General features: G+C 35.4%; 7 protein-coding genes and 1 long non-coding RNA gene across 13 annotated transcripts; 5 read left to right on the forward strand and 3 right to left on the reverse strand.

The window, feature by feature from the left end:
* Nucleotides 1-17,207: 17,207 nt before the first annotated feature.
* Nucleotides 17,208-19,972, forward strand: LOC145074210 (gamma-glutamyl peptidase 5-like). Its single transcript, XM_079020629.1, has 4 exons — nucleotides 17,208-17,687; nucleotides 19,065-19,217; nucleotides 19,379-19,546; nucleotides 19,792-19,972. The coding sequence occupies exons 1-4, from the start codon at nucleotides 17,367-17,369 to the stop codon at nucleotides 19,891-19,893; spliced, it is 744 nt and encodes a 247-aa protein (XP_078876755.1). The 5' UTR covers nucleotides 17,208-17,366; the 3' UTR covers nucleotides 19,894-19,972.
* A 4,887-nt stretch (nucleotides 19,973-24,859) lies between these two features.
* On the forward strand, nucleotides 24,860-31,141 carry LOC145072424 (dynamin-related protein 3A-like). Its single transcript, XM_079018844.1, has 20 exons — nucleotides 24,860-25,455; nucleotides 26,127-26,409; nucleotides 26,495-26,523; nucleotides 26,627-26,728; nucleotides 26,844-26,912; nucleotides 27,016-27,075; nucleotides 27,185-27,298; nucleotides 27,380-27,428; nucleotides 27,547-27,656; nucleotides 28,194-28,286; nucleotides 28,406-28,498; nucleotides 28,585-28,722; nucleotides 28,863-28,976; nucleotides 29,081-29,173; nucleotides 29,512-29,563; nucleotides 29,760-29,911; nucleotides 30,010-30,156; nucleotides 30,236-30,288; nucleotides 30,398-30,497; nucleotides 30,592-31,141. The coding sequence occupies exons 1-20, from the start codon at nucleotides 25,063-25,065 to the stop codon at nucleotides 30,862-30,864; spliced, it is 2,517 nt and encodes an 838-aa protein (XP_078874970.1). The 5' UTR covers nucleotides 24,860-25,062; the 3' UTR covers nucleotides 30,865-31,141.
* Nucleotides 31,142-54,566: 23,425 nt separating this feature from the next.
* LOC145075081 (protein translocase subunit) lies at nucleotides 54,567-56,444 on the reverse strand. 2 transcript variants are annotated; one of them, XM_079021392.1, is made up of 4 exons: nucleotides 56,301-56,444; nucleotides 55,285-55,585; nucleotides 55,005-55,126; nucleotides 54,567-54,902 (listed from the first exon to the last, which is right to left on the reverse strand). In XM_079021392.1, exons 2-4 carry the CDS (start codon nucleotides 55,559-55,561, stop codon nucleotides 54,726-54,728), a joined length of 576 nt encoding a protein of 191 aa, XP_078877518.1. In that variant the 5' UTR covers nucleotides 55,562-55,585; nucleotides 56,301-56,444; the 3' UTR covers nucleotides 54,567-54,725. The 2 variants fall into 2 exon arrangements, with proteins under 2 accessions (XP_078877518.1, XP_078877519.1); XM_079021393.1 differs by lacking the exon at nucleotides 56,301-56,444 and adding an exon at nucleotides 56,064-56,209.
* A 4,437-nt stretch (nucleotides 56,445-60,881) lies between these two features.
* LOC145074621 (Inositol monophosphatase family protein) lies at nucleotides 60,882-62,429 on the reverse strand. Its single transcript, XM_079020969.1, has 2 exons — nucleotides 61,929-62,429; nucleotides 60,882-61,810 (listed from the first exon to the last, which is right to left on the reverse strand). Exons 1-2 carry the CDS (start codon nucleotides 62,325-62,327, stop codon nucleotides 61,013-61,015), a joined length of 1,197 nt encoding a protein of 398 aa, XP_078877095.1. The 5' UTR covers nucleotides 62,328-62,429; the 3' UTR covers nucleotides 60,882-61,012.
* Nucleotides 62,430-69,787: 7,358 nt separating this feature from the next.
* LOC145076725 (nicotinamidase 1-like) lies at nucleotides 69,788-73,163 on the forward strand. Its single transcript, XM_079022526.1, has 5 exons — nucleotides 69,788-69,987; nucleotides 70,592-70,775; nucleotides 70,866-70,999; nucleotides 71,916-72,101; nucleotides 72,873-73,163. Exons 1-5 carry the CDS (start codon nucleotides 69,847-69,849, stop codon nucleotides 72,960-72,962), a joined length of 735 nt encoding a protein of 244 aa, XP_078878652.1. The 5' UTR covers nucleotides 69,788-69,846; the 3' UTR covers nucleotides 72,963-73,163.
* A 1,283-nt stretch (nucleotides 73,164-74,446) lies between these two features.
* On the reverse strand, nucleotides 74,447-78,479 carry LOC145076724 (protein EXECUTER 1, chloroplastic-like). Its single transcript, XM_079022525.1, has 11 exons — nucleotides 77,843-78,479; nucleotides 77,646-77,762; nucleotides 77,465-77,530; nucleotides 77,252-77,358; nucleotides 77,050-77,131; nucleotides 76,302-76,952; nucleotides 76,086-76,209; nucleotides 75,860-76,023; nucleotides 75,694-75,768; nucleotides 74,812-74,904; nucleotides 74,447-74,714 (listed from the first exon to the last, which is right to left on the reverse strand). Exons 1-11 carry the CDS (start codon nucleotides 78,317-78,319, stop codon nucleotides 74,622-74,624), a joined length of 2,049 nt encoding a protein of 682 aa, XP_078878651.1. The 5' UTR covers nucleotides 78,320-78,479; the 3' UTR covers nucleotides 74,447-74,621.
* Nucleotides 78,480-89,671: 11,192 nt separating this feature from the next.
* Nucleotides 89,672-95,026, forward strand: LOC145072520 (beta carbonic anhydrase 5, chloroplastic-like). Of its 5 annotated transcripts, none has more exons than XM_079018963.1 (10): nucleotides 89,672-89,840; nucleotides 92,467-92,532; nucleotides 92,655-92,722; nucleotides 93,168-93,329; nucleotides 93,412-93,460; nucleotides 93,583-93,696; nucleotides 93,811-93,864; nucleotides 93,966-94,048; nucleotides 94,134-94,239; nucleotides 94,628-95,026. In XM_079018963.1, exons 1-10 carry the CDS (start codon nucleotides 89,799-89,801, stop codon nucleotides 94,829-94,831), a joined length of 948 nt encoding a protein of 315 aa, XP_078875089.1. In that variant the 5' UTR covers nucleotides 89,672-89,798; the 3' UTR covers nucleotides 94,832-95,026. The 5 variants fall into 5 exon arrangements, with proteins under 5 accessions (XP_078875089.1, XP_078875091.1, XP_078875093.1 ...); XM_079018965.1 differs by having other exon boundaries at nucleotides 89,686-89,840; nucleotides 92,435-92,532; XM_079018967.1 differs by having other exon boundaries at nucleotides 89,689-89,840; nucleotides 92,432-92,532.
* An 11,286-nt stretch (nucleotides 95,027-106,312) lies between these two features.
* LOC145072391 (uncharacterized) lies at nucleotides 106,313-107,143 on the forward strand. Its single transcript, XR_013691002.1, has 3 exons — nucleotides 106,313-106,394; nucleotides 106,478-106,549; nucleotides 107,024-107,143. It is a non-coding gene; the product is annotated as an uncharacterized LOC145072391 (long non-coding RNA).
* The last annotated feature ends 37,036 nt before the right edge of the window (nucleotides 107,144-144,179 follow it).

Below are 144,179 nucleotides of genomic sequence, written 5' to 3' on the forward strand. Positions count from 1 at the left end.
ATACCTTTGCATCTTTTGCAGGTGCACGGTAAGAGATTCTCCATGACCCATCTTCGCGGAAATCATGTTGGTGAAAATCTCATAACGCTCTTGTCTCGCGTTTTGGTGGTATCTCTCCAATAAGTCTTGGTGCATTTCGTACGGGTACATGTCCTCGTAGGACTTTTGGAATTCGGAGTTCATGGTAGCGATCATGATGCAATGTACCTTCGTTGCATCTCGCTCATGAGTTTCAAAGGCGGTGATTTCGGCGGGAGTAGCAATTTCGGGGTTGATTTTCTCGAGCTTCTCATTGAGGACATACTCCTTATCCTCATAGCGAGCAATGGTGCGAATGTATCTTATCCATTCGCTAAAGTTCGTTCCATCGAAGGTGACCTTTTGGCAGAGGCTCATCAACGTGAAAGAACTAGCAGCAGCGTTGTTTGCGTTCGACATATACAATTAGAAAGGACAAAGATAGATTAGAATAAGAATCCCTAATTATCACCCAATAAGAAAAATTAGGGCTAGGATCCAACAATAACATTTACATACTAGAAAAGGGATGCCGTAATCTAACATGCAAATAAATTGAAGGTAAGTGAATGACGATTCACTAATTCTCCATTACAAAACTTAAACTATTAGTCCTAAGTGTTTTTGAGAATTCCTAGGTTCGGATGAGATTCATTGAAACTATTCAATGGCATGTTTAAATCTCAATATGCCCCTCTCGTTTGTGACTGGGATGCCGAGGATCACAAAGCGGGTGTGAATTACCATGCAAATTCACATGGTGCCTTCATTGTAACGATCACCTATTCAATGTGCCAGTAAACCACACACGCTCCATCGAACTATGATAAACAACGAATCACCCTTTGCCACCTTCGCTTAGAACCAATTAGTGTGTCGGTAAACCACACACGCTCCACTAACTTCTTAGCAAGGTGCAAAGTGTAATTTCATGGGATTGCATCAATTCACTTTTCCTAAAGTAACTAGGATTGGGAAATTTTAAAAATATGTGTAGTTACTTTATATTTCTTATTATACTTTTAATGAGAGGATGAGGTTGCCCTATCCTACCCGTTCGGCTAACGACCCTCCATCAATCAAGCAAGCGGTGGGTGTGAGTGTACACCCATTAAGCGTCATTTTATAGGCCGCAACCTTATACCTACCTTATAGATCAGCTTCGTGAATGAGGCCTACTAACGGTAAGACTAGCATTTAGTTATACATATATATATTATTCTAGTAATATCATATTAGTATAGGGTTGTATTTTAAAACTTTTAAAATCTAGGGTTTGAAATTTAAGCTGTCTAAATTAAAACTTTTAATCACAAATATAAATTTCAAAACTTGAGGGTATGTTTTAAACATTTAAAACATGGAGGATCAAATAACAAATAATTCCAATTAACAATTAATATCCTAATTATCTATATTTGATTTTATTCAAGATAATTACCAAAATAATTAAAATAATTAATTAATTATCATATAAGGAAATTAAATATTTTATTAGTTGATAAATAACTTTAACTAGATCAAGATAATAGTCATATATATCAAAAAAATCAGATTTAGATTGATCTATTATGATTAAGGTAAGTTTCCATAAGATAATTATGAAAAAATCCCGAATCTGGCCATTCCTGACGCCTGGACTCGCCGAGTGCACAAGGGGACTCGCCGAGTCAGGCCTACTCGCCGAGTCCACCTTGGGACTCGCCGAGTCGGTGACTCAGAAACCTAAAAATCGAATTTTGCAGGTTTGTTTCAGTTAATCAAGCAACAATTTAAAGAAAACCAAGCTAGGCTCTAATACCACTGATGGGTTTTAGCCATAAGAACTTTCCTATGTGCGCATGCAAAACCCTAATGCTCGGATCTAGGCTTTCTAATAAACATGCTTTGAATCCAAGTCTTCTGATTACTAATTAGGTTAAATAACAACATTGAAACAGATCTAGAATCATACCTTTGAGTTCCTTGTTGATCTTGAGGTCTTGGAGCTTCTAGAGTCACAAATGTCACTCCTCTAATGGCTTACAAACACCAATAGCAAGGAAGATGATTTAGGAGAGAGGAGAGGGGAGAAATTCGGCCAGGGTTCTCTTGCTTTAGGAGATGTGTCGAATTCCCTATGCCATGGGGTCTATTTATACTTGTAGACTCCTTAAGGGTTACAACCTAAACCCTAATTGGATAACTTAGACTTTAAGTTAATCCATATCCTTTCCTTGATAACCCTTTGGACGATTTTGGCTTATCCTAGCCCTAGAAATCGTCCAATCCTATATCAATAAGGATTTACAGTCTAAAGTTTAACTATCAAACAATTGACAGTTTATACCCCTTTATTTAATTAATCTCTTTAAGTCACCAAATTAATTCTAATTAATTCTATGACTTATATTAATCAAATAACAAATATATTATTCATTATATTATTCTCATAATATATTAATAATATTTACTCTCTCTTAATAAATCATCCTATCAAGTTGCTATGGTGAAGGCAACCCAAAAGGACCATGCACAACCGGGTCAAATACTTGTCTAATATAGTTGCAGCCTTAGACACTATTCCAACATGGATATCATACTTCTTCACCTCTTCAAATTATTCTCCCTAACCCACAAGTTCTTGAAAAGTTTAAGGTCACTCAGGCCCTATTGGCAAGGCAAGGTCTAGGTGTGATCACATCTTGGAGATGTAGTCACATATTGACAAGCCGGGAGAGTTGGGTGTCAAAGTCCTGAGAAAGTTGGTGGTTCAATCACTTTCTAAGTCACATAGTGAGTTCCTTTGGGACACCTATGAAACAGACTATGACAAGACCCTTAATGATCTTATCTATTTGTTAAGATCAACTTCCTTAAAACTTTATGGACATTGACAATAGCGACACAGGAAATCCAGAAAAACATTCTCTTCCCAATGGAAAGGGATCGACCATAGTCAACTCGGTTGACCAAATGGTAAAGAGAAAAGCTAAGTCTGTGATAGTATCGTGTACCATTATCAAAGGGTCCATATGTTTATATTGCCAAAGAAAGGGGCATTTGTTGCGAAGCTGCCAAATTTACTTAAGGATGTTAAAGTCAATAAGTTTGACTCTACTTCAGGTAAAGTCCACTATCTAACTCTGCTAAGTTTCTATTCTGAGATTCTTGATACATGATGTGACTGGGTCATATGGTGATGTTTTAAGAATTAAAGAAAAGTGAAGAAACTTAAAGAAAGTATATGCTGAATCTGATTTCGTAGATGGATTTCTATCGCATAGTTTGAAGATCGGATTCTTGAGCTACTTCTTAGGAGTTATGAGATATTGCTTAGGAATAGATAACAACAAGTTTTCATATGGATTGTAAGGATAAGTTTTTCCGCATAGTTTTAAAATAAAAGAAAATTTTTTGATTTTATTTATTTTAAAATATCCTTACAATGGCATTTGAGGAAAAATTGTTGCTTATAAGATTCCATTAATAGCATGAGTGGAAATATGAAATTGATTCTTTCATTTGTGGTAATGTCTAAATTTACCAAATAAGGGAAGATTCTCATCACCCAAGTTTCAATTGGACCGGAACTTGGAATCATGCAAGTTGTATAGCATGATGAATGAGAACTTTCAAGTATTGGAAAAATTAAGACTAATTACTCGGTCACATGGACGTGTGAGTCAAGTAAAGGACTAAGAGATCGAGTACACATTCTTGTGCACTGATTAAGTCCACCACAAAAGATTGATAAGACTATTCGTCATCATTTACTTAAGTTCAGTAAATATGGTTATACTTACAAGCTTAAGTGTAATTCTGAGACATTGGAAAAAGGTTCCAATGTATGGCAGAGCGAATAAGAAGAATCAAATTAGGCAGAAGGATACAAGTTTCTCAAATCTGAAAAGATGGGAGAGTGCTTTAGTATCAGTTTTTATGATCATCTTAATGATTTAGAGACCTAATCACAATTCATCCTCTAAGTGCATTCTGATAGCTAAGAAGAGGAGCTATGAATTGGTGAAGTGGCTAAATCAAGAAGATGAGTCATACTTTGTTCCAATACAAGTCTTAGAGTCATACTCCAAGATTGTAATTTGAGTGACATGTCTTAAAGAAGGTTTAAAACACTTGTCAAATGTAAGAGTAAAAGATTTCTACTCTTGTACATTTGAAATTGGTAAGTTGTGATGTTTTGGATAAAACAAAGACCAACTTAGGCTAATTGTGTGAAGTGTTTGTCTTGGTTAGAATCCACACTATCTCTTGGATATTTGACAAGGGAGTCTTATAAGTCAAGAGGACAGTGGGAGTCTTAAAGGTCTTGAAAGTCTCAAGAACTAATCAAGAATAAAACCTGAAGTTCTTCTCTAGCACACGACTTGAGGTTTATAAACTATCATGTTGACATATTTTGTGCCCATTCCAGTTAAAGTTGGCTTTGCATATGAGTTTTTAGAGTTCTCAATTGGTTGCACAACAACTTGGAAGCAATGGCAGGCCCTTGAGCTGCCAGGTGGCAAGAAATTAAGATTGAGTTCAATCCATATGGTTTTGGATTTGTCATTATCTGTGTCTTGTGATTATGGTTTTGACAAATTCATATGGGTAGGAGCTCATACACCAAATAAATCTAAGTGTCATAAGGTTTCTCTCCGATTCATGAAAATGATGGTGAGGAAACACTTTCACTAAGTAGATTTTATCTAGATAGCAATTGTGATATTTGCATTCTCAAGGTCGTTAGTGGAGCGTGTGTGGTTTACCAGCACACTAACCTGGACTTGTGAGAAATGGCAAAAAGGTCTAACCATTATGATTACGGCATACCTCTTCATAACTGTTTAGACACACAAGTGTGCTATCTAAGGGAAGGTGTATGATTTTTGATAAAGTTTTATCAAAACAATCTAGTATCAGAAATCTGAACTTTGGTAAGAAAGTCAATGAAGTATTGATTTCTAGAAGTCCAGCTGATTTTTGAGTACATGTCAAAGCTAGTGGGAGCATAAGTGTTATGCTAATAATCATCATGTTAGTGGGAGCATGATAATTATGATAAGTATTGCAAGCTAGCAATGTTAATTATAGAAAACAAAAGGTTTCAATTGGGAACAAGTTGTTTAGCTATAATTAAGGGAGAGGAAATTATACTTCATCTCAAATCTATAAGCTTAGATCGTGAGGTTTTAATCATTTAGTCAAGGATATATATATATATATATGAATTTCATGTTGGAATGGCTCAACATAAGGAAATTCTGTATATGGGTCCATTATTTGCGTTCTAAAATTCGATTATGATTACGGCATCCCTTTTCATAATCTGAATGATGAGAACTTGGCAAGTAGAAATGGAAATGTTATAGCAAAAGACTGGTTTAGTCTTTATGTGAGACATCATGAATCGTGTCCCATATGCTTCGGATATAGGATCGATTACGTGTGTTATATTCATCCTTTCTAAAATTTACCAAATGCCTGGGGCATTAAGAAGGGAAAAGGTTTAGAACTGGATATGACTAAAAGGATTAAACAATTGTCGAGAACAATCTAAGGTTTACCAAAGATTGGTTGCTCAAGGACAGTTGGAAGTATAGTGATAATTCTGGAAGGACCATATTGACATAATTTGTACGGAGGCAACTCTTGTTCAGAAGTGATAGTCAAAATGGAATCTGGAAATGTTTCAAAATTAGAATTTTCAATTTGTTTAAGATTAGGAAACTTAGTGCAAAAAGGATGTTTTCAAGGAGCTGATCTCCTTTGGAATACTCTGTAATGATTGTTGTCAGGTCTTTCTGACTTTGTGCATAATCATTACAAGAGGATCAATGCATATAAGTTTAGAATCTAACAGATTTCAGTAAATGGCATGAATTTGGAATTCTTGCATTTGCAGTAAGGATTTGGGACTGTGAAAAGAGGATCATTGGAGTTATGTTCAATTGATCTAGTTCACAAAGTGAAGATCATAGACAAACATAGTATGCATACTTGGTGTATGGCATGACTAGTGTTTAGAAAACATAGTGTACATGCTTGGAGCATGGGACAACTATTGTTTTAAATTCAAGAATAAAGTTGATAGCTGAAACAGTATACAATGAATAATGTGTAATCATATGGTGATAAATAAAAGGTGTTTTATTTATGTTCATAGGTTTTGATACCATATTGGATTCAATTATTATTGTGTTTCAATTTGCATGTTTTGACTTCCCGAATAAACTGGGTTATTCTTCCGGAATGACTAAGTTATTCAAACCATCCACAGTCGGTCATATGTTGGAAGTAGATATGAATTAAGACTGGCATGGGTTGGCTTGTAGAGGTCTAAGGTGTTGGACAAAGGGCTACAACACTCATGAGTGCTCATAAGTTCTGAGTATTGGATTCAACCCGCGCTCATTGGAATCACTTCATGGATTTTATCACGAGTGATCATGAGATGATAATATCTTATATTCTTCAAACCTAGAGATATGAGTTGTTACTATGAGTTGGTTGTACATTGATTGCACGAAAACGCATTTGGTAACTCGGTGCTATAAAACGTGCCTTTGTGTATGATTCAACAAGTAGTAGAACAAGCCATATGAGTCGAAGTTTATCCATTCCTTTTACCTTCAGGATAAAAGCGATATCTGTGGGCCCCTCGATGATTTGATGATGACAAATGGAAGTGCTCGACCGGGCCAGGACTGATTTGATTTGTTCAATTAGTCAGTCGTCATAAATCGGAAATCGGGAAACAACAAATGGACAGAGAGAATGATTATAATCCATGTCTCAGTCCATATGATATCTAGAATGGAGGAATATATGATCCCTTATCTAATGGACAACTCATTGACAAAGGTCAGAGTTCATCTACAAGGTCAGAGTTCGACAGAAGCTTTTGAGAGCTACGATTGCCAGTTGGTTCCTGAAGTCATACGCAATAATAGTTTTAGACTTATCCAAGTGGGAGACTGTTGGATTAATGTCTAAGTCCATAACTATAATTGGTAAGACTTGACCCGACCCGGCATGGTCCATTTGGGTTGCATACCATCATGCACTTGGATAGACTATAATGAGAGAAATAAGACACTTATGGTTATTAATATATTATAAGTTCTAGTATATTAATAATAAGAATAATAAGAATAATTGTGTAAATCATCCATACTTGTATAGTGGGCTAATGCTCCATGGATAATCAAGTTGGGCTAAAACCCATAGGATGGTCCATGGATGCTCCATGGTGTATTTGTACCCATGGATCATGGAAATGAAAGGCCATGTCAATTAGGGTTTACATGGTGTAACCCTAACTATATAAGCATCTTATTCTTGAACAAAATCGGCCACTAGAGTGTGTGAAGTGAAAGGGCTAGCCGATTTCATGAGTTGTAGAATTCTCTCAAGTTATTCTAAGTGTTTTGGTGATTGTGATTCCATTTGAGGCTTCCACACTATTGGGGCTAGGTACTCAAGCTTCATGAAGACTTTCTACATCGATTAAGAGGTATGTATTCTATCTTTTTACACTCATTGTTTTTGTATGCTAGATTAGGATTATACCTTGGATGTTCTTATTTGTATGTATAATAGAGAAAACATAGATCCAAGGTATTTAGGGTTGCATGTACACTTAGGAGTGTTAGAATGCTCAAAACCCAACAACTCTTTCTCACGAGTTGCATCTTCACAAATCACCTTCTAGGAAACTTATTGCCTATACCGATGCCGATTGGGCAGGTTGCCCGGACACGAGACGCTGAACTTCTGGTTACTGTGTCTACTTGGGCGATAACCTAATATCCTGGTCCTCAAAGTGTCAACTAACACTCTCCCAATCTAGTGCAGAAGCAGAATATCAGGAGTTGCAAATGTCGTTTCCGAAAGATGTTGGATCCGAAATTTTTTGTTGGAGCTTCATGTCCCTCCAACTACAACCACACTAGTCTATTATGACAATGTCAGCGCCGTTTACTTATCATGCAACCCGGTTCAACACCAACGTACCAAACACATCGAGCTAGACATTTATTTCGTTCAGGAAAAGGTCGCTCGGGGTCAAGTCCGTGTATTCCACATTCCCTCTCGCTATCAGAATGTGGATATCTTCACAAAGGGTCTACCTTTCATTCTCTTTGACGATTTCAAGCACAGTTTCAACGTTCGTCATCCTCCCGATTCGACTGCGGGGGTCTATTAGCCGAAGATATCATTCCTCATATTGAGGAAGTATTGTTATAGTTGATAAACCATATCTTCATTATAGATAGTGATAGGATATTGTATAAATATCAATTGTAAATCATTGGAATGACACGGGAAAATTACCAATTAACACATTAAGGTCCTTGATGCCAATTGGATTCCCCCAACATAAAAAAATTTAACAAATCAAATGTGGTAACCAGAAAGAACTACCAACTGAGACTAACAACTCTACATAATCTTTGTATATAATAATTCCTTATAGAATCTTGTCTAAAGCCAGTGTTGCCACAGGCTGGAAAAGCATATCAGATACCAGAATTGCATTGCCATGTTGGCTCGAATTTTTCTGCATCACATTGACAAACAAGTACAACAAAAAGTAACTGTCTGCATAAATTAGTAAATTTCCCTTTTTCATTTATAAACTGCAATGCACTGATTCATACCTTCTCACGATTTATGTCACACCCCTAAACTAGAACGGCGGAAATGTTCGGGGGCGGAGGACGTCATATTCAGTATCATAACAATTCATAGAAAGGAATGTACACACCACCATACATATATAAAGGTTTTAAAAATGTTTACATCATTGTATTCATTACATGCTCAAAAGATAAATGAAAAAAAACATCTTTCAAAAAGAAGTAAATAATGCCAGCGCGTTATTCACCAAAAGTTGATTTCCAAACCTGCTTAACGATTCCCTGAGAACACAAGTTATTTCAAAGAAAAAGTGTCAACAATTAAGTTGGTGAGTTCATAAGTGATTTAGAAACATTGAATGCCATTCCAAAATGAGTGTATATTTTCCAAGAAAATCCCATATTTCCTTATAAAAGTGTGAAATGCATGAGAATGTTGGTATTTGAAAAACGTAGATAGTTGAACCAAGAAAATCCCTTATTTTCCTAATAGTTGTTTGTTTAATGTCCAAGACTAACATTTTGAAGCAATCCACATGCTTTAGAAGAATTTTAAACATAGATTTAAATAATAAACCTATCAGAAGATTTCAGTTTGTTAGATAATGAATAACTGTAGTAACTACTCATTCATTATTCAAAAGTACTATAATAGTTGTTTATCCGATGAGTTTTATAACCATACTAAACATAATATGCCTGTAGCGACGTTCTTCAGGCGTCGTAGCGTTATGACAAACTGTCACCCCAAAAGACGGACTGTAGCTAACAGTCAGGGCGTGGGATCATGACTTCCCGTATAGATCTATACACATTTGACACGTTCTCCGAACGGGAGACTCTGGTTATAGACAGTACTTGTAGCGATACCTTTTATCAAAAGGCAGTGTTTGAAGATGTACACGTCTCATGGATTCTCAACTAAGTCTGTATTAAAGTGGTAGTTTTGCATGCAAAGTTTATCCTTTTTCACAATGTTTGACAAACATGAATCATAAGTTTTTAGAATATATGAAACGGTTTAGCAACTAAAGATACTTCGGAGTTACTAAATACTTTGTATAAATCTATTGCATGCAAAGTATAACAAGAGTTTTCACATAGTAGAACTAAATCACAAGTGATTCATTTGATAAACACGAGTAAAGTGAAATTTTATGAAATACACGATAATAACCGTATGTTTACTTGTATTCCCCCCCCCCCCCCTAAAAGAGTATAGAAAGCATTTAAAATGTATTTAAAGAGTGTTTGTAGGGGTATGAACTCACTTGGAAGTTTGAAGATAGCGAGATGGAAAACCGGGCAGAGTTTCGTCTCGGGAAGCGGATCTTTCTCGGGATTCTCGGGAATCTCGGGAGTAAAATCGACTCTCGGGACTTGAGTAAAAATGACCAGGGCTTCGGGTTTGAACGGGCACGGAAAACGAGGCAAAACGCAAGGGAAATGAGAAGAAATGAGCAAGTAAGGGAGATAGTCTCCAAGGTTTCCGCTCGATAGGGCCGAAGGAGGGGTAGTCATACCCAATCATGCTAGATAGAATATGATTATGTGTTACATGTTATGTGGTAGTAGTAGAGGGGTGAAATAAGCCCAAGTATCCAGTCGAGAGGACCGAAGGGGAGGCCAGCACCCAGGTATGCTAGGCAGTATCCGGTCGAGAGGACCGAAGGGGAGGCCAGCACCCAGGTATGCTAGGCAGTGTTCGGTCAAGAGGACCGAAAGGGAGGCCAGCACCCAGGTATGCTAGGCAGTATCCAGTCGAGAGGACCGAAGGGGAGGCCAACACCCATGTATGCTAGGCAGTATCCGGTCGAGAGGACCGAAGGGGTAGGTCGGGCACCCAGATATGTCTGACAATATATGTATGTTATGTGATTGTGTGGTATGCGGTACGATGGGGGAACTCACTAAGCTTCGTTCTTACAGTTTTCAGTTTTGTTTCAGGTACCTCTTCAGCAAAGGGGACAGAGTTGGCGCGGTAGCTGCACATCATACACACACGTTGGATTTCCGCATCATGAGATTCTTGGGATTGTACTCTAATATTGTTATATTTATGGTTTGGTTTTCAGACATGAGATATTAGTTTTATGAAATGATATGTCTTCAATATGTTTTCTTATGGAAGTTTTATAAATCAATTAATTAAAAATGAAAATTTTGAACTCGAAATTTGGGATGTTACACATTTACCTACAAAACAAATTAGAAAATCACAATCTTCGTGAAGCGTAATCAAATTTTATTGACAACTATGTTAACTAATAAGATACAAGCCAATTAGGTCTCATTGCCAAGTTTAGCTAAATGCCCAGTCGACCAAATCGATTTAAAGACAAATTCATAAGCAAATAAAATATGAAATCCATAATTTAAAACTAAAATTATATATTTGTATATCTAAAGTCTAAACCAATCCAAATTAACCATATTCAATTTCACATGATAAAGCTCAAACCATAAACATGGCCGATAAACAATTTCATATGGCTATAAACAAGGTTGATAAACAATCATAAACCATCGCAAACCTGCAATCAAACCTTTTTATATATCCATTGAAATACAATCATTAATAACTTATGAATTAACCGGAATTCTTGTCAAAAACACATACAAGTCTAAAAAAACGACTTATATTAATCATTTGAACTAGCAATCAGTAAAACATAGGAGTTTGGGGACGATGAAAATTAGGGAAAATAGAAAAAACCTCATGTAGATGAGTATGAATGCAAGTGCGGATGGCGAAGCAATTATGCTATGGAAGAGAGCAATGGCATCCAAAAGGAGGCATTTTCTTGTATGTAGCTGACAAAGCACTTAGCAGCAAGACCATCATCATGGTGCGTTGGTTGATTGAAGGAGACATACTAGCAGCATCTGATGGTGGTAGTCATCGGTCTTGTTGATGGTGTTAGGAGCGGCGGAGGCGGTGATTAATTTTGGTGGTAATGAGATTATCGATGATGATAGGCAGAAGTTGGATTAAGGGAATAAAGTAAAGGTTAAAGAGAGAGAATTTGGAGAAATCGTGTGGAAATGGAAAAAACGTAAAATTACGATCAATATATAATGGTGTTTTTACAATTAATAATTTATTTATAAATTATTATCAGTAAATAATAATAAATGGCTTATTCTGATCGGTTGTTTTCATTTTCACAAGGTATTTGTGTTTTTACGGGAACTTACTTATATATATATATATATATATATATATATATATATATATATATATATATATATATATATATATATATATATAGGGCTACGTTATTTTGTTTCTTACATTTATTGTGTGCTAAAATGCACCAATAGGAACTTAGTAAATTAAATAATTATTTAATTAAATAAATATAGATATTAAATGATTTCCATAATTATGTGTATATTAAATAATATCCATAATTATAATTCTTTTTTTATGGAAACTAATTAAATTTGTTATTAATGTCAGCAATAACATTCTTTTTAGAATGAATCCGCATCTATGTTTTTATATATTAGTTCTAATTTTGTTTCAGGACTCATTCACTTAAAATACAATAAAATTGCATAGAATATGAAGAACGAGAGTGTATTTTACTATAATACACTCTCATTCTGCTGGAATACACTCTCAATCTTCTAGAATGCACCAATAAGAATTTAGTAAACATTAAATGTATATTAAATGATATCCATACTTATAATTCTTTTTATGGAAACTAATTAAATTCGTCATTAATATCAACAATAATATTCTTTCAGAATGAATTTGTATCTAGAAGAATAAAAGTGTATTCTAATAGAATGAGAGTATATTCTACTAAAATACACTCTCATTCTTCATATTCCATACAACTTTATTGTATTTTAAGTGAGTGAGTCCTGAAAGAACGTTATTGCTTACATAAAAAATGTAGATACGAATTCATTCTGAAAGAATGCTATTACTGATATTTATTTAATTAGTTTCCATAAAAAGAAAATTATAATTATGAATATCATTTAATATACATTTAATTATGGAAATCATTTAATATTTATCTTTATTTAATTAAATAGTTATTTAATTTTACTAAATTTCTATTGGTGCATTCAAGCACACAATAAATGTAAGAAACAAATTAACCTAACCCTATTGTAACGACGTGAAAATTTTAAACAATTTTTCATTTTTCAAACATAACATATCTCATATAATCATCTCAAAACTAAAGTGTATCAAATGTTATCACGGTAAAACATATCCCAGAATCTCAAATTAGGGATGAGCAAAAGGACCGAACCGGACCGAAACCGGGAACCGGCTTCGGCCAAAATCAAGAACCGAACCGGCCCGACGGTTGTACCAGTTCTTGTCGTGTCTTCAAATGTTAGAACCGGTCCTCGAAAAATAGCATCATACGGTTCCGGTTTTTGCCGGTTATATCGGTTCCGGTTCCTACCGGTTCCAAAAATCCACAAAAATAACGTCCCGGTCCCGGCCCGACCGGTTCCATCGGGTTCCGGTTCCGGTGCCGATTCCGGTTCCGGTACCGGTTCCGGCCGGTTCCCCGGTCCATATGCTCATCCCTATCTCAAATACAAAATCCTCTGTCAGTGTGTACAAATCATGTCGACGCCTTCCCATGATCCTCGCTAGTACCTAAAACACATATCACATAACACGGTAAGCATAAATGCTTAGTGAGTTCCCCAAAATACCACGTACATACAACTAGCCACTCGAGGCTATAGCTCTACGAGACCTTCCGGTCAATGTGTCTTAGGGGCCTTCTGGTCCCACAATCTGAGTAGACCTTCCGGTCCTACTCTGTCGACCTTCCGGTCCATACACCGCTGACCTTCCGGTACATACATTGTTGACCTTCCAGTCTATATCATACTGACCTTCCGCTCCATACCATGCTACTCATATACATATCACATAGAAACATATATCACATTCTCGTCATAACACATAAGACCTTCCGGTCACACATAATTACCACTCTAGGTAAAGTATAATGAGAAGACTCACCTCGTATGATGTATAGTAACTCACGTGCTCGATATCCCCAAACTCGAAACAATGACCTAGCCCCCGCCTAATCACATAAAGTAATTATCTCAAATCAATAACAGCTCTCAAGGCTAGACTAATCCCTTCCTATGTTCTCTCAGAAGGCTAAAAGACCATTTTACCCCTCTAATGGTCCAAAAGTCCACATGTTGACCAAACCTTAAAAGTCAACGAAAGTTAACTGTAGGGAGGTACGCTGCACGTACTAGCTCTGTACGCGGGGCGTACTCCGTGGTCATCCAGAATCGGGGAACTCAACCCCCTACGCGGCGCGTACTGGGACTTACGCCCAGTTTCATACTTTCATGATTTTTGGTCTGAATAGATTAAGACATAAGCTCATATCTCAGATCTAGGCACTCTACTATCTCTTAAGCCATAAAGTCGAAACCTTTAAGCCTTTGCATGGCTGTAAAGGTCACCAATCACTTCAAACACATATCATCTTTCCCCATTAAGCCCTAATCTCATGCATGACTTAACCTTAACGTCCAAGATTGGATTTTTATGGATTTATAACACAAAGTACACTGAAATGGGGTAGATCAAGGTCCATGGAGTTCCTTTGCTCAAAAAGTCTCGACCTTTGGGACTTAAACCCTAAAAATGCTCCTATATGATGTTCATAACAAAAGGGTGGTAAAGTTTGAAGCTTTTTACCTTTGTGAGAAGCTCCCCACTCAGTTTAGCTCAGATTTAGAAGCTTGGACTCCAATCTTTCCTCTTCAAGGTCTTCTCTTCTTCTTCACAAGCACACAATGACACTTTCAAGCTCAAATACACACACAAGTTTAGAACGAAGGTTTAGCTCTTTTAGGGGTTCACTCTCTGGAAATGGTGGCTGGGATGAAGGCCATAGCATTCCTTTTATAGTGCTCGTGTCTCATTTAGGGTTTTGAGTCTGGGCCTATTACGCCCAGCGTACCAGGTTGAGTCTGTGTCAAAGGCACACCCATGGGTACGTGCAACGTACTCTTCAGTACGCCCAGCGTACCCACTTGTCACCATTTTCTATTTTGGGCTAATTTTGACAACTTAGAAAAGAAGAAGGATTGTATATATATATATATATATATATATATATATATATATATATATATATATATATATATATATATATATATATAATGTCATCCGGTTTTTTGGACCGGTCAGACCAGTTGAACAATCGAACCACTAAGACGGTCGGTTGTCAGTTCGGATTTCAAAACCTCGCTAAAGTATGATTCATCATCGGATAGGAGGTAAAATTACGCTTGTGTCCAATAAAGGAATTCATGACAAGAGGTGATTCAGAACAAATAAGGTTACGTCCATGTTTGAATCATTATTAATGTTAAAGCAACCATACAAAAAAAGTTCGAGGACTTAATGTGCCAACAACAACGAATGAAAGTATAAAAAAAGAAACAAGATCAACTATCGTTTTATAAATGGATTAATAAAACAATAATGTTTAAACCGATGTAAAATAATTTATATTTTTGAAGGCCAATATACATACAAAAATCATTATATTTGGTCATTTTATGTTTTAATCGTTATATTTTATTTTTGTCGATAAAAATGATCCATTGTAATACTTTATTTTTTATTTAACGAGTGTTAACTTCATTGTTTTTCATTAACATGTATGACATCAAATATATGTTCAAATATATCATCTAATTTTTTGAAATGACTTCTCGTTTATTTACATAGTATATAATATGTTAAAAGACAAATTAAAAATCAATATTTTATAGAATATATATATATATATATATATATATATATATATATATATATATATATATATATATATATACTTCTACGAAATGATTTCACGAGATTCACTCAATTGTATTGATCGTATAATATCATTGAAAAATAAGAATTCGTGTTACCAAAGGATTTCCTGTGATTATTTCTAGTATAAAATGAATCAATCATTCATTTTTGTAGGGGTGAAATTGATACGGTACCGATTTTTTTTTCTTCAAACTGCATACCGTACCAAATATAGTTGGGAGGAGAATTTAACTATCAGTACTGTACCAACTATACTCGGTACCAGTTTATTTGGCTACCAAAAAATTTGGTTGGTATATATTGGTACTAGTATATACCAAATGCTTTAACTAATTTTTATATTTGAAGAGTTTGACACAAGATTAACTATATTAGGCTTCACGTTGTAATCATCATCCAACCCAACGGTTAGAGAATTTTCCATAATCGAAAACAAATTAAACAAAAAAAAATTGTCATTGATTTTAGTACCTTTTATATGCATATAAAATAAAATAACTATCATGCACAATACAAAGTAAATGTATTCAACTACGACGTTGTTATATAGTAACTATACCGCTGTCTCACCGTCTTAATTGTAAACATTATATATAAAGTATTAACAAAAAAAATATATACTAGTCTAAGAAGTAATTAGTTAATTGTTTTTGGGTTTCTTATTTTGAGTAATATACAAGTAATCGAGTAATGTATACGTAATGTCAGACTTGCTACTCTTAATTGAAACATAAAAATGTGATAATTAATATTTATTCATATGTATTAATTGATATATATATATATATATATATATATATATATATATATATATATATATATATATATAAGGAATGGTTCAAATGAGAACTAAAAAAGATTAAGAACCGTAAGAACCTCTAACTTTAAATGTTTATAAAGGGTTTAGGGTTTAGGCTAAACCCCATAGAAACACCCTAAACCTTAAATCCTTTATAAACACCCTAAACCCTAAAACCCTTTATAAACATTTAAAATTAGACGTTATTACGGTTTTTAACATTTTTTTGTTCTCATTTGAACCTTTATATATATATATATATATATATATATATATATATATATATATATATATATATATATATATATATGTGTGTGTGTGTGTGTGTGTGTGAATTGGTTGGTACGGTACAACCGTGGTATTCAAAATTTTATATCGTTACCGTACCAAGTTTATTTAATTGGTATGGTAATACCGACCAAACATATTGGCTACCAAACATGTTGGCTACCAATTCAATTGGTTCGGTTGATAACATGTTAATTGGTTCTCTATTGTATATATTTGTCAGCCCTACATTTTTGTATCTTACCGAACAAAAATGATTATATTGTTCCTCCATTAATCAAAATTTTAGACTTTTGTCAAATATATCAATCATCCATTTTGATATCTTACTGAATAAAAATGATTATAGTGTTCCCCCATTAATCAAAAATTTAGATTTTTGGCAAATATCACCCTTTTTTTTTTAAAGAACCGGGGTGTTATTGTAATTTTGAAATCAAAACCTGTAGCCTTAAATGTATCCAGTGCCAACTGTAACAAGTTTATGACGTGACACCGTGGCAATAAAAATAAGAACTGAGTGGCAGAAAGATAAATAGAGAAACAAAAAAGGGGTATAAAAGTAAAAATCCCCTATTACATAAACAGCTATATATACACATGTATTTAACGAAGAAATCAACCAAATTATTCAACGATCAAGAACAAGAAAAGATCAATCCTTAGCCCAATTCCCCTCTCTCTCCTCCCATTCTCGCACTAGAATCAACCCCAATTCTAGAGTGAATCATACACCTTACACACATATCGGCGAGAAAGGGAAGGAGAGAGACAATCACACATCCAATTATTCATGGAAGAATTGAGAAGGACGAAGAGATTTGCTGTTCTTCTGTGCGCGGAGGACTCCGATTACGTGAAGAAGAAATACGGTGGATACTTTGGGGTTTTTATTGGAATGCTGGCGGAAGACGGCGAGATTTGGGACGTTTTTCGTGTCTGCAGCGGTCAGTTCCCTTCCGACGACGAGATCGGACTCTACGACGGTTTTGTGATCACCGGTAGCTGTAACGACGCACATGGTAACGATGCTTGGATCTGTAAACTTCTCATTTTGCTGAAGAAATTGGATTCGCTGAACAAAAAAGTACTCGGCATTTGCTTTGGTCACCAGGTAACTTTAATCGATTGATTCATTACTGATTTGCATCTTCATCTGATCAATTTCAAAGCCATTATTGAAGTTTTTTACAGTTTCGTCGTAAATTACGACTTACAGAACTTTGATTTACAACTGAACAGCTGTCTTCTACACGATATCTCTGGTTTATACGATAAAGTTTCACTTTTAGTCCTTGTACTTAAGTTCTAGTCGTTTTTTTTGACACTAAAGTTTAAAAAATCATCAACACGCGGATTGTAAAACAACGTTTTCAAATATTTAAACTCAATTAGGTTAATATTTGTTGAACATCAAAATGTCAACTTTATGTCTTGAATTTTAAAAAATATTACAATATGTTTAATTTATACAAGTTGATTCTAATGAGATCAACGGGGCATGTGTGATGACCAAAATTTATGGGCGTTTTTTAATGGTAAAATTAAAATATCTATGAATATAGCCATGATTTCGGCTTTAATATATAAAAACAAAAACGTAATTTGTTATCATGTCGTTTATACACGCCATTAATCAAGGTCATGCCGTGTAATTCTGTATGATGCCTTTGATGAAGACCCTTAAATAACGACATTAGATTATGACAAAATAAATGAAATATTGTCATGTGACATTTAATACAAATACATCGATCAAAATATTCGGGTGGACCTTGGTATCTTTAAAATACTTGGTCCACAAACTTCCTTCATTAAATTTCAGATCTTTCATATCGGTTTTCGTGTCTTCCCAATTTTGGTTTTCTTTTATTTCTGTATATTTTTGGTACAAGAATTAAGAGCTTGTTTTTTTATGTCTACTTTTAACATACCCAACAAACAAATTATGAAGCTTTTTTTAGAATAAAGATTCTTGAATTATTTCCACTTAAAAAGGTACACCACCGGCCATAAGACACATGTCCTTGTCCACCACCATATGATCCAAGAATTCGACTTCGACCTCTCCACAAGTCTCTCTCATTGTCTAATCTGTCTCATTGTAGTTCTTAAATTTTGCATCACTTTAATAGCGACACCTTGTAATATTTGGTGATAAATGTTAAAAAAACATGCGTATAATGAATGGATGATATATTTAATATTATAATCCTATAGGTTTTGATAAACATTATCATGTATCATGTTGTCAACTTATTAACAACTCATGTCTTATTAAACAAAGTTTCTTCGGTTTGAATATTTAGTGACCTAATTTATATAATGATAAATTATAAACATTATCATTTATCTAGTTATCAACTCAATAATCTTTACAACCCATGTTTTATAAACCAATGATTCTTTTGTTTGTATATTTAATGACCTAATTTATACATACAAAATGTAGGATCTATAAAATTCATGACATTTATGAAAACATTAATAGGTATTAGCGCGTTCACTTGGAGGAAAGGTTGCGCGTGCAACATCTGGATGGGACATAGGAGTACGAACCATCAATTTCTCAACATCCACAAAAACGTTTTCTAAATTGAAATTGCCAGCTCGGTTATCCTTGATTGAATGTCATCGTGATGAGGTACAGTTAAATTAATAGCATCCTGCTTTCATCTCCTCTTATTACAATTAATAGCATTGTATAATGTTGTAATAGAAAGAAATGAAAGTATATGCTACAATAAACAAATCAATGAAAGTACATTGCTATTTCTTGCATTTGACATTTTTGACTGACACTAGGTTCATGAACTACCATCGAAGGTGGAAGTGTTGGCATCATCAGATAAAACTAGGGTTGAGATGTTTAGATATGGGGATCACTTAATGGGCGTTCAAGGCCACCCTGAGTACACCAAAGATATTCTTCTTCAACTCATCGATTGCCTTCTCAAACGTAATCTAATTGAGGTACTACAATAGAAATATCGTTTTTTAAACAACAGTGTACTTTAATTTATTTATTTGTGTATTAATTATAGCATCCTACTTTCATTTGTTTGTGTTACAACATTGTATTGTACGTTAGAAGTACAATGTTGTAATAAGAAAAGATGAAAGTAGGATGGTGTAATAAACAGATCAATGAAAGTATGTTGCTATTTCTTGCATTTAACGTTGTTTTACTAAACGAGTGATATGATGTTTTGAAATAGGAGTGGAATGCTATAAAGGGGAGGGCTAGCATGGAGGACAATGAGCCCGATAGGGAGGCATGGAAACAATTGTGTACTAGCTTTCTAAAAGGGAGACTGTGATGATGAATTATAAATATTCTTGAATTCCATGAACAAATAGATGGTTGAATGAATTAGTGTATATATTCTTTTAAATTCATTTTCCTCGTCTTTATTTTATGTTGGATTAAATTAAAATGAAAACTGAAAGAAACTATTGAAAAAGATAAACCCCGATGAATCACGCCATATTTTATTAATCGATCGTATTTTCTTAACCAATTATCTTAACGAGGATTTTAACGTGACACATGACATTATTAAGTTATAATCTCAAATGAATGGACTTAGTTGAGTTATGGATGGGTAGATGTACTAGTAAATGAATGGTGAAATGAGGAAGAAACGAAATGGTTCATTACATTCTGTTATAAACTTATCATGTTTGGTTGATTTAAAGGAATAAATTGATATGTAATTAGAAAACTAAATGAAATTTGATTGATGAGAGGAGAATTTTTGTTTATAAAAATGGACTTCAGTTAGATAAAAAATAGTATCACTTATTAAATTACATAAAGACGTATTTCTTGTAAGTTGAAATATATACCAAAAAATTATGTAATTCCATAATATGTATTCAAGATAGTAAAATAATATATTTATCAATTTAAAAAAATTGTATGCAGTATTAAAAGTTAAGTATTATGATATTTTAAAATATAATTACAATAAAAAAAGATATTTTTTGATATTTTTCATAATAAAATATAATTTACTTGAAGTATTGTTATAAATATATATTCTTGTTATTGAAGATTTTATATATGAAAGTGATATATGGAATGATCATATATCATTCCACTAGGTATAAGACCCATGCATTACATGAGTTTATTGAAAAGAAAAAACTAAATATAAAATTCTAAACATTTGAGAAGTTTAAATTTAAAAGAAAAATAAGAAAAATATTGAATTATAAAAATTAAAGTGTTTTTTTCTTTAAATTTAAACAAATAATGTAGATAAATAAATAAATGAAATTAATGAAGTTTTAATTTAGTAATTTTGAAATGAAAATGAATTAATATGCATTTATTATTGAATTTAAATACTATGTAGAATTAATAAAATAGAAAAAAAAAATCATAAAATGACATGTGGAATAAAAATTTTAATTCAAAATAACCACAAAATGACATTTGGCAAATTGAATGAAAGTGTGACAAATGACCAAAAAAAAAAAAAAAAAAAAAAAAAACCTTCATTTATTTTAGGAGATTTCATAGAAATGTAAAAAGCACAAAAATAAAAAAAATAATAAAAAAAATTAGGAGATTTCATATAAATGTAAAAAGCACAAAAAAAACATTATTTTGATTTTTCAGGATGAAAATCAAATCAAAAGAAGGAATCGCATTCCTTACGGGATGTTTAATTTCACACTCATATAATAAACAATGTAACATTCCAATTTTTAGACAAAAATTTTTCATTTAAAATCATATTAAACACATTATCATAAAAATATTAAGCTTCTAAATCGTTCCAAAACATCATCAAGCCATAGTATCACAAAGTACCAAACATAATAACAACAGAAAAGTCTATAGTAAGTTAGTAGCGATGTGAGTGTCATACAGTCAAGTGGGAGCTTTTCTCTAATCACAGAAACTACCTAAAAAACATTAAGGTGTTGTTTGTTTTTTCGAAGCAAAAATGTCTGAAGTCTGCGGACCACCTCTGCAACCCTCTGTAGCAGAAAAGGTGGAACAAACGGCTGCAACATTTAAAAAAAAGTTTGTTTGTTTTTTAACGTCTGCAGACTGCTGCAGTAAGTTAAAGTAAGACGTGAAGAGGTTTGAAGCAGTTGGTTTAGTGATGCGTCATGCAGCACACGCACAACAGTTTTTAAGTCAGAAGTCTTCTGAAAAACAAACAGCTGCAAAAGGGCAAGTGTTGCGTGTGTGCTGCACGGCGCAGCAATAAGAGGTCAGAAGAGGTTTTTAGAAAAAACAAACAACACCTAAATCAACAACTATAAGCATAAATCTTAGTGAGTTTCTTAAAATACTACATACTACAACATATAATACAATGCATACAAACAAGACTCTTGGCTCTAGTGTCGATCCACTACAAAAACGACACAAGGCTCTCATGTCATTATGTTGATAATCAACAGGGACTCAAGGCTCCTGTGTCGTTCCTTCATCATCAACGAGTATTCTATGCTCACTGCTCTCGTGCTGTAAGAACTTAAAATTTAGAGAAAATTGACCTTTTAGTCAAATATTGACCAAAATGTCAAAATGATCAATTATGAGAAAAAAGATGAGAATATGAAGTTATGACTTCATGAAAATAGTCAATAAGAGTTTTAATTCACTAAAAGTTAATACCATTATAGGGCTCATGGCCTCAGACCTAATGTTTTGTCTCTGGTCTCAATCTTTTAAAAGTTGTGTTGCTATTTATCAACATGACTTGCGTTGCAACCTTTAGAAGCAACAACTCGCTTCAGCAAAAAACCAAAACTTTAAATCTCAAAACAAATTAACTTGAATTTAACTTACTCCTCAGTGTTACAAAACAAATGTATTCATGAACAAATGTTTTTCTTTTTGTTTCCATTTCGTTCGACTACTATATACCAAATACTACATAAGATTCGATTTATTTGGCTGAATGGAATAAGATAGCAAATGAATATACATGACATGTTAATAAAATAATTCATTACATCTTACCACTATGTTCCGTTTAGCTAGTAGAAATACATTGAAATTTCTTTATATTATATTTAATTAAAATGTATCGTAGTAATTTATGTTATATATTATTTATTTTTAATTAACAACTTATTTACTACAAAAAAAAAAAAAACATAACATAAGCTCATTTAAATCCAAATGGTATTAATAGTAAAAATATATCTTTTTCATCTATTTTAAGATTAATTAAAATTATGATACTTATGTAAATAAATTCAATAAAAAATACATAAATAAAATTAGATTATATTATTTATTCATGATTGAATAAACAAAACACTCTATATATGTAAATTAAATTGAATCGTTTAAGATGATTTAAACAATTCCATAAAATAAAGCAAACAATAAATCTTTTTTTCATTTCAAAGTTATTGCTTTCTAATATTTTAAGAGTGATGGGTATGGGCACTTTGATAACCGCGTTTTTGTATGCCACCTAAGCATCAAAAGTTTTCTTAATCTCCACCTTTATTTGTTAGGGGTGGTATTCAATTTCCTCAACGTCGTTGAGGTGAAGAAATGCAGAAAAAGAGAAAGCCATTGATTGGCTGGAAATGGGCGTTTCAACTCGTTTTCGTGGCAACGAGATTCAACCAATGAGATGCAATGAGTTAGGGGGTGGTGTTCCCCTCATTAAGACGAAGTTGAGTCGTGCCACGTCACACTCGTCTCTTCTCGTTGAGGCCCATACCGGATACTCTAAGTTAATAACTACTTGTTGTGGGTCAAATCAGGTTTGGGACCAACCACCAGGGTAAAACTTGAACTGGTCCAAGTTTGAAAATAACTATCCTAAAATATGCCCATATAAATTCGTCTAGGGCTGATTTATTGAAACCTCGATGATTATTATTATTATTATTATTATTATTATTATTATTATTATTATTATTTCCTTTTAACGAATAAAGAATTATAATAGTTTTTTTAGTCAAACGAAATATATTCCTATTTTATTTGGTAAATAAAAACACAATGAGAAAACATGTTTGATATTTTCTTTAAAAGTGTCAATTTTTTCATGTTGTTATCTTAGCACAAAATTATGTTCTTTCTTATTGTCTTTGTCTTCACATTTGACTTTTGCTTTTCATTCAAAATTGCAATATTTTTCATCTTGGTTCGGTCATATTGTTATATTTATCACAATGGTCAGCTCTAGTTTGATTTTTTTTAATGTCTTGACTTTTTCTAGCCGTTTTCATCTTCTGGTTCAATATCTTCATCATTTTTATCGACATCATCAAAATCGTCATAGTAGTAAGAGTCGTGGTTGTTCAATTTTTTGTTTTGGTATTATTTTTCGACGCACTTAATCCTTTTGTCAAAGCCTTGAAATGCTACGACATATTGTATGTTTCCCATCGCATCTGAGTAATCTTTTGAGCATATACATACCTCCACACGTGGTGGTTATTCTTTATTGCGATATAACATTGTCATTAAAAAATATGAATTCTAAAACTACTCTAGAAGTTTGAAAACATAAATCTAGGCTATAGTGACTAAAATTGAGAATTATGGTTGCTTATCATTCCATAATGAAATCCACATTTTATGAAATATTCTTATTTGACTAATCTAAGAGTAGATACCAACAAACATGTACTTCTTTGGTTAGATACTAGTATTTAGAAAAATTGCTTAACTATCATAGGGTTAAATAAGAAAGATGGCTCTCAACTAGTCGCTGGTTGATGGGTCAAGTCCAACATAGCAATTGACACAAGTGTGGATTTTAAAGAGTTTATAAGTTAATCGTTTGAAAAAACTTAATCACATGTATGCCAGTTCATTGCCAAAATCGTTTTAGTTACAATTTTCGAATGAAGTGTACAACTATAAGATTAAATAGTGAGTATCATATAACTGTGGAGCCAACATATAATTGCAAAGTATATTTTGTAAATAGATGATTATATACTAATGCTATTAACTTATTATCAACATTTTAGAAGGCATGTCATGGCGATGCCAAGACGCAACTTCAATGTCTCTACGTACTTAGGTTGATCAATGTATGACATAACTCAAGTTTTTTTTTAAGGAATATTTTTACCTTTATTTTCTATTATGTGTGAAACATTAGTTTTTATTAATTTATTGTTATCAGTTGCTGTTGGTATGATATTTTGATAAAATTTAAATATTTAATATAGATATATGATTATATGATTTTTCTTTGATATATTGATATTTTAATACCAATTTTTAATATATAAATATAGTGTTATTCTAAATCATGAAGTTCACGAGTTCATGATGTAAAATTAGTCCAGCTCTTGAGTTGCTAACTTTAGGGGAAATCGACTTTCAAGCTGGCTTGGGCGCTAATCAAAACACCTCCACACGTCTTTCCCTCTCTCTCTAGAATCTCCTTTTCAAACATACTCTCTCTCCTCCACCCTTCCACCCTACAACCTTAGGGTTTCATCATCCTCACCAAATTCCAGTTCGATCGATCTTCATCCCAATGGGCGACGAACCAGTGGTTCCTTCCACGTCTCAACAGCAACAACCTCCACCGCCAACTAATGCCAACGCCGCTCCGCTTGGCCACAACGTCATCCCAATCGTCAACAAGCTTCAAGATATATTCGCTCAACTCGGAAGCTCGTCCACTATCGAGCTCCCTCAGGTTGCCGTTGTAGGTAGCCAGAGCAGTGGTAAATCTAGTGTGCTTGAAGCTCTTGTAGGCCGTGATTTTTTGCCTAGGGGTTCCGATATCTGTACGCGCCGACCTCTTGTGCTTCAGCTCCTTCAGATCAAGCGGAAGCCCGATGGGACAGATGAAGAGTACGGTGAATTTTTGCACGTACCGGGGAAAAAGTTCTATGATTTCAATGAAATTCGTAGAGAAATTCAGGTGTGATTCCTATAGTTTGTTATGTTTCTTCACTTCAAATCATGTTAGTTTAATGGCCTCCAATGGTTGCAGAGACAGTTGGTGTCCATATTATATTACTTTCACTAGGTTGCGTGCTTTTCCATCCTAGTTCTTACCATCTAATGGGATCACTTATTCCACGCTACTAATATTCTGTGATAGCTGTATCTAAATATTTCTCACAGTAGATTATCTTGACCTAACATAAGACGAAATTAGAATGAATGGATGACAAAAATATTGATCTTCATTAGATTTCCTATCCTCTTCTAGGCAAGCATGACAAAAATATCAATCCTTAGTTTGACAAAAGAAAGTAAGCGAAGATGTTTCCCTGCTGTCAACTTGTATTCTATTAAGCTTAGTTTCCGAGATATATTATAGCTTGTTCAAGTGTACCTGTGAAAGATTAATTTGAAGTAAACTCATTGGTCATATTTATAAAATTAGCTCCCTAGACCAATTTTACTACCTACAGAAACATACATTGAATAGAATTTTGTTGTTTACAACTTTACATGCTAACAGAGTAACAATGTCTTTGAATTCTGTATGATCATTAGCCTTTAAACAGAAAGATGAAGCACTTTATATTCTTGTCAAGTAAGATTTGACAACTGATTTCTTATCTGAAAATATGGATACTATAGGCTGAGACTGACAGGGAAGCAGGAGGAAACAAGGGTGTTTCTGACAAGCAAATCCGTTTAAAGATTTTCTCCCCTAATGTTCTTGACATAACTCTGGTTGATTTACCTGGCATAACAAAAGTTCCTGTGGGTGATCAGCCCTCTGATATTGAAGCTCGCATCAGAACAATGATAATGTCATACATTAAGACTCCCAGCTGTTTGATTCTTGCTGTGACACCAGCAAATTCAGATCTTGCCAACTCAGATGCCCTTCAGATTGCTGGAAATGCTGATCCAGATGGTACTTGACTCCATGCTGATGTCACTTATGATATTTCGAGTAGAATCATTTCTTTAAAATGATATTAACCTCTTTATTTTGACAGGTTACCGAACAATTGGTGTGATAACAAAGGTGCAATATAACATAAACCCAAGTTTTCATTTTTAGTCATATTCCTATTTGTTATCTGTTATTATTCATTTCTGACATGTTGTATCCTATTCATTTTATTTAGTTGGACATCATGGATAGAGGTACAGATGCTCGTAACTTTTTGCTTGGAAAAGTTATTCCCCTAAGACTTGGTTATGTGGGTGTTGTCAATCGTAGTCAAGAGGTAATATTTTTCGTCCTTCAACACTAAAAAACCAAACTTTATTGTTATAGATGCACTTGTGGGGCTTTTCTTGTGTTATTTAATCTCATAACTTATATACAATATTGTTAAATAGGATATTATGCTTAATCGAACAATTAAAGATGCACTTGTGGCTGAGGAGAAGTTCTTTCGCAGCCGTCCGGTATGACTACTTTATAATATATATATATATATATATATATATATATATATAATCAATTTAGCAATGAATGGATCTTTAGTTAATCTAACTATTTATAGTGCAGGTTTATAATGAGCTTGCTGATCGATGTGGTGTGCCTCAACTAGCAAAGAAGTTGAACCAGGTATTGTGAGTGTTTGAAAAATCTCTTTTTTACCCATGAACGATTTGATATTTGTTAAAAGATATAACATAATAAAATATAATGATTTTCTACTTCTTTTGATTTGCAGATTCTGGTGCAACATATCAAAACAGTGCTACCAGGGTTGAAATCACGCATTAGTGCTACATTAGTTTCAGTGGCAAAAGAGCATGCTAGTTATGGAGAGATCACAGAGTCAAAGGTATATCTTATTGATAATCATGATCTTGAATCTTGCTAGTTTTATTTTGTATTATATAACCTTTTTTTTTATTATTTGCAGGCAGGCATGGGAGCTCTTCTTTTAAATATTCTTTCAAAGTATTCAGAAGGTTGTGTGATTTTTCTCCCTTTTTTGTTTTTATTCATTATAAATGGAGCCAAATGTATATATTTCTATAATTTTCTAGTTATTGATACCATACTTAATCTGTTAATTCCTTTAAACAGCCTTCTCATCAATGATTGAGGGAAAGAATGAAGAGATGTCCACATCTGAGCTCTCTGGAGGAGCAAGAATACATTATATTTTCCAGTCAATATTTGTGAAGAGCTTGGAGGTCTGTATATTTTGAGTTTTATGTATAAACATGCATACTATTTCTACACTGCCCTCCCTTTATTCCAATTGATTCATCATTTAAAACTTTTCTCCTTAGTTTCTTGTGGATAGTTTACTTGTAAGGCCCATGTTGTTTCTTGAGTGGATCTTGTTTGCTCCTCATTGTAAAATGAAACCTCTTCTCTAGGCAGGGATAAATGCAAGAAATAGCAATGTAATCCAGATACAAAGCTATTTTTATTGCTATAGTTGGGTAGATTTTCATAGCATAATGTCTTAATAAGAAAATATTGAACATACAATGCCATAGCTGGGTTGATTTGTTAAATTATAATGCCTTAATAGAAATTTTTTGAAAGCAAAATGCTGTAATAGAAACAAATTAAAGTAGGATGCTATAATAAACAAACCAATGAAGGTACATTGCTGTTTCTTGCATTCAACCTTTTAAGGATAAATATTTCAAATGAAATATAATGATCTGCATATATTTTTTTCATCTTTAGTAGCTGATGAAATTGTATTCCTGTTTCAGGAGGTTGACCCTTGTGAGGATTTGACTGATGATGACATTCGCACAGCTATACAAAATGCAACTGGACCAAGATCTGCATTGTTTGTGCCAGAAGTAGGTCTTACCCTCTTTCTTTTTTCTTCCCTAAACCCTAATTTCATCATCTGTACATGCTTCTAGTTTAATATCTTATTATAATGGCTTAAAGATAGATGCTTTATGTGCATTTGCAGATTCCTTTTGAAGTTCTTATAAGAAGACAAATTGCTCGGTTATTAGATCCAAGTGTTCAATGTGCAAGATTTATTTATGATGAGTTAATTAAGGTTGGAGATAATCAAATCTTTTTATATTTAAATTTTCATGATTGTGTACAACATTGGGATTCTGATTTGTAGTTTTTGTGTCTTAGATGAGTCATCACTGTATGGTGAATGAGCTACAGAGGTTTCCTGTTCTGAGGAAACGAATGGATGATGTAATTGGGAATTTTTTAAGAGATGGCCTTCAACCTTCCGAAACTATGATTGGACACATTGTTGAAATGGAGGTATATATAATGGTGGAATTGATTATTTCTAAAACAAAAAATGTAAAACATAATAAAACCTCATAAAGTGCAAATCAATGAAAGTACATTGCTTTTTCTTGCATCTAATCCTGTAAACTGATGTCCAATATCTTTTGCAGATGGATTATATAAACACTTCACACCCGAATTTTATTGGTGGGAGTAAAGCTGTTGAAACAGCAATGCAGCTAGTGAAGTCATCTAAAATTACAACCACAAATTCAAGGCAAAAGGTGAAACTCTAAACTCTAAATAGTATGTTTGCCTGTTTACTCACTTGCTGATGTCATCTTTTCTGACTTCCATTTTTTGTTTTTTAAATTTTATTTGGGCAAAGGATGCTGCTGATGACAAAGCACCACAATCTGAAAGAGGCATCAAGTCACGTGCAATTCTTGGTAGACAGGTCAATGGAATTGTCACAGAGCAGGTTGTTATAAATATAATGCTTCACATGTTCAAAATAGCAATCTATTTTCTTTAATTTCTTTATTATAACATTATACTAAAACATAAGGTCTTGTATGAGATTGATTAACCCTTCTTTCTATTACAACTTTTTACTTTTGAAAATTCCATCTATTTTTTAACAAATATCATCCAAACACAAGCCAATTTTTTCTGCTACAAAAAAATTCTACAAGAAAAATATTGAAAGTAGAATGTTATTATTGGGTATTTGGAAATACAATGTCTTGAAGTAAGTTGCTTTTATTATTATTATTATTATTATTTTGGTACTAATTTTTAGGAATTTCAATTTTGCAGCATAATCAGCCTGGGTCTCGTCCAGTTGGCGAGGTTGAGAAGCCGACATCTGGTAAGAAATAGCATCTTACTTCCATTTCTCCTAATTAAAGTATTTTTTTTTCTCATTATACTTTAAAAGATCTTCCCACTTATAGCATTGTACTTTGAAAAATATATAAGTAGGTTATTATAGTAAACAAATAAACAAAAGAAGTAAGTTGCTATATTTCTTGCATATAACTTAAAATTTTGAGTGATTTTTTTAGGAAGCACAAGCTGGGGGATCTCATCAATTTTTGGTGGGTCAGATAACAACAGAATGTCCGTTAAAGACAACTCTTCAAGCAAACCATTTAATGAACCTGTTCATACCATCGATCATATGGATTATTCATCTTCAATGATCCATTTAAGGGAGGTGAGAATGTGATTATAAAAAAGCTTATAATAGTGGAAGTTATCGATAGATTTTATAAAAGAAATACTAAATAGTTATTATTATTTTTTTTTTTGTAGCCACCAACGGTTTTGAGGCCATCTGATGCGAATTCTGATCAGGAGGCTATTGAGATTAACGTTACGAAATTGTTGTTGAGATCTTATTATGATATTGTCAGGAAGAACATTGAGGATTATGTGCCCAAAGCCATCATGCACTTTTTGGTAATTTTCATCTTATCTATTTCCCATCGTGAGAAGCTTCTCTAATGTTTATATATTTTTCTTTTTGATGCAATGTCAGGTTAACCATACAAAAAGAGAGTTGCACAATGTCTTCATTAAAAAGTTGTACAGGTACTTCTCATATTTTTAATAAATGACACTTTTATTTTTGTAAAATTAACTACAAAAACAATTTTTTTTATATATCTAATAATGTGTGATTTAATTTAAATTTAAACAGAGATGATTTATTCGAACAAATGTTACAAGAACCCGATGAAGTTGCCACAAAGAGAAAACGCACCCGTGATCTCCTCCGTGTCCTTCAACAAGCTTTTCGTGTACGTTTCCATTTGATTTAATAAATTTCTATTAATTAATTAATTAATTAATTATATGTTTTCAATTAATCTATTCAAAATTAATTGTTTATAGACATTGGACGAATTACCACTAGAAGCCGAAACAGTGGAACGAGGTTACAGTCTGACCAATAAGGATCCGACAGGTCTCCCAACATCATCAATGTATTCTTCCGGAAGCAGTTCAATGGACTACACAGCTTCCCCCAAGAATCAAAGATCACGTAGCAAGTCTTCTAATTCCGGGGAATTGAATTCCAATTCCTCCTTTTATGGGAATTCAGAATACTACAACGGGAACAATCGCAATTCCCTTCTTGGACTTTACCCAACTTCCGATCTTTAAACTACACAAACTCATGCTACAAGTACAACACAAGAGATATGCATTAGAGATGTAGACTCGTTATTCTTTTTCTTAAAATTACGATATAGTGCATTGTTTTATTAAGCTCCAGTGAGCGAGGTGCTGGGGCGATTCTGTCTTTTTGATCATCCATAAATTCCACATTTTTGAGGAAGTCTATCGAATATCAACTGTTTGGGAATGTTGAATTAATGTACAGTGATTTGCATTTTTCGGTTCTTTGTAATATGAATGGGTGTGGGTTTCCTTTTTTTTATCTTATGTTTCGAAAGAAGTGATTATTTACATACATGCAATGTTGCTTTTGCTTGTGTGAGCTATTTTTTATAATAAGGATATGATGACGAGGGCATTCATGTCTTTTCAACAGATTTCTAGACATGACTTTCTTGTAACAAATTCTTTATAGCATCATTGATTCGCTTCATGAAAACAAAATTCCCCCATACAGTGCATTGACATACAACAATGACTAGTTAGAGATGCAAAACATGAAAAATGCTTATAAATGATTATGTGTTGTGTGTGATTCGTTGGCTATTGTTATATGGTCTATGAAAATTGTGTGTTATAAGGGAATGGAGAATGTTGTAGAAAAGGTTGTTAATTATACCTTGTTAGATACCAAATCTCTTTGTTTTGCTACAAATATAGTCAAAACTTTGGAACCTAAATATTGTAATGATGTTTGTCATGATCCAAAATTCCAAATTGGATCAATGCCAAGAACCAACAGATGGAGGCTTTATAGTTTATATGTGAATAAAGCCTAGAAATCACTGTCTCTGCCCATCTGTAATTGTCCATTCTGACATGTACAATCATTATCCTGGAAGGTGAAAGACCATCTCGTAAGAAATTTCTTATATCACCCTCCATTTGTTTCATGAGGAAAAGAAACCTCTAGATTTTATTGTGTTTTTAATTTGGCTAAATGGAAGAAATTTTTTTCATCCCATATTGGTATAAGGTAGTAAGATGGAATGGTGTCCAAGCCTATAAAAAGAGTTTACTGCTTTGGTTTCTAAACACCCCTATCAAATGTACATGGAGTATTTGATTCTTTCTTTTATTATTTTGTTTGAGTTTAGAACAAAAAAAAAGTTAGTCTGCATTATAATTTCTCATATAAGGGATCTTTCTTTATGGAGGCTTGTAGTTCTTCGACTATGATCTTTTCCACTTATATTATTGTCTTTGGTTATTCTCTATAGGGTAAATTACACTGATCGTCCCTCGTGTACATGCCAAAAAGCGTGTTTAGTCCCTATTTTCAAAAATTAACTCGGACAGTCCCTGGTTTGGTTAAAAGTTGCACATGACATCCCTCATTAGTTTTTATTTGCACGTTTAATCCCTTACAAGACATGAAATGACTATTCTACCCTTTTTATTCTTTTTTTCATTTATTTTATTTTTCTTACAATTATTTATAATATACAAAACAAAATAGAAACCCCCCCCCCCCACCCCTAAACTCTTTGATAAAATCCCCACCGTCGGACCATCACCACCGCCAACAACCATCGACCACCACCTATTTTTACCTGAATTAGCCTTCATCAATCAAAAAAAAAAAAATTACACAACCACCGGCATCACTAAAGTCATCTCACCTGGAATTCATTACCACCATAATCACCTTTATATACATCCACTAACAACCACCATCAACACTATACATAATCCACTGCCAACCACCACCTTAATCATCACACCCCCACTAGGCCAACACCTTATGCAAATCAATAATCATACAAAAAATTAAAAGAAGAAATTAAAACTCCCCTCTTCGTCGAATTCATACACCCTAACCTCCAATTCGTTGTATTCTTCACCTCATTAGAAAAAAAAACAATACCCAAACTATAAAGGTGTGTTCCATTCTTGATCTGTACCTAAAAGAAACAGGAAAGGAATGGGTGGGTTCAACTTCAATTCCAAACGAGAAAAAGATTCGAAGAAATATGGACATGGGTTTGAAATGTGTTGTCATCGTCGAACAATCTAGGGTTTGTCATCACCTGAATCACCGTCGGGTGCACCACCTCGTACCTCAAATCTAAGATGGTTGTCGCCTAAGTTTTCGAGCAGCTGCCTGTTTCATGACAAATTTTACTTTGGGGGTCTCAAATTGAACACCACCACCACCTGTAATCTCTGCTTCCGTCGTGTGTCCTCACCGTAATTGGAGATCGTCTGACGGTTTTAGGAGGTTGTAGATGGTGTGTGTGACCAATGTTTGTTAGACCGGTTTTAAGGTGAGTCCGAAATGAGAATGGGGTGGAGGTTGAAAAGTCACCGATGAATCGCCAGAGGGTATTGATCGGAGGTGGAAAATTTTCTTCTAATTATTGAGAACCGGACTTTGGGGAAAGGGAAGGGGAGGGTGGTTAGGTGGAGAAATTTATTTATTTATTTTAAGTTTAAAAATGATTAAAGAATAAAAGAAAACTAAAAAAGAAAATATTAAGGGCAAAATAGACTTTTTATGTCGAGAGGGATGAAGTGTGCAACTTTTAAATAAATGAGGGACGGTGTGAGTTAATTTTTGAAAATAGGGACTGAACATGCTTTTGGGCACCCGCACCAGGGACGAACGGTGTAATTTACCCTTCTCTATATTTTTCATTTGAATTTGTTGGGAATCATCGAGACCATGTTTCCACCACATTAACCGTATGATGTGGCTCATTTGAGACAAAATAAATACATGTGTAAAGAAACCACACCTTAGCCCCTTATATAGGAGGCTCCTTGTGTTCCCTATTGTTACGTATAGATAAACACCACCTATGGATTATTAATTATTGACAATTTATACAAATTGGGGCTAGCCCACTTGGATAACAAGGAGGTCCTGAGTTCGATCTTAGGCAAATACTAACATGACCGTTCAAAAACAAAATTGAGACAGAAAAATCATTGTACACATTGATAGATGCAGCTTTTGTCATTAACAGTGGTATTTGATCCCTTGAACTTGAACTTCTTTCTTTAATTCATCAACTATTTATACAAGATAGGTAGGTTTATATTTGGAAATATTCCTTCCACCAAGCGAATCCTAGTCTAACACTAATTACTAATATGATAATAGTCTAATACACCCCTGTTAGAGATGTAAGAATACTCAGACTAGGAGTTTTTTAAAAAAATTTGAAAGTCCTTTGGTAAAGATATCAATTATTTGAATTTAGAAGGATGAGAAAAACTCGGATGTTGCCTTTAGCGACTTGTTCTTGGACGAAGTGGATATCAATTTTGTGTGTTGGTATTGAACATAATTGTTGGAGAGTTACATGACACTCACATTGTCATCGTAGAAAAAAGTGGCTTTGGTAATGGTAGTGCGAGTTCCGTTATTAAGTTAGTTTTAAAGACAACATCAGCCACCCCTGTATTCAACTTCATCACTAGAGCATGAAATAACAAGAAATAAGGTTATCTCCCAAAAAATGAAATAACGAGAAATGGAACGACGTCTAGGCAACCGCCCTAATCATCATCATTAGGCATCTGTAGGCACGAAGGTGGTAAGATGTTTTGTAAACGGATAAATTGTAATCAAGAGTGCTACTAAGCAAGCATAATATCTGTTTGAAGGAAATCATATGATAATCCTGTGGATCATATATGTGAAGATGTATTTGAAGAGCTATGAATAGTCTCCACTTTAGTAAGTGATAAAACATATATCGATTTGATGGAGATGAGGATCTTGTCTTTTGTATCAATACGGGTGGGATTGATGCAAAAGATTATATACCGACACGTTTGAGTATTTCCATAACATATTTTCTTTGATGGAGGACGGACTACCGTAATGCCAAGGAAATAACCAAGGAACTCAAGTCTTTCATGGTAAATTTATGGACAAGATTTTAAATAGTGTGTTTACGAAGGCAACCAGGGGATATGGTAAGAATAATATGATCGACATAAAGTAAGATATATCCAATATCTTACTACTCCGTTTCTTCTATAGTCTTGTAGATTTTCCATAAACACGTGATTTTCCAAACCTGAACAACTCTTTTATTTATAATAACTAGTTCGATCATACATGATACTATAAAAAAAAACTCTAATCTCAATACAAATCACTCAAATAACAAACGAATGAAGAAGATACAGAGTAGTAGAAACCCTAATATACTATAGAAGAAACGAAAGAAAAGTATGTGTAGTGTGTGTTACAAATGAGCTTAATGACAAAGCTTTTCTCTGTTCTTCAATATCGAAACATAACACATATGACCCATGTGTCATCAAGATTCGTGTGTCCTGATTTGTCAACTTTCAAGGAAACGAACCGCAACCCAAAGATTTTCCATATTAACACAAACAACTCACTAGAAATGTTATCAAATCATGATTTCCAACTAATCAACTTATACCTTCAAAGAAAACAAAATATATGCACAAAATATACTACAAAATATGAACCAAATTATAACCAATGTTAACATTAAGAGGAAATTACACGAATGGTCCCTGTGGTTTGGGGTAATTTGCACGTTTGGTCCCTAACTTATTTTTTTTAACTCGGAAGGTCCCTAATGTTTGTTTTTGTTACGCGTTTGGTCCTTACTATTTATTTTTGTTACGCGCTTAGTCCCTGTCTTACCTAAAAAGGCTATTATTTAAATAGGGAAAAAATTGTAAGATAGGTAAGGTAAAGCGAGGGGGTGGGGTTGGGGGTGTGTATATTTAAATAACTTTAAAAATCAATGACAAAATAGTCTTTTTAGATAAGACAAGGACCAAGCGCGTAACAAAAACAAACAATAGGGACCTTTCGAATTAAAAAAATAAGTTAGAGACCAAACACGCAAATTACCCTAAACCATAATGACCATTCGTGTAATTTCCTCTAACATTAAATAGAAATAGTTGTATATTCCCCCCACCCCACCCCCCAAAAATAAATAAATAAATAAATAAAAATATAAAAAAACAATCCTAATATTTTTATAATTTTTACCTCTTATAAAATATATCAATTAAGCCTATCCTTTTAGACAAAAAAATCATGCTGAGAAAATACTAAAGATTTGGTTTGTATATCATTTGATTTGCGGAATCAGTTTTAACTACTCTCAAAATCCCATTTGTAATTTTCTCTCTTACAAATTGTAAACCAACTTCAATATATTTAATTTTTTCATGAAAAACAGGATATGAAGCTAATTTAATTGCAGAATCATTATCACAAAAAACACTAACATTACTTAAATCCTTTGTTCCAAGATCAAACATAATTTTCAAAATCCAAAAATGATTTCCCAAGTAATAGAGCCAAGAGATCTATATATTCAGATTTATTAGAAGACCGAGAAACAGAAGGTTGTTTCTTATTCTTCCAAGAAACACCATAATTTCCAATATAAACCAAATAACTAGTAATAGATCTTTTAGTTGACAAATCCCCTTTGTCAGGACAAATTTTTAAGATACCTTAAATGCCTAAAAGCAACGTTTAAGTGTGACTTTCTAGGCTTATGCATGAACTGAATGAGAATATGAACACTATACGATATATCTGGCCTAGTAATAGTAAGATATATTAGTTATTGTAACATTCATTATTCAGGTAAATCACAATTTTGACCTTTAATATGAAATTTTGTTGCAATAATGGTCCCATGGCCCCATTAGTGAAACGCGCCACTTTGATGTTACACTTGGTGTATGTTTTGGTATGCTAGACGTATGTGGCAAAGTGCAAACCCTAATTTTTAGGGTTTGAGCACTATTTAAGCATCATTAAGTCCCTTAAGACTCCTTCTGTAACACCCAGATCCTCAGGTATTGATAAAGATATTTCGGTGTGGATTTTTGGAGGACCTACTCGGCGAGTTGGCTTCCCAACTCGTCGAGTAGTAGCGGGTTTGGACGTGGGGGTTTAATGATCTACTCGTCGAGTCCATTATGGTACTCGCCGAGCAGATGCTGGCAGATGAAACCCTAGATTCCAGGGCCTTGCACCCTATTTAAAGGGTCATTAGCCTCCCTTGGCCTCCCCTTTACAGCTCCATACCTCCTTAAAACCCCGATTCGAGTGTGAGTGTGTTCTTGGTGATTTTGAAGCTTGAAGGAGGGATTTGGTGAAGGAATCACTTGAGGAATCAAGCTAGAAGAAGCAAGGGATCGTGGGGATTCTAGATCTACTTCTGTGGAGAACTTTCTAAAGGTACTAAGCTATCTCTTGGCTCATTTCCACCCAAAACCCTCTTGTGCATGGATTCTAAGAAAGGGCTTTTGTGTTTAAGCCAAGATCTGAAGTTGTAACTTCAGATCTGAACTCCTTTTGGCCTTAAGATGCATAAAGTTATCAGTTGAGCTTAGCATGCACCTTCCCTCAAGTGTATTACCCCATTCCAAGCTTAGATTTGCTATTTTGGGGCCTTAAAGCCTTGCATGCACGTAAAGTTTGCAAATTTACGTGGAAAGCATGCCTCAGGAGCCTAGATCTGCAGTTTGGAAGCTTTGCATGGCTCAAAAAGGGTCTGTATGGATTGAGATCTGAAAGGACTCGGCGAGTCACAGGGGGTGACTCGGCGAGTCATTTGAAGGCAGGCATGGACTCGCCGAGTTGGATGAACAACTCGGAGAGCCCAATGAATTTTGCCATGAACTCGGCGAGTCGGATGAAGGTTACCTAGAACTCAGCGAGTTGAAGGAACAGCTCGGCGAGTCGAGTAGGATTTCCCAATGGCTGGATGTTCGTAGACGTGTCGAGTGTCAAGCAAGGGAACTCGACGTATGACCTTAGATTATCAATCAAGACTGTATGAACTCGACGAGTCGCCTCGATGAGTCGGCGAGTAGATGATATTCTGGGATACTCAGCGAGTTACTAGTTGTACTCGGCGAGTTAGGGTCAACATGGACAGTTGACTTGACCTTGGTTGTAGTTGACCAGGATGGACTTTGGGGAAATGACTGGATATTGTATGACACTTTTTAGGCAGTTGCGTGGAGCAGCCCGTGGGGTACATTTGGTCACAAAGTGTCAGTTCAAAATTCATGACAGTGAGTCTTCTCACCATACCCATGGGTCTAAGGCACCAAGGCCGGCCCATTATGTGTTTATGACATATGTGGTAGATATTTTGTGTGCTGTTATGTGATGGCATGTTATGCATGAAGACCCCGGGGGGAGCCCGTGGCATTGGATGTAAGACCATGTGGGGTAGCCCATGGCAGTCCTAGGTGAAGACCATGTGGGGTAGCCCATGGCATTGGATGTAAGGCCATGTGGGGGAGCCCATGGGAGTCCTAGGCAAAGACCATGTGGGGTAGCACATGGCACTTTCTCAGGTTTCATGTATGCATGGCTTACGTGATATATGTGTAGCTTTTAAAGCTAACAGGATATATGATATGTGGTTTGTGTGTGTGGTATGCTCTGGGAAACTCACTAAGCATTTCACTTATAGGTTGTTGATTGTTTCAGGTACTTCAAAGCCAAAGGGAAAAGGCAAGGCGTGATGACGTGGCGTGCACTCTACCTCTCTTTTTGTGTGATGGGACTATCTGATGTTTTCAAAAGTACATTGAAATTGTAATAATTATGATTTGAAAAACAAATGGTTTGTAAATTATGAGTGATGGGAATTGTTTGAGTAATTAAAAATGAAAAAAATTCTTGATAAAAATTGGGTCGTTACACCTTCCCTCATCAGCCTCTAGTCCTATTTTGTACCTTGCAAACCCTAATCCATCCTTGTGAGCATCTTTGATCCTTAGAGTGTATTTTTGTGTCCTTAAGGAAGAAGAAAGAAGTCGAATCAACTTGGAAGATCAAAACATCTTGGATCCAGAAGTATCTTGCCCTCAAGCATTATTTGGAGGTATAAAGTTCAGACCTAGATGCATATTTGCTTTGGATCTTGCTAGCTCTTATGTTTTTGTGCTTTTAGTCCCATAATCTTGGTGTTCATGAGTATGGATTATTGTAACCCATAAGGTCTTTCCTTTTAAGTGTTTTTAGGTACTTAAAACCATAAAAATGTGATCTTGGTCCCTTTCTTTTCTTCATGCTTGAGATATGAGGTTTTGGTTTGTGAAATAAGTTAGGATTTAGGTGTTGGACCCTTTCTAGCCTTAGAAAGTCATAAAGTTGGAAAATTTATGATTTTGAACGTTTTTGGGAACTAGATATGGGTTTTGGAAGAATTGTCTTAATAGATTAAGCACTTAATAGAAAGGAGAAGGTGGCATCCAAGTACGTTGCGCGTACCTGGTCGAGGCCCCGTTTTCTGGCCGAGAGAAGTGCACTACACTGGGCGTATTAGCTGAGTACAATGAGCGTACTCAGCCTAAGTTGACTCGTTGACTTTTTGACTTTTGACTTTTTACATTTGACTATGATTTTGACCAAGTTTGACATAGGGATATTTTGGGTATTTTGAGAAGTAGTTTGAGACTAGGTCATTGTTGTATATGTGACATATAGAGTCAGTTGTTGGAGACATGATATGTTCAACTATCTTTTCAGACTATGATGTTAGTTTTCCTTACTGTACTCATGGGTCGAAGGCACCAATGCCGACCCACAAGATTACGTTTCCTGGTATATTGGATTGACGTTATAATGATTATATGTTAGATCAGTACATCTGTATGATTACTTGTGTTCACTAAGTATGTGTTAGATTGGTAGATCTGTATGATTACCTGTGTTGCTGGTTATTGATTGTTATTGTATATGTCGACACTTTATGTTTTGTTAGGTTGAGGCAGTCCTCATTTGTGCTGAAGGCCAAGACACCCGGGGCGGTCCCGATAGACTGAAGGCTTATGAGGCGATCCAGGCCAAAATCATGGAGAGCGGTCTAGATAGTTTGTAGGCCCTGCGAGGTGATCCAGTCATACTGAAGGCTTATATATGCATGATGTATGTGTAGTGGTTGTGTGTGGTACTTTGGCGGAACTCACTAAGCTTTGTCTTACAATTTAAGTTTCATGTTTCAGGTACTTCAGATGATCAGGGGAAAGCAAATGTGTGATCGTACACATCCTTCGATGATATATTTGGGAGATTTTGTTACATTATGATTATGGGATATTTTTATTTGATACTAGGTTTTTGACTTGGGTTTTGTTTGAAGACAATGATTTTACTTTATTAAAAATGAAAAAAAAAATATCGTGATTTTGGGATGTTATAGTTTTCATATGAGTTTATGAGACTCGGTGACATTAACTAGCATGTTATCACTTTTATCTAGACCATCTGGTTTTACTACAATGTTAGCTTCTAAAGGTGTTTTAACACGTTTGCATCAAAGCATACCAAAATCATACAAAAGTTCAAGATAACATTCACAACGAGAAAAATGGGCCTCTGAGACTAAAAATTTAAAGACTGATTAATCAGCCCTCGATAATATTTAGGACTTATTTCAATGTGTTAATCATTAGAGACTAAACAAACCTATTTGTGACAACCCGAAATTTCTATTATGTACAACATATCAAGTCAATAGAAGTCAGAACAGTTACTGTTAATTTTCAGACTTTTTGGAATAAGTTTGAGTATTCTATGATTAACACTTTAGGAGATACCAGGAGAGAGGATGACCTAGGATTTATTGTGCAACAATAAACTTTCAAAACATCAAAAGTTTAGAGTTTACGACCTAAACAAGGAGTTTACGGTCGTAAACCCTAATGGGAAGTGGTATAAAAGTGACACTTAGTTATTTTTATCACTTTTCCAACTTTCAAGATCCAAATCTCAAACTCTCTCAAGTATCATCCAAAACTTTCTTCAAGATCACCACCTAGTAAGTGTTTCTAGCCCTTTCAAGTTAATATATCACTTAATCTAGTGAATTAACACACTTCTATCCATGAAATCTTTCCAAAAGGTTGAATCTTCAAGTTTCACCAATAACACACACTAGTGTTCTTGGCCTTTTGGTACCTTTCAAGCTTCTAACCAGTAAGTACTCCTACCCTAGTGTATTGTAAAGCTTGTTATACTTCCATACATCAAAGAAACACAAAGGAACACCAAGATCAAAGGTGTTTACTGTCCAAGAACTCCTTGAACCGTAAACCCTTCTTAAGGTGCCAAAATGTCCCTAGCCCTTTACTAAGCCTTGGTAACTTGCATAGATCCACTCCTTAATGTGTATAAGACTTGAAAACATGAAAATACCATAATCCATATGGATTTACGGTAGTAAACTGTAACAACGAAAATTTTCAAACAAATTTTTCATTTTAAAAATAAAGTATTTCCATTCAAACAAGGCATAAATAATGTAGGTGTCATATCAAATACAAATTGTCTAAATCCCAAGATCATAAAAACATCCTTCAGTGTGTACCGATCACGCCGGCGCCTTCCCACGGTCCTCGCTAGTACCTGAACACATACATAACAGCTGTAAGCATAAATGCTTAGTGAGTTCCCCAGTATACAACTTACGCACATACGCCTTTCCAGGCCCTGACCTTCCGGTCCTCAACACAACGCCTTCCGGCCCATAACATAATCGCCTTCCGGCCCATCACATATTGCCTTCCGGCCCACATAACATACATAGCACATATAACAAATAACTTACCACATATAACACACATATCACATATCATCTCTGACCTTCCGGTCACACAGTCAAACCCTTCCGGGTACAGTATAGTGAGAAGACTCACCTCGTGAATGCTGAAAGCTAGCAAATCCTGAAATCACTCGAGCACAATCCGTCGAGCTACAACCTCCCTATAACATCACGTGCCTCTCATTAATATTTATACCTTCTAAGTGTGACTATCCCTAAGAAGTCAGACTTAGGTCAACTCTGGTCAACGGTCAACAGTCAACGGTCAACTCGACCGGACTCGACGAGTGCCATGGCGACTCGGCGAGTCTAGACGTCCTCCAATCCTCTAAGATTCCCCTCCTACTCGTCGAGTATCCTCCTTGACCCGACGAGTTACTCCTGGAAGAATCGCGGGGCCACCCCGACTCAACTCGCCGAGTCTGAAGAACAACTCGACGAGTCCCAGTTAATCTTCAAGCTACTCGCCGAGTCTGTTCGTCGAACTCGGCGAGTCCATGCCATGCAACTGCTCAAACTGCATCATAAGGTCAGAACTGCTCCGACCATTCCTAGGTCTGGCCTTCCTAGGCTGATCCATCACGTAAAGTCCTCATTTCAGTGCTCATGATACACCCTATGATTCATAATTTACATTTTGACCTAATGCATAAGGATTACAATCCAAAACCTTCATCAATTCCCGAAATGCACAGACATGGGACATTCTGGACCTCCAAAGGTCCCAATACAGGGTTACAATCGATTAGGGGACTAGGGTAACATTCAATCTATCCACAAAAGGGTTCCATAAACCCTAATTCCATAATCACATCAACATAGCAGAGTATACTCGAATTCTTACCTGGATGATGTATTCTCTGTGTCCCCAATCCTCAGAATGTGACTCCCTTGCTGTTCCTTTAGCCAATCCCTTCTCTTCCTTGCACAACAACTCTTCTATAATCAACAATGGCCTATAATCCTTGCTCCAGATGCACACAATCGATTTAGGGTTCTTCTCAGAGGCTAAAATGAACAATGACGGCCAATAAATCCCTTTTATACGTCCTAAACCTGAACGGTTAGGGTTTTCGCTAAACAGCGTAGACTCGCCGAGTCCATATCTGGACTCGCCGAGTCCAGTCGCGAACCCGCGACCAAGTCTGCGATCCTACTCGGCGAGTCTAGGCTCCAACTCGCCGAGTCCCCTCTTAAATCACCCCAAAAACATAATTTAACAATACCTGAGATTCCGGGCTGTTACATAAACCCAAAAGGAAATGGTCTTGGGGCGTAAACACCTCAAAGGAGGGAAATGGTGCCCTAACCTCTTCCAAAGGCTTAACCATCAAGTAGAAATGCTTCAAAGAACTTGTAGAACCTAAAAACAACTTATGGTCAAAGAGTGATGAGTTTACGACCAGGTGATGGTCACAAAACTGTAAACTCCAAAGGAGTTTACCCTTGAACCCCAAACACAATAGCAAGGTCCTATAGCACTTAGATGCAATCCTTATGACTTGTAGCACTTATATAAGGTGTTTTACATGCCTTAGGATGTCTTAAATTTGTCAATTAGTGGTTTAAAGTCTAATTGGATACATATATGTGTGATTATATGTTAACTAGGATCATTGGGTGTGAACAAGTCTTCACTTAACAGCGTAGACTCGCCGAGTCCCCTCTTAAATCACCCCAAAAACATAATTTAACAATACCTGAGATTCCGGGCTGTTACAACTCTCCCCCACTAGGATTAGACTTCGCCCTCGAAGTCTCACTCTGAAAATAACTCTGGATGCTGCTCCCGCATCTCACGTTCCGGCTCCCAAGTCATTTCCGATCCCTTCCGGTGTTGCCACTGGACCAACACCAGAGGTACCTACTTGTTCCTCAGAACCTTAATCTTCCGATCCCTGATGGCCACTGGTCTCTCAGCATAATTTAGGCTCGCATCCACCTGAATATCCTCCAATGGAACCACTGCCGACTCATCGGCTATGCACTTCCTTAATTGCGACACATGAAAAGTGTCGTGGATCTGTCCCAACTCCGCTGGCAACTCCAACCGATAAGCTACCCGGCCTATCCTTGCAATCACACGAAATGGCCCAATATACCGGGGCCCCAACTTTCCCCTCTTCCTGAATCGAATCACTCCTTTCCAAGGAGAGACCTTCAGGAGAATGAAGTCGCCGACTTGAAATTCAAGCTCGGATCGGCGCCTGTCTGCATAACTCTTCTGTCGGCTCTGGGCGGTCAATAGCCTTTGTCTAACTTGCTGAATCTGCTCGGTCGTCTGAAGCACGATCTCTGTGCTGCCCATCACTCTCTGTCCCACCTCTCCCCAGCAAATGGGGGTCCGACACCTCCTACCATACAACAGCTCAAAAGGTGGCATACCAATGCTCGAATGATGGCTGTTGTTGTAGGAAAACTCTGCCAAGGGTAAATACGCATCCCCGCTACCCCCGAAGTCTAATACACATGCTCGAAGCATGTCCTCCAGCGTCTGAATCATCCGCTCGCTCTGACCGTCTGTCTGGGGATGGTATGCGGTACTAAAATGCAATTTAGTACCCAGCTCCTCATGGAATTTCTTCCAGAACCTGGAAGTGAAGCGTACATCACGGTCTGAAACAATCGAGATCGGCACTCCATGCCGAGATACCACTTCTCTCACATATATCTCCGCCAACTTCTCCGCTGAAGAACTCTCGCTGATGACAAGGAAGTGTGCACTCTTCGTCAACCTATCCACAATCACCCAAATTGCATCAACTCCCCTGGCAGTCCTCGGCAATTGGTGATGAAATCCATAGTGATCTGTTCCCACTTCCACTCGGGAATCTCCAATGGCTGTAACTTGCCATGCGGTCTCTGGTGCTCGGCCTTAACCCTACGGCAGGTCAAGCACCTCTCAACGAACCATGCAACGTCCCTCTTCATACAGGGCCACCAATACTCTTTCCTCAAATCCAAATACATCTTCGTAGCACCGGGATGGATCGAGAATTTCGATCTATGAGCCTCTTCCATCAAAGTAATACGCGTACCGCCCATGAACGGTACCCAAATCCGACCCTGAAACGTCATAAGCCCTCGTCCATCCTTAACGAACTCTGAAATTAACCCCACGACCCGCTCTTTCTTTTGCATCTCTGGTCGCACAGCCTCGGCCTGTGCCCCACGAATAGCATCCAATACTGGAGTCATCACAGTCAATCTCAAACATACATCTCGCAATGGAGTGCTCTCCGCCCTGCGGCTCAATGCATCGGCTACCACATTAGCCTTGCCTGGGTGGTACAGGATCTCACAATCATAATCCTTGACCACATCCAACCACCTCCTCTGACGCATATTTAAGTTAGGCTGATCCATCAAATACTTCAAGCTCTTATGGTCCGTGTATATCGTACATCGAACCCTATACAGGTAGTGACGCCAAATCTTGAGAGCGAACACTATTGCCCCCAACTCTAAATCATGCGTGGGATATCTCGCCTCATGAGGCTTCAGCTGCCTCGACGCATAAGCTATCACATGACCCCTCTGCATCAACACTGCACCCAGTCCTGAAATCGATGCGTCGCAATATACAACAAAATCTTCCATCCCTTCCGGGAGGGCTAATACCGGGGCTTCGCACAACCTCTGGCGAAGTGTCTCAAAGGAGGTCTGCTGCTCGGGCCCCCATGAGAATGCAACACCCTTCCGGGTCAATCTGGTGAGCGGCACTGCAATCTTGGAGAAATCCTTAATGAATCTCCGATAATACCCTGCCAACCCAAGGAAGCTCCTGATCTCAGAGGGTGACTTCGGCACCTCCCAACTCATCACCGCCTCAACCTTGGCCGGATCGACCAATATCCCTTCCTGATTAACAACATGTCCTAGAAATTGGACCTCCCGCAACCAGAAGTCACATTTGGAGAACTTTGCATAAAGCTTCTCCGACCTCAATACCTCAAGGACCTCCCTCAAATGCTCCTCATGCTGCTCTCTAGATCTCGAATACACTAGAATGTCGTCGATAAATACAATCACTGACCGATCCAACATCGGCCTGCAAACCCTGTTCATGAGATCCATGAACACAGCCGGGGCATTGGTGAGCCCGAAAGGCATCACCACAAACTCATAATGCCCATATCGCGTCCTAAACGCTTTCTTCTGGACGTCCTCATCCCGTACTCTCACCTGATGGTACCCTGACCTCAGATCGATCTTGGAAAACCAAGATGCTCCCTGCAACTGATCGAATAAATCATCGATCCTTGGTAACGGGTAACGGTTCTTGACCGTCAACTTGTTCAACTCCCGGTAATCAATGCACATCCGGTGTGAACCATCCTTCTTCTTGACGAACAGAATAGGTGCTCCCCACGGCGAGTTGCTCGGCCGAATAAATCCCTTCCCCAGCAACTCGTGGAGCTGCGAGGACAACTCTTGCATCTCTGGAGGTGCAAGACGATAAGGCACCTTATCAATAGGCGCGGCCCCCGGAACCAGATCGATACCAAACTCTACTTGCCTCACAGGGGGTACTCCCGGCAGCTCCTCGGGAAAAACATCTGGATACTCACGCACCACTGGGACCTCCTCAACTGACCTCGGTCTCTCGGAAACCTCCCGCGTATCCATCACATACGCCACAAAACCCTTATAGCCCTGCTGTAGACACTGCCTCGCCCTAGCGGCCGAACAAAAAGCTGATCCCGAACGGGTACCCTCGCCGTACACCGAAAGGACTCCCCCACTATGGTCTCGTATAGTCACCAGCTGACGCTCACAGTCGATGACAGCGCCGAATCGGCTCAACCAGTCCATGCCCATGATGACACAGACGTCACCCATCGCAATAGGAATCAGGTCAATCGGGAACTCAACCCCGAAAATCTCTAGCACGCATCCCCAAAGAACCTCCGTGGCACAAATCACTCTCTCGTCAGCTATAGAAACTCTCAAAGGTCGACTCAACGACTCACGACTAACGCTGATATGCTGACTAAAGGCTAAGGACACAAAGGACCTACTTGCACCCGAGTCAAATAACACTAAGGCAGGCACAGAGTTCACAAGGAAAGTACCTACGCATATAATAACATAAGCATAATATCTCAACTTTAAAATAAATACATGAATTACAGCATACCTGCCACAACATCGAGCGCAGCGCGGACCTCCTCCGCAGTCAGCTGAAAGGCTCTCCCACGAGCCCTCGGGGCCTCGACCTTCACCGGTCGAGTCTCAGTGGTCCTGGCAGTAGGTGCAGATCCCTGACGAAGCTGAGGGCACTCGGCCTTCCGATGGCCGGTCTGGTTGCAATGAAAGCAAACCATAAACCCCTTGGGGCACTCCCTAGCAATGTGCCCCTCCTTGCCACACTTGTAGCAAGCACCAGCTCGACACGCCCCATCGTGACCCTTGCCGCACTTTTCGCAAGTGCGGCCCTTCGGACCTCCCGTCCTCGAATCGGCGGACTTGGTCCACTTGGCTGCCGGCTGAGACTGAGCCGGCCGCCGGTCCACCTGCTGAGACTCGGCCTCCTCCCTGGCCTGGGTCTCCAACTCGATCTCACGCTTCCTGGCATTCGCCTGAAGCTCAGTAAAAGTATGATAGGTGGATTTCGACACAAACTCCCGGATATCCCTCCTCAAAACACCCAAGTACCGGCTCATTCGAGCCTGCTCTGTGGACACCAGCTCGGGGCAGAACATCGCCCTCTCATGAAACTTCCGCGTGATCGCCGCAACCGAATCAGTACCCTGCTTGAGGGTTAAGAACTCCTGAACCAATCGTTCCCTCTCCACCGGGGGAACGTACTCGTCCCTGAACATAGCAGTAAACCCCTCCCATGTCACTGCTGTAATCTCTGCCAGAGTGAAGTTTGCCGTCACGAACTTCCACCAATCCTTCGCTCCCAGACGGAGCTGGTTCAAAGCGAACCGTACCCTCAGGTGCTCCGGGCATGAACAAGTGTAGAAGCACACCTCTATATCCGCGATCCACCTCATCGCAGCAATCGGATCCTGCGTCCCATCGAACTCAGGTGGCTTCGTGTTGCTGAACTCTCGGAACAGCAACGAGTCACCCCCTTGTGGCCTGGCAGCGGCCACGGCAGCGGTAGCTGCAGCGGCTGCAGCTTCAGTCAATGCGGCGTACCACTCCTCAAACGTCTCCATCAGGGTGGTCTTAATAGACCCAAACATCTCCGGGATCTCAGCCCGGATCGCCGCAGCTACCTCCTCGTGAATCATCTGACGAATCTCCTCGTCACTCACACCGCTCGAACTCGCTCCGTGGCGTGGTCTAACCATGACGTCTCTGAAATACAACATAAAACTATCAGAGACTCCATCGAGTATAATCGCACTCGATAACGTAACCCTACTCAGTCTCCGATATCCAGGGATTCTTACTTGGGTCTCCTACTGACCCGGTGTCTTCGGTAGTACGGGCCCAATACTACCGACCACACCGCATCAGCATTCATCCCATGTCTTCCTCCCCAAACCCTAGATAGTGAGTACTCTACTTCTGTTATGCACTATCTACCCGCACACTAGCAAAGCATCTCATATCGGCAAACTTCCCTAGACTAAGGCATCACAAATCAGGCCACTCTAGTCCTATCATGAATACCTAGTCTTCTAGCATGCATAACAATTCATATCATATAATATTGTAAGGTATTTTGGGGATCTTTACCGTTCGGGCGCTGACTGATCGTACACACTGCTTCTTTCTTGCTTACCACAAATCCATTTACAAAAGTTTATGCCTTTATTTTAAAAGTTTCCTCAAATCCTCGGTTTGAGTTCAGTTACTCCCGAAGGTGCACCCGAATCCCTCAAACCAAGGCTCTGATACCAATCGTAACAACGTAAATTTTCAAACAAATTTTTCATTTTAAAAATAAAGTATTTCCATTCAAACAAGGCATAAATAATGTAGGTGTCATATCAAATACAAATTGTCTAAATCCCAAGATCATAAAAACATCCTTCAGTGTGTACCGATCACGCCGGCGCCTTCCCACGGTCCTCGCTAGTACCTGAACACATACATAACAGCTGTAAGCATAAATGCTTAGTGAGTTCCCCAGTATACAACTTACGCACATACACCTTTCCAAGCCCTGACCTTCCGGTCCTCAACACAACGCCTTCCGGCCCATAACATAATCGCTTTCCGGCCCATCACATATTGCCTTCCGGCCCACATAACATACATAGCACATATAACAAATAACTTACCACATATAGCACACATATCACATATCATCTCTGACCTTCCGGTCACACAGTCAAACCCTTCCGGGTACAGTATAGTGAGAAGACTCACCTCGTGAATGCTGAAAGCTAGCAAATCCTGAAATCACTCGAGCACAATCCGTCGAGCTACAACCTCCCTATAACATCACGTGCCTCTCATTAATATTTATACCTTCTAAGTGTGACTATCCCTAAGAAGTCAGACTTAGGTCAACTCTGGTCAACGGTCAACAGTCAACGGTCAACTCGACCGGACTCGGCGAGTGCCATGGCGACTCGGCGAGTCTAGACGTCCTCCAATCCTCTAAGATTCCCCTCCTACTCGTCGAGTATCCTCCTTGACCCGACGAGTTACTCCTGGAAGAATCGCGGGGCCACCCCGACTCAACTCGCCGAGTCTGAAGAACAACTCGACGAGTCCCAGTTAATCTTCAAGCTACTCGCCGAGTCTTTTCGTCGAACTCGGCGAGTCCATGCCATGCAACTGCTCAAACTGCATCATAAGGTCAGAACTGCTCCGACCATTCCTAGGTCTGGCCTTCCTAGGCTGATCCATCACGTAAAGTCCTCATTTCAGTGCTCATGATACACCCTATGATTCATAATTTACATTTTGACCTAAGGCATAAGGATTACAATCCAAAACCTTCATCAATTCCCGAAATGCACAGACATGGGACATTCTGGACCTCTAAAGGTCCCAATACAGGGTTACAATCGATTAGGGGACTAGGGTAACATTCAATCTATCCACAAAAGGGTTCCATAAACCCTAATTCCATAATCACATCAACATAGCAGAGTATACTCGAATTCTTACCTGGATGATGTATTCTCTGTGTCCCCAATCCTCAGAATGTGACTCCCTTGCTGTTCCTTTAGCCAATCCCTTCTCTTCCTTGCACAACAACTCTTCTATAATCAACAATGGCCTATAATCCTTGCTCCAGATGCACACAATCGATTTAGGGTTCTTCTCAGAGGCTAAAATGAACAATGACGGCCAATAAATCCCTTTTATACGTCCTAAACCTGAACGGTTAGGGTTTTCGCTAAACAGCGTAGACTCGCCGAGTCCATATCTGGACTCGCCGAGTCCAGTCGCGAACCCGCGACCAAGTCTGCGATCCTACTCGGCGAGTCTAGGCTCCAACTCGCCGAGTCCCCTCTTAAATCACCCCAAAAACATAATTTAACAATACCTGAGATTCCGGGATGTTACATAAACCCAAAAGGAAATGGTCTTGGGGCGTAAACACCTCAAAGGAGGGAAATGGTGCCCTAACCTCTTCCAAAGGCTTAACCATCAAGTAGAAATGCTTCAAAGAACTTGTAGAACCTAAAAACAACTTATGGTCAAAGAGTGATGAGTTTACGACCAGGTGATGGTCACAAAACTGTAAACTCCAAAGGGGTTTACCCTTGAACCCCAAACACAATAGCAAGGTCCTATAGCACTTAGATGCAATCCTTATGACTTGTAGCACTTATATAAGGTGTTTTACATGCCTTAGGATGTCTTAAATTTGTCAATTAGTGGTTTAAAGTCTAATTGGATACATATATGTGTGATTATATGTTAACTAGGATCATTGGGTGTGAACAAGTCTTCACTTAACACCTAGCAATCCTACATCATTCAGTTCATCCAAACCACCATCTACAGGTGAGTTCATACCCCTTAATCAATGTTTTAAATGATTTTAAATGCTTTAATGGGGGGAATACAAGTAGAAAACAGTATGTTATATAATCAATCACATGTGATTTATAACTGTGTTTTCAACCAACTGATCTCACATACTTCAAAATTTGACGCATGAAATGGTTTTCTATCTTAAAATACTTTGTTATCAAATGAATTACTTTTGAAATGTTTTAAGAAATGACATCAAGTCATTGTTATTTATTGTAAAAAAAAACTCTTAAATGTTTTACAAAACCTCTTTCAAAACCATATCTATATACTTAGCTCTTACAAAAATGTGTATTGATATGATAACATTCATTCTTTGTTCAGTTCCCACACTCTTGAGTAGTAAGGGTGTATAAATCTTCTTGGACATCAATTACCTTCTAGTAAACTATTATAAGGATAGTTTAGGGGATACAAAACATTATTCCTATTACAAGGAATTACACCAGAGTCAGTTCATTCATGAGTCTATACTAAATGCTATATGAAGAGATACACTTACCTGGATCCTCTTACATGGATACTTGTACCTAGATACTATATGATGAGATACTATTACATATTATACGTGTAGATTAGTTCTGTCTATCCTAGTACAAAAGGATACTATACGGGACTAACCATTCCGGAACCCAACTGTTAGCAACAGAGGTAATGAACATATACGGATGCCTACGGTTAATACTTATACTAGGGTACCTTTACGGGACTAACCATTCCTACACCCTGCTGCTAGCTACAGAGGACAATTAACATCTACGGATGTTCAAGGTTAATACCTTTTCGGCAGTCGCGATGTCGGGTTTATCCTAATACAAAAGGATAATACTTCTATGGCTATATTTTCCCTATTACTTTTATTTTGTGATACATTCACATAAACGATGAAGTAGACTATATATTGTAAATAGTAGTCACACGAGGGAAAAACCATCTTTGTTACTTTCAAAACATTCAGGTCTTGGTAGAAGACTACTTTTATACTAGTAGGAAATATGGATTTTTCTAGGGATTTCACACTTATATCAAATGTTTCATTCAAAGATTTACATGACATTCATAAAAGCTTTCCAAAACAGGGTAATGACACTTAAATACTTATGAATTCATCAGCTTTATGTTGATCTACACTTTCAAAATAACTTGTATTCTCATGTCACCAGTAGACAGGTACGATGACCAGGTTTTGAGAAGACGGAGCACAGATAAGACTCGTCTTTTATTTTGATTTCATATTTTGGTGTCTTATTACTATCAAAGAACACACATGTATTAAAACTTTACTTTTAATGCAATGGATGATGTTGTTTGCTTGTTTACTACTTTACATTGTTATGATACTTTACATGACGTCCTCCACCCCTGAACGTTTCCGCCGTTCTTGGTTTTGGGGTATGACACTATTGGAGACTGAAACTTAGTCCCAGTTATATTTATGCGAAATTACATTGGAGGGTAACTTATTGGAGACTGAATTTCAGTCTATGATATACATACTTAATTTTTATATTGGAGGGAAATCTATTAGGGATTGAATTCCAGTCCTTAATAGATTTGTGTTGGTTTTCATTTTTGAAGAAACTTATTAGAGACAAAATTTCAGTTTCTAATAGATTTGCACTGATTATGATTTTTGAGGGAAACTTATTAGAGACAAAATTTTAGTCTCTAATAGACATGTATTACTTTACATTCAAATGGACACTTATCATGGACTAAATTTTTTGTATGTGACACTAATTAACATGTCATGAATACCATGTATCAATGATTGATATGTTAATCACGAATACTAGTCAAAGGGATATTTATTAGGGACTAAATTGCAGTCTCCAATCAGCATGGGGACACTTATAAATAACTAAATTATAGTATCTAATATTATCAGTGAGTTCTTGATACCATAAATCAAAGACTGATGAATATGTCCCATATACTATTTAGAACAACACTTCTCATGGATTGAATTTCAGTTTCCTATAGACACACATCATCTTATATTTCGAGTGACACTAATTAGAGATTAAACTTTAGCACGTGAAAGATTGAGACTGATTAATGAGTCACACATGTTGTATATTAAATATTGATGAGCTTTAGTCTCTGGTAGATATGTATCCTATTTGCATGGACACTTATCGATAATCGAATATAAGTTTCTTATAGACATGCAACATATTAGACACACAGCCACCACCACCCTGTTGCCGCCACCACAACCACCTTAAACTAGACATGTCAATGGGTCGGGTATTGATCATTGTCGATCCGCTCCACTTATGACCCGCCCCATTTAATATATATATATATATATATATATATATATATATATATATATATATATATATATATATATTAGTTTATAACCCGTGGGAACCACGGTTATAAAACTAATGAAACTTTTATAGTAAAAACTAAAAATTATTAATAAGTTAATTTAAATAAATTATTAATTTAAAAGATATTTTTTATTAGTTATGTGAAATTATAATCATTGATTCAAATAAATATATAAAATTAATTTTTAATATATATTAAATATTTTTTATTTGTGAATTAATGAAAACAATAATTTAAAATTTGAAATAGAATGACATTAATGAGGAGGTCTAATAAATTTAAAATGAAAAACTAATAGATTGACAAGTGGCAACACATTAATTAAAATGTTTAATATGATGACACATGACAAAAAAGCTACTCTTTTATTAGTATACTAGTTTATAACCCGTGAAAACCACGGTTACAAAATTAATTAAATATTCATGGTAAAATGTCTAATATTATGACACTTGGCAAAATAAATATCTTTTATTAGTATATATATATATATATATATATATATATATATATATATATATATATATATATATATATATATGACACAACAAAATATACAACTCGATGTAAAATGTGATTTTTATTGTATTAGACTTTGAGTATTAATTAGAGTAAATTACACGAATAGTCCTTATGGTTTAGAGTAATTTGCGTGTTTGGTCCTTAACCTATTTTTTTTTTAACTCGGAAGGTCCCTACTATTTGTTTTTGTTACGCCCTTGGTCCTGTCTTCCCTAAAAAGACAATTTTGCCCTTGATTTTTTGATTAATTTAAATAAACACCCCCAATCTCATCCCCTCACCTTACCTTAAATACCCCACTATTTTTCTCGTATTTAACTAATAGTCTTTTTAGGTAAGATAGAGACCAAACGTGTAACAAAAACAACAGTAGGGACCAAGCGCGTAACAAAAACAAATAGTAGGGACATTCAGAGTTAAAAAAATAAGTTAGGGACCAAGCATGCATATTACCCCAAATCATAAGGACCATTCCTGTAATTTACTCTATTATTTGATGTACATCTTGTTTAAGTAGACATTTTATCCTTTTGAGAAATATTACTTTGTGGAACACATAAAAATTACAAAAAATTAATGTTATAAAAGGGTCGGGTTAATGGGTCGGATATTCGTTGATTCGATGGATACAGGTATGGATTCGACTATTCAAGATCATGAAGGTTATTGGAGCGGGGTGGGTCATATTTTGATTTTTTTAAACGGGTTTGGATTAATGGTGATTCGTCCCAAACCCGCTCCATTGACAGGTCTACCTCCAACCCCTCTACCAACACCACCATTGCCGTCTCCGTCACCACCACCCCCACCATTACCTCCCCCCTCCTCCACCTTTTCCACCATTACCTCCGCTACCTCCACTACTACATCTACCGTGTACAAGGGGATCACATGAGTCATATAAGGGCTCAAGGGGATGCCATGCACAAGCATGAAAATTTTCTTCATTGGTTTGTCTAACAACTATATGGTCAAAGGGTGAATCATACTCCATAACCACAATCTCCCCCAACGAAGAGCTTTCACTTATTCAAGTGTGTGGAGATACAAACACACATATCCAATGAACCTAGTTGGCAAAATGATCAGATAAAGTAAATATTGAACCAAAGCATCAATAGTTGACAGAAAAATGTCCCTCAGCCAAAGTTTGCGAAAGTTTTTTAGTGTTCAAGTCCCACTTTGGACAAAATGTGTAGATTTAGGAGTAGAATATTACGTGTATGGGTTAGCCTTAGCCGTTTTTTTATTAAAAAAAAAGTAAATACGGAAACCTTGAAGTAGGTGAACTTATTCTCCAAAATCAAGATAGAAATGAACAATTTGATATAAACCAAACAAAATCTTTAGAAAATTACTCGAAAGGCTACACTTCTAGATCCTAATGTCCACGTCATCATCAAACGTATCTAGAAACTTCCAAACATTCAAATCAAGCCGTCAAGCCGTCGTACCCATAGCCACCTTTTTCTTGTCTTCCTCAATCTGTTCCAATTCAGCCAGTCTTTCAGCCCATGCCCTGTCTCTTGCAACTGCAGCCATCTTTCTCTCTATCCTCGCAATCTTTTTCTTTCTGTTGGCTTCTTGCATTTGCACCTTTCGTTTCTTCTTTTCCGACTTTTTATCATCAAAAAAAAAAAAAAACCCAAATTTAGCTTCTTCTTTTTTATTAACCTTACGGGTTTTTATTAATAAATAAATGTGTATAATATATGATACCAATATGAAGGCATGGCGTTGTTTTATTCGCTTTTTTTCGTTTCTACGTTTAAAACTTCCTTCATTTGGTTGATTTGCAGGAATTGGTTCACCAGGAACATGTTTAACCCAAGCATAAGGCCCTACATTTCCACAAATGATCAAAAGAATTAAAAAAAAAAATCAATTCAAACATGATCATGATCATGGAATGTAATAACTTATTCCATTCCATTCCATTCCTCCATCATTCCATTAAGTTCAGAAATGCAACCACAAAATGTGAAAATTACACTATTACCTTTAGGCTTCAAGCTAGCCCTTTTCCTACGAGGCTTATCAACAGGCCTTCTTTTTGGGAAACGGGTATCTGTTAGACTTTGGATTGCCCTTACTGATGTGGGCCCCCAAAACAGGTGGCTCTTGTGGATTGACCTAAAAAGGGGGTGCAGCTCATTGTTGTATGCAGCAGAAAACAATGGTTTAGTTAAAGGGGATGAAGTGGTTGTGATAGAGCGAGATAAAATTAGGGTTCTTGACACAGGTCGGATTATGGATCTTATTGCCCCAAAAAGCATGATTGATTGATCACCGATTTAGATCTGTTGGGTGTCAATAAAATGGAATTTTGTCATTAGTTTGGTTTATTCCCAATAAAACTTATTATTTTTACTTATATAATGGAAGCAAATGAGAAAATGCTTGCAAGAATACTTGAAACAAAATAATAACAGAAGCAAAGAAAGAACATGGAAGAAAATGCATGATACCCTAAATTTTTATAGATAAAATGATTCTATTTCTTTTCTCACATTCATCATGATTTGTGCAAGCATAAGAGTTGCTTTCTAAAGTTTCTGATAAATCAGAGAACAGCAAGTGTAAGTCTTTTTTGATATAAACAAGAAGGCCTAATCAAAGAAAACGTATAGCATATAACAAAATCATATCTGGGCCGATTACAAATAAGACTACACCTACATTATAAAAATTACAAATTCATAATCCACTATACAGATTCAAATTCCAGATACCCTTCAGAAAAATCGTATAGAAGGTGTGGGGTAGAAGTTAAACTACCTCATTAACCTAATATCTTAATCGTGGTTGAACTTAGAGTAAATTCATCGTTTCGATTAAATTCTCCAAGCTTCATAATCGGCAAGCAAATCATAAAAAATATTCAATTGATTGGATGCATAAATAAAAACAGAGAGGAGATTGAGGACTGATCTTAACGGGGATCTGGAAGAAGCAAAGTCGAAATGAGCTGAAGAATCGAGAAAATCGGAAATTGAATCGGCCACAGTGATTTACCTGGTTCGAGAGAGCAGCAGGTCGAAAATCGAAATGTGAGCGACCTGAGGAAACTAGTAGACCGATGAAAGAGGGCTTATGAAATTTTAGGGTTTAAAATGTAATGGAAATATAGAAATCCAAAATAGGTATTTTACATGGTAGTACTTTGCTACCAAACAATTAATCAACTAAATAATGCAAATGAATTTTGATTTTATGACTAGAGAAATTAAATATAGAATATCATTGAAAATTGAGTAAATTACGTACTTTGGTCAAAATTGAACGTTTGGTTTGGTTTGGTTTGGTTTTTTTTTTTTTTTTTTTTTTTTTTTTTGCATTCGGATCGTCCCTGTGGTTTGATTTTATTGCATTTTTCGTCCTTATGGTTTGGTCAAAATTGCACGTTTAGTCCTTAAGTTTATGTATGTATGGGACGAAAAATACAACAAAATCAAACCACATGGATGATTCAAGTGCAAAAAAAAAAAATTAGGAACCAAACATGTAATTTTGACCAAACCATAGGGACGATTTCAATAATTTACTCTTGAAAAATTTAATTTCTCTTATGACTATCCATGTACATTCCAAATTTATTTATTTTTATCCTATTATATAATATATTTTGATCATTTTAACAATCATTTTTATAATTAGAATTAACACAAATGTCCAATAAGGATTTAAATGTATAATACAATTTAGGAGGTATATAGTGCACATATATAAATAATGTGAGTTTGATCATACAACGAAAGATGAGGTCAAACCCACTTTGTGAGGTTCATGAGGTAAAGCGATTTGCAGTAATCCTACAATATAAGTACGGGGGAAGGGGCAGATCCCCCGAAGTTTAGGCAGCTCCCTAAAAGCTCTATATAATTTTGGACTTAGAATGCATTGGAAAACATACATGGAATGAAGGAACATCGAAGAAACAAGAAAACTTTAGGTATTCTTAAAGGCGGTGCTAAGCTGGCTGGCCGACAAGTAATAACCTGACAACTAATTGTTGGAAATATGTCCACTGTTAGAGTCATTTTTTGTTACACACAAGATATGATTTAAGCTTAAGATGACAAAAGAGAGATTAGAAGGACTAGTTTGTTAATTTATCATGAGATGATGATATAACTAGAAAATAAAAATAGTTAAGTGTTTTAAGTGTAATTATCATTAATTTAAATTGATAAATATTTATCTCATAAATCAAGGGATAAATATACCTATATATAAGAATATAATTATCATAAAAAACCCTAACCAACTCTCACGTTAGAGTCGACATCGCCTCCTTTTTTTCCCTCTCTCCCTCTTGGCTTTCTCTTCGATCCTAATTTTGAAGATCTAACTATATTGTTTGGCCAATTTTAGGAGATCCTAATTTTGAAGATCTAACTATATTGTTTAGCCATTTTTTGGAGATCCAGGACACTTAAAATGTCTTGATTTTTGGATAGAGCATACCAACAATATGTATAATTGGATTGTTTAGGTCAAATATGTAGGCTCTAAAGACTTTTCTTATGTTTGATGGATAACAACATTTTCTAGGCTCGGTTTGTGTAACAGCCATAAATTTACGCCAAATTTAAACTTTTAATACTAACAAAAGAGTCAAACAGTATTTGTTTTTACAAAACATTTCCAATTCAATTATCATCAGAGTGTCCCAAAATAGATCATGAGGATGTGGAGCGGTACGGTCACGCCTTCGCTTTCCCTCGCTCTCCTGAAGTACCTGAAACAATAAACTGAAAACTGTAAGCCCGAGGGCTTAGTGAGCTACCCCCAAAATACCAATACCACACTGGCAGAAACCATAGCCATACGAACAATCAAACAACATACATACTGGGCCATCGGCCGGACTGGTCCGCCCTACTACAGTCTATCTGAATCTATCCCGAGCCTTCGGCATGACTGGTCCGCCGCGTGGGCCTACAGTCTCCCCGGACCGCTCAGAAGGTGTGTTGGCCTTCAGCACAAAGCAGGACCGCCTCAACCCAGCCAACAAGTAACTAACCATGTACGCATACTATCATATATTGGCCTGTACACATAGCAAACATATCTATCTCATTGACCATCAATCATAGAGTTTCACTCATAGCTAGAATATCGACCTAACAGGTCACTAACATACCAATCCTCACAGGCCATATAAGCATAACATACTATCTATCCTGATTCCAATCCAACAGATCAGAATCTTATGCAGCATACCGTAATTACCGATCTCTAGTGTAACAACCATCCTAAACAGGATAAATTCTAGCAAAGCAATAACATAACACCCATCCTAAACCAGGATGAAATCTAACATGGCAATATCAAGGCAACCATCCTAACCCAAGATGTAAACCATAAAGGGTCGGCCTTGGTGTCGTAGACCCTATCGATATAGTGAAGATAACTCACCTCGCAGATGTCGATAGAAATGCGAACTCCAACTATCGGATCACTTGACACTGGCTCCACCACCTATAACCATAGCACAATATACTCATAAGTTCTTACTCTTATGAGACACCCCATAACCTACTAGTCAATCCCTGATCGAGGTCAAATTCCTTGGTCAAGGTCAACAGTTCATGTTGACCTTAACTCGCCGAGTCTTTGAAGCACACACCAACTCGCCGAGTCATCGGGGTGACTCGTCGAGTTCCTTCGAATCCTGATCAGGTCTCAAGGCCACCCGTCGAGTTTCCTCCTTGCAACTCGACGAGTATACATGCAAACACGTCCTTGGCTAAAACTCATACAACTCGCCGAGTTGTTCTTGAACTCGTCGAGTTTCATGACCAACTTCATCTAACTCGCCGAGTTGTTCAACCAACTCGTCAAGTTCACGGCTTCCTTCAACTGACTCGCTGAGTTGTTTATCCAACTCGTCGGGTCCAATGCATATCTTCATATGACTCGCCGAGTCGGCTTTGCGACTCGTCGAGTTCCTTCAGTCAACTTAACATGCAGACGTCTATAAGCCATGGCAAGGTCCCAAACTGTAGATCTAGCTTCTTTAAGCCTGCTTATCACGTAAATTTTCTAACTTTACGTGCATGCATTGCCTTACAAGCTCCAAATGCCAAAACCAAGCCCTTAATGGGTGCTCATGGACCAAGGGGACCTTACACTCGACTAAAGCTGAAACTTTATGCTCAAATAATCCAAAGGGGGCCCAGATATGAAGTTACAACTTCATATCTAGCCCATAGATTGCCATACCAACTTGATCCCCTTTCAAAAACCCTAAAACTCATTCAAAGATGAGGTCTAACTAAAATAACTGAGGGAAATAGACAATTACCTTCCTAAGAGATGTCCACAGAAGAAGAAATCGGATCTCTTCCCAGCTCCTTGCTAAAATCACTTGATTCACCAAACTTTTCCACCAAAAATCCTCTCTCAAACTTCAACACACAAAGGGGCGAACACACACACACAAGATAGAGATGCAAAGGGGGCTGCAAAAGAACTGAGAGAGGCTTGAGCTTCTTTAAATAGGGGTGCAAACCCCGAAACTTAGGGTTTCACTCTCCAGCTCCTACTCGCCGAGTCCAACAAAGGACTCGCCGAGTAGGCCACTTAATTCGCGATCCGACCCGCTGTTACTCGACGAGTAGAGAAACCAACTCGTCAAGTAGGGCTAAAACCCAAAAATGTTTTTATTTAAATTATTACCTGAAAACGAGGGCGATGCAGTTTGGCATCAAGAAAGAGAATGATTGTTGTCTTTTGCTTGATCATTGTCTTGGGGTGCTTCCACATTAGATGAGTTATGTTTTGGGTTCTCCAGTCATCCAAAATAATGCAAGGAACTGTTTCAACAAGAAAAGTATTCTCTCTCGTTTTAGGTTTTGTTATATTTACTCATGAACTTGTGATCCTGGTGTAATATATGGTAAAAGTTTTGATTTTGCTTCAATTGTGTTTCTTTCGTAAAAACCATCATATTCCAACACTAACATCATCCAAGTTGTATGCGGGCAGCTTCAGCTTAAACGGTTACATTCACTTTTGCAAAAAACAGTTATATAACCACCAAATTCACAAATTTCGTTGTCCTCATCCTGATTTTTGATAGATGAGTATATTAAATACATACTCATATTTCACTATTTTGGAACTTTCTTACAAAATTAAACTTACATATATTTTTTTACAGAAACAAACTCTATGTTTGAGTGATCATCACGGTTATCCAAAGTTGAATTATTAGTATCTCAATGATTGTAATAATACAATAGAGAAATATCAACACATAAAGTAATATTACACGATCCATGAACAATGTTGATTTGATTATCACTATTCTCTTTTCTACTCACCCATTTCTAACAATATACTACTAGATTTATTGGTTTTTTCTCTAAATTTCAACATATATATAGAACCGTGTCAAAGTACTTTAACATTTTTTTGTTATTAATTGTTTAGTGTTACGAAAGTTTTAATTATTTTTACGGTAAATTTACTTGAATGTCAATATTAACATGACTTTTATTTTCTATAAAGAAATGGAATATATGTTAATAATATACTTAAGTATTAGCCTAGTTTCATAACTATGCATCTTGTGGCCGTTTAAACTAGTTTAACATGAACCATTCGACTTTCAATTCTATTAAAATTCATCTTCTATATATAATGTTACAACAATCATATTAGTAATTTACAGACGACATTGATACTATTACACAAAACGAAAGGTATCGATCATACATTCAAACATCATAACCAGGGTTTACAGTTTGTTGAACATCACCATAGCTCTCCAACTCATCAATATCCTCCGGACTTCCCAAGAACAACGGAAGTCTCTGATGCAGCTTCACCGGTTGAATCGACAGAATCCTGTTCTTCCCGTCTGACCCTTTCCCGCCGGCTTGCTCCGCCACAAAACTCAGCGGATTCGCCTCATAAACAAGCCGAAGATGGTCTCTAGGGTTCATCGCCACTCCACCATACATCAAAGTTCTGTGAAAATCAGCAACCAACGAACAAATATAACGCGCAGAATACTTCTTCGGAAACTTCCCTTTCCCTTGTCTGATTGTATCAATGTATCGCCTCAAACCCTCCGGCCAATCAAAGTATCGTGCATCGTTTACTGAATAGATCTGACCTCGAGGAGGGATTTTAATGTCTGGGTGTGTGAGAACGAAGTCTCCAGTGGAATGATCGAGAGTAAAGGCGTGTGCGCCGGAACCGAAGGTGGTGCAGAGTATGGTGGCGGAGGAGTAAAGAACATAGCCGGCGGCGACGAGGCGATTGCCGCTCTGTAATGAATTCAGCAACGCCTTCTCCTCCGTTGGAAGATTATCGAGTTCTGTTAAGCGATTGTAGATCCCGAAAATGGTTCCGGTGGGGATTGAAGCGTCGATGTTACGAGAACCATCGAGGGGATCTGTTACCACCACAAATGGGGCGTTATCGGTTATCCAAACGGGAGCATCGTCTTCTTCGGAAGCCATAACTGCAACTTTTCCGGAGTTTTTCAAAGAAGACAATATGATTTCATTCTGGGAATATTAAAAAAAAACATATCATCAATGAAGGGGATTTTAAGAACACGAAACCCCCTAATAATTTGCACATACGAGATCGAAAAATACAGACAGAAATGATTAGTCTACGTACAGAAACAATGTCGAGCGGCTTAGGTTTATCTCTACCGGAGTCCACATCTTGGCTACCGCCGGAGCTTTTTCCGAGGCTGGAATTGACCGGAGAAGCAACGAGAGCTGCAATTCTCTTGAACGCATACTCCAAGTGACTAAACAACACCACCAGATCGTCACCTACGTTCGCGCCTCCCTTGCCGGCGTACTCGGTAATAGTAAGAAACTCACCGGAATTGTTATCCAATTTTGAATTAACCTTAAACCTACCGAAAGTGGAAGCCATACTTGCAGTGTTACGGTGGTTGACGAATTCCGGGAGGATGCGAAGTGGGTTTGGCGGGAATTTTGGTAGGAAATTGGGTGTGAGATTGAGATTTTGTATTGCGGCTGTGATTGTGGTGGTGGGTGATTGCATTCTATGGCTGTGGCGTTTTGGGGTGATGGGTGGAATTGAAAAGGGAACATCTTCGGAATTGATTTGTTTTGATGATATTGAAGTTGGGAAATTGGTTTATTCTCGTGTTACAGTCTAACACATTTATATCAAGTCTTTTATATTTTTAGCTAGATTATCATCCGACTTAAACACGAAGAATATTAAATAACATTGATAGATGGTATTATTTTATATGAAATTTTAATAAAAAATGTTAGTTAGATTTATTTTGAGTTTTTGAACCAAACTTATTAAATAAAAATATTTAATATTTATATTAGAATAATTTGGTGTTTTAATACAGTAATTTTTAACATAAATGATCCACATGATATTTGTTTTATCACAACATGATGCGACTCATTGATTAAAACATGTTGTGTAGTAGCTCTATGAATTTACTTTGTTCGGTTTACAAACCATCATGGAGGCTCATATGACACTTTTCATATTGGTTATGTAAAACCAAAAGCAACAATAAGTTGTTATATGTATCAACAACTTTAAATTCTGTAAAGAAAGTTAATAAACATTACAATTAAAGTGCATTGCCATAGCCATAAACATCAAACTCAGACATTGTAATTTGGTCAATTTCTAAAATATTTTTTCCTTATAAAAATTAAAATATGATTTTTCAGGCTACACCTAATCAGATATACATATCTTCCGATCAAATAAATTATTACAAAAAGAAGCCCTGTTATGAACACAAATATAATATTAGTTTCATAATTTGCCAAAGGTTACACACTAATAAATAATAATGAACTTTCACAAATCTTGCATTTTGGTCACTGCATCTAACTAACAAATGAATTTCAGTTTAGATGATTGATTCAAGAAATGCATCCATGACTTCTTGTAGCTGAATTTGGGAGAATGCTAAGACCTATTAAGATATGTGAGAATGGTCTATGAGACTACGGTTGGTTTCTGGAGGACAATACAGATTCAAAATGTTAGCATGTATCTTTCCTCTAGTGGATTGATTATATTGTCATAACAAGTAATATAAACAGAGTAAATGCATGAAATTAGAGAAGAAGAAGGAGACAGAGTAAAAAAAAAAGCACCTGTAAAAAAGATATGGAGAAGAAGACCATTGAAGATGAGCCTTATAAATCGTACGACTCAATCCAAAATCGCAAGAATAAAAAATTCAATGTGTGTATGTGTGTGTGTGTGTCTATATATATATATATATATATATATATATATATATATATATATATATATATATATATATATATATATATATATATAGTTGAATAAGGAAATCATTATCTTCCAAAAAATTGGGATCCTAAGACATCAACTTAGAGATTTTCGGTTATTCATCTGAAAAAAAAAGGTATTAGTTATATTGATTCAAATTTTCAAATTAACTAATTTGCTTGTTTAATGAGTTTTAAAATTCAAATGTTATCTCAAATTGATTCGTTTTACGTTGGATATATTGGGAAGTAAATTATGATTAATATTGACTTTAATTTTGACTCACAAATATTTTGATGATTTAATGGTATTAGATTAGATTTTGTGGGTTAATAACCGAATTATTGATATGCTTATTTAATGATTTTTTTCAAAAAAAAAAAATTAAACGGGTTTGAATTTTGAAGCCAAAACCTATAAATAAGGGAGTTAAATTAGAAACAATATTAATTATAAAATCTGATATCTCGTATATAAATAGAATGATATGTTTCAATTGATAACATAATTGCTAAATTTAAAGATTCTATAATTAAATGTAATTATGTTTGATTTTTTACTTGGGGAAGATGATGTCAACAATTTGATCTAAGAGTGGAAAACATATGATTGAAATACAATCAAGGGACCTGATTGCTTTATTGGCGAATTAAGGGTTCTCTTATAATAATATTTAGATATGAATGAAACTAATATGCTTAAAGTAGATTGATTAATTTTATTCATGACCTTTCAATGGGAATATAATAATAACATGTAATAAGAAGAGATAGTAAATACAAGAAATTGGAGAATGAGAAGGATAACAAAGTAAAGAAAGAACCTAGAAAAAAAAAGAATTGAAGAAGAAAATTGCTAAAGAAGAACACTGTAAATTGTAGGACTCGATCCAAAATCGTAAGAATAACAGCTTCAATGTAATCGTATATATAGGGTGTTTTTGTATAATCAAATCATTATCTTCTAAAAAAATGGGATCCTAAGATATCATCTTGGAGATTTTCGGCTATTAATCTAGAAAAAAAAAGAGAGAAATCAGTTATATTGATTCAAATTTACAAATTAATTGATTTGCTTATTTTATGAGTTTTAAAATTGAAATCATTATCTCAAATCGATTCATTTTATGTGAGATATATTGTGAGATAAATTATGAATGATAATGACTTTAACTTTGACTCTCAAATATTTTGCAGATTTAATTGGATTAAATTAGATTTTATAGGTTAATAACCAAATTAATGATATGCTTATTTAAAAAGTTATTTAAAAAAAACGGATTTAAATTTTGAAGCCAAAAGCTATAAATAAGGGAGTTAAATTAGAAACAATATTAATTATAGAAATTGATATCTTCTTTATAAATAGAATGATATGTTTCAATTGATAAAATAATTGTTGAATTTAAAGATTATATAATTAAATGTAATTGTGTAACGACCCAATTTTCACGATCAAAAATTTTGTTTTAAAACATTACTTTAGAAAATATTAATAACTAAAAACATTGTTTGAACAAACCATAACACAACGTGAACCATGTCTGAAAGCCAATTCATACACCCAATCAAAATATCAGAGTACAAATCCCAGTGAAGCTCGTAAATGCGGAAACCGGAGAGTGTGTGTGTGACATGCTGCTACCGCGCCGGCTCCTTTCCCCTAGCTGAGGAGGTACCTGAAAACCAAAACTGAAAACCGTAAGCACAAAGCTTAGTGAGTTCCCCCATTATACCACATACCATACAAACACATAACATACTTACTGCCAGGCTATTATGGGGTGCCGTCCTACCCGTGTCAAGCCATTCTGGGGTGCTGACTACCCATGTCAAGCCATTCTGGGGTGCTGACTACCCATCGGTCCTAACAACCGATCTTCGGGGACTAGTCCCCTCTTACTACCTTTATCTCATATAACATAACAAGCCATCATGCAATCATATCATCACGTACTGTCAGACATATCCGGGGTGTCCGACCTACCCTTCGGTCCTAACAACCGAACTCTACAACTATCACATATACATATCATGCCAGCATACAACATATCAGGTAGTAGCAAACCTAGATGATATCACAAAGACAATCATCTAACATACAACTCCTACTGGTGGGCCGACATTGTGGCCGTAGACCCACCGCTACTGGAAGGTGACTCACCTTGAAGTAGCTGCTGATCTGATCGGGAACTGACTGCCTACTGCTGCTGCTGCTGCTCCGGAAATCCTCCGGCTGCAATTCCCACAACATACTCAATCAAACACTGCTCACTGACCTTTGGGTAAAATGACCATTTTAACCCTGACCATGCCCTAAGTCAAAGTCAGAGTCAACTTTCAGTTGACCCGACTCGCCGAGTTGGCTTTCCAACTCGCCGAGTCACCACCCAAACGATTGACCTGGATCCCGTTCCTACTCGTCGAGTTAGGCGACGACTCGACGAGTTCTCCTTCTAAACTGATATTCAAGTCCTTCATCCTACTCGTCGAGTTGCATGAACAACTCGTCGAGTTCATCTTCATCCGATGAACACTTATGCTAAGACTCGCCGAGTTGTATGAACAACTCGCCGAGTCTGTTCTTGATCTAAGGAGATTGCCTTGAACTCGTCGAGTCAGGGCATTGACTCGCCGAGTACCTCCATAGATGAGTTCAGCTTCCGACTCACTGAGTCACACCCCGTGACTCACTGCTCACTCGACACTACGAAAAGGGGACAAACTCGGAGACTCGCGAACAGACTCGCCGAGTCACATGAACGACTCGCCGAGTCGTTGCCATGCACCCACTAAATACACAGATTTGCTCGATTCCAGTCCATGCCATTCACAGATCTGGACTTCTAGGACACGAATCACACGTAAAGTTTCCAACTTTACGTGTGGATATTCACCAATATGGATTTTAGGGCTCAAAATGCCTCAAAAGGGTAGATCTAGGGTGAACAAGCAACATGGGGCCATAAAGCTAACAGATCTGAGCTCCTGGAGCTCAATCTTGCCTAGATCCAGAGGCCAAACATCTTATTACGACATATAATGCACATACAAGCTTGGGGATTTGTCCAAGAAAGACCTAAATGAAGTACTAAGCATAGAATCATGGGGAAAATGGGTTATACCTCAAAGGAACTGCTGGAAGGACACAATAATGCCTAGATGGCTTCCCTTCTTCTGGATCTACTTCCTTCCTCCTTCCAAACCTTCAAAAGCACACAACAAAGCTTCAATTCTTCAAAGAACAAGCATAAACGAGGGTTGGGAGCTCTGGGGAGAGAATGGGGGCTGGCCTGGGGCGGAGGTGTTGCTTAAATAGGGTGCAAACCCCTGAAACTTAGGGTTTTATCCAACAGCTGTGACTCGCCGAGTCCAGGATATGGACTCGCCGAGTCGACAACTTAAACGTGTCCCGGGTCCCGCATCTACTCGGCGAGTCGGACCTGTGACTCGCCGAGTCCAAGGCTAAAAGAAGAGAAATACTCAAATAAGATTTACGTACCAGGAATCAGGTGCTACAAATTGTGTTTGAATTCTATTTGAGAAAGATGATGTCATCAATTTGATCTAATGGTGGAAAACATATGATTGAAATACAATCAAGGGCCCTGATTGCTTCATTGGTGAATTAAGGGTTCTATTTTAATAATATTTAGAGATACCATTTTACTATTTAACTTTTACAATCTCTTGAATTTTATTTTATATAGTTTAATTAAACATATTAAAAAAAATCTTTTTCCATTGAACAATCAATGTTTATTAAACTCTATATATACTGACTATCAATTTGACACCTTATTATTATATTTTAATAATTAATTGAATGTCAATTAAAAATTCTATCTGGCAATTTCATGATCATGCATTATCGATGTCCTTAAAAGGTTTGAAGCAAAACTAATATTTTCTTGTATTGTTCAAGAGTCAAGACGGGTTGTGTCGATTAGGTGAGGCAAAATAGTTTTGTTTTTAAAAGCAATTACAAATAATTTTAGAAATTATATGTAGTAAAAGGGGTTTCCGAAAGGGTGTTTTTGAAAAAAAAAGGTATAATTTTAAAAATATTTAGTTTAGCTTCAAAATTTAATATATTTTTGATGGTTTCGACCCGTTGGACTTGCTCGATTTTCAAGAAGCATAATCACAAAGATGAATGCTATATTCGTTTGTACAAAAAAAACCCTTAAAATCGATCTTGATAACCTTCATCAATTGATTCATTATGTCAGGTATAAGGATGTGCATAACTCATCCAAAATTGAACACACTTACTAAATGTGACAATTTGGCTTATTTGTTTGAGTTGGTACTCCATACGTCGATAAGTCGGTTTTATTGAAACCATGGTATACAATTTGATTGTGGTTTGAAGACTAAACCGCAGGCCAACGAATCAATATATTTATATTATGTTTTGAAAAGTTGTAATAAAATATGTTTCATATTTATTTAGCTTTTCTTGAGCATTTAATTATAAATCACTAATCAACACTCAAGTTACTAATAATCAAATGACATTTTTCTAAAGGTATCAAAAATTACTGGAAAAGTGTCTCTTAACCAATAGGTTGAAGCTTTAAGTCCCGTTTGGAACAAATTTGTAGATTTAGAAGGTTTATGAGTTGGTTGTTAAAAAATACTCTAGTTCCCAATTTTGTCAAAACTTTTTATAGTTCAATGTGTAATTTTCTTTTTTACATGATTTTCTATTATAGTGTGATGAATTATGAACTTGCTTAGTTTTCAGATAACTACAAAAGTAACCACCATAATTGAGGCTTTAAATTGAAAATTTCTTTTCTCTTAGAAAAATTTTGGAAAAAAATACTAAACCAATTATGTTTTCTAACTTTTATTAGAAAATTTTCACAATCAAACGCATCCTAAATTTCGAGATAACTTTTTAAATTGTACATTTGGTGAAATTATGATTATCGGGGTCTTTTAGAGAAATCTTCGTAAATTAGGGTAAAATAATAAGACTTTAACGAAACAAGTAAGTAATAAAACCGGTAAACCGGAAAAAATTAGTTAAATTGTCATTTTTACCGGTAACTAATGTTTTTTCGTAAATAAATTTTAGTTTGAAACTTTTTCGTAAATTAAGGTAAAATTTTAGGATTTTTTTTTTTTTTTTTTTTTTTTTTGAAGATTTCACTTTATTTATAAACATATTCTTTTATGTTAATAGTTATAATGGATGGGTATAATATGTTAAATTGGTCAAACAATACCGCTCTTGGTTGGTTTGATCTTTTGGCTAAGATCACTGATTCAAAACTTGTTTGCAACTTGGATTCGATTACAGTAAGGACGAGTCAAATATTATGATAGTTTCCAAGTGTGTCAATCCCCTCTTTTTTTGTACATCTCTAGTCTCTATCCAAGAACTACTACAAAGTGTGATTAGATCCAACTAGAGCCAAGATCTAGGCGATGACCAAAACTAGACTCTATGGTAGCGTTTAATACACGAGACTAGACATAAATGAATTGAACAAGACTAAACTAGATGGTCTATATATGGAATTTGGTACAACCAATCTAAATGTGTTTAATAAGGAAACATTTCTTAAAAACATAAGGGGTTTTATGACATTATCCCAACATTTTATACATACATTGTTGCATTATACTGAATATTGTCACTTACGTATATGTGACGATGTGGATGTAAAATCGAATTATTACAATTTTGAGTGGATACGAACATTGTTGACAAAATCTTCACAAGTAGGGCATATGTCATTTTTCCATATTTTAACAAAAAAGTGGTCGGTTGATGCAATCATATTCAAAACATATAGCTAGTCTCGTATGCTACTTAATAGATTTCTTAATAACAAAAAAATAATGTAAATAAATATATATCATAATTAATTCTCTAACTCCAAAAGAAAAAAAAAAAAAAAAAAACTTTTTTAATATGAAAGAAAGATTTATTTCTTTTAACCAAACATGAGTCTAGTAAATTATGGTCGGTAAGTAGAAAACTGAAACGAATCATACAACATATGCAAATTCTTAATAAATTATTACTATGGGACCCATCGTAACAACAATTTTCAAACCATATCCAAAGTGGTTTTCAAAAGTAAGAAAAGAAGAGGTGATCATTTTGTCATCTATCAAATTCAAAAGAATCATATTTTGTCGTCTACCAATACAAGAGGTAGGATCATTCCAGATACTACAAGACACCAATATAACTTCAAAGATATGAACCATGCTTTTTTCTCAAGTATTCAGGAAATTATTGAAGCTCAAGAGAACCAAAAATGGTGCTACACACACTTGAACTCTTGAAGAAAGAAGTACCACTAGAAGAGGAATCACTTTGCATACCGAAAGATATCAAAACCGGACTCGTTCTTGTTGACATCATCAATGGCTTCTGCACCATCGGAGCCGGAAACTTGGTGAGGTCATAAACATCATGTCTGCTATGTAAAACTAGAAACTTGACAATCTTGTATTGAAACCGGTAATGATGTCAATAAGACAAAAACTGCAATTTTTTTCACACCTATAAAAGATTTGATTTTGATCGTGTATAAAAGATATAAATGCTCTTTTCATGTATACCGTAAAACATAGCTTTTGAAAAAAAGCTTATCTAAATTGGTTCATAGTTTGATACTCCATCAATTAAGTTTAGAGTAAACTATTATTTTAATCTTTGGGTACAACTAATTTTTTCAATTTTGGTCCTAAAAGAATTTATGTTGTAATTTTGGTCCTTATTTGAGATTTTATAAGATTTTGGTCCATGCTCCACGTAAAATGACTATATTTTCAATACTAAAATTGAAAAAATCAGCTACACTCAAAGATCAAAAATAATAAATTTATTTAAAACAACTGACAAAAACAAAATTACAAAAACGTCAAATAAGACTCAACAAAACAAAAGAACTTTTTGGGACCAAAATTACAGAAATTAGCTATACTTACAACACAAAAATGTAATTTACTCTAAAGTTTACGTACTGACAATTGATTATTTTGTATAAAAAAAAATAGGCACCAAGAGAGCCAAACCACCAGATATCCGAAATGGTCGATGAGTCGGTGAAACTTTCAAGAATATTTTGTGAGAACAAATGGCCAGTTCTTGCGTTTTTAGATACACATCAACCTGGAAAACTCGAACACCCTTATCCTTCTCACTGTCTTGTTGGCTCTCATGAATCCAATTTGGTTCCTGGTATTATTTTATCTTTTCTTATATTTCTTTATTAAGTTTATAACATTTATTTTTCAAATTATATTTATATAAATTTCATTTTATATATAGCTCTAGAGTGGTTGGAGAAAGAGCCAAATGTAACGATTAGGCGCAAGGATTGTTACGATGGATATATTGGTTCTATTCAAGAAGACGGTTCAAATGCTTTTGCGGATTGGATCAAAACCAATAACATCCAACTCGTAAGTATTTGTGAATTATGTGTTCCATAAATTAAAATATATTTCCTTTTTGGACATAATATACCGTATGAACAAATGTAAATGACCATTTTACCAATTAAATAAAGAGAAATTAAGGCTATGTTTGGCGACTAGCTGAAAAGTTAGCTGATAGCTGAAAAGCTAGTTGTTAAATGAAAGGTTAGCTGACAAAAAATGATGTTTGGTAAACCTAGCTGAAATATATAAAATTACATAAAAAGACATGTAAGAGTATGTGTTTCTATAATTAATTAAGGGGTATATTTGGAATTTTTTTTAAAAGCTCCTAAAAAACTAGTCTAAGTAGTTTTTTAAAAAGCTAGCTTATCAGCTACTTTTTGGCTTACCAAACACAACAACATAAAAAAAAGTCGAAAAATAAGTTAGCTTATCAGTTAGCTGTGGCGCGCCAAACACAGCCTAAAATTTAATCTTACCTTTTCTTTCTACTTAAATAAATGATGTTTGTATTTGAGTAAGTATTGTATCGAGACAAAGACTATTTTGTTGGACCCAACGAACCATCTAGACAATAATAAATGACAATTTTACCCTTGTGCAAGTGATGTTGAATAATTAACTTATGTTTATTTGGAATAAATGTTGTATGAACAAAGGTTTTTTTTGGGACTACAATAAACCATTTTACTAAATAAATGTTTGGAGTGAGTGTTGTAAGGACAAAGAATGTTTCTGTTTGGACCGAATGTATTGGAATTGTCCTAACAAAGAGTAAATGACAATTTTACCCTTTTGTCTACGAGTGACGTTGACTATATAAATGGTGTACATTTATTTAAGGTCCGTCTATATTGAGTCTATTAAGTAGAAAATAAAGATAGCACTAAATCAAACAAGATCAAACTAATAATTCTATACATTTTGTTTGTTTAAGTTATTGGTGGCAGGAATATGCACAGATATATGTGTGCTGGATTTTGTTTGTTCAACATTATCAGCAAGAAATCGTGGTTTTCTAGCACCATTGGAAGAAGTGGTGGTGTATTCTCATGGTTGTGCTACCTTTGATTTCCCAGAATCGGATGCAAGGGGCACTAAAGATGCCTTAGCTCATCCTCAGGTACAAAATTTTATTATTTTTAGATTATATAAAGATATACGATGTAAGATTTAGATACTATATTAATTCATACAATTACTTGATGATCAGAGATTATTTGTTTCTTTGATACAATAATTCGGTTGATGAATGCCTTTGAGAAAAAAAAAAAACAATTAAAGCGCTATATAACCACCTTTATTTAGTTAAGTTTTAATGTGAATTTTTATTTTTTGTTTTTTTAATTTCATGGTTTGAAATTGAATTACAATGTTATTTTCCAAAACTAACTAGAAAAGTTTTTATTTATTACTATTATAATCTTATTTGGGTTTTGATAAGCTTTTATTGTCTTTTATTTTTTTATTTATGTAAATAAAAATAGGCTAAATGCAAGATATAGCAGCATACTTCCACATATATCTTTATTATAGCCATCTACTTCTATTTTTTTTATATTACAACATTATACTTACAAATACTTACAAGATACAATTGTTTTCTTACTAGGACATTCTATTTTGAGAAATGTATTTAACTATAGCATTTAACACAATAAATAATCCATCGATTATAATTAAATAATGTAAATAGTAGACTTATAATTATACATTGTATTTACATATAATACAAAAATAAATAAATAAATAAATCATGCCAACCAAACATGTTTGTGGGATGTAATCTCTATTCCCTTATCATACTTATTCTACCATTTCATCGAATTAAACATACCCTTAATTAGCTTTAAGCAACGATTTTTTGGACATTAATCCATTACTTTTATGGCAGGAGATAATGCACCATATGGGTCTTTACATGGCTAAAGGAAGAGGAGCAAAAATAGCAAAGGATGTGACTTTTGATGGACTAAAAAAGTGATTATATGTTGTGTATGTTAAAGTTCAAGTTTGTCTCTAGAAAGATATGAGGTGCTTTTTCTTATTATGTTAATTCCTAAAATAATACCCTAGTTACAAGTTTGAACTGCCTAAGTTGACAATAGCATTACCACTTTATGCTCGACACATTTAAATACTACTTTACATAGCAATCTTATATGAACAGCCTCCAATTTTACAATTCTTTTTCTCCAAATCATTTCAGGCTTTAATGTTTCTAATCAAAGAAAACCTACTTTGTTTCACTTAAATTTGTCAATATCTGAACATGTACAATATTCTTTTATACAAGTACATTTGAAATGCCACATTTAGCTCCATTTGGTTATTATGTTAGTATGTTTTAGTTAGATTTGATGATTATGGGAATAAGTTTATAAGTAATCTAGAGTAGGTTGTAATCAATTTATCACGTTCCATTTAAATGACGCTTTTAGTTGGGGGGTTGTTTAATAACCTCTAAATGCGCATTTAACATACTCCTTCCGTCCCATAATTATAGTCCATCTTTCCTTTTTGGTTTGTCCCAAAATAATAGTCAACTTCTAAAAATAAATAACATTTTTACCAAAATACCCTCTAAATGCGCATTTAAAATCTGTGTGTTTTTTTGTCTGTGGACAATAATATTGGGACGGAGGGAGTATTTGATACAGCTTTTGAATTTTGAATGTATAAGGAATCCTACCTTCTCTAAACCATTAAGATGTTGAAATCATTTGACAATAAATGGTTCATGATGCCTTAGCTCATCCCCAGGTATAAAATTTTATTTCTTTCAGATTATATAAAGATATAAGATTTAAAATTTAGATACTATATTATTTGATATATAATTAATTATCTAAATCATTAGATTCATTGTTTCCTTGATATATTGACTTGAAAACGACTTAGAAAGATCCGATTAATGAACCCCTTTGAATCATAGATCATGGTGCTTTTTTTTTTTTTAAAATTATAATCTTATTTGGGTTTGACGAGCTTTTATTATGTTTAATGTTTTATTTATGTAAATAAAAACCGGGCTAAATTCCCAAATAAAAAAGAACTAAATTCCAATTATATGTTTATTATAGCCACCAACTTTTGTTTTTCTATTACAACATTATACTTAAAATTATTTTATTCATCCTCAAGAAACACATCTAACTATAGCATCATCCGTTCATTTTTTTTTCTTATTAAGACATTGCAATCTGAAAATTTTACCTAACTAAGACAGTGAAAATTGCTTTGTATGTGGATTGGATGGATACAACAGTGTAGATTTTTCACGGTATAATGTTGTAATAGGAAGAAACAAATGTTGTAACTTGTAAATAATAATAAGAGGGATTTTAAGTACTTTTGATCCAAGGATTGATTTTATGGCAGGAGATAATGAACCAACCACATTGGTCTTTACATGGCTAAAGGACGAGGAGCAAAAATAGTAAAACATGTGTCTTTTGGTGCACTAAAAAACCAAAAATACCAATGGATATATTAATATATGATATGATATGTTAAAGTTTGTCTCTAGAAATCCATGATGTGCTATTTCTTATCATGTCAATTCCATGGATACATTTTCTAATTTCTAGTACTAGTGAATAGGTTACTTACAAAAAGCCTAATTAGCTACAAAAAAGCAAATCTATTCCTGGAGCCTTAACTGCTTAAAGAATAGCCCAGAATGGTTCTCAGGTGCCCGATATACAAATACAACAACAGAACCTCCATTATTGCGCTGCAAAAAAAAAAAAAAAAAAAAAAAAAAAAAAAGTAGAAATTATTATTTCGTAAATAAAAAAATAAATAAATCAAAGAAAACAAAAATGGGAAACCTTTCCATCAAGAATTACAAGTTCGCCATCAACCCATCTAGGATTTTGAAATCCCGCCTCTGCAAGCCTCCCTTGTCCTCGATATCGAGCAATCTGAATTGCCAAAAAATATCTCAAAGAAGCTCACTTTTTTAAAAAAATTACAAAATTGGTCCCTGTGTTTTCTGATTTTTATTGTGTTTAGTCCAAATATGAAGCTTTTTTCGAATATTGGACCTTATATCAGATTTCACATCGATTTTGGTCCTTATTTCAGAGTTTCATATTGATTTTGGTCCTTAAGTCAAGGTTTCATGGACCAAAATTGATATGAAACATTAAAAATAAGGACAAAAGTTAAAAAGGGTTTCAAGTTTGGTCCTTATTTTAGGGTTTCATATCAATGTTGGTCCTTATTTCAAGGTTCCTGGGACCAAAATTGATATGGAACCTTGAAATAAAGACCAAAACTGTAAAAGGTCTCAATTCAGGGTTTCATATAGTTTTTTTGGTGTTTAAGATTTTATGATTTTGGTGTCCTTATTGCAAGGTTCCACATACCAAAATTGATTTGAAACCTTACATAAGAACCAAAACTGAATAAACTTACAATTTTGGTCCTTATTTAAAGGTTCCCTGGACCATAATTGATATGAAACCTTATAAAAAGGACCGAAACTCAAAAAAGTTTCAATTTTGGTTCTTGATTTAAGGTTTCACATCAATTTTGGTCTTTAATTCAAGATTTCAGGAACCAAATTTGATATAAAGCCTTGAAATAAGGACCAAAAGTGAAAAACATTTCAATTCTGGACTAAACATGCAAAGATCAGAAAGCATAGGGACCATTTTTGTAATTTACTGTAATAAAAGTATGTTAGAAACAAGACACTAAAGACTTGCCACTCCAAATTCTTCTGGGATGATCCCTCCATGAGGAAGCTGATATTTAGTTCCAACTTTTGCACGAAATGCTACCTTTTGGAGTAAAAAAAAAATATATGTTAAAAAAGATGAAAATAGTTGTAAGATATGATTTTTTTTTCATTTTAGAATGTAAATGACACACCTGTCCAGCTGGCACGTGTGGGTCCCCCGTAATTTTAACTGCTTCTACATACTCATAAAACTCAAGATTTGTAAACTCCTTGTTTTCATCCTCTTTCCACTGACCAAATTTTCGTTTTAATTGAACAATTTCATAAGTGTAATACCCATGTCCAACATAAATTCCTGCATCAAATTTATCATTAAATTAACAACATATGAAGAAAAGAAAGATTTTAAAAGATTACCATTTAAAGGGTCTCCAGTTAACGGAAGCTCAATCCGGTTGAATGTTGTAGATCCAGATAAAGATTGACGATTTTGCCCCTGATTAATGGTGAGATTTATCAACTCATCCACATTGTCAAGCACCTGAGAATTAGAAATATATCATCAAGAACTTGAAGACTTATTTTTCTAAACAACAAAAAAAATGTACCCAAATGACAAATGACAAATCTAACCTTCACGGGTATCTCCCCTCTTACAATAGACCTTGCAAGATCAAGAATAACATTGTCTGTGCTCTGACTTTTACTATCTTGAATTTCACCATTATTGCCTAAAGAATCTTGTGGATTCTCTTTGTCTATTTTGAAAGTGAAAGATGAGAGATTTTTCTTTTCTAATTTGGCAGGTGTTCGAATTATATCTTTACAAGATTTGTTAGAAGAAGCTTCTTGTGCCAAATCACTAACCATAATCTTGACTGCAGTTTGACTATTACCTTCATTATCAACTATTGTAATCCCAACATCAAAATCAATCTCATATTGCTCTGTATCACTATCCAACTCTGTATCACTCTCTCTTTCTTCTTCTACTTCTTCATCTTCTTCCTCCATTATTTGTTCAACCACCTTTGATATTAAACTCATGTCTATTTTTCCTAGTGGTGTGAGATTCATCACCTTAATTTTCACATCTTTTGCACCAGGAATTATATCTCTTAAAATATTCTCAAAACCAGCATTCGTGTCTTCATTGTCATTTGCAGATAGATCACTTTCTTCATCCATGGAGTCCAGGGAATTCAAAGTATTGATAAGACTTGATGATGTGGCGGAATCAATTGAAAAGTTTCTAGAAATCTCGCTTTGTTTCAAGTATACAATCTGGTTATGCAAATTCAATCCCATGGTGAAATAAGTGAAGGATCAGATGACAGAAGTTAATAGAAATTGAGATAGAATGATAGATAAAGAAAGCTACCTGATGTTTGTATTCTCCTTTCTCATTCATTGTGATAAAAACCTCAAACAAAGGGACACCATCTGCAGCCTCAGCAAGCTGCCTGAACAACAATGCATCTTTAGAATCAACCAATGTACATATACAGAAGGGTAAAATAGTCATTTTCTCAGATTCAAAGAGTAAAATGTTGAAAATTATGCACAAGGTTTAGTTACTAAACCTGGGAGTATAACTTCTTGCAAGGTATCTTCCATACTCTGCACTTATCTGGATAATACGACCATATGGATCTTGGCTATCATCTGAAAATCCAGCCCACCACCCTACCTGAAATGGCATATGAACAACATAAAGTAAACCATATGTGAAAAAGCACAGAAAAAGAATGCATATAGTTCTCAAAGTCCACGATAGAATGGTTGTAGCAACTCACCAACCCTGCACTAGCATGATCTCGTACAAAGGCTGCATCCTTGAAACGTTCTTCCTTTATGGCTTTCTGCAACATCATGAAAATAGATAAGCACTACAGGTATTGTAATTGTAGATGTGATTGTGATTGTGATTGTGATTGTGATGCTCCCCATTAATAACAAAGCACATTATTCTCTTACATTCAGCTGAGACATCACTCTACCAACAGTATCATTAGTTGCAGCTGCTGCAATTGCCACCTTAATCCTAGCAGCTTCTTCGTAGTCCTCTTTAACAACAGCAAGGTGTAGTTGATTCTGTAGTGACATACATGTCAGAATGTCATTACAATAGTCTAGAGTAGAAAAGAGTATACTCAAACAGTCAAACACAATACCTCCAAGATAGAAACGATAATCTCCTGCTTATCCACCTCACTGAAATGCTTCTTCCACCGTTCCCAATCCCAATCTTCATTACCACCTCCATCTCCAACGATCACAGCACCACCACCAGAATCATCCATTTTCCCTTTGTCGTTTTCCGGTTGATTAATATTATAGTGATAGCCATCCATGTAATCATCGAACCACTTAATCACATTTTTAAAGTAGTCGTGAACCGCCGAGTCCCAACGGCGAGGGCTTTCGTTGTCTCTGGTGTTGCCTTCATCGTTATTCTTTTGGCAGCGACAGATGGTCTTAGAATGAAAACCAATGGAGAGAGATTGCGAGAAGAGAGTCGACGAATAGGTTGATCGGTGGTTCAAAGGAGAGGTGGTGTTGAATTTAAGGGTTGCGTAGGAGAGTTTGTGGGGAGTTGGATCGAAGTTGCGAGTGGAGGAAGGGAAGGTTGGGGGAGATATAGACGCCATTGAAGAGAAGAGACAGAAAGGAGGTTCGAGTGTAGACGATGGGGATGCAGAAAATTGCAAAGGATAAGAGAAGCAGTACGGTGGCGCACGGTGGAGCAGGGGAGCAAAACAGCTTACGGAAGGATGGAGCAAGTGTGGCAGCCAATCACAGAAATTGAATAATGACAAATTTACATAAACAGTCCTCCTGATTTATGAAATTTCATTTTGTTACAAATTTTGTTTATCTAACACAAAACTATAAAATTGGTCCTTGTGGTATTCAAAAAACTTTGGATGAGGTCCAAAAAGTTTTCAACTTCCATGGAAAGTCCAAAATCAAAGTTTTTCTGGGTTTTTGGTCCTTGATACACTTAAAAAGACGATTTTACCCTTTTCATTTCTTTTCTCTATTTTCTTTATTTATTTTGATATATAAATAATGAAAAATAAAAACAAAACTAAAATCTCACCCAACCCTCATCCTCATCCTCATCCTCCTTTTCTCTCTCTCTCTCTCTCTCTCTCTCTCTCTCTCTCTCTCTCTCACACACGTTATTCAACCACCATCACCGCCACCATATGCTTGCCGGAACCCTACATCATACACCATTGATTACCCCATCATCAACATCCAGTCACATCAAAACACCACCATAAACCCACCATTTAACATCTGCTCTGATCATTATCTCCGATGACAATTTTCATCAAAAGATCTCTGATGTCGTAGCAATTCCAAACTGGTTTATGGTGATCATTTTCCTTACTAGACAGCTGAGAGCTCATATATCAGGAGTTGATCCCTGTTTATTTTTCCTAATTTATCACCTATACATTCTAGCTTCATTCATGAATTCCTAATTTCACTAACTTGTGTGTACCAGATTAAAGAGATTTGTTTTTAATTTGTGTTTCAGATTAAAGAGATGATGCAGAGAAAAAGGAGATGGAATTGATGAAACCCCTGAAATCGAACCTTGGAAACCCTAAAATCGAACTTTGAAAACCCTAAAATAGGGCCTTGAAATCCCTCCGATTGTTCGGGGATAGTAATTAACTCGCTAAAGAGCCATATCACCACCACCATCTTTCATCAAAATATATGGACTAAAACTGATGGTCTTACCTTCATCACATGGAAATACAAATACAGGGGAAGACGCAGAGAAGGAGATACTACAAGCTCTTCATCAAGAAATTGAGATATTACATAGCTGATGGCATATCAATTTCCGGTTGTCTTCACACTTCCATATCACAACCCAACACCACTACCAACAATTGCAATAACAGGGAAAAAAGAAAACTGATATGGAGAAAGAGGCGAGAGAGTAAATGAGAGTGAAAGTGGGAAGGGAGGTTACAGGTACGGAGGGGTAAGTGGTTTTTTTTCTTATTTATAACTATTTAAGGAGATGAGATTATATATATATATATATATATATATATATATATATATATATATATATATTTAAATACTAAACAAATACAGAAAATGTAAAAAGAAATAATAAGGGGTAAAATCGTCTTTTCAAATTTTTTAGGACCAAAACCAAAGGAAATTCTTGATTTTGAACCTTCCATGCAAGTTAAAAACTTTTTGGACCCTATCCAAAGATTTTTTAATACTACAAGGACCAATTTTGCAGTTTTGTCTTTATCTAATTACTATCTTACCCTTCATTTGATATATATATATATATATATATATATATATATATATATATATATATATATATATATAGAGAGAGAGAGAGAGGGGGGGGGGGAGGGTTCAATTGAGAAAAAAAATGTTGAGAATTGGGGAATCATACTCAGCCAATCATTTATTTTTGTTGCAAAAGCCTCAAACGTACCGGTGGAAATGGGAAAGGAATGCACATGTGTTTTCCAACAAAACATGATTCCTTAAATTATGCTAAGCATTACCTTAATATATACAAAAACATAATTTTTTCTTTTTTTTTTTTTTAATTTTTAAGAAGTTATTTTTATCGAAAAATGATTTTAAATATACCAAAATTCATGATTTTTTATTCTCTACAAATAGACATCCATATTGATATAGTTTTAAGATAAAATAATTTTTTTTTATATTTTCAGCTATCGTTATTCATAAGTGAATAAAAATGAGTTAGAGTTTTACTACAGTACATTCGTTATTCACTTATGAATAAAAACTATGATTAATTTTTTTTACAATTTAAGTATCATTCATATATGAATATAGCATATACTAAACATAATATATTCATATTTAAGTATTAGACGATGCATTCACTTGTGAATATTACATAGTATATTCACTTGTGAATGTTAGATGGTATATTCACTTATGGATATTGGATGATATTTTTATATGTGAATATTATATAGTATTACATGGTATATCACATGAGAATAATACATAGTATATTCACTTGTGAATATTAGATCGTATATTCACTTATGAATAATAGTTGGTATATTCATATGTGAATACTGCACAGTATATTCATATACGAATATTACAAGGTGTTTTCAGAAATATATATATATATATATATATATATATATATATATATATATATATAATTTTTATATGTTATTCACATATGAATAACATACAGACTTGCATATTTGTTTTGTGTTTTAATAATCACATATTGATTGTGACATCCCCAAAATCACGGCCAGAAAAGACCGGTTTGTTTATGCTTTGTTTAAAAATCAGAGTAACATTTTAAATAAAAGTGTTGCGGAATTTGTCCCAAAACAAAATATGATAAAGATTTATCAAAAACATTTCCATAGAAATGTATTTCATTAAAAGACTTGGGGTGTCATGTTCGTACAGATCAAAAGCATAAACAGTACAATATAAGCCTTACTACATTATTTCATATCTACAGGCCTATATCCGTAATCCCTCGTCCAAACATCATATCTATGCTCAAGCGCCACTACCTGTAATACATAAAACTGAGTGGGTCAGGCTTGGGAGCCTGGTGAGCACATAGGGTTTTCAACCCACAATAAATAAGTTTATTAACTTCATTAAATTAAACAAACCCGATTACCCGTTCCCGTTATCCTCACATTACGTCCCTAAGCATCTATCATAAGGGACCTATCCTAAGGATTATCATCAGGATGGACACTACTGCTAAGGGGATTCCTCAGCAATAAATGTCCTTAAGGCAACCATGTGGGGGATGGAGTACATCTGGTGAGCACACAGTTCAAATAAACACACAGTTCGAATAAACACCTACAGGTTGCGAGCCTGCTAGTGTTCCACTGGACTGTCTAGAATAGTCTGTGGTCGTCATCTATACTCCGCTAGATGACTGGATCATCAATAACATCTATAACGAGGCCTCTCATTATTTTATTTTGTCACACATCAACTATTACATCTACCCATGTTTTACCCAACACATTTTGTAGATATAAAATATGTATACAGTTTAAATCATTGAAAACATGTATAAAACATTCATCCATCATAGATAGCAAGTATTCAGATAATATGCACACACAATACGTAATTTATATAAAATACTTCATATCTATGTGTAAGCTGAAAGTAACTATGCACTCACTTGAAAGGTGGTGACTCAGCACTCGGACAACGCTTCGATACTCTCAAAACGATATTCCTTCGATAAAACCTAGTATCGATACCACTAGGGTTTAGTCTAACGATAACCGTGACAAATTAATAGTCTGACTATTATTATTATTATTATATAAGCGTTAATAACACTCAATATAACTCATAATAATAGCCCAAATAATTATTTTAAGGACATAATAACATTCCTATAATTATTTGAAAGCTATATTAAAAATTGCGTAAGCGTAGCACACTTACAGCGAATTTTAGCGAAAACCGGAACTTAATTGGAGTAGCGTTTCGAAACCGAAAGACTCCTTTTTCTCGGGACTCCGGGAGCCTCGGGGCTTCCTTAGGGTGTTAGGGGTTTTTTCTAGGGTTTAGGGGGGTTTGGGGTTGTAGAGAGAGAAAGAAACTAGAGAGAGAAGTGAAAAAGGTGTGAAAAATGAAGAAATCTCGGCCTCCTTTTATAGCCTGCGAGGCCTCGGTACGCTGGGCGTACCTCGGACCTACGTTGGGCGTAATGGTTCGGATAAGAGTGCCAGCAATCTTCGTACGAGCCACGTGTTGGATGAAGACCGGAGCTACGCGGCTGCTTGTGGACCGAGGGGTGAAGCTGTACGCTGGGCGTACCGAGCTTCAGACGTTGGGCGTAGCGAGGGGCGACGTGTCACTCATCCGAGGCGGGTATTGAGTCAGCGATGGAGGGTCCAGATTGCGCCACGTCATCGGATTTGCAACAGACTTCGCAATTTCGAGTTACAACTTCAAAATTTTGTAACTTTCGCGTACGACCTCCGTTTTCGACGTTTTTTTATATCCACGCGAAAGTGGGAACGTGCTCTACAACTTTCGTTTAGACTCTGTCGGCTAATTTTGGCTCGATTTTTAATTTTATATTATTAACAGGCCGGGACAAGATTGGTCCGTTAAATCCTCATAACTTCTTCATCCGACGTCCGTTTTCGCCCATTTTTTTCTCGTTACACTACTCTTAACGAGATCTCGATACTCGTTTAGGTCATGTTGGCTAAAAACCGCTCGATCTAATATTCGAATTTCGGGTTGTACACTGCTAACTCGAAACTTCGAAAAATCATAACTTCTTCATACGAAGTCAAATTTGGGCGTTCTTTTTATCGATGTTCTTAGTTTAACATATTCTACGACTTTCGTTTAGGTCACTAAGGCTAAATCTCACTCTATCGTAAATTCACTATTTACGCTTTCCGGTATCGTGCTGGTTCTGTCGCGAAACTTCGACGGGTCATAACTTCTTCGTTATAACTCGGATTTTGGCGTTCCTTATATCCCCGGAATCCTTGTTTCGACCACTACAACTTTATGTAAAAATATAGGGCTTATCTCACACTTTAATTTTGATGCTTATTTTTTATTCTTTATTAATTATACATTTATAATTAAATATTAAGCACATAAACACACATAATTCACATAATACTCAAATATTTCATCTTTATTATTTCAAAAAGAGTTACAAGAGTTGACCTAGACTATTACATTGACAAAAATGCTTAGCCCTGAAACCCGGGCGTTAGAATTCAGGTGAGAAAACATATTCATATGTGAATATAACGTGGTAATTTAGTTTATGCATTTCATCAAATAGTTGGAGTGCATACAAGTTAACTTTTTTAAAAATATGATAAATATGATACTTTGACTATTTAAATCTTACAAAATAGTAGATTGGTAGAGAAATATATGAAAATTTTCAAACAAAAAATGATTTGATATTTTTCTAACCTTAATTTCGATGTTTTATTTGATGAACGATGTTGAATGAATGATACGAATTGAACTTTTTGTTGATTATCGATGATGTTGTTCTAATGATGCTGGGAGTATAATTAATCGTAGATTTTAAAGATATGTTTGTATTCAAGCAGAATTAAAGGTTGGATTGAAAGAGCAAAAAAACGAATGAATTTCAACTGTTATCTAATTCTCATTTGTGATTGAAGGCTATTATATCATATTTACAAGTTTGCCACCGTATCCTTTATGTTTAGAGGCTAATTAAATGAGTGGCTGAGAATGATTCCCCCATTCTCAACCTTTTTTATTTTCTCAATTGAACACCTCTCTCTCTCTCTCTCTCTCTATATATATATATATATATATATATATATATATATATATATATATATATATATTAAATTCGACATAATTAAAATAAGATTACTTAAACTAAATTAAAACTTTATGAAAGAAGAAAAGAGACTTGGAGATAACTTGATCACTAGTAAATTGTATTTAAATTGGTGTATCTTTACATTTACAATGATGCTATTTATATTTGTACAATCACTAGACATAATTAATAAACTCTTACACATATTTGAGATATTTGTCATTAGAGTTGAAAATAACTAGTACACATATTTGACATATGTCATTAGAGTTGAAAATAACTATTACACATATTTGACATTTGGGTAGAAAATATTGTCATCCAATTATTTACAACACTCTTCCTTAGATGACATCATTTCATATCATATTTCAAATACTGTAGGTGCCACCACCTTTTTTGGTGGTGGTTGATGGTGGTTATGTGAAGTGTTTTAGAGAATAAGAAGAAGAAAGAAAACAAGCTAAGATGAGAGATGTACCACCCAATGCTTCTAAGTAACAAAATGAGCCCCCTCTTACTATCGTCTCTCTTCTTTTTCTCTGATGAAGATCTGGCGGTAGTTGCTCCTGCGAGTGGAGGTGGAATCCGACAAGGGTTCTCGAGAGGTACACAGAACCGTCCACCCTCCATGTTTGTTACTTAAACCGGTCAGGTGCACCCTAGGTGGGATAGGGTTTGGCCCAATGGACAATAAGGTGTACTCCCTATTACCCATTAGACCAAAGACTTTTTTCCTATTTTTTTTTACTTTGTTCTCTTAATGATCAAATTTGGTAAAAACAATCCTTATAGTCAAAAGCCTTGACAATTTAAGATACCAAATTTTAACCATTTTAGCCCTCACCTAAAAACATAGTTATTGTATGTTAGGTAATTACTTTTAATTATTTATTATTTTTATTGTTATTCCTATTTTTTAAGCTTCTAAAAGAAAGTACAATGATAAATTTAATAACGGAAAATGGGATGTTACACAATACTTATATATATAGGGCCATAACAAGCAGAATGAAATTGAGAAAGTTATGGACCCTCTCAAGGATATTTTGACCATTTTGTAACATATTAATATATGATTAGGTGGTGATTAAGAGACCATTTGAGAACTGAAGGAATGTGAATTGACATAACGATACATCAATGTGAGGAAGACTGAATACATGCCATCTATACAAAACTAAAGATGATTTCATGACTTAAATTTATATAAAACATAACAAAAGAGAACAAAATAGAATAAAGAGAACCAACGAGAACAAAAGAGAACCAAGATGTACAATAAAGGATTAGGAGATGAATGAGGATCGGTGATATAAACATAATACATTTATATCTTTTATTTGTGAAAATTTTATGATTGTAATCTATCAAATAGTTTTTTCTTTAAAAAAGAGCAAAAGTTATGATATTAAGAGTTATGTTTTGGATACGATCCAATAAATAGTTTTATGATATAAGATGTTTTAGGATTAAGGATGTTTCAGAAATTAAAGATGTTTGAAAAATTAGAGACTAAGAGTTTTGAATAGAAAGAGTATTTATACTATAAATGTTCTTAAGGATATTGCTACTTAGAGTTCTAAATATTTAAGATGCTTTATGGTTAAATGATGTTTAAAGATTTAAAATATTTTTAAGATATAAGATGATTTAAAGAGTTTACTGTTTATATGATTTAAACTATTATTGGGAGTACGATTGTTTTAAATATTTATGATGTTTGAAAGAGTCCAATTATATTAAATGTTAACGAGAATTTATAGACTAAAGAATAATAGCTTTCAAACGATTTTGAGGATTTCTCATTGGTCAAGGGACTGTCTTAATTCTTTTTGACTTTAAAGATGTGAACTCTTGATAGTTTTCAAACAAATTGAAAACATATTTTGAGATTTCATATTTCACAAACAAATCACCTTCTCAATTCTATAACCTCAAAAGTTCCCTCCTTTAATCCATTCTCCTTGTCTTCATTTCTTCTCAAGCATATATGGCAGTGATACACTTTTCCCTATTCTCCTCACTTTGTTATCATTGTGATTATTGTATGTTATGTAGCACCTGGTTCGTGATATGTATTTTATTCTAGTAATTTGCATTTTGGCCTTGGACTCGGCGAGTTGAGGTCCAACTCGTCGAGTCGGAGCATATTAGACGCAGAAGTTTAATGACCTACTCGACGAGCCCGCGTCTGGACTCGGTGAGTAGGCGCTGTCCGGACAAAACCTGAGATGAGGGTTTACACCTTATTTAAACCACTTATTCAGCCTCCCTTTCGTCCCCAATGCTTCCAGAACTCCCCATAAGCAAACCCTAGCCGTTTTTGAGAAGAGCCAAAGCATTTTTGGTGGATCTTGCTACTTGTGGCCATAAGGAGGAAGGGAAAGGCTTGAGGAACAAGTGAAGACTAGGGGAAACCGAGTTTGTGCATCTTCCACAGGTTATTGGAGGTATAAAGCTGTAACCTTGCTCTTTCATTTAATAGATCCCTTTTTGGGGAGATTTAGGGCTTTTATAAGCCATTTTTGGTAATTAACCATGATTGCAAGCATGGTTGGGGGTTGAGGCTTCAGAATCAAGTCACAAGGCAGTTAGGGGTTGCTTTTGCACCCATGTAATGTCCAATGCATCATAAGAGTTTATTTTATGTCATTTTGAGCTCAAAGTCCCATGAACACATGTAAAGTTTGTAACTTTACGTGCTAGAACGATTGAAGGAGCTTAGATCTATCTTTTGGCCTTGTACGCTGAAAATCGAGAAATGAGACTTGGACATGCTCGACTCGACGAGTCGTTCTTGAGACTCGGCGAGTCCGAGGCAAAACTCCCATTTGCTGGGTTTGAAGGAACCCATTTGGGCGCTAGAAGGGTTTTTAGAGGGTCCAAGGGAGTGACCCAACGTATTGGACTTAGCCTTAAACTTGGAGTTCATGGGACTTGACGAGTGCAAGAACAGACTCGGCGAGTCCAAGGCAATCTCCTTATAGTTGAAGATGAACTCGACAAGTTGTTCATACAGCTCGACGAGTCAAGGACATGACTTGTTTATCAGATGAAGGTAAACTCGACGAGTTGTTCATACAAATCGGCGAGTAGGATAAATGTTCATTCGATGTTCATATAGATGGGGAACTCGTCGATTCGTCGCTAAACTCGACAAGTAGAGTCGTGGATAAGGACGAGTATTGAGTTAGGGACTCGACGAGTTGGCGGCCCAACTCGGCGAGTCGGGTCAACTGGAAGTTGACTTTGACTTGGACTTGGTTAGGGGTAAAATAGTCATTTTACCCTATGAGTAGATATCAGGTTCTAACTAAGTGTTTTGCGGGATTATAGCCGGAGGGTTACCGGAGCAGCAGTCAGACAATTGTCGAGCAGTTTTCTAGCAGTCAGCCTTACGAGGTGAGTTACGTTCCAGTAGAAGTGGGTCTAAGGCCACAAGGCCGGCCCACCAGTAGGAGTCGTATGTTAAGTGATTGTCTTTGTGATATTCACCCAGGATTACGATTACCTGATATGTTATATGCTAGCATGATATGTGTTTAAGTGGTAGTAGTATGGGTGAAATAGTCCCCGGTAGTCGGGTGAAATAGACCGACGGGTACGTCAAGCACCCAAGAATGGCTTGACCTAGGTACGTCAAACACCCCAAAATGGTTTGACCTGGGTAAGTCAGGCGCCCCAGAATTGCCTGACAGTATATTGTATGGTATGTGATACTGTGGGGGAACTTACTAAGCTTCATGCTTACAGTTTTCAGTTTTGTTTCAGGTACCTCTTCAGCGAAGGGGAAGGAGCCGGCGCGGTAGCTGCACATCATACACACACCTCAGATTCCGCAATATGAGATTCCTTGGGATTATACTCTGACATTATCACTATTTTATGATTTGGATTTTCAGACATTATGCACAGTTTTATGAGATGTAATGATTCGACCATGTTTTCATACAAATGTTTTAATTAAAGTAATTTATAAAAATGAAATTTTTGGTCGTGAAAATTGGGTTGTTACATGTTATGTTGGTCGTTGCCCATTTCTTTTGCCCGCCATTTGTAAAGTTTGAAGTGTGAACTGTTAAAGTGCATGTATGCTTATAGTTCTGTTAATTCTATTTCTTTTTAAGTAATATCTATTATAAATTGTTTTACTATGTATTTTAAACCGCTTATTTATGTTTGGTTTGCAATGTTATATATTTGATGTTTGAAACTGTGGATTTTGTTTAACCTTAAAATCCGATTTCCTTAATTTTCAAACCAAGCCAAACTGAATTATAGTTCGATTTTCGGTTTGGTCTAAGTTGCCTTAAATTTGGTTTGGACCTCCCAAAAAAAAAAAATCAAACCAAGGGGACCAAACCTAAGAAATCTAAGAAATCTATAACGTTTATATAAATTAGGAATATAAAATAAGAACGTAAAAAAATAAAAATTTAGAATGTTTAGGTAAAAAGTAATATCAATCAAAACGAAAACTATAAAAAATTATGTAACGACTAAAAACGTAAGTTCAAAGTAAAGGGTAAAAATTGCAACGTATAAATATTAATAATTTAACTTTAAAATTATTAATGATGAAAATTGTTAAGTCAAAATTTTTTGAAAGAAAAAATATAAATATAATAATATGCTATGACCAGAGGCTTGATTTTGTATTTTATATTATATGCTTGGAAATGTATAACTGTTTTAGCCATTCTAAAAACAATAAAAGAAATGAATATTATATTTATTTATTTATATTTAAGTGATAAAGTTCTTTTCTAAAAAAGGCAAAATGATCAATTGAAGGTTGATTTGTATACCCTATCGTTTTGAGTTGGAATGCTTATCGCGCTCATCTTCCAATTCATAGTCTTTATCCTTCCTTTATTGACTTTTTAGTAGTTTTCTTCCAATTTAATCCACTATATAAATATTATTCAAATATTATAATTCCACCTTCCACGCTATCCACACAATTTTTTATTTCGTGAAATATTATTTAAAAATCGAAAAAATAATACTCTTATCAGGATCGATTTACATGATTTTCATTTTTTAAACGATTATATTTAAGATGATATTTCAAAGCAAACTTATTGTAGAAAATATGACTGACAAAAATAGTTAGATAGAATCTAGATGATAAAATTTGTATCTTTTATTTAATACTAAAAGTTGAAAATTTTTATTTGTATATAATTGTTTGAGAAAAATAGTTATAAGTTTTTAAAAAAATGTAAAAATATATAAAATAACATTTGAATAATAAACATATGAAATTTTTTAAAGTAACATCGTAATTTTGTTATACCAGAAAGTCAGAAACTTTTTGTATAAACTCTAGTTTTTGAAATAATTGTTTTTTATTCTAAAATAATAGTTTCAAATTCTAATTTCAAAATATATATTTATTATTCATATTTAGAGAAAAAAACAAAAACACAGAAGCTGCTAAAAGGACTTAAAAACTCGTCGCCAAAATTCCATATCATTAATAAATTTAGGTGATTATAAAACTATGCCCATGCATTATTGCATTGTTGAATATAAAAAGAGATTTAAAAAACAATTTAATTAAAAAAATATAATAACTTTACGTGTATAAGAAAAATAGAGAGACTGTTTTCGAAAAGCATATAAGGAGATTCACAAAAGGGTGTTTCCAAAGTTTTGGGAGAGACTAGAACTCTAGAAGGCAAAGAGAGAACAGAAGTTGTACATCGTGCTTACACAGTAGTACACTTGATGAACAGATGAGGGTTGGATTACGACCATTTCTGCGTTCGATCAAAGTTGTAAGTATACTAGTTCTTAATTTGTTACTTTATGTAATAATATTTATTTTTCCACCATTTTTTTGAAATATTGAAATATGATCATGTCAAAACACATCGTATTTGAGCAAAAAAGAATCAAAACAATCATCGTGTGTGTATGTGGTTAGCAAAAGAAGATGATTGTACCTTCTGAGAGAGATAAACGAAGCTGATTTAAGCCATGGATGAAGCAGATAGTTGAATTAGGGCAAAATTGAGTTGCTTGCTGAGATGTTCTAGTTATTTAAGCCATTGATGAAGCAGTTAGTTTAATTAGGGCAAAATTGAGTTGCTTACAGACATCATCTAATCTTCTCCCTAACCATTTAATCTTCACCCCACAATCAATTCACCATTTGCATATCAATTAATTGCTCTCGAAATTGAGAAAAAAGTTATGGAAGATCAACAACTTCAGTCAAAAACCGTTTAATTTTCATCCCTTCTCCTTCATCTTCTTCTTTTCGATACAATCATAATCATAATCACAACTCCGATTCCGATTTTGTTTGTTAGGGATGTCGACGTGGGTAATTACATGGAAGAAGTCTGTGGACTTTTTGTAGAAATGAATGTCGATGTAGAAATTGAAAAATGAACTATTACTATATTCAGAACTCAAGAAAAGATATAAATGAATTAATTCAACATCAGTTTAACTATTGAAATCTACTTTAATAATATAAATAAGAATCTAAAAAAAACTTTATTGACATATTAAATATATGTTGATTTATAAAATTTAATTTTATATTACCAATAATCAATTTTATTCTGACTAAATTATATGACATGTTAAAGTTATATTTGTTTCGAAGTGAAGGAGCAAAAATCATCAGTCCCTTTTTTTGTTGGTAGACTTGAAATTAAAGATTAAAATAAATGTAAATATTGAATCAGCAAAAATTAAATGTTATGTTAAACGTTATATTTGTTTCGAAATGAACGTGCAATAATATTAAGGATTAAAATACATGTAAAACTTTACTAAATATATAGCATTATTTATTTATTTGTTTATTTCTGTAAATCTAAAATATCTTTCATTAAAATACAATCAAATGGTGACCAGACTGCTACCATAATATGTTAAAAGAACATGGTAGTCTTTTTGATGAAGTAAAATGGGTCCCACAGACAGCTACAGACCCAAACCATATAATGACATACCATGCATCCTCAATCCAAATTATAAAAATTTAAATTAATAAACAATAAGAATTAAATTGTAACGATCAACAATCTATAACAAGATATTAACTACTAAATAAACAGATCATTTTCAACAAAAATTTACTTCAATTAGCAATCATCATAGTTAACCGTTCTTAAAAATAAAAATTAACTTTTTTTAACCAAATTCAACAAAATATGTACTCAACATGTAATAATTACAAACTTAAATGTTTATATATATATATATATATATATATATATATATATATATATATATATATATATATATATATATTTTTCAAAAATACAAGTACGACATTAGTAGGCAAGCTTTTCAAAAAAACAAGTGTGGCATTAGTCGACAAGCTTTGCTAAACGAATTACTAGAAATAGCAATTAACATTGTTAGATATTAGATAAATATAGTTTTTATTTATTTATTTATTTATTATTTTTTTAATAATTAAATAGTGATTGGGCTCAAAATAATTGAAGATTTGAGACCACACCAAACGGGTGAATTTTTCATTTTTTATTTAGAAGTTAAAATATTGTTCTTCGTATTCATCGCCAATGCTCAATTGGTCATGCTTGATTCTAGTTCCTTCTTCATTGGGTTGGGACTTTGGAGCTTGAATCACATGAATCTTCTGACATATAAATATACTTTTTTATGATCAAGTAATTAAAATACTTTAAAAAAATATCAAAATCAAAAGACTTTGGTGAAACATTACACTTTAGACGAGCTAACAAAATTCGAGATCGACTGAAATTCATGTTACAACAGAAGTTTCTAGTTTTTACTTTTAATAAAAAGCTTTTGAATCCAAAAATTAGTTAACTAGTTTTTGGTAGCTTTTATTTTTAGTTTTTAATTAATGTTACATAAAAGCTATAAACTACTTTTGCCTAAAATTTCTTCGTAAATAAAAGCTACATCTTGACTAATTTCGCCAATATATACCTTTAAGATACGGAAGGGCTTTATAACAAATAAATAAATATTGCCAATAAAAATGAAAACACTACTTTATGTAATAAAAAATGATTTAAAACGAGTTTGATGACTATAATTAGAAAAATACGAAACTACTGTTGTCCTGAAAATCCCAAAATGGGAATTTGGACTTATCTGTTTATTACGTCACATTGACACCTGTAGAAGCCTAGTTATTCCAATTGGACTGATGAGTTGGCCTGAGCAGACAGCTTTCCTATTTTTAGTAATGGCAACATAGATTTCTCCGCCTTTCTTGGAACGAAACGATTGTTCTTGATCTGGCCACCAACACCCAGTTGGTATACTTCCCGTTTCTCTATATATATTCGCATGTATCGCCTCTAATTTGTTTGATAAAAAAGAATTAGCATTTAGCATTCTATATAACCAGCAGGAAACCCTCTAATTAATCCGAAAATGGCGCAGTCAATTCTTGGATCTTCTCCTCTATACAAATCCGAGTGTTCGAAATCGGTTGCATCAACAACAACAGTAACCCCCTTCTCTCTATCTCTCTATTTAGATGTATATGTCGTACGCAGATAAGGTGTTCGACGAAATGTTTTTCTGTTTTTTATGACCGATTATTGTTTTTGTTTTGATTTCCGTGGCAGATCTCTGGTTCCAAGTTGAAGTTTTCGGGAATTGAGCAGACACACCTCGGATTTCTGAATTCTTCCAAGTAGGTCTTGTAAAAGTTTTCAGTTCATATTATTAAAGCTATGCTTACAACTTCTTTCTTAAATTCTCTGTATGTTTCAAGTGTGCATCATATCTTAATTGCAAAATCTTTTTATTATCCAAAATACGATTCCCATTTGGTGCAGATTGCAATATGCCACCATATATATATACATATCCTTACGTTTGATGATTTATTTATATAGGAAAAAAACATATATTTAACTTTACAGACATCATTGCAACCTTCGGGATTGGACCCAAGAGATAAGCATGTCTTTATTTTGCTTTATGTTAGCTAATGGCCTAATGCTGCAATAACAAAAAATATATTTTATATATATATATATATATATATATATATATATATATATATATATATATATATATATATATATATTTTTTTTTTTTTTTTTTCTAAAATTATCCACCTCATTCATTTACAGGAGCAATCTGGCTTTGAAATTGAAAGCCTCAAGGGAGGGGGTCGGTTTGGTTCAAGAAACTAAAATGGATCCCCCAAATCTTATAAAGAAATCCAAAGATGGAAGTGATTCATTCACTGAAATGAAGCAAAGATTCCTGAGTTTTAAAAAAGAAAAATACTTGTAAGTGACAAAAATCTTACACCTGAAAGTTTCATATATTGAAGATTCTTAATTAATCTGAGACATTGTTATTCTTGGATAGGGGAAACTTGGAGTGCTATCAAGAACTTGCTGAAGCTCAAGCCCCAAAGGTATGAACAAATGACCATTTTACCCTTGGTCTATAAAATGACACAAGTGCAAAATGAAACATAACCTTATTGTTTTCTGCTAGAATGGGAACTGTTTGGTTGACTAACAATTGTAAGAACAGTTCCTGGTGATTTCTTGTGCAGATTCCCGAGTTTGCCCCTCTTATATCCTAGGATTTCAACCTGGTGAAGCCTTTGTAGTCCGCAATATTGCTAATCTTGTTCCACCATTTGAGGTATTATTATAAATTTTTTTATTAATAGGCACAAATTAAATGAAAATATATTGATTTTGAGAGTTTCATGCTTCATTTGTACAAGTTTTATCATCTTCTTGATTTCATGTGCAGAATGGACCATGTGAAACAAATGCTGCACTTGAATTTTCAGTCAATGCACTTCAAGTAAGTATTACTTTCTGTTAATAATTATTATTATTACTGATGGATATAAAACCGTAATTCTAATTAATGATAAATTGATAATGAGAATAAATTAATTGCAGGTTGAAAATATACTGGTGACTGGCCATAGCTGTTGTGGAGGCATCCGTGCCCTAATGGGCATGGAGGATGAAGAAAACTCAAGGTTTTGACTTTTGACTTACAAAATCTTTTTCTTTAAAGTTTTTTCATGTTATATTTTTCTCATATAACTTTTCTTGATTTTTCAGTAGCTTTATCAAGAATTGGGTGGTGGTTGGAAAATCAGCAAAATCAAGCACAAAAGCCATCACTTCTAATCTCAGCTTTGACCAGCAATGCAAACACTGTGAAAAGGTGCTTATGATTATTATTATCATTTTTTTACCAACTTTCTATTTTGATATGAGGATGAGGGTATTCTCGTCTTTTGCACAGACGAGAGATCAATAGTGAGTCCTTGTAGTTGTCCCATCTTTTTGGGTGGATTTTGTTTTTTGCTATTTTTGTCCCGTTGATACTTGACTATTTTTTTTTCTTTATCCGGACAAAATGACTTAATGAGTTAAGTAAAGAAAAATAGCTTAATGTATTAAGACATTAACCCTTTACCTATTTGTTCTCCTTTTTTCCTTACAACTTCTCTTACGTTAGTATTATGATTCTTTTTGGAATGTAAGGGTAATTTGGTCATTTATCCAGTCCAATACATGTCAAACACTGTCTGACAACTTTAACTTTTCAGGAATCAATCAATCATTCACTATTAAACTTGCTTACATACCCATGGGTAGAAGAACGAGTGGCAAAAGGTTTGCTTTCTCTACATGGTGGCTATTATAACTTTATAGATTGTACATATGAAAAGTGGACTCTTGATTACCAAAAGAGCAGTCAAAAGCACGAAAAAGGTGGATACGTCATCAAGAATCGTGAATTTTGGCAATAATGTTGTGGTGTTCTTATTCTTCTTGATAGTAACAACTTTATAAAGGAACAATATATTACAAGAATGTTGTTTGTGGTGTATTATTGGATGTAATTTGTGGGATGTTGTTTGTTTGTGTAGCTCTTGATATGAGAATGATGAAATTTATGTATCCTTTTTGTGGTATATATATACATTATTGTTGATGATTCACAAGTGAATGCTTAACATGGCAATTGTTGATATGGTGCTAGGTTGAATCTTTTGTATATTTCTTTATTAGTCTTACTTTATGATGCCCAATCAAAGTGTTCTAGGTTGAATCTTTTGTATGTCACTGCATAGACATCTCCTTCCAAACCTCTAGAGATGAAGATTAGGCTGTCTGTAGGCTTTCTTCCTCGTGTTAGAATTTCTTTCTTTAGGCGGGATAGATCAATAGTTTAAACCTTTCTTACAATTCATGCTGTAAGTCTTTCTTTTTATTTATCACCTACTTTCAAAGTGTTCTAGGTTGAATCATTTGTATGTTTCTTTATTGGGTCATATACTCTATCCATTGTCTATCTACTAGGACATATCATCTGTACTACATCTTTCTTTCATGATACCGCAATATCACTCTTTCTATATACTCGTGGCATCTCTTTAACTAGAGGGCCCTTTCTTGTCATTTCGCAAAATGACAATTTTTTTTTTCTTTTCTAACATTCTGGACCAAAACCTTCAAGGTTGGTCAATCTACGAAACTCATACTTTTTAGGTTCTTTATCTTCACATATCTTCAAACGTGTACCTTGATCTCTTAACATGGTTTATCACAAAACCAACTCATACTCTATGTTTCTCATCCATCTTCCATAGTTTAAGACTTCAAGACTAGGAATGGATACACCAAACCTAATTCACTTGAACTATGACTCTGATACAAGTTGTAACGACCAGAATTTTCTAACATCTAATTTAAGGGAAATATAAGAGTTTTATCTACAATTGCGGAATTCTACTCAAATTAAAACACTTTACTTCCCGGGATAAATCATGGATTTACAATAAAAATCTATATATTTACATGAACAAAGAATACAATAAATAACAACCGACTATCTAAGTCTTGACCTTGTGTTTCTGTCTTCTCTTCTGGTACAACAGATGCTGCTATCTGGACCTGCAAAACATAAAACATATTTACAACATCAGACATTATGTGTTTAGCGATTTTTTCTATAACTTTTCTTTTCATTCTTCTTGTTTCTCTTTCTAATACTCTATTATCTCCAATCTTTCTCTATTAGCATACACTACTATTCTTGCTTCTTTTATTTGTCTCTTTTATCTTTCTTCTCTAATCCTTCTTTCTACTCTTTCTCATCTCATTTAACTCTTTCTCTGTCCTATACTCTAGTTCTCATACTCTTCTCTTACTCTTTCTTAGCCTCTTCATTATTCCGTGTCTTCTCTATCTCTTACTCCGTTCTTTATTCTTAATTGGATTTTGACTTCATTATGGAATGATGGGTAAGTCTTTTTGGAATGAATTATAATAAGAATACACTACTTTAGAAGTTGAATTCAAATATGATTGGATGAATGAGATCATTGAAAAACTATGTTGATCTCTGCTATTCAAGGATCACATAGAAATATTTGTGACTTCGAGAGTATACTTAATCAAGCTAAGATGCTATATGTCACGAAAGAACACCAATCATATTCTCCAAGATATTTAACTATACTTAGAGTAAAGTTAAGTATGGAGATGATGTTGGATTAGTGTCTAAGTCCATAACTATTTTGGTATGTACTTGACCCGATGGTGCATGGTCCTTTTGGGTTGCCTTCACCAAAGCAACTTGATAGGATGAATTATGGAGAGAAAGGATTAATTATGATTTATTAATATATTATGAGAATAATATATTAAAGGAGAAATCATATTGTTTAATTAATATTAGTCAAGAATTAATAAGAATTAAGTTTGTGGCTAAAAGACATTAATTAAACTTAAGAGGACTAGAACTGTCAATTGTGTGATAGTTGAATATTGAGCTAATGGACTCCATATTAAAGGGGTGGACGAATTCTATGGGGAAACCCATTAGAAATCGTCTAAAGGCCTTTAAGAAAGGGGTTCATGGGTTGCTTAGGGCCTAAGCATCCGAATTAGGGTTTCCTTGTTAGATAACCCTAATAGCCTCACTATTTAAAGGACCCTTAAGCCCCAAAAACGTGGTGAACTTGTTCTATAGGGTTTCCACACGTTTTGGGTAGCCTCCTTGTCATCTCTTCTTCATCCTCTTGCTCTTGGTGTTTGTGAACCATTAGAGGAGTGACATTTGTGACTCTAAGCTTTCTAAAGTCAATACAAGAAGGATTTGAGATTGTTATTGCTACATAACAATCAAGGTATGATCTAAACCCTGATTCATATGTTATATTGATTATCATATATTAGATCTAGGGTTTATAGTATTGGATGAATTGCATGTACAATAGAGAAACCTATATCCAAGCATTAGGGTTTGTATGAGCACATAGGAAGTTCTTATGGCTAAAACCCATCAGTGGTATCAGAGCCTAGATTGGTTTCTATTGTATTGATGCCTTGTTTATTTGTTCATGCTTGAAAAATTCGATTTTGTGAGTCTGCCTGATGAACTTGGCGAGTCCCATTGTGGACTCGGCGAGTAGCCCTCCTACTCGGCGAGTCCATAAGGGTACTCGGCGAGTTCGAGCGTCAGAAAGAGGGGATTTCGGGATTTCTTGCTGTTTTACTCATGGATACTTGCCTTATCTGTTTTAGATCATTAAAATCCGATTTTATACATATTTATGAGTATATCCTTGATTAAACAAAAGATAATTACCAATTAATTAGATAATAACTTCCTTATATGATAAAGTTTGATTATTTGTATTAATTAGGTAACTTACTTTGCAAGAAATTGAAATTAGGTCAAATATAGATAATGATAAAATAAATTGTTTAATTTATATTATTTTTTATTTGATCCTTGTGTTATGAAAAGTTTCAATTTTTCCCCTTTAGGTTTTATAGTTTAAATTTGAACTCAAAAGTTTTGTTTTGAAATTTAAATAGTTGAAACCCTAATGTTTTGAAAAGGTTTCAAAACTTGCCCTCAAGTTTTGGAATTTAAATTTTGATTAAAAAGTTTGATTTTGAAATATTTAAATTCTAAACCCTAATGTTTTGAAATGTTTCAAAACTTGCCCTCAAGTTTTGGAATTTAAAAGTTGATTAAAAGTTTAATTTAGGAATGTTAAATTCTAAAACCCTAGTATTGTTTTGAAAAGTTCAAATCACACCCTTATGGTTTTGTTAATTAATTAAGGTGTATAATTAAAAGAGGTTTAGTAAATCCATAAAGTTTTGGTGTACAAGTTAATTAAATTAAAAGTATAATTATTAAATTAGACCAATTAGTATTTTAAAAGTATAAAATACACCCTATACTATATATAACATTAAAAGTCTAACATTATATATATGTATGAGTAAAAGTCAGTCTTACCGTTAGTAGGCCTCATTCATGAAGCTGGTCTATAAGGGGTGTTTAAGGAAATTGCCTATAAAATGGCGATTGAATGGGTATCCACTCTTACCCACAGCACTCTTGACTAGTGGAGGGTCGTTAGTCGAATGGGTATGATAGGACAGAAACCTTCCATTATAAGTATAATGAAGTATAAAAGTAACTAAATGCTTTCATAAAATTCCCAATCTTAGTTACTTTAGGCAAAAGTGAATTGATGCAAATCCATGAAATTACACTTTGTTCCCTTGCGAAGACGTTAGTGGAGTGTGTGTGGTTAACTGGCACACTAAATGGTTCTGAGCAAAGGTAGCAAAGGGTGACTTAATGTTTGTCATAGTTCGGTGGAGCGTGTGTGGTTAACCGGCACATCGAATAGGTGACCGTAACATATGAAGGCACCATGTAGATTTGCATGGTTATTCACACCCGCTTTGTGATCCTCGGCATCCCAGTCACAAACTAGAGGGGCATATCGAGATTTAAACATGCCATTGAAAAGGTTCAATGAATCTCAAAAGATCTAGGAGTTTTCAATACATTTAAGACTTAATATGTTTTTTCGTTTTTCATGGTGGAAAATTAGTGAATCGTCATTCACTTACCTTCAAATGTTCTGCAATTAGGGTTACGGCATCCCTCTCCCGAGTTGTGGAATATTGTGTTGGGTCCTAGCCTTAATATCTCATTTGGGTTATTTATTAAGGACTCAATCAATCAACCAACTTGAATTTGTTTTCTCCCGTTTTGTAGATGTCAAAGTACGACAACTATGGTCTTCCCATATCCCGTGGAACAAGCATTCCACATGAAGATGATATTCCACGATTCGATCGAGGAACAAGAAATCGTGCTTCACTTCCTTCACCTCCTCCCGTTATTCTCCCTAACCCACAAGATCGAAGAATTGAAAGGTTCAATGTCACTAAAGCCCTATTGGAAATGAAACATGAAGATGGTAAACCCGTGTGTGCCCACGTTCTAGGAATGAAATCACACATCGATAGGTTGATGATGTTGGGTGCGTCATTCACGGAAAAGTTGGCTGTGAACTGGGTTCTGCAGTCACTTCCCGAATCATATAATGAGTTCAAAAGAAAGTATTATATGATGGATCATGATGAAAACCTCATTGACCTAACTTACATGCTCATTGCTGCTGAATCGGAAATGATTTGGCAAAGCAATGGAGCGTATTTGTTGGGAAAGTCAACCAACCATGCTTCCGAGGACGTTCTAGGAGAACCGACCTGCATTTGCTGCCAATAGAAAGGGCGTTGGATACAAGTCTGCCCTAAGAGCCTGAAGAGTCCAAAAGATGGGAGAGTCAAAGAGTATGGCTGTGCTTCAGGTAAAATCCACTATCTAACTCCATTAAGTTCCTATTCGTTGATTCTTAATACATGATGTGATAAGATTGCATTTGAATGTTTTGCAGGATCAGTGAAAAGAGAGGAAGCTTGATGAAGAGCAAGATGATTCTAATCACTAAGAAATGGATCTTGATCGCATGGATTTGAAGATTAGATTTTGAGCTTAGAAAGTTATGATAGAGTTGTTAGGAATATTTGATTACATAGTTTTTCAGTTGATTTTGCATTGTAAGGACAAATGTTTTCCGCTGCTTTTATGAATAAAATAAATCTTAGTATGACTTATTTATTTATTTATTTCCTTGCAATGAAATCGTTATGAAAAATTGATGTTTGCATATTTCTACAATGAATGGATGTGATTCTTAATTATATTATTTGTGGAAAGGTCAAAAATTTACCAAATAGGGAAAGTTTCTCATCGCCCAAGTTTCAATTGGACAGAAATTTGGAATCACGCAACTTGGTTGCATGATGAATGAGAAATTTCATATTTGGAAATTAGACTAATTCGTTGACAAAGTGTCAAGTGAAGGACTAGGAGATCGAGTACACAAAGTTGTGTGTTGATAAAGTCCACCACAAGAGTAACAAAGATATTCGTCATGATTTACCAAAGTTTAGTAAATATGATTATACTTATAAGATTAAGTGTAATTCTGAATTGATTGAAAGAGTTTAAATCAATAGCAGAACGAATAAGAAGAATCAAGTAGGCAGAAAGATAAAAGTTTCTCTATTCTAAGAAGAAGGGAGAGTACCTTTTATTATGTTTTATGATAGGTCACTACAAGAAAAAGAACCTTTTACGACGCGCAAACCATGACGCTCATTGATCTATGTTACGCAAAAGAGAGTGACATTAGAAAAGTGTCGTCTCTTTAAAAAATTTAAGGATTTAGGTCACGCATTATCGCGTGCCCTTAAATTCGTGTCTCATGTAAAAAAATTAAAAACACGGAGGACACTTTATCTAAAATGAGCGTCCTCTGTGAGCGTCGCTTTATATTTTTACTCAAAACGCGCGTTTCTAAAAATTTTCAATAGCCCGCTTTAAACCCCCCTTCATTCTCTTCTTCCCTTCTATCTGCAAACCCTAATCATAATACCATCTCTACTATACACCTCGACAAATCATGTAATCGTTCTATAATTTATTTTCTTAAGAACTCGCGTTCCCTCTCTCTCATTTTCACTTCCCTCTCTCGCATTTTTCTGCTGGTGCTGCCCTATTTCCTCGTCCTCAAGCCCTATCCACTCATCAATTCTACTTCTGATGAATTTATTTGCCACACCAGCAGCTCTCACAGCTACACCATCATCGAATGATCTCTATCAACCAACAAAACCTTAACGTTCAAGTCTGACTTCAGCAAAACCATTGGCCATGTGCCTCATCTTCAACAGAACCATTATCTACTCAGCGTCGCCCACCCTGTCTCCGACTTCATCACCAAGAACCTCCGTTTGGTAATCTAACATCCTCCTCTTTCCCTTTCTTTAAAGATAAACAAACCCTAATTTTCTTTGTTTAAAATCTCTGTTACTGAAACAGTCTACTTGATTTGAGAGAATTATTGCATAAATAACCACCACCGGAACCTCTTCACTTGTCACTGGAATCCTACCAGCCACCGTTGTCCCTTCCTTCGACCATAGTAATTCCATCATTAACCAAGAGCACCCTGTGTTGGTAATTCTTCGATCTCTTCACAATTTATTTGATTTTCGTTTTTGATTTTATATATGTATATGTTAATTTCTAGACAGTAATAAGTTAGCTTGATCATAGTCTAGTATGAAGATGAAACTTACATCACCTCTTTGAAATCACTTCATCTTGTTAGACTCACTAAAAGCATCTTTTGGTTCTTAATATATCCGTTTCTTAACCTGTAGGGTATAATTTATTGAATCTGATAGGTCCTCAAGACATGGAATGTCTAAAATTAGAGGAGAGTTTATGGCTGGTGTTCTACATCATCTTCCTCCTATTCTAGCTTTTACAGCTCCAATCCCAAACAGGTAATAAGTTTTATTTTTTTACTATTGTTGATAATATGAAGAGTTTGTAAGAACATTAGGGCCTCTGCAAATATTTCTGGATTGTAAATTGTATTTTGTCTTGAATCGATGGTCTTCGCACACATCTCTCTCTCCCTAATCCTATTGGAAACTGGACAAGGCTCATAAGACTCTGAGTATATTATCTTGCTTTTCTTGTTCCTAGTTTTATAAATCTTTTCCATTTTCCAAATATTTCTGGGTTTTCATTTTATTTATTTATTTATTTTCATTTTTAGCATTTGCAAGTTGGTGGGCTTAATGAGTTAAGCACTTAACCTAGACATGTATTTATGGTTGTTGTTTTTACTTAATCTGGACATAATGCCTTAATAGCTTAATCTGGTTTAATGTATTAATATACTAACTTGTTTTTTCCTCACAACTCCTATCACCTTAAAAATTGATGAATGTTGTGAAATTTGATTTTCTTTCTTTGAATGTGAGGGTAAAATGGTCATTCAGTCTACAAAAGGAATCACAGTTGATGTACACAACAGTTTATCCATATAGATGTTGTTATCCATTCAGCTATTTTAACAATACAGTTGTTGATTCAACATTGTTGGGAAGGAAATTTTGGAGAAGGCAGATCTTGAAGTGGCTTTGAAGCGTCTAAAAGACAGGCTTATAACCAAGAATGTGGTATGCTGAAATTTTTTCATTCTCAATATAAAGTTTCTTGGATAAAGTATGAAGTAGTTAGTTAAAAATGACAAATGTACCCTTTTGGAACAGGATGAAGAGATTGCTGAGAAAATTTGCGAGTCTCTAGCGGTAAGCCTGGTGGACAAAAAACTTGCTTCTTTTACTAGGGTATCATCAACAGTTTAGGCGAGTCAACTCTGTCCTTTTTTGTTGTTTTATGATTACTTGATTTGTAAAATATGAGAGTGATATTGAGTGCAGTGCAGGGTGCAATGTGAAAATTGAAATTGACCTTTCTTTTCTAAACATCAAATTAGTTGATTTTTAATTCGATTCCCCAATTTGTATAGTTCATTCTCAATTTTGTGGCTTTTTAAGACATCTTGTTATTTATGTTCCTTAATAGATTTTCGTGTTTCATTAAAGTTAATTTTTTTTGCCATTTGATTTATAAGTACTTGATGTTTCTACTAAAGTTCTTTTATAATTTGATTAACTATATAAATGTCGATCAATCTTATCAACCCCCTTCCTTTGTGTATCTAGTAACAAAATTTTTTTTGTTGTTTGAAATTTGAAATCTCCAATAACCTAAAATAAAATTGTTTATTTTTTGGTGCAGTATATGTGGTAAGGTTTGCACCAGGTACGGATTTTAGTGATGGCGGATTCAACTTGCAGCGGACTTATGACTTGGAATCGAGCAAGATTACATCCAAAATAACAGTCCAAATGGTCAGATATTATCTATACAACATGGTAATGGGTTTTTTTTCTTCTTTTTATTTTGACTTCATTTTTGTTTTTAATTATTTCATTATATGGGTTAATCTTTGCAGATTTTGTCCCATTGAATATACTGAATACAATTCCTGATTTTCAAAAATTGTCATGCATGAATGGTTTGTTGAAAAATATTTAATATAACATAGTGATATAAATTTGATATTGTTTAATCATAACATCACTAATAATGCATATTTAGATACGAAACCACTGATGAGTCATTGAAGGCCTCCAAGGAGTTAACCAATAGATGGAAACATGATGTAGACGACACAATAATGGCGAAGGCCAGCTAGCTTGAAAACATGAAAGTTCTCAAATGGTATGTGAACCTCAATCCAGATTTCCAACCTCATAGTTTTGACTTCTTTGTTTATAATATTTGAAATTTGGTTTTGTTTTTGGTTTCTTTTTTTTTCTTTCTATGTTTGTTATAGTTTTAATTTTTTTTTTGCATCAAACAGCTTGAACTTCAACTACATAATAAATAACTTACTATTGTTTAATTTATTTTCTTATTATTTTTCAGTTGAAGTTATCTTTAATTACTTGATGTTTTGCTCAAATTTTGTCAAACAAACAAGGGTATGAATCAATATTTATGCTTACTACACATCAATCCTCACACTTATGAAGTAGGTTTAATATTTTTTGTGTTTCTTATCATTATTAAAGGTTATTTAAATTTGTCCACCAACCAAATATTAAATTTAAAATAAGGCTTTCTGTCAATGTTTGCAGCTTTCTTTGGAAAAACATTATGTAATAGCTCTTTAGCACACTCTCGATCATTTAACAGAAGGAGTATAAATTAACTTAAACTTTATGTGTATAACCTCTATTTCTTTCTATTTTCCCATCCACTATTCTTCTGGATAAAAAATAGTTGGAAAATGGAGGGAAAAATAAATGAGGGCAAATTTGTAAAATGTTATACGTAATGGGAAATCCATGACTTTCATTATGAAGTCCTTACTTTTTAATCAATTTATAAGGTCTGTTCAATTTCTGGATTGAATAAACCGTTGTGATAGTAAGTTGTATTAACTCCTAATTAAGTTAACAACAATCCATTTACGTTGAATATTGAGTATGATCCTTCTGTTGGAGTAAGTTAGAATAAAGGGAAGGGGCATTTTCGGAAGTTTTTTTTATTCAGTAGTTTTTCTTCCAATATTTTAGTTTGATTGAATTTCTTTTTATGTTAGTATAAATTAGAAGATGCGTTGTTTTGTAATTTAGTTCGAGAACTAGTTTCTCCACCTAATAAAGCTAAGGCTCCAATCAATCTTGTTATCCCCTGTTTTCATGTTTTTTCTTCTATGTCCATGTTTTGATCTGTTGGTTCACATCTGCACTAACAACTTCTATATTATCTATTCCTCTTTAAGAAATCATTTTGTTGGTTTGTATCAAGTGTAAAATTTTCTTAAAGAGTTCATTGTATATGGTTAACTTCATCCTTTTTTTCTTTGAACTAATATGTTCGCCATGTCTAAAGTACAGTAGGGAAGTTAGTAGGCACCTTGAATTAATGTCCAAATTCACCGTATGATAGTCTATGTAAGAATACAAAGTTAGTTATTTGCTCATATTACTTGACAATTAAAAGAAAATATGACTAAATACTCGTTCGTGGACTAATCAATTTATCATGTTGTAAAGTAATATTGTTGTGATTAAATAGATATTAGACAACAACACATTTTAATACTTAAATCCTTTATGTTTTCTAACAAGATCTTGATGCATCAAACTAGAGGCCGTATCTGTAGTTGAAATCAAAATCAAAGTCCCTAACAATATGAAAGTGTAATATTGTATGTATTTTTGGATTTACATGAGATTTTTTTATACCAGGCATGGCCATTAGCTCCAACAAGAGATTTCAATAATTATATATGTTTGTTAGATAATATTAAGCACAAATATTCTAAACTATAGTGCTGAATCATATGGTCCAGGCCTAGGGAAGAAGTAGGAATGTACTGGGGCTATAAAGTCAGATATGCTCCCAATTTCAGTTCAATAATTAAACACTGCCCATATAAGGTAACAAAGGGCAACACACTCGTATCTATTTCTAGATTAATTCCATAATCCATAAATAGGGACAAGTGTGTTGCGATTTTAAAATTTAGTTAGCAGCAATAAAATGTGTCTTATTGTTTGCATTTTTTAGCAGGAAATCAGGTCATTAATTATGTTTTCCTTTTCTACTTTTTTCCTCTTCTGTTTGGTCTTTTTTATTTTAGCAGGTATTCAGGTCATTAACTTGATATCATATTAGGTATTGGATGAGTTTCAAAAATATACATGGCCAGTTCCTGTAGACCAAAAGGCATTAAGGTTCACTGGAACTACTTTAACCATAACTTCTCATTTGTTAGGGAGTATGTGTTCCTGGTTCAGGGGCTAGAGTAATGGCAGTTTTGGGTGGGCCCACAACTAAAGGTCCAAGTTCATGATTCAATATCCTTTAGTTTAGGATAAACAATTCCCACCATTGTATTCTTAGTTATTAGCATTGAATGTAAGTCATTCCCATTCTCTTTTCATGATCAAAAGACATTTTCACCCCTGTTTATGCAGACACATCGAAAAACATAGGCGTGGTGTAGCCAGAGAACTAATGTGGCCAGAAGCTTTACATTTTGTCAACTTGATGCATCTAAGTAGAACTTCATGATTGCTGATTTGTTAAGAGAATGGTGGATTTGGAACTGTTTACAAGGATCAGTTAGATTCAGAGAAGGTAAAATATTCAAAACGGTGTCTTTCATATTTTCCATGGGTCGTACACTTGCTACAATTAATGTACTCTTACACAAAAGTTTGAACAATTAGTAAAAGGAAACTTATGTTCCTTTTTTATTTTTCCTTGTTGACAAAATATCTAAATTGTTAAATTCTTGAAGTCACAAATTGTATAAAGTTTGGCGCAATATAGTTTCATAATTCGCTATTAGGGTTGTCAATCTGTGCTTGTTTCCTAGCATAAATTGACAAAATATCTAAATTGTTGATTTACTAATTAGGACACCATAGATTGATATATCAGAACTTGAGAATCTTTTCTCAGCTGCAATTCCCCCTAACAAGAATGCTGCAAAATCAAAATCTGCTCCAATTGCTAATAAACCAGAAAAAGTTCAACTGGTAATATATAGTAATATACTATCTGTCATAGTTTAATGTATATTTTTTTATATATAATTTTGACTTTTTTGACCTTGTTACAGATTGATCATAGGCGAGCATACAACTGTGAGATCATGCTTTCAAAGGTGAATATACCTTTGCATGAACTAATGGTAAGCTGGCCAAAGTTGTTAAAATATTTTTGTATGTTAATTTATATCATTCATAATAATAAAAAATGGCAGGATTATATTAGCATATTAATTTTTTGACAAGTCGTCAGTATAGGTATTAGCCATTCAAACCGTTAGGACCCTCTCCAGATGTTCACTTTTCCCTCATTTGAGGAGATAAGTTTGTTATTATTATTTTTTTCTTTTTTCCTTTCTGAGTGTGGATATGGAAACTTCATGCACAATTTTATTATAATTATTTTCCAGGTCATATGAATGATTAAATGTCGACACTCGACATGCACCTGAATTCTATATTTTGTGGTGCTTGTAGAGTGTCATGTATTGATTGATTAATGGTTTGGTTGAACACAAGTCACATGATACTTCATGCATAGTTTGGATCATATTAAATTGTTAATGGTTCAGTTTAGAATTCAAGCGATGTCTAATGTTTAATGATTAATTTCACAGGTGATGACCTTACATGTGACAATGCAAATCTTGAAGGTGAATCAGGGTCATGCTCTAAGCAATTGAGAAAGCTACTTCTATTCTCTAGGAATGTTTAATGATCAATTTCACCTAGTTGCCAAGGCTGCTAGGTGAAATTGATGTTAACTCTTTTTATCTTGGATTACTTGACTGGTATTATAGCAACCAAATGTCTCATTTTCATTAATTTGGCTAAAAAACTATTTTCATTGCCTATTAAGTCACTAAATTAACATTTTATGTTAAATATGTCACCATGCTTACAGTTTTTTCTGACTTCCATTTTTTTATAACATAATAAAACCTCACTTGCTGATGTCATCTTTTCTGACTTCCATTTTTTTATATAATTTTTATTTGGGTCAGGAGGAGGCTGCTGATGACAAAGCACCACAATCTGAAAGAGGCATCTAGTCACGTGCAATTCTTGGTAGACAGGTCAAAGGAATTGTCACAGAGCAGGGTGTTATAATGCTTCACATGTTTAAAATAGCAATTTACTTTTTTTTTATTTTGTTTATCGTAACATTATACTAAAATTCTTTCTAGGGTTTTCTGCTCATTTACATTGCAAATTTGCTGCTTTAGTTCAACATCCAGATGGAGGTCAAGTCACTAAGTTTCTTGCTTGTTGACTATTCGTTGACTTTTTTAAAAGATTTTTATTTTCCAATTATGATTTCAACAGATTATTGAAGTTGAATCGGGTCTCGATATGAGATTGAATATGATGAAGAGTGGCTAGCAATCACTCGTAGAAAGGTATTGGTACATCCAATATTGAAATGAACAATTTACCCTCGACATTTTCCTTGATAGTAAATCCTCCCCTGAATACTAAATCCATACCATAGGTGTAGTATGTAAACTATTTATTAACAAATAAATAAATCAATATGAAAACCTCTCAGCAAATATAAGTAAAATGTTGGTTGATATTTTTTTATTTTTTTCTTGTTTCCAGGGAGTGGGTTAGCTGGAATGAGGCAAAGGGAGTGGGTTGGCCTTTTGTTTTTTTGTTAAATGTTAATCGTTACTGAAAGGAAAAAAAAATCAAAATTTAATTTTGATTTATTTGATGTCTCGTGTCTTGCAGGTTCATGGTGGTCAGCAGTCCATGCAAGTTTCTTGATTTGTAACATCTTATATTCAAGAAATAGCAATGTACTTTCCATAAAAAAATTATAAATTATATTCTTTGAAAAAATTGATAGATAGGTAGGTTTAAAAGTAGAATGTCCTAATAAGAATTAATTTTAAAAGTAGAATGAAAATGACAAGTGATTTTGTGTTGTGTTTACACGGTTGATGAAAGCGAATAGCTTTGGAGTTAGAAGAGGAAAAGCAAGCTCAAGCTGAAAGAGATAAGATACTGCAAATGCAAGTGTTGCATTCTTCATTTCAATTGTTAGTATGAAACACAGAGTAGATTAGATGAATGCAAATTTATATATTGTAAGAAATAGAATTGTATGACATTAAATTTTATGCAATGGATTGTATTTTTTATCTGGTATTTTATTTCTATTATGAGACAGTAAATGCAAATTTAATTTAAAAATTAATAAATATATAAATAGATTTTTTTAAACATTTAAATTTACGATACGCAAAAATGTGTGTCATCTTCATTTATGACATGGCCTTTCTTGACAGGGGTTTTAATGATACGCATTGCGTGTCATTAACACGCACGTCGTAAGGTTATGACACGCAAATGCGTGTCATCTTACTTTATGAAAGGGCCTTCCTTGATACGCATTGCGTGTCGTAAACGCGCACTGTAATTGCGCGTCGTAAATGAGCGTCGTCTCTCTTTATGACAGGGCCTTCCTTGATGCGCATTTGCGCGTCGTCTGAGCCTTTTACGAAGCGCAATGAGTGTCGTAAAAGGCTGTTTTTCTAGTAGTGGGTCTTAATGATTAAGATCCATATCGCAATTAATCCTCTAAGTAAATCTTAGTACAATTGTATGTCTAAGAAGATGAATTAAGAATTGAAGAAATGGTTAAATCAAGAAGTCAATCATACTTCGTTCCACATTGAGTGACAAGTCTTAAGTTTGTCAATATTTATCAAATGAGGGACTAAAATGATTTATTTAGATTCTAAGTTTAAGTTTTGGATTTATTTTGCAAATAAATCACAAGGAGGGGTGTAATTTAAATAAATAAAATAAAAGTTTGCTGATTTGGACTTGGTTTGTAAGGTATTTTCGAGTGAGGGGTGAGTTGTGGACTTTTAATTGATAGTTTAATGACTTAGGACCAGATTTGTAACTATTTATCATATGAGGGTTAAAATAATTAATTCAAATCAAGGGAATAGCTAAAGTCGTACAAGTCCGAAAGTTGAGGGGTTGATTATATTTATTTTGTAATGCGGTTTGCTTTCAGTTGTGTTCATAAGGGAAAATGACAAAGATGCCCTATTATGTTTCTAGTGTTTACTCATTTAGTCACTTAACTTATTTTGTGGCTTTATAAGGGAACAAATTACACTTTGTCGGGTCGATTAGGTCCTTTTGGGCAAAATGAAGGGGTCATCTACTTTGGTATTTTTGTTTTCCATGTTTGAAACGTTTACAGTCGTTTGTATTACATTTAAGAAAACATCCATTTTCTTCTCTTCTTCAAAAATATGGAATTGAACCCGTAATAAGGCTTTGCTAGGGTTTCTCTTTTCCTCGACATAAGCGTTTTTTCTATAATCAAAAAACAAGTGGAATCGAATGGCGTGGAGGAAATAACAAAAATCAAGGGAATATGCAAGTTGTTCAATGACTTCCCGCTGGTGCTAGAATGAATGGCGGTGGCGGTGCCATCGATGCTAGTGGATATTTCGAAGGTGGCAGTCCGAAGTCCATGGTGAATAACCCTTACTACCAACAACAAATGACAACAAATAGCAGCACGATGTGTGTTTTCAACCGATTGCATCAAACACGATGCAAACCATCTCATCGGCAAATCCTACCACCATTGTCGTCACCGGCGGAGCTTTGGTCCTCACCTATCTCCTACTGTCGCCTGTCTTCTCCGCCCTATATTTCAACTTTCGTGGATACAAAGGTAAAATAAAACCCTATATATGATCAAAATTGCTGCTACTCACGAAACGATTTTGATTTGGAATCATCCTTTTAAATCCAATCTCACTGTTGCTCAAGTTCTTGATCTTGTATCTTCACAGAACTACACTTTGATTGATATCTGATCGAAAAAGGACAAGGGTAAATCTGGTGTTCCCCGATTGTGGACTCATTTCTGAATTCTAAATATTTAGATTAAAAGAACTCCCAAGCAAATTGAAATACAAGACGACGTCGTTTGGGTTTTGGGTTGTTGGGACGCTTATGTGGCAATGGAAACCGGCTACTATAGTTGAAAGGGATTAGATTGCTAGGTTACAAATAATTTGTTCCCTCATCAAGCGACAAAATTAGTTAAGTGGCTAAATAGGTAAGCCCTAGAAACATAATAGGGCATATATGTCATTTTCCCTGTTCATAATAGGAGGTGATACACCTCATGTTTCTTCGATGGTCATAAACAAAAGAAAATAAAAAAAACGATCGAATGGTCTTTTGATTCTTCGTTTAATCGACGAAAGCAACTTGATTGAATAAAAGGGGCGTTTGGGAGGAAGCTTACCACAAAGAGGGACGGCAGACGATGGTGGTGGTTCATTGTGGCAGGTAACTTCGGTGATGGTGGGTGGTGGCCGGCAGCCTCCTACTGCCGGTTTTTCTTGGCGTTTTCGGCAAAGACGGCGGCGGGGGAGATTGAGAAAGGGTGGAGAAGCATTTCCTTCAAGCTACTGTAGGTGGTGTTGATGTTTTGAAAGTGAAATAAGAGGGTGGCAGTGGGGTGAAGTTTGTAATCGGGAATGAGAGATAGAGAGAGTTTAGGGAGAAGATTGAGATTGAGAGAGAGGAAATGAACAGGAATTTGAGTGTGAGTAATGAAGGAGAAGTGGCTCCTTTTTATAGCCAAATGAACTCGCACACAAGCCTTGCTAGGACATGCTTCCACCCATGTATGTACTTCTTTGGGAAAGCTTGCACTTAAGAAGAAGAGAGGGAGGGAGAAGGAAACCCACGTGGGCAAGAAGAGAGAAGGAAGTATTGGCTGGCTTCTAAAGCATGTGGGTCCCACATATGGTCTTCCATTTATTAAATGCCCAAAAGTTGACTCATTTTTGGTGAATTGGGACTTGGGTATCGAGAAATTAATCCAAAAGCGCCGTTAGATTGGATTTAATTCAAGGATTTTGGAACATCAAATGGATTAACTTTTGGAGTTATGGATCTCCGGGAAGTTGCGTTTGAAGTTTTATGTCTAAACGGCTCGCGGTGTCCGTTTTCGCGACTTTTGTGAATATTTTCATAAAAATTATTTCAAGTGTGAAATTAAATAATAGACTATAACCCGAGTCCAAAAACGCTCTCGAAAATCCCGTCGGCAAAGCGTATATGCCTTAACGGATCGATTCGGTTTTACGCGATTAAATAAAAACAATGTTTTACTGTCTGTTTTTCTTAAAATTGTCGTATCTTTTGCATACAGACTCCGTTTTGGACGTTCTTTATATTTTTGGAAACAGGTAAACACATACTATGATACTAGAATAACTGTTTCACTTAAAATCACTTTTTACGAATTTTCAGTTTTTCATACGTATTCATAAGGTTATAGTTTCTGCAATTTGATTCGTTATGCATTTGAAAGCATGATATCATATGGTATTGAATAATAGTTAGAATGAACTTACTTGTCCTTCTTAAGGTGCACTAAAAGTCAGTAATTCGGATAAACAAGAGATTCACAGATAGATTGCCGGTTATAATAATAGCCCTAAATTCCGGGTTGTCACAATATGGCTGAAGAACTTCATTAGAGACCTTGGAGTTGTTCCACCTGTAAAGGAGCCTATGGATATTTTATGTGACAATGAAAGTGCAGTTGCCTTATCCAGGGAACCAAGGGATCATGGCAGATTGAGGCACATCGACAGAAAATATCACTTTATAAGAGATCAAGTAGACGAAGGACTACTCGTAGTGAAGATGATATCGTCAAAGAAGAACCCAACAGATCCCCTTACAAAGGGACTCAGCAGGGAAAAGCACTTGCTACATGCAAGGAGTATTGGGCTGAAGGACGATATTAGTTTTAATGATTAGATAGATATTTAGAAACTTGTAATAGCTACAATGTAATTGAAATTTGATGACTGAATAAAAAGAGTTTTATTTATAAGTAAAATTACTATCTTGTGTCAATTATTTACTATTTTTTCATTTTACGTGTTTTGACTTCCAAAATAATAAGATTATTCAAATTATCCACAATCGATCATACTTTGGAAGTAGGTTATGTAAGTAGACTGTCATGAATGGGTTTTGTAAGATTGTCTAAGCAGTTAGACATTGCAAAGGTTTGCTACTACATTAATGAGTACTCTTGAAATAAGATTTGAGTATTGGATCAACCCACACTCACACGAATCACTTCATGGAATTTATCACGGGTGATTGTGATATAATAATATCGTATAATCTTCAAACCAAGATATATGAGTTGACAATTATTAGTTGGTTGTACATTGACAATGCGAAAATGCATCAATAACTCAATGTTATAAAACGTGCTGTTGTGTATGATTTAACTAATAGTTAGTGAAAGCATATAAGCCAAAATTTATCTGTTCCTTTTATCCTAAGATACTTAAAAGTGATATCTTGGGCCCCTCGATGATTTTGTTTTGACTTATGTGTCGGGCCCGGTCAGGACTAAATTAATGTGTTCAGTTAAGTTTTATGTCAGACAAATCAGAAACCGGGAAACAAACTGCTGGACAATAAGTACGACTATGTTCCATGTATTTATCCGCATGATATCTTCAAGAACAAAGGAATATATGATCACTTATCTAAATGGCGCGTCAGGATTCAACATTGGCTTTTAGAGAGCTACGATTGCTACTTGGGTTCTAAAGCTACATTGGCAATTATAGTTATTAGAATTATCTAAGTGGGAGACTATTGGATTATGTGGCTAAGACCATAACTAAAATTGGTATGTACTTGACCCGATGATAGCATGGTCCATTTGGCTTGTAACACTCTGGAACCATTTGATAGGATGGATACTTGAGAAAGAGGTTATTGTGAGTTATTAATATATTATAAGTATAATATATTAATTGAGGAATCACATTAGTTAATTAGTATTGATCAAGAATTAATTTGGTATTAATTTAGTGATCAAAAGAAACTAATTAAAGTTAAAGGGACTGATTAGGTAAATAAGTAATTCTTCTAGTTGGACTCATGACTCATGTTAACTAGGGTTGGACTAAACTTACATGAAAGTCCATGAAAGGTTTATCCCAAAAGGCTTATGTAATATGAAGAGTCATTAGGGTTTGCATGGTTGTAATCCTAAGCTATATAAGAAGACCTTAACACCTAAAATCAGCACTCATGCATGCTAAAGTAGCGACTAGCCGATTTTGAGCTCCCAAGCTTCTCTCTCAAGTCCATTCTCTTGTTCTTGGTTTGTTATAAGAAATTTGAGGCATTAAACTTGAGGTTCTAGGCTCCTAAAGGTCAGACAAGCAAGCTACTACACAAGGTAAACCTCTAACTGTTTTATGATTCAAAAGTTGCCTTGCATGCTAGTTTATGCTTTATGCTTTGGAAAAACCATGTTGCATGTATAATTAGATAAAACTTAGATCCAAAACATTAGGGTTGTATGTGCACCATAGGATTGTTAGAGTACATAAAACCCATCAGTATGTTGATGGGGTTAGTGAAATGTTGCTAGACCTTCACCACTGTCTATATCAGTCTAATATGAATCTTGCGCAAGTGGGAGATTGAAAGATCTAGTATGCTCATGAATCATATTAAAGTGATATTGATAATTAATATATGATCCTAATGGGTCAAACTAACAACAACTTGATATGATTGATTATTTATTAGAAATTGATTTTAATAAATATTCAATAAACTCTTATAATTAAATTGGAAATTATTTATTTCTAGGAAATAATAATTTTCATTAGCAAGTAACATTATATATAATTCATATGGTATGAGTTAATAAGTCATGCACAACATTTTGGAGTAGATAAAGTCTTTTGTCTTTTACCAAACAGTTAAAGTTTATATTTTATAAACTTGGTTTATAAAATATAATGCTTTTGTCTTCTTCCTTTTATTATTTTTATAAAATATGAGTCAAAAGACAAGAGTATGAATTTCATTATAATTTATTCAAAAGTAATAGGTATAGGAGAAATCATGAGGGACAAGCTTCGCTAAAGGGATTAATGGTTAAGGACCTTTAGATTAAGTCTTCACTTTAACTAGCTTAGAGGCTTTCATGTTGTGTGTCCTCTTTTACATGAAAATTTTGAAATTCCTAAGCTCTCTCTCATTCTCTCTTGTTTAGTTAAGAACACTTAAAGATTACTTGCATTTATACTCTTTTGAAATTCATACTTTGGTTATAAAGTTCAAGCTTAAGAGTTATATGAGTTTTACAAGACCAGTATATTAAATCAAGTTGGTAACTTGTTGGTGTCTCAATGGTTCCATATTCTCCATCAACTTCCAAGCCTCCCCAAGAGGACCCAAATAACAACAAAGGTTGTTATTTCTTCATCCTTTCTATGGTTAGTGTTTAAATCTTTCTATAACTTTCAAGATGTTCCTTGGTGGGTATAAAATGTTTATGTTATGTTCTAAATCATAAGTCTTCCGTTTGCCAATTTTGTAGTTTTTGAAACTATTTTTGAACTAAAACCCAACAGTTACAACTTCATGTTCTCATATTTTTCTTTTAATTGACCATTTTGCCATTTTGGTCTATATTTGACTAAAAGTCAACTTTCTCTAAATTTTAGGTTCTTACAATCTTCACCTTAAAGAGATTTTGTCATCAAAATCTTTTCTTACTCGCTTTCTTCATCTATCTACTCATAATGGTTGTTAAGGGACGTCTACTACTCTATCCACTCTTATGAAATCATATTGCATAGTTATCATCATTTTTCATCTTTTATCCCACTTTTCACAACTATGTTCATACACTTACCATCTTTCATTCTTTCTCACAAGTATGCTAACACACTTCTTAACAATCTACTCTTAGGTAAGTTCCATTTCCCATGGGCTTCTACTGTTCCATTCTCACTCTACATAGGTGAATACGTAACACTTTTACAACTCTTTTCTAACTCTTAGTGAAGTATTACACTTAATCACTTCAATTTATTTCTAAAGTATTGTATCTAATTAAACTATTTTCTCCTCATCCTATTTATGCTCATTCACTAACTTTCACATCTTTCTATTGTAACGGTCGGGATCCAGATATTTACATTTCTTACCCTTAGTAGGAAATTTTGTTGCAATAGTGGCACCTTCATACGCTGGGCGTACTTAAGGAGTACGCGTAACATACTAAGGATGGTTGATCGCGGAGGTTCGTCACATACCCTAGGCGTATTAATGGGTATGCGGGGCGTATGTGACTGAAGACCAAAACCCTAATATCCAGGCTTGAGACCTATATAACTGTCCTTAAGTCTTTTGGAATAAACCCTAATCAGCCCCCATAACCTCATTTCGTCCCTTAAAGGTGCCATCCTGAAGGTTGTTTTGACTTCATGCATAAGTTAAAGGTCTTAAATAAGGTCTTAATGGGAAGAACAAAGTGTTGGGGTCACCCATGACATGCAAGGGCATAAAGTTGCCAATTTTATGCCCTAGGACATCTTAATGGACTAAGATCTAAAGTTTGACGTTGAAATCCCAAGTATTAAGCACTTAATGGTCGATTGATGCATGTCCTGCTTGTACGCTGCGTGTAATATTATGTATGCAACGCGTACAACTTTAGGGTTTGGTACGCTGAGCGTGCTAGAGTGGTACGCAGGGCGTACGCACTCCAGTTGGGTTTGGACTTTGTGTGGGCTTGTAAGCTTATTGGGCTTCATTTAGTTTTAGGGCTGGTCCAATTTAGAGTTTTGGGCTGATATTCTGATTTGGTCCATAGTTATTTTGGGTTGGGCCTTATTGGGCCATGTAGTCTATTTATGGATTTTATCTTGGATCTTAGGCCCATTAGCAAATGGAAGACTTTTTGGCCACTATGGAAGGAATTAGGCTTAGGTGTTTAGAATCTTTGATTAGGTTGTGATATAATCCTAATTTAGGTTTATTTATATCATTGTTCAGTGTGTCGTTTCAGACTGTTAGGCGAGCAACTTTTATGTTCAACAGACTGAGGTGGGTCTTCTCACTACACTAATCGGTCGAAGGCACTAAGGCCGTCCTATTATTTGATATGAGATGATTAGTAATGGAGTATGTAATTGTTTTTCTATTTAATCTATATGTTCACTTATGTGAATACCATGGGGGGAGCCTATGACACTTGGCAAGACCATGGGAGGAGTCCATGGCTCGGGGATACAAGACCATGGGGATAGCCCATGACATTCTAAATGAAGACCATAGAGGGAGTCCATGGTAAACTTATATGTATGTGTGCATGGAATTATGTGATTATATGATTTGTGTGTTTTGGGAAACTCACTAAGCGTGTGCTTACAATTTTGTTAAATGTTTTAGGTACTTTTGGTTCTAAGGACAAGGGCCCGGTTTGATGACACGTCGTGGATTCTCCACTATTTTCACATTTAGTTTTGATATTATGATCTTTTAAAACACTATGGTCATGTAATGGGAATTTTGGAAACAATTGTGGTTGGTGTTTATGATTATAAAAGTTAAAATTATTTGTAAAAATTTGGGCTGTTACAAGTTGGTATTAGAGCTTTGGTTTAAGAGATTTAGGCAGAATCTTGGGTATGTCAGAACTCAAACTGAGGAAATGGTGAAAAATTGTTTTTCAAAACAAAAAAAAAGAAACCAAAAGTTTAAATTTTTTCCTAAAAACGAGTTTTTGTAAGAAAAAAGGGGAGAGTGCAATGCGCGTAGTCGGCCGAGCTCAAGTAAGTGTTCCTAATGTTTTAGCCATGCTATAGTATATATGGAAATTGATGTTGAATGAATTATTTGCTAAGTGTATGCTTTCACAGTTGTACATGCTTAGGATTTCATAGCCCTAGAATGAGGGAATTTTCCTTATTCTTGTTCCTTGTCTAGTTGTGGTTTAAGGTAGAAGCTTTATTTGACAGTCTATGTGATTCTCTTCGTGTATAACTTGCATGCATAAGGAAACATGTTATGATTGATTTGAGTTTCTGGTTTGATGAGGATTCCGAATCCTAGAACAGTTTAGGATCTGAGTTAGTGTTGTGTTTATGGGTCATGATTTGTGGTTGGATGATTTAGGGATATCAGGTATGGCCGTGGGGAAGGTACAGGTAGGTGTGGAAGGTAGTATTGGGCCCGTACTACTGAAAGCACATGACATGTACCCAAGTCAATGACAGATCTGATAGCTCTTAGGATTCCGGTGAGGAGGAATCCCTTTTGAATTCCTTATCATTGTTATTTGTGATATTTTCAGTTGAGGATGGTGATGATCATGCGATTTTTAGGTTCAGGCTCTAGTGAAGAGCCCATTGATGAGAGGCTGCGCGATCTTATCGCAACCGATGTTACTTGTGGTATTGTTGACGATGCCCTCCTTGACGGTACCCCAATGATCTTTGGTACCGTCAAGGAGGGCATCATGGAGATCATGGAGGGCATCATGAAGTCAACTAGTATGTTATTATGTTGGTAAGGTTGTACATGGTGGGTTGTGTACTAGCCACGAAGCCATGTATAACTGATACCATGTTATGTAGGGAGGGTTGTATAACCGATACGATGTTATGTAGATGTACAAACCTTGTAGTATATTGTCGGATGGACATGGAAATTGGGTTTAGGATCATAGGCATTGCATTTCTACTAATGTTGTGAAACTAATATGTTGATATGTTTTCAAAAGTCAATGATATTACTTGAGCCCGCTTTAAGGGTATTGGGATGTTTTGTTGATTTAAACTGTTTTGGAGGTTCAACTCGAAGTATAGATGACTGTCATCATCCTTTACTCTTGAAGAGTTGCACTCGGGTATTCTCACGGGACATTCTCACGCCTTATGCTATATTTTGACGTGTTAGAGATGAAGAAGGATGCTTGGTTATTTAGAAGATGATATAGATTTAATATCGTACTTTCAGTTATGTTTTGAGATCCATTGTAATATCCTCGCTATGCTTTAAAGTAAATTTCAATTCGGACCAAATGCATATCCGCACATGTTTTAACAACATATAATCCCATTTTTGGATGAAAACTATATTTTAAGACCATTTTAAAATCACCATATGCGAGTGATGTTTTACATACTATTGGCTATCCAGAGTGTTTCCATAAGGTTTGCGGCAACTTGGAGTAACACGTCAAAATGGTCCTTCAAGAACATTACCTTCTTCAATAGTAGAGAGAATAACCGTTGCTTCAATAGTAATTTGTTCGTTAAGGAGTTTGTCTTGTACAGACTCTCAAGCGTGAACCATAGAGACATTTTCTTCATCTGCGACTTCATAAATCATCTCATCAGCTATGGACAGTAAGATGGCAGGCTGAACTTAGTCATATTGCTAGGTGAAGTCTGATTCAAACATGCCTCTTGGTCGGTTTTGAGCATCTTATCAATGTTATTGCCAAAAGTATAGACAAATAAATTTATCATAGCAGCCATGCCATCTGACCACAACCTCTCACTGATCTTTGATGATGGGGAATTCGATAAACAAATACTATCATCTTCATGGTGCTGCAGGAAAAGCGCAGCATTTAAAAGAATACCAATCCCAGACATCTACAGCTAGATTGTACCGAGTCCAAAGTCTTTTGAAGTTGACGAATCACATAAGGACATTTACCTTGCCAATAACATTTATATATGTCTCTTGATTTTTTGACACAACTGTGGACTGAAGTATTTATCGGATTCTGTAAACCTATTCAATTTGATGATTAAATTTAGTGTTTTTGTGGAGTGAAGGGCCTGATGCACCATGGTGAAATAGATCCCACTGCAGGAACAATGTGTGCAATTAATTACTTGAGTGATAAATAAATGTTCATTTTCCATTCCTTTTCCTTCCAAATTGATTAATTATAGAGAAGGGTGATATTTGTTTTCAGCTTATAAATTGAAAACCTTTAATTTATGGATCCTGGTTCGCGACATTAATTGCTACCAGCAACATTTCGTATACAAAAATCAAACACATTCTGTAATCAATATTTTAATGAAATACATGTATAAATGACCATAATATATAACTCTGAAAACAAATAAATAATCATCCAAACATCATCAGCATTCCACAGAGATCTAGGTACTAAAAGTAGCACTTGTAAGGTGAATCAATAGACATCTAGCTTTGCAAAAAGCATTACTTTATGGATGCGTAACGGAAGGGATAGGAAAATCCTTAGGCAACTCTGGCAATGTGGGCTTCGGAATGACGGGAAACGTGGGCTTTGGAAACTCAGGAACCTCAGCAGGCTTTGGAACTACAGGAACATCAGGTTTTGGAACCTCAGGTAGCTCAGGCTTTGGAAACACGGGAAGCTCAGGCTTAGGAACCACGGGAAGCTCAGGATTAGGAATGACAGGAAGCTCAGGTTTAGGAAGTACGGGAATCTCAGGCTTAGGAATGACAGGAAGCTCAGGCTTAGGAAGCACCGGAAGCTCAGGCTTTGGAAGCTCAGGCTTAGGAACCACGGGAAGCTCAGGCATCTCTGCAAGTTTACGTGCCTCAGCAATGATGTTCCCGCTAAATGATGCTAAGCTGACAGAAACAAGAATCAGGATTATGGAATTTAGGTGAGAACCTGCCATGGTGTTGCAAAAGGTAGATATTAGAAACTAACAAGTTAATTCGAGATGGCTTGAAATGGTATATGTGTTCGTTTGGATTTATATAGTGGACGTGGGATGTTGGGAAAAGTGTTAATTACATGAGTTGATAGGAATTTCTTAGATTTGGGAGAGTTAGCTCAACTTCTCATCTGTACATAAGAGTTGAGCTGTCTTAAGATATGAAAATGTGGGGATGAGACTTGGCGACTTTCCTAATTAGGAGGGTTTAATATATAGAAAGCATATTTGTTTATGAATTTGACAAATGAAACATAGTAGGTTCTTCATAATTATGCAAAAAGTCGTAGGTTAATTATAAATTTTAGTTATTGATAGTAAACTAGATTATGACCCGCGTTAAACGCGGGGAACATAAATTAAATACATATCACATTAATAACTGACATTATCTTAGGTGAAATTTTAGTAAAAAATGTTAGTTAGATTCATTTTTAGAGTTTTTAAACCAAACTTATTAAATAAAAATATTTAATATATATATATATATATATATATATATATATATATATATATATATATATATTAGAGCAATTTGGTTTTTTTAATACAATATTTTTTAACATAAATGATTCACGTGATCTATGTTTCATCAAAACACGATGCAACTCTTTAATTAAAACATGTTGTGTAGTAGTTTTATCAATTGACTTTTTTCGGTGTACCAACCCCCATGGAGGCACATATGGATCTTTTCGTATTGGTCCTGTAAAACCAAAATCAACAATAACTTGTTATATGTAGCAATAACGTTAAATTCCATAAAGAAATTCGCTAAACATTACAATTAATGTGCATTGCCATAACTATAAACATCGAATTCAAACATTGTAATTTGGTCAATTTGTAAAGTATTTTTTCATTATAAGAATTAAAATATGATTTTTCAGGCTACACTCAATCATATATACATATCTTCCTATCAAAGAAATTATTATTAAAAGAAAATGTTATGAACAAAAATATAATATCAGTTTCATAATTTGCCAAAGGTTAACACTAATATATAATAATGAACTGTCACAAATCTTGTATTTTGGTCACTCTATCCAACTAACAAATGAAATTCAGTTTAGAAGATTGATTCAAGAAGTGTATCCATGACTTTTTGTAGTTGAATTTGGGGAAATATTAAGACCTATTGAGATATGAGGGAACGATCTATGAGGCTACGGTTGGTTTCTGGAGGGCAATACAAATTCAAAATCGTTAGCACATATCTTTCATTCCTTCTTCAATTTTCAAATTTAGATCAAACTTGTCAAAATCAAATTACAAAAAAACCCCAAATATGTAACCTAGCAATCTAACAACATATTTTTCATATAAATAAATATTACAAATCTATAATTTACACTTTACATGATATTCTTAACTTATATCTTACCTTTTCATCTTTAATGATCACTAACACCTCTTTCTACCTAATTTTTGTGGCACACATCTATATCAAAAATAAGAGAAAGAACTATAGAGAATGAATGTTGGCAAAGTGATCCTCCATTGAAAACACAACAAAATTCTTCATAGAGCCGCTAGGATTCTCTTATAGACCGCTAGAAGGTCTTTATAGTGACAACTGTGTGGCATCTATAAGAACACACCATTTAAAGTAACACTTTTGACTAATGTAAGTGAAAAATCATTTAGAATGCTTGCCGGTTGTAATTGTTTCCACTTGGATGTGAAAATTAACATTCTTGTAGAGAAGTGAAACTTCAAATGAACCCTACATAGCCAAATCAACAAACATGACAACACAAAAAAAAGCCTAAATTGACATATAACCAAATTTCCAACAAATTTCAAAATTTTAAGGTTTCACTGAACAATTTTTTCATTTTATCAAAATTTTATTTTATTACAACCCTATATGAGTAATCAAGAATAAAAAACAAGTGAAAGAAGTAATTGTTCATTTAAAGTCAGTAAAAAAATACAATATTGTGAAATTGCTTATAATTTACATGTTTGCTTATTGTCGTGGAAGTACCCGACCACTTGGGCATGTACTATTATTTAATTAATTAGTGCATAAATTACATTATAGAACATGGAATTTAACAATTATCTAAATTCATTTACACTTGATTTAACAATAGAAAATGGACAAATTTATAATCATAAAAGTATGCTTAATTCAACAAATTTGTTATCAAAATTACTGGAAAACTGAGTTTCTTGAAGAAACAAATCAAATACACAAAAACGATATAAATAAAAAACAAAGAATGAAGCAAAGAACATTTGAAGATCATGTCAGAAAGGTGTGATCAATAAGATCTTTTTGACACTTTTCAATATAGTCATGGTTAATCTTTTTTCATCTCCAAAATGATAAGTACAAGTGTGTATAGAAAACAAATTTATAATCATAAAAATATGCTTAATTCAATAAATTTGTTATCAAGGTTAATGGAAAATATTTTTTGTCAAAATAATTAATTATTAAGTATGTGGAATATTACCACTAAGAGATTTAGAGTTTTGAATCATCAAGCTTCAATATAGACATCAACTAATGCTCATCACTTTCAAGTAAAATTCTCTGCAATTTAAACTTAATTATAGTAAATCTAATCAATGTCATTATAAAAAGGGCAGGGTTAAGAATAAATACATACAATTATTAAGTTAGATAGTTGGTAATCGAGCAATTGTAATTTAACATGTATAAGACCGATTATTACTTTCAAAAATAGAAGTATTTACTATATTAATAAGATTGAAATGCAAGGTTACTGTTTTCCCTTGATGAATTTTGGTACCATAGATGTACACTAAGAAAAAAAATAGAATAATTAAGAAGATATATCATGTTGATTTGCAAACATATAGGATGGTCACTGCATAAATTACGACTTTAAATTTGGGGAGGATTTGAATTTTATTTTAGGGATAGAGGAAATTGGTGAAAGTCTGAGCAGAAACATTGATCGACAACGTGTTTGACCAGAAATTGGTCAAGATGATGTAAGCAAATTGATCTAAGGGTGGAAAATGTGTAAGTGAAAAACAATCAAACGACTTTATTGCTTTAGATGATGAAATAAAGTTTTTATTTTAAACATAGATTTAATCTTCTATTTTGTAAATGTAAACGTTTTAGTCTTCGCTTCTCTCCGACGTCATTGTAATGGTAAATTGAGACGAATTATTCTTACTCTCATGATAAGTTGACTTTTTGAAACATCAAGTTGGTCTATGAAGGTATTGTTACTTTGAACCATATTTCTGTTTGAGAAAAAACTAATGATTGTTAAACAAATATTATTCAACCAAGTAATATGAACTGAGTAAAATAGACAACATAGGAACAATTCAAAATCATATGGTCAGAGTGAAAATATAGTTTTAGAGACGAAATTTGTAACTTTGACATAACACAAGGACATCGAATGCAATTTAGTCTAAAACATATAATGTAGAAAGTGTTTTGTATGTAATCAAAATCAAAATTATAAAAATAAAATAAAACTCTTATCATCCAAATATGAATGATGTTATGTACGCTTTAAAAAACTTCATAATGCAAACTTGACAATAAAGTAAGTATAAATAGTTTTTGTTGATGCTCATCAAAAAACATATCAATAAGTATATACCATTAATCGTTTAGTATGACACCCTTCAAATCGGATTATTTTTATTAAAATATATATTTTTTAAATGGAGAACAATATATAGTATATAAATTATTTTTTAAAGCAATTTTGTATCTAATAGGAAGTAGGTATTTACATATAAGTTATTAAAAAATTCAGAGATTCGTAGTTTTGACTTATATACCTAAAAAGAGTTACTATGAAGTTTTAACTTTTTTTTATATGTTAAAAAAAACAATTTAAAACAACAATGTACTTTTAATGTAATCGTATATATAAGGTGTTTTTCAATAAGGAAATCATTATCTTCCAAAAAAATTGGGACCCTAAGATATCAAGTTGGAGATTTTTGTCTATTCATCTGTAAAAAAAGAAAGATATATGTTATATTGTTTCAAAATTTCAAATTAATTGACTTGCTTATTTAATGAGTTTTAAAATTAAAATCATTGTCTCAAACCGATTCACTTACGTGGGATATACTGGGAGATAAATTATGAATAATATTGACTTTGATTTTGACTCTAAAATATTTTGCTGATTTAATAGGATTAGATTAGATTTTATAGGTTAATAACCAAATTATTGATATGCTTATTAAATGAGTTTTTTCAAAAAGGAAAAAAAAACTAAACGTGTTAGAATTTAGAAGCCAAAAACTATAAATAAGGGAGTTAAATTAGGAACAATATTAATTAGAAAAACTGATATCTCGTACTTAAATAGAATGATATGCTTCAATTTATAACATAATTAGGAACAATATCAATTATAAGAGAGTTAAATTAGAAACAATATTAATTAGAAAAACTGATATCTCGTACTTAAATAGAATGATATGCTTCAATTTATAACATAATTGCTGAAATTAAAGATTTTATAATTAAATGTATTTGTGTTTGAATTCTAATTAAGAAAGATAATATTAACAATTTGATCTAAGGGTGGAAAAAATATGATTAAAATACAATCAAGGGCTCAGATTGTTTCAATGAAACTAATATGCTTAAAAGAGATTGACCAATTGTTTTCATGACCTTTCAACAGAAATACAGTAATAATAGATAATAAAAACAGAGTAAACGTAAGAAATTGGAGAAGAAGAAGGAGAACAAAGTAAAGAAAAAACCCGACAAAAAGAATTAGAGAAGAAGACCGCTGAAGAAGAACACTGTAAATCGTAGGACTCAACCCAAAATCGTACGAATAACAACTTCAATATAATCGTATATATAGGGTGTTTATGAATAAAGAAATCATTATCTTCCAAAAAAAATTGGGATCCGAAGATATCTTCTTGGAGATTTTCAACTATTCATCTAGAAAAAAAAGAAAGATATCAGTTATATTGATTCATAATTTCAAATTAATTGACTTGCTTATTTAATGAGTTTTAAAATTCAAACTATTATCTCAAATTCATTCATTTTATGTGGGATATATTGGAAGATAAATTATGAATAATATTGACTTAAATTTTGACTCTCAAATATTTTGTTAATTTAACAGGCTTAGATTAGATTTTATATGTTTATAACCGAATTATTGATATGCTCATTTAATGAGTTTTTTCAAAAAAAAAAAAAAAACAAAACAGGTTTGAATTTTGAAGCAAAAAACTATAAATAAGGGAGTTAAATCAGGAACAATATTAATTAGAGAAACTGATATCTTGTATATAAATAGAACGATGTATTTCAATTGATAACATAATTATTGAATTTAAAGATTTTATAATTATATGTAATTATGTTTGAATTAAATTTGGGGAAGATGATGTCAGCAATTTGATCTAACGGTGAGAAACATATAATTGAAATACAATCAAGGGCCCTGATTGTTTCATTGGTGAATTAAGGGTTATCTTTTAATAATATTTAGAGAAATGGAAAATATTAACAGAATTTCTGTAATTCGATGAAATAAATTATATCCTTACTATTTGGTTGGAAGATAAGAATCCAAAGATCCACCTTAACTTAATTTCCTAGTGCACATTATTGACCAATCCAAAACAATTAAATTTTGGGCCGGTACACAAGAAAATATATCGAACACCAATAGGAATATATAGGAAAGCAGGTAAAATAATTTTTTTCCAAACCAATATTTCACCAATTAAAACATAAAATTCAAGCTTCAACTGACTTTACATTCGTTAGAAATTCAATTTTTTTTTCTATGAACTAGAACTAACGAGGAGCTTGATTTACAAAGTGATGCACGGCGGTCAAGCAGGCCTAAAATTATACCGCCAACCATTCTGGTGGATAGATCTACCAAATTTGGAGAAGTTCAAGATTCCAAAGAAAAGAGAAAAACCGCACATCACTTGCTAAATTGGCATTGATCATTTACTTACTCATTTATTATTTATTTTTATAAGCATTCGAGTAGTAAAATATTTGGTTCTTGCCAACTTTCCATAATTAAACATTTACCTCTTTACGATTCTAACTAATCCGGACACTTTCCTTCCCTTTAACATTATACACTTATGTAGGTCACGTATTTAACACCCCAAAATTTAAGAGGCATATAGGAATGCCAAGGTACATGAAAGGGGAACAAGATAGAATGTGGCATACGAACACTTGCAAACAAGAAATGGTTTTTGGATGCGAGTTTAAATCCTTAAAGTAAGGTTGTAAATATTAAGCAAAATGTAAGAATGCTTAAAATGTGGGTTTTGGTTAATACATGAAACTTATTAGCGAAATGAAGAAAAGTGAACATGTGAATAATTACAAGGAAATGGCAATGAAAACCAGTTTTTAGAGCACTTTATAAGTAATTTAGTTGTTCCTATATGGATCAACTAAGTAATTTAGTTTTTAGAGCACTTTATAAGTAATTTAGTTGTTCCTATATGGATCAACTACGGAAAACCTTGGTTCGGAAATAGAAATCTTGATGCTCACACATAATGTTAAACGAAAAACAAATAGAATGTTAAAAAATAAGCTTTTGGAACTAAAATGAAAACAATATTATGTATAGAATGTAGATACATGAATAGGTTGAGTAATAATATATATATATGAAATGATACATGGAACTTTCTTTGGCAATCAAGTTTATGTACCTGATTAAGTATTACCCTGGTGCCAATAGCCGGTTAATACAATTAGGTACCCAGGTCAAAAATAATTAGGGTGTTGAAATAAGGAAGTTATGCATGGTATAAGAATGGGTATCACCAATAATAAACGGTCGAGTGAACCCTTAAGCACCTTTTATAAGTCGAATAGCTGCCGAGAGAGGGCTCATACATACGTAGTAGGTATAATGGTATGTCCAGCTTGATTCCATTTTGATTAAAGCCATGTTCTTGTGTTTTTCTAATGGAGAGGAACGGAAAGAAAAGGAAGTTGCCTTTCATTCCCTTCCCTTTCCCTTACATTCATCCCAAATGGGCTCGAGAGGAAAGATTTCATGAAAAATTAGTCTTTTATTCCCCTATCAATCATTCGTTTCCTTCTCTTTCCTCCTTAAAGCCTAGTTACGGAGTTCAACTTATGGACGGAAAGGAACGGAAGCTGAACGAAACAGAAAGAAAAGAAGATAAAAAAATGTTTTCCTAATTTTTTGAAGGTTTTCCTTAAATAAAATGTAAAAATGCTTAAAATGCGAGTCTTGGTTAATACATGAAACTTATTAGCGAAATGAAGAAAAGTGAACATGTAAATAATTACTAGGAAATGGTAACGAAATCCAGTTTTTAGTGCACTATATCAGTATCTTAGTTGTTCCTATATGAATCCACGACAACTAAGAATGAAATCCAAAAGAATCAACTTTTTGGACTTGAAATGGAAAAGTTATGTCGATTGGAAGTGTTTAGGGTTTTCATGAGATGTGCCACTTGAAAACAACTGCGGAATACCATGGTTTTGGATGTTCAGAACTATAGACGCTCACACATAATGTTAAACCAAAAACAAATTAAATGTTAAAAAAAAGCTTTTGGATCTAAAATGAAAACAATATTATGTATAGAATGTAGATAGATGAATTGGTTGAGAAATAAAAACTATATGAAATGCTACATTGAAATTTCCTTGGCAATCGAGTATATGTACATGGTTATAGTATTATCCAGGTTCAATAGGTGGTTAATACAATTGGATACCCAGTTCAAAAATAATTGAAATATTGAACTAAGAAGTTATACATGGAATAAGAATTGTTATCGCCAATAACATTTGGTTCAAGTTGAACAATACCGAACCCCCAAGTTCCTTTCATTTCCTTCCTTAAAGCCTAGTTACCGAGTTCCACTTAAGGAAGGAAAGGAAAGAAAGTTGAAAGAAACAGAAGGAAAAGAAGATAAAAAAAGGTGTTTCATTTTTTTTAAGTAGGGAAGATGACATTCATTTGCATGTCATAAACTTCTGACATGCATTTTATGACACATTAAATGCATGTCATCTTCCTTTATAACATTGTCTATAATGACACACAATTACAACACATGTTTACAATATATTTTACGACACTTATTTTGCATGCCATAAGCTTAAGCATTTTAAAATATTATATATTTTTTCCAATTGAGTGACACTGGATCCTATAGATTTTCGAATATTCGATCCTACCCTAAGCCCTTCATTAGACAAGAACAGGAAATAAGGCAAAACCAAAAATTCTCAGGCTATAAGATCATAGTTATATACAACCACGATGCATACACTAAGCAGTAATGATGTCAATTTCAAATAAGGAAGACCCTAAGCTATCAGGCATCAAATAATCTTTCAATTCTATCATGCAATTCCTGAAGATCTCTAGCCTATCACTAGCATGCTGTTTTAACATATCATAACATATCATAAGCTCAGACAACTGTGTGGTAATTTGGGGTCTACTTACTGGCTCCGGCCGATCGTACACATCACATCCTCTTTGATTATTTTGAAAACCATTTGAAAATTTCTTTTGAAAACCCTTTTTCCTTAGTTTGAGACTGGATTCACACGAGTGTTCATCCGATTCACTCAAACCAAGGCTCTAATACCAACTTGTAACATCCTTAAAATTTCAATAAAATTCAAACTTTCCAAAACAATCCCTTTTCTATAGAGGTGTTTACAAAACCACTGTTTCCAAAAAATTTACCCCTTAGCCCGCAACAAACGTCTGGCTTGCCCCCTGGGCCCACAACTTATGTCTGTCTTGCTCCCCCAGCCACATTACGACTCTAGCATGCCCTACCCAGCCCTCAGCTCGTATCTGGAATGCCCATGAGCGCCCAGTATGAGTCTGACATGCCTTTCCTGGCCTTCAGCTCATATATGGATTGCTCCAATACCCTCAAGCCCTTAGTATAATTCTGGCATACCACTCGGTCCTCAGCTCGTAGAGTTTGACATTCCCTTCCTAGCCCTCAGGTCATATATGGAATGCTAATGAGTCCTCAGTATGAGTCTGGCATGCCATCCCTGGCCCTCAGCTCATATCTCGAATACTCAAGGGTTTGTTGGCTACAACACAAAACAATACACCCTCAACCCAACCCACACAATATGTGAAACATATAACAGATAATATCCTATATAGATAATCAGACAATATCACAGGCAGTCCTATAGATCCACCAGACTATCATATCCATAACTAGCATATATACTCATGCATATCTATTCCGTACTTGGCATATCAACAATCTCAGGATATCAACCAAAGAGACAACATTGGTGCCTTCATCCCTGTTAGTACAGTAAGGAAAACTCACCTCGTGTTGCCGAAACACATAGATGATCCCTGACCGCTAACTGCCAGATCCCAAACCATCATCATCAAGAAAACACTCCAACAATAGCTGATTCCATGAATAGCCTCTAGCTGCAGATATGCTAGAAGATACCAAAATGAAAATCATTAGCATCTAGCCACTGACCCATATAATGAGTCCAATAAATAGGGTAAAAAACCTTTTTACCCTTCCTCAAACTTGGCCCAAAGCCAAGGACCAAACTAGATGACAAAAGGTCCAATATCAAAATAAACTCTTAGCCCAATTGTGGCCTAATTTTCCAAATTGGGCCTAATTCCATTCACTCAGAAGATCTAGCAAGCTAAAAGCCAAAGCATAAAACCCCAGAAGTCAATGATATTACATGAACCTGCTTTAAGGGTATTGGGATGTTTTGTTGATTTAAAGTATTTTGGAGGTTCAACTCCAAGTATAGACGACTGCCATCATCCTTTACTCTTGAAGAGTTGCACTTGGGTATTCTCACGAGACATTCTCATGCCTTATGCTATATTTTGACGTGTTAGAGATGTAGAAGGATGCTTGGTTATTTAGAAGATGATATAGATGTAATATCGTACTTGTAGTTATGTTTTGAGATCCGTTGTAATATCCTCGCTATGCTTTAAACTAAATTTGAATTCGCACCAAATGCATATCCGCACATGTTTTAGCAACATAAACTCTCATTAGTGGATGAAAACTATATTTTAAGACCATTTTAAAATCACCATATGCGAGTGATGTTTTACCTACACTTGGCCATCCAGAGTGTTTCCATAAGGTTTGCAGCAACTTGGAGTAACACGTCAAAATGGTCCTTCAAGAACATTACCTTCTTCATTCGTAGAGAGAATAACCGTTGCTTCAATAGTAATTTTTTCGTTATGAAGTTTGTCTTGTACAGACTCTCAAGCGTGAACGATAGAGACATTTTCTTCATCTGCGACTTCATAAATCATCTCATCAGCTAAGGATAGTAAGATGGCAGGCTGAACTTAGTCATATTGCTAGGTGAAGTCTGATTCAAACATGCCTCTTGGTCGGTTTTGAGCATCTTGTCAATGTTATTGCCAAAAGTATAGACAAATAAATTTATCATAGCAGCCATGCCATCTGACCACAACCTCTCACTGATCTTTGATGATGGGGAATTCGATAAACAAATACTATCATCTTCACGGTGCTGCAGGAAAAGCACAGCATTTAAAAGAATACCAATCCCAGACATCTACAGCTAGATTGTACCGAGTCCAAAGTCTTTTGAAGTTGACGAATCACATAAGGACATTTACCTTGCCAATAACATTTATATATGTCTCTTGATATTTTGACACAACTGTGGACTGAAGTATTTATCGGATTCTGTAAACCTATTCAATTTGATGATTAAATTTAGTGTTTTTGTGGAGTGAAGGGCCTGATGCACCATGGTGAAATAGATCCCACTGCAGGAACAATGTGTGCAATTAATTACTTGAGTGATAAATAAATGTTCATTTTCCATTCCTTTTCCTTCCAAATTGATTAATTATAGAAAAGGGTGATATTTGTTTTCAGCTTATAAATTGAAAACCTTTAATTTATGGATCCTGGTTCGCGACATTAATTGCTACCAGCAACATTTCGTATACAAAAATCAAACACATTCTGTAATCAATATTTTAATGAAATACATGTATAAATGACCATAATATATAACTCTGAAAACAAATAAATAATCATCCAAACATCATCAGCATTCCACAGAGATCTAGGTACTAAAAGTAGCACTTGTAAGGTGAATCAATAGACATCTAGCTTTGCAAAAAGCATTACTTTATGGATGCGTAACGGAAGGGATAGGAAAATCCTTAGGCAACTCTGGCAATGTGGGCTTCGGAATGACGGGAAACGTGGGCTTTGGAAACTCAGGAACCTCAGCAGGCTTTGGAACTACAGGAACATCAGGTTTTGGAACCTCAGGTAGCTCAGGCTTTGGAAGCACGGGAAGCTCAGGCTTTGGAAGAACGGGAATCTCAGGCTTTGGAAACACGGGAAGCTCAGGCTTTGGAACGACCGGAAGCTCAGGCTTTGGAAACATGGGAAGCTCAGGCTTAGGAAACACGGGAAGCTCAGGCTTTGGAAGCTCAGGTTTAGGAAGTACGGGAAGCTCAGGCTTAGGAAGCACCGGAAGCTCAGGCTTTGGAAGCTCAGGTTTAGGAAGTACGGGAAGCTCAGGCTTAGGAACCACGGGAAGTTCAGGCTTTGGAAACACAGGAAGCTCAGGCTTAGGAAGCACCGGAAGCTCAGGCTTTGGAAGCTCAGGTTTAGGAAGTACGGGAAGCTCAGGCTTAGGAAGCACCGGAAGCTCAGGCTTTGGAAGCTCAGGTTTAGGAAGTATGGGAAGCTCAGGCTTAGGAACCACGGGAAGCTCAGGCATCTCTGCAAGTTTACGTGCCTCAGCAATGATGTTCCCGCTAAATGATGCTAAGCTGACTGAAAAAAGAATCAGGATTATGGAATTTAGGTGAGAACCTGCCATGGTGTTTCAAAAGGTAGATATTAGAAACTAACAAGTTAATTCGAGATGGCTTGAAATGGTATATGTGTTCGTTTGGATTTATATAGTGGACGTGGGATGTTGGGAATAGTGTTAAGTACGTGAGTTGGTAGGAATTTCTTAGATTTGGGAGAGTTAGCTCAACTTCTCATCTGTACATAAGAGTTGAGCTGTCTTAAGATATGAAAATGTGGGGATGAGACTTTGCGACTTTCCTAATTAGGAGGGTTTAATATATAGAAAGCATATTTGTTTATGTCTTTGACAAATGAAACATAGTAGGTTCTTCATAATTATGCAAAAACTCGTAGGTTATAAATTTTAGTTATTGATAGTAAAAGTGGAAAATATAAACAGAATTTCTGTAATTCGATGAAATAAATTATATCCTTATTATTTGGTTGGAAGATAAGAATTCAAAGATCCACCTTAACTTAATTTCCTAGTGCATATTATTGACCAATCCAAAACATTTAAATTTTGGGCCGGTACACAAGAAAATATACCGAACACCAATATGAATATTTAGGAAAGCAGGTAAAATAATTTTTTTTTCCAAACCGATATTTCCCCAATTAAAACATAAAATTCAAGCTTCAACTGACTTTACATTCGTTAGAAATTCAATTTTTTTTCTATGAACTAGAACTAACGAGGAGCTTGATTTACAAAGTGATGCACGGCGGTCAAGCAGGCCTAAGATTATACTGCCAACCATTCTGGTGGATAGATCTACCAAATTTGGAGAAGTTCAAGATTCCAAAGAAAAGAGAAAAACCGCACCTCACTTGCTAAATTGGCATTGATCATTTACTTACTCATTTATTATTTATTTTTATAAGCATTCGAGTAGTAAAATATTCGGTTCTTGCCAACTTTCCATAATTAAACATTTACCTCTTTACGATTCTAACTAATCCGGACACTTTCCTTCCCTTTGACATTATACACTTATGTAGGTCATGTATTTAACACCCCAAAATTTAAGAGGCATATAGGAATGCCAAGGTACATGAAAGGGGAACAAGATAGAATGTGGCATCCGAACACTTGCAAACAAGAAATGGTTTTTGGATGCGAGTTTAAATCCTTAAAGTAAGGTTGTAAATATTAAGCAAAATGTAAGAATGCTTAAAATGTGGGTTTTGGTTAATACATGAAACTTATTAGCGAAAAGAAGAAAAATGAACATGTGAATAATTACAAGGAAATGGCAATGAAAACCAGTTTTTAGTGCACTGTATAAGTAATTTAGTTGTTCCTATATGGATCAACTAAGAATGAAATCCAAAAAAAAAAACCCCAGCTTTTTGGACATGAAATGGAAAAGTTATGTCAAATGGAAGTGTTAAGGGTTTTTATGAGATGTACCACTTGAAAAGAACTATGGAAAACCTTGGTGCGGAATTAGAAATCTTGATGCTCACACATAATGTTTAACGAAAAACATATAGAATGTTAAAAAATAAGCTTTTGGAACTAAAATGAAAACAATATTATGTATAGAATGTAGATACATGAATAGGTTGAGTAATAAAATATATATGAAATGATAAATGGAACTTTCTTTGGCAATCGAGTTTATGTACCTGATTAAGTATTACCCTGGTTCCAATAGGCGGTTAATACAATTAGGTACCCAGGTCAAAAATAATTAGGGTGTTGAAATTAGGAAGTTATGCATGGTATAAGAATGGGTATCACCAATAAAAAACGGTCCGAGTGAACCCTGAAGCGCCTTTATAAGTTGAATAGCTGCCGAGGGAGGGCTCATACATACGTAGTAGGTATAATGGCATGTCCAGCTTGATTCCATTTTGATTAAAGCCATGTTCTTGAGTTTTTCTAATGGAGAGGAACGGAAAGAAAGGGAAGTTTCCTTTCATTCCCTTCCCTTTCCCTTACATTCATCCCAAATGGGCTCGAGAGGAAAGATTTCATGAAAAATTAGTCTTTTATTCCCCTATCAATCATTCGTTTCCTTCTCTTTCCTCCTTAAAGCCTAGTTACGGAGTTCAACTTATGGACGGAAAGGAACAGATGCTGAACGAAACAGAAAGAAAAGAAGATAAAAAAGTTTTTCCTTAAATAAAATGTAAAAATGCTTAAAGTGCGACTCTTGCTTAATACATGAAACTTATTAGCGAAATGAAGAAAAGTGAACATGTAAATAATTACTAGGAAATGGCAACGAAATCCAGTTTTTAGTGCACTATATCAATATCTTAGTTGTTCCTATATGGATCCACGACAACTAAGAATGAAATGCAAAAGAATCAACTTTTTGGACTTGAAATGGAAAAGTTATGTCGATTGGAAATGTTTAGGGTTTTCATGAGATGTGCCACTTGAAAACAACTACGGAATACCATGGTTTTGGATGTTCAGAAGTATAGATGCCCACACATAATGTTAAACCATAAACAAATTAAATGTTAAAAAAAAGCTTTTGGATCTAAAATGAAAACAATATTATGTATGGAATGTAATGAATTGGTTGAGAAATAAAAACTCTATGAAATGCTACATTGAAATTTCCTTGGCAATCGAGTATATGTACATGGTTATAGTATTATCCAGGTTCAATAGGCGGTTAATACAATTGGATACACAGTTCAAAAATAATTGAAATATTGAACTTAGATGTTATACATGGAATAAGAATTGTTATCGCCAAGAACAGTTGGTCCGAGTTGACCAATACCGAACCCCCAAGTTCCTTTCAAAGATTGAATAGCAGCAAAGGGAGGACTCACACAGACGTAATGGGTATGATGACATGTCGAGCTTGACTCCATTTTGATTAACGCCATGTTGTCGAGTTTTTTTTTTAATTTTTTTTAATTTTTTATGGGAGAGGAACAGAAAGAAAGGGAAGTTGTAACACCCCAATTATGGTATGATATTTATATATTTATATTATTTTTTTCAAGTTTTAAGGGGAACTTGATGAGTCAGTAGCTGGACTCGTCGAGTAGAGTCGGGATTTTGAGCACGTTTAAGTTGGCGACTCGGCGAGTCCATATTCCGGACTCGGCGAGTCCGCTAGTCTGGACGAAACCCTAATTTCAAGGGTTTGCACCCAATTTAAACAACTTTTGAGGCCACAAGTCAGCCCCCATCACCCCTCAGAGCATCATTCTCGAAACCCTAGAGCCCTCTTTGCATTTTTGTGTGATTTTGGTGTGTTCTTTGAAGATCTTGAGAGAAAAAGGAAGGTAGATCAAGAGGAGAAGAAGGAGATCCTAGATCCTTGAGGAATTTCAGAAGATAGTAAGGTATATCTTGGCCCTTTTTTGTTTCTATGCTTAAATCCCCTTTTTGAAGCCATTAAAGCTATTCTTGAACCATTTCTTGGCTTAGTAGTAGCATAGAGGACTCATGGAGTTGATTAGCCTTCGGATCTAGCTAGGTTTGAATTGCAGAAGCTTAGATCTAGCACCTTTGTGGATCCATTTTGCATGGAAGCTCTAGATCTACTCTTATAGTGGGCTTTGAACCTTAAAACCTTCATTTGATGTTATTTACACGTAAAGTTGGAAACCTTACGTGTTAATCAAGTCCCAGGAACCCAGATCTATGAATGGTATGGACTGGTTTCAAGCAGAATCGTGTATATAGTGTTTGCATGTATACGACTCGGCGAGTCCTTCTTCAGACTCGGCGAGTCGAGTCACAAGTCCCCTGTTTTTCCGTTTTTCGAGTTATGCCGAGTGGAACCAGTGAGTGAGAGATGGACTCGGTGAGCTAGAGGGTTAGACTCATTTGTGGAAGAAATCGGCGAGTCAATGCCTTGAATCGGCGAGTCCAAGGCAATCTTCATGCCTCAAGAACAGACTCGACGAGTTGTTCATACAACTCGGCGAGTCACAGCTAGAATGTTCATCTGATGAAGGAGAACTCGACGAGTTGTTCATACAACTCGGCGAGTCGGATGCAGATTGTCGGAGTGTTAGTAACAAAGAGGAACTCGCCGAGTTTGTGCCAAAACTTGACGAGTAGTAGCGAGTAGACACAAGAAAGTAAGAGTAAGGACTCGACGAGTTGGCTACCCAACTCGACGAGTCAGGTCAACTGAATGCTGACTTTGATAGTTAGGTTGACTTGGACCAGGGGTAAGAGAGTCATTTTACCCTCAGTATTATTATCAGTATTTGATTGATGGTGCTTATGGAATTGTAGCCGGGGTGAAACCGGAGCCGCAGCAGACAGATTCTGGAGCAGTCCTTTCAGCAGCTAGGCTACGAGGTGAGTTTTCTTCCAGTAGGATTGGGTCCATGAACACAAATCCGGCCCGTCTAATTAGCAGTAGTTTCGGACCTCAGTCTGATGCAATAGTTAGGGTGCTTGATGTCTTTGTGATTCAAGCATGTTTGGTGTTATGTGTTTTGGACTATGTTCCGATGAAGTATGCAGTATATGTATCCATGTTAGCTGATATGTTTATGCTTTGTTATGTTCAGTCAGTTCCGGACTTCGGTCCGATGCAGGGGACAAGGTCCCAATCAGTTCCGGACTTCGGTCCGATGCAGTTAGTTCCGGACTTCGGTCCAATGCAGAGGGAAAGGCCCTGGTTAGTTTCCGGACTTCGGTTCGATGAAGTGGGCAAGGCCCAGTAGATGCTTTATATGTTATGTATGGTGTGTGGTAGTTTGGGGGGGAGCTCACTAAGCTTTGTGCTTACAGTTTCAGTTTTGGTTTCAGGTACTTCCGCAAGTAAAGGGAAGAGCTCGGGATGATGGCATCGCATACACCACCGCTTCAGTCTTTTTCCTGGGAGTTTGTTTTTATTCACAGTTTGCCCTGGCACGAATGTTCATGACATTTTATTATGGGTTGAAATATTTGACACATGGTTTTATGATGTGACGATCAGTATATGGTTTTATTATTATTAAAACAAAAATTTTTGGGTCATATTTTTGGGATGCTACAAGTTGGTATCAGAGCCTTGGTTTGAGGGATTCGGGCACACTCTCGGGTGTGTCTGAACTCAAACTAAGGAAGTGGTAAAATATTTTCAAAAGAAAAGAGTTTTAGAAAAGTGAGGAAAATTTTTAGAAAGAAAAGAACTTTGAAAAAAGAAAAGGGGTGTGGTGCATGCGATCAACCGAGCTCAAGTCAGTATTCCCAAATTACCCATACAAGTTTATGTTATGAGTTATCAGTTTCAGTATTCAGTAGAACAACATGCTAGAATAGGACTAAGGTCTAGGAGGATGCCATATGTGCTTCAGCTTTATGAGAATTTCATACTAGTTGAGTGGGCAGCAGTAGGATAGTCTGTTTAGGTTATGCCTGATATCATGAGCTTAGCATTGTATGCTAGTATTGGCCCTTGTTATGAGGATAGAGTTGCTTGAGTAGTTTTCTTTGTCTGAATGCTGCTTGCTTTGTGATGGGTTTTAGCTATAAGAACATCATGTGCTCATACAAACCCTAATGCTTGGATCTAGGTTTCTCTATTGTACATGCAATTTATCCAAGACTACAAACCCTAGATGTAGAATATGATAATCAATATAACATATAATTAGGGTTTAGATCATACCTTGATTGTTATGCAGCAATAACAATCTCAAATCCTTCTTGTATTGACTTTAGAAAGCTTAGAGTCACAAATGTCACTCCTCTAATGGTTCACAAACACCAAGAGCAAGAGGATGAAGAGGAGAAGAGAAGGAGGCTGCCCAAAACATGTGGAAACCCTAGAAGGAAGCTTGTCCACGTTTTTTTGGCATAAGGGATCTATATATAGTGAGGCTATTATGGTTATCTAACAAGGAAACCCTAATTTGGATGCTTAAGCCCTAAGCAACCCATGGACTCCTTTCCTTAAAGGCCTTGGACGATTTCTAATGGGTTTCCCCATAGAATTCGTCCACTCCTTAATATAAGGCAATCCATAGCCCAAATTGCAATTATCTTATAATTACAATTCCAGTCCCTTAAGTTTAATTAATCTCTTTTAGTCACAAAACTAATTACCAATTAATTCTTGACTAATATTAATTAAACAATATGATTTCTCCTTTAATATATTATTCTCATAATATATTAATAAATCATATTTAATCTTTTCTCTCCATAATTCATCCTATCAAGTTGCTTTGGTGAAGGCAACCCAAAAGGACCATGCACCATCGGGTCAAGTACATACCAAAATAGTTATGGACTTAGACACTAATCCAACACTTTGTGCTTTGTGGGGCTCTGAGTGATGGGAGTTAGCCATTAGGTGAATGCGTCACGTTACATGTGAACAGGGTTGAATAATCTCAGAGTGCTAGACTTGGCCCTATTGCGCAACTCTGATATGAGTCTGACCGTAGTAGGGACGGGCCTTTACTCAAAGGATTATCCGAGCCTCACTACATATGATGGTATTCAGGTAATGGCTAATTGGCATTACAAGGAGGCCTTCAGCAGCTGAGGACTGGTTTGGGCGGCGTCAGAAGTTCCCTAGGGAAAGCCTAGGAAGGTAGTATTAGAGATCAGTAGTTGTAAAGTGACTTGGTGGAGTCAAGGCAGTTCTTGAGGAAAGTACGGATAGATGTGGAAGGTAGTATGGGCCCGTACTACTGAAAGCAGAGGATCCGTACTCAAATCAAGAAAGCTGAGATGAGACCAGGAAACTTGTGATAGTAGTGATCCCTCGAGATATATTTATGATTCTAAAATTTATTTTGATGTGTTTTCAGAATGGTGGTATTGCGTCCTCGACCAACACATGACAGTTCAGGTGCCGAAGGGGGATCAGGATCAGATCCGGAGGCCAAGCAGATGGATGAGCAGACTAGGGAGTTTCTCTCTTCAGAGATTACTCGCACCATACTTGAGCAGACTCCTGTGATCTTTGGTTCGATCAAGGAGGGTATATTGGAGTTGATGGATGAGAGATTGAGCACTTTCCGTGCTGAGGTAGCGGCCATGATGGGGTTGCGCACACTTACCTTCAGGGAGTTCCATGCATGTGGAGCTCCAGATTACCACGGGGCGTGGGACCCCATTACGAGTACCAGATGGTTGGCAGATGTGGCCAATGCATTCCGCACGAGCAGATGTCCCGAGGGGGACAAGGTCATATTGGCGTCCTGTCTTCTAAAGGATAGGGCACGAGATTGGTGGGAGGAGGTTGGTCATGCCATTGGGGATGACGTGACTTTGGATGCCATGAGCTGGACAGACTTTGCTACCAGATTCAGAGCTGAGTTCGCACCGATTATTGAGGTGCAGCAGTTAGCACGTGAATTCCAGGAGTTGACTCAGACTACAAAGATGGTGGCGGAAATTACCGCCAAGTTTAGAGAGAGGGCACTTCTCATTCCTCAGTACGCAGCTGATGAGGAAATGAAGACAACCCATTATCATGAGATGTTGCGGAGTGATATCCGCCAGTTCATGAGCCGGTCCAGCTGTAAGACGTTGGATGACATGATTGCTAGGGCGAGAGAGAGATTCGCCTTGAGATGGAGAGAAAGAGGAAACCGGAGGCAGCTCCAGGTTCAAGGAATTCGGGCAAAAGCCCAAGGGTTCAGATCATAGAGCTAGGAGTCAGCAGAGCCACGCTCGGTGTGGCAAGTGTGGGAGATTTCACGACGGGGCGTGCAAGGCAGGGAGTGCCGGCTGCTACAAGTGCGGCCGGACTGGGCATATGAGCAGAGATTGTACAACCACTACTACCACCGTTGCGACATCATATCTGATTTGCTTCCAGTGCAATCAGAGTGGACATAAAAAGTCCTAGTGTCCAGGTTTAGCGGCAGCGGGGAAGGTGTCAGCACCTGCTCCTGCTACTTTGAGGATTTCAGATGGCCATCAGGGCCGAGTCGAGACGCCGGTGGCAAAGAGTAGGGCTTTTCAGCTGACAGCAGAGGAGGCGCGAGCGACTCCTGATGTGGTGGTGGGTATGTATTTTTCCCTTATCTCAGCATTTATTTCTTTATTGTTTCTTATGGTTATATGTTTTGTATAGGGTCGTTCTCGGTGAACAGCATCTCAGCTATATTATTGTTTGATTCGGGAGCTACTCGATCATTCATCTCTCTTGCACTTAGCAAGAGGTTTAGAAGAGCTCCAGGGGAGCTAGATTGCCCACTTGAGGTTGAGATGGCAGCTGATAGGACCGTTAGGGTTGCAAGGGTGCACAGAGGGTGTTCTCTGCAGTTATTTGATGAGCAGTTTCCGGTGGACTTGGTCCCTATTCCCTTGCGAGGGAATAAGGTCATAGTAGGCATGGATTGGCTGAGCCCCAAAGGGGCAGTGATAGATTATGAGCTACAGTTGGTGAAGGTTCGCATTCCCAGTGGGGGAGAGTTAGTGATTTAGGGCGAGAGGCCACAGTGTGGACCAGTTCTGTGTTCAGCAGCGACAGCAAGACGCTACTTTCAACAGGGCTGCGTCGGCTATATTGCCTATGTTTCAGATGCCGGGGAGAAGGGCAAGATGACAGTTGATGATGGTCCAGTGGTGCGAGACTACTCGGATGTATTTCCGGAGGAATTGCCGGGGGTACCTCCTGAGAGACAGGTTGAGTTCGGGATTGATCTAATCCCTGGTGCGGCTCCGATAGCCAAGGCACCGTATCGGTTGGCTCCCCCAAAGATGCAAGAGTTTTCTACGCAGCTGCAAGAGTTACTGGACAAGGGATTTATCAGGCCGAGCAGTTAGCCCTGGGGTGCACCGATTTTATTCGTGAAGAAAAAGGACGGGTCGCACCGTATGTGTATAGATTACCAGGAGCTGAATAAGGTAACGGTGAAGAACCGTTATCCACTTCCGAGGATAGATGATTTGTTTGATCAGCTTCAGGGAGCGTCTTGGTTCTCCAAGATCGATTTACGCTCCGGATATCACCAGATGCGGGTCAGAGGCGAGGATGTGCAGAAGACTGCCTTCAGGACCAGGTATGGTCATTATGAGTTTGTGGTGATGCCGTTTGGGCTCACCAATGCTCCGACCGCGTTCATGGACCTCATGAACCGCGTGCGCAGGCCGATGCTGGATCGGTTTGTGATAGTATTCATAGACGATATCTTGGTGTATTCCATGACTCAGGAGCAACATGAGGAGCACCTGAGAGAGGTGTTGGAGGTTTTGAGGAGGGAGAGACTTTTCGCGAAGTTCTCCAAGTGCGAGTTTTGGTGGCGCGAGGTGCAGTTCCTTGGTCACCTTGTCAACCAGAAGGGTATTTTGGTAGATCCGGCCAAGATTGAGGTCGTGATGAAGTGGGAGGTTCCGAAGTTTCCATCCGAAATTCGGAGTTTCCTAGGTTTGGCAGGGTATTACAGGAGATTCATCCAAGATTTCTCTAAGATAGCAGTACCGCTCACCCGGCTGACCAAGAAGTCGGTAGCGTTTCGTTGGGGGCCTGAGTAGCAGGTAGCGTTTGAGACCCTCATGCAGAGATTGTGCGAGGCACTGATTCTTACCATGCCAGAGGGAGTAGAGGATTTCGTAGTCTACTGTGATACCTCGATCACAGGTATGGGAGCGGTGTTGATGCAACGAGGCCGTGTGATAGCTTATGCCTCGATACAGTTGAAGCCTCACGAGGCTAATTATCCTACACATGATTTAGAGTTGGGGGCAGTGGTGTTTGCCCTCAAGATTTGGAGGCATTACCTTTATGGGGTCCGTTGTATTATTTACACGGATCACAAGAGCCTTAGGTACCTCATGGATCAGCCGAATCTGAACATGAGGCAGAGGCGATGGTTAGATGTGTTGAAGGATTACGACTGTGAGATCCTTTATCACCCAGGGAAGGCCAACGTAGTGGCCGACGCCTTGAGCCGCAAGGCAGTAGCGGCCCCGGTCAGAGACATTTGTTTGAGGATGACGGTGATTACTACATTATTGGAGCAAATCAAGGAGGCATAGGTAGAGGGCCTCAAGGAGGAGAGACATAAGTGTGAGAGGATCGTGGGCCGAGTAGCTTCTTTTGACTATGATAGTAGAGGATTGTTGACCCTTCACAGGAGAGTTTGGGTGCCGTACTGGGGCGGAGTACGGAAAGTGTTTATGGATGAGGCTCATAAGTCTCGATTTTCCATCCATCCAGGGGCGACGAAGATGTATATAGATCTTCGACCCTATTATTGGTGGCCTTGTATGAAGCGGGATGTCGCCTGGTATGTGGAGAGGTGCCTGACCTGCAGGAAGTTTAAGGCAGAACACCAAAGACCTCACAGCAAGATGCAGCAGTTAGACATTCCAGTGTGGAAATGGGAAGACATTACCATGGATTTCATCATGAAGCTTCCCAAGACTGCGCGTGGAGTGGATTGTATATGGGTTATTGTGTATCGGTTGACGAAGAGTGCTCATTTTATACCGATCCAGGAGAGCATATCAGCAGAAAAGTTAGCTGATATTTATGTGAGGGAGGTGGTGGCACGTCATGGAGTGCCTGTTTCAGTAGTGTCAGACCGAGATGTCCGTTTTACTTCCAGATTCTAGAAGCGGTTTCACGACGAGATGGGTACTCGTCTCCATTTTAGCACCACTTTCCATCCTCAGACGGACGGACAGAGCGAGAGAACAATTCAGACTCTCAAGGACATGCTGCGGGCATGTGTTCTAGACTTCGGTGGCAGTTGGGATACGTATCTTCCGTTAGCGGAATTTTCGTATAACAACAGTTACCATACGAGTATCGATCGACCTCCTTTCGAAATGCTCTATGGGAGGATGTGTAGGACCCCAATTTGTTGGGGTGAGGTTGGTCAGCGAGTCATTGGAAGCACCGAGGTGGTGCTCAAGACGACATAATTGATCCAGCAGGTTCGTGGCAGACTGCAGACTGCGCAGAGTCGGCAAAAGAGTTACGCCGATAGGAGGCGTTCAGATTTGGAGTTCCAGGTGGGCGATATGGTCCTTCTGAAGGTATCACCCTGGAAGGGTGTTATCAGGTTTCGGAAGAGGGGCAAGCTGGGCCCCAGGTTCATTGGTCCTTTTAGGGTTTTGGACCGGGTGGGTCGTGTTGCTTATCGGTTGGATCTTCCGTCAGAGCTTAGCCAGATCCACAACACTTTCCATGTTTCTCAGTTGAGGAAGTGTTTGGTGGACGAGTCGACAATAGTGCCCATTGAAGATATTCAGGTTGATAGCAGCCTGAATTATGTCGAGAGGCCAGTTGCGATCTTGGATCGGAAGGTGAAGACCTTGAGGAACAAGGTGATTCAGTTGGTAAAGGTACAGTGGCAACACCGGAAGGGTTCAGAGTGGACGTGGGAGTCCGAGGAGGAGATGCGGGGGCATTACCCCGAGTTGTTCCTAGATTAAGTGGTAGCAGACTTCAAGGACGAAGTCTGAGACAAGTGGGGGAGGGTTGTAACACCCCAATTATGGTATGATATTTATATATTTATATTTTTTTTGAGGTTTTAAGGGGAACTCGACGAGTCAGTAGCTGGACTCGTCGAGTAGAGTCGGGATTTTGAGCACGTTTAAGTTGGCGACTCGGCGAGTCCATATTCCGGACTCGGCGAGTCCGCTAGTCTCGACGAAACCCTAATTTCAAGGGTTTGCACCCTATTTAAACAAATTTTGAGGCCACAAGTCAGACCCCATCACCCCTCAGAGCATCATTCTAGAAACCCTAGAGCCCTCTTTGCATTTGTGTGTGATTTTGGTGTGTTCTTTGAAGATCTTGAGATAAAAAGGAAGGTAGATCAAGAGGAGAAGAAGGAGATCCTAGATCCTTGAGGAATTTCAGAAGATAGTAAGGTATATCTTGGCCCTTTTCTGTTTCTATGCTTAAATCCCCTTTTTGAAGCCATTAAAGCTATTCTTGAACCATTTCTTGGCTTAGTAGTAGCATAGAGGACTCATGGAGTTGATTAGCCTTCGGATCCAACTAGGTTTGAATTCCAGAAGCTTAAATCTAGCACCTTTATGGATCCATTTTGCATGGAAGCTCTAGATCTACTCTTATAGTGTGCTTTGAACCTTAAAACCTTCATTTGATGTTATTTACACGTAAAGTTGGAAACTTTACGTGTTAATCAGGTCCCAGGAACCCAGATCTATGAATGGTATGGACTGGTTTCAAGCAGAATTGAGTATATAGTGTTTGCATGTATACGACTCGGCGAGTCGTTCTTCAGACTCGGCGAGTCGAGTCGCTAGTCCCCTGTTTTTCCATTTTTCGAGTTATGCCGAGTGGAACCAGTGAGTGAGACATGGACTCGGTGAGCTAGAGGGTTAGACTCATTCGTGGAAGAACTCGGCGAGTCAATTCCCTGACTCGGCGAGTCCAAGGCAATCTTCATGCCTCAAGAACAGACTCGACGA

The sequence above is a fragment of the Lactuca serriola genome, chromosome 9 (assembly GCF_051521515.1).
Source record: "Lactuca serriola cultivar US96UC23 chromosome 9, Lser_US96UC23_V15, whole genome shotgun sequence".
NCBI lineage: Eukaryota > Viridiplantae > Streptophyta > Magnoliopsida > Asterales > Asteraceae > Lactuca > Lactuca serriola.

Excerpts from the sequence above, each read along its gene's own strand:
- LOC145074210 (XM_079020629.1), top strand. The coding sequence starts at position 17,367 with ATGGAAGAATTGAGAAGGACGAAGAGATTTGCTGTTCTTCTGTGCGCG. Across the intron at positions 17,688-19,064 it reads GCATTTGCTTTGGTCACCAG|GTATTAGCGCGTTCACTTGG; the intron begins GTAACTTTAATC and ends AAACATTAATAG. Across the intron at positions 19,218-19,378 it reads TTGAATGTCATCGTGATGAG|GTTCATGAACTACCATCGAA; the intron begins GTACAGTTAAAT and ends GACTGACACTAG.
- LOC145072424 (XM_079018844.1), top strand. The coding sequence starts at position 25,063 with ATGGGCGACGAACCAGTGGTTCCTTCCACGTCTCAACAGCAACAACCT. Across the intron at positions 26,410-26,494 it reads TGGAAATGCTGATCCAGATG|GTTACCGAACAATTGGTGTG; the intron begins GTACTTGACTCC and ends TTATTTTGACAG. Across the intron at positions 27,076-27,184 it reads TAGCAAAGAAGTTGAACCAG|ATTCTGGTGCAACATATCAA; the intron begins GTATTGTGAGTG and ends TTTGATTTGCAG.
- LOC145075081 (XM_079021392.1), bottom strand. The coding sequence starts at position 55,561 with ATGCTTTTTGGGGCAATAAGATCCATAATCCGACCTGTGTCAAGAACC. Across the intron at positions 55,127-55,284 it reads GGCTAGCTTGAAGCCTAAAG|GGCCTTATGCTTGGGTTAAA; the intron begins GTAATAGTGTAA and ends GTGGAAATGTAG. Across the intron at positions 54,903-55,004 it reads AACGCCATGCCTTCATATTG|TCGGAAAAGAAGAAACGAAA; the intron begins GTATCATATATT and ends GATGATAAAAAG.
- LOC145074621 (XM_079020969.1), bottom strand. The coding sequence starts at position 62,327 with ATGCAATCACCCACCACCACAATCACAGCCGCAATACAAAATCTCAAT. Across the intron at positions 61,811-61,928 it reads AGCCGCTCGACATTGTTTCT|AATGAAATCATATTGTCTTC; the intron begins GTACGTAGACTA and ends TAATATTCCCAG.
- LOC145076725 (XM_079022526.1), top strand. The coding sequence starts at position 69,847 with ATGGTGCTACACACACTTGAACTCTTGAAGAAAGAAGTACCACTAGAA. Across the intron at positions 69,988-70,591 it reads CCATCGGAGCCGGAAACTTG|GCACCAAGAGAGCCAAACCA; the intron begins GTGAGGTCATAA and ends AAAAAAAAATAG. Across the intron at positions 71,000-71,915 it reads AAACCAATAACATCCAACTC|TTATTGGTGGCAGGAATATG; the intron begins GTAAGTATTTGT and ends TGTTTGTTTAAG.
- LOC145076724 (XM_079022525.1), bottom strand. The coding sequence starts at position 78,319 with ATGGCGTCTATATCTCCCCCAACCTTCCCTTCCTCCACTCGCAACTTC. Across the intron at positions 77,763-77,842 it reads TTATCGTTTCTATCTTGGAG|AATCAACTACACCTTGCTGT; the intron begins GTATTGTGTTTG and ends ATGTCACTACAG. Across the intron at positions 77,132-77,251 it reads GCAAGAAGTTATACTCCCAG|GCAGCTTGCTGAGGCTGCAG; the intron begins GTTTAGTAACTA and ends ATTGTTGTTCAG.
- LOC145072520 (XM_079018963.1), top strand. The coding sequence starts at position 89,799 with ATGAGGGTTGGATTACGACCATTTCTGCGTTCGATCAAAGTT. Across the intron at positions 93,461-93,582 it reads CTGAAGCTCAAGCCCCAAAG|TTCCTGGTGATTTCTTGTGC; the intron begins GTATGAACAAAT and ends TTGTAAGAACAG. Across the intron at positions 93,697-93,810 it reads ATCTTGTTCCACCATTTGAG|AATGGACCATGTGAAACAAA; the intron begins GTATTATTATAA and ends TTTCATGTGCAG.